The sequence below is a fragment of the Adiantum capillus-veneris genome, chromosome 7 (genome assembly GCF_014529385.1).
Source record: "Adiantum capillus-veneris isolate H3 chromosome 7, ASM1452938v2, whole genome shotgun sequence".
Lineage (NCBI taxonomy): Eukaryota > Viridiplantae > Streptophyta > Polypodiopsida > Polypodiales > Pteridaceae > Adiantum > Adiantum capillus-veneris.
The window spans coordinates 117,212,275-117,356,453 of record NC_140937.1 but is presented as its reverse complement, the minus strand read 5'-3'; the positions used below and the strand labels follow the sequence as shown (position 1 = coordinate 117,356,453).

The 144,179-nt window shown below is 43.2% G+C and overlaps 1 protein-coding gene across 2 annotated transcripts; it reads right to left on the bottom strand.

The window, feature by feature from the left end:
• Positions 1 to 71,264: 71,264 nt before the first annotated feature.
• Positions 71,265 to 138,202, bottom strand: COG0212 (NagB/RpiA/CoA transferase-like superfamily protein). 2 transcript variants are annotated; one of them, XM_086516426.1, is made up of 6 exons: positions 137,685 to 138,202; positions 73,115 to 73,205; positions 72,782 to 73,008; positions 72,630 to 72,705; positions 72,423 to 72,548; positions 71,265 to 71,865 (listed from the first exon to the last, which is right to left on the bottom strand). In XM_086516426.1, the coding sequence occupies exons 1-6, from the start codon at positions 138,141 to 138,143 to the stop codon at positions 71,426 to 71,428; spliced, it is 1,419 nt and encodes a 472-aa protein (XP_086372552.1). In that variant the 5' UTR covers positions 138,144 to 138,202; the 3' UTR covers positions 71,265 to 71,425. The 2 variants fall into 2 exon arrangements, with proteins under 2 accessions (XP_086372552.1, XP_086372553.1); XM_086516427.1 differs by having other exon boundaries at positions 73,115 to 73,209; positions 137,685 to 137,824.
• Positions 138,203 to 144,179: the final 5,977 nt, after the last annotated feature.

The window sequence follows — 144,179 nt, the reverse complement described above, 5'->3', positions numbered from 1 at the left end:
GATGGCTTGAGCAAATGTTGCCAAGTCACCTAAGTGAGCAGGCACCGTGGGTGAAGGCGCTCCAGAGACTACATGCGGAGTAGGTATTGGCATTGGGCTTGGCGCATAGGAAGCCCTTGGGTTCCAAGTTTGGGATAGTGTTGTGCCATGTGACGGCTCAAAGCTCATATGTGTGGTCCTAGGCATAGTAGACATCGGATGTGACATTCTAACGCTAGCCGGTTGTGGAGCATAAGTTGTTGAAACAATGGGAGGGATAGGAGCTACATGAGCATGAGGACCCATAGGTGTATACAATTGGTACACACTTGTAGGTATTGTTGCAAGCATTGAGCTACCATGTAGTGGTGCTTTACTAACAAATGAGGTCCATGGCGTGTTTTTTGGCATGCCCATCATTGGGGTAGGCATGGTAGCCATGATGTCATCAAGGGAAAGATGAGCTAGAACTAAAAAAGTAAAACTACTACTTGTGGGCTCAGATTGCACTGAGACCCCTGGCAAAACAACATATGGAGGATCCATCGGACTTACCGAGGGAGTCTCCATTTGTGATAAGGTTGGTTGTTTATCCTTCCCTGTATCCAAGAATCTCATGAGACCCGTTGAAGGCATGTGGATTCCCTTGTTCTGTCTCTCTAGCTCAATAACCCTATGGATGACCTCACAAACTCTTTGTTGTTGATCCTCTACACTAGTAGCACCCATTGTGGATTGTAGGACATCTAACCAACCCACGTGATAGGTGTGACCTATGTATAGTTCGGTTAGAGTTTTTGTTTGTAGTTCGTACTCCCAGTTCTCATGTAGGAACGCTCCATTTGGGATTGAGGTGCTAGGGGTGTCTTTTGAACTAGATGCAATGTGGCTCTCTATGGGTTGACCCTTAGTGGTCGCTAATTTAGAAGCACTTGATTGCTCTCCTAGCAAGGATATTGACATAGGGGGTTTCGCTTTTAACTCTCTTCGTTGCTCCGCCTTGCGTAAGCTTTTGATTTCGTTTTCCCTCGCACAAGGATCAACCACTCAACCTCTTGCACTTTGGCAAGGCTTCTACCATCAGGTAATATAACCTCGGAGGGGAATAGCTCTAAAGAGTCAGGGGGTGCAATGAAAGGAGTATTCACTTGCACACTCTCCAGGAGCATGGGATTTGCATTGGTCAAAAATGGTGAATTTACCTCCCCACCCCCCTCATTATTCGGAGCGAGTGGCTCTACTAAAGGTTTCCTTCAAGCGGCTAAGCATGCTCGGCCCTGACCGTGGGCCCATGGCATGCATGTCTTGGCTTGAGCTATCAGATTAGGCATTGGGTAATTGTCCATGATGTCGTAGTCAGAGGAAGAGTCACTGGACACAATATGTGGGTCCTGAGTGGTACTACCTTGGGTCCCCGCCGAGGGCCCGGAACCTAAGGTAGGTGGGTATTGAGAACTCGCGTAAGTCGAAGTGCTTGCTAGTTGCTCAACCTCTAGCACACGACTAGAGTGCAGATGCATGTGTCTTCCCTACAAGCGTCGACGAATACCCTCGAAGGTTAACCGTTTGATTTTTTGGGTGCTTTGCACCCCGTTTTCACTCGCTTTTTGATGTTCTTTAATGTCTTTTTATGTCGATTTTTGGATTAGATTGTGTGATAGCTCAAAACGAGCGTATTGCGCAAGGGGTCGTGGTGTGCATTACTGCACAGCGTTTGACTGACCGAAGCTCTGTTGGCCCTCAAAAGGGTCGATTTTTACTTAAGCGTGAGGCAAAAATAAGTAATTCTAAAGGGTGGCTGAGGCCTGAGCCTGAGCATGGGCTTGAGCTTGGGCATGGGGAATGTTCCCGATCTCGGTCCTACCTTTAAAATTTTATTTATTTATTTTTTTAATTTTTTTGGGATAAGATCGCTGCGGCCGCGCCGCGCGCGCGAGTACAAACATATCTAACCTACCTACTTGCAACTAGCAGAGCTATTGTTACACACTAACACAATACTATAGCAACTAATTAATTAACACATCTACTTAGTATATCTTACAGAACTAACATTATAGATCTAATACCTTAAAGCTAACATCTTACCAATAGAAAACACAGTACATTGCAACACCTTATTAACAAAAACAATACACTGCAGCAAAAACAAAGGTCATAAATCCTTCTCAACAAGCCACACACCTTCTTTCTCTACCTTTCCTATATTTCATAATACATCACAAGCAGCATAGAGTGCTATTCGAGCTTAATGAAAGGCATTTCCCCGTCAATGGCACCAAAAATGTGCACATCTATCGCACGTGTCAAAGCAAGGGACTTGCCGTACACTGTGTGCGAGCTACAAATGACTGCAAGCATACAACCAGACTAATCTAGCAAGCTTAAGAGAGCAAGGGTGTGTCACTCACCGCCCTACCCTCGCCTTCATGGAGGATTCCTCGTCATGAAGAAGAAGGAGCTACCACCATGCCAAGCTCAATTGCCTCACCGCCATCGTGCCGTTGCAATGCTCGATCACTCTCTCTCTCTCTCTCTCTCTCTCTCTCTCTCTCTCTCTCTCTCTCTCTCACGCATACACACACACACAAGGAGATGGAGATGGAGCAAAAGCACTCTTCAATTGTACAAATGAGAGAACGAGTGATTTTTAGGTTTAGGTGACTTTTATATGAGCTCGCCCATTCACACTTGGACGCCCATGCTTAGCCAACTAACCCTTGAATGTTCCAGTTAGAGTGCACCTCTCATCGACAATCACTCTTACCCTTTTCCTATTGGATTGACAAGTCCGGCCCATGACTACTAGAAGTGGACGTCTATGGTTAAGATTGGGGAAGATTCTCCCTATATAGATGTTCTACCTAGGATGACTGAGTCTGACAATGTAGATTGGGTATGTTGGGATTCATGCCAACTAGACAAACATCCCACTTACTACTAACCCATCTACTAACTTAACCATTATACAGTTATTCTTTAATATACAAAAGAATAAGGAGCTGCAACAGGATAACGTTGTTGTGAGCTCCACCCAAAGCAGGTCTCTCTCTCTCTCTCTCTCTCTCTCTCTCTCTCTCTCTCTCTCTCTCTCTCTCTCTCTCTCTGCTCTTCCACTTGCACTCGCACACGCTTCCCACGGCACCTTCAACAGGTATTAGAGCAAGGTTTGTGCTTTTCGTTTTTCCTATCTACGTGCGCGCACTTTCTAAAGTGCAAACAGGTTTCTGATTTTGGCATCAGCAAATCAGCATACCGAGAGCGTTTCCAGTAGGCGTCCTGGGTTTTACTCCCCTTTCAAAGCTGTTCGTGCAGTCAAAAGCTTCATCGGAGCTACGCTTTTGGATTTGTATTTTTCAACTCCACTTTTGCTACAGGTACAAGCACAGGTACACGACACAAGTGCAGGTTGTTCAGAGACTATTTTGGGATGGTATATAGCCGTTTTATGGCTGTTATTTGTTATTGAGATGGTGTTTATGGGCTGATTAGGAGCACTTTTCGGCATCGATATTGTCTCGCGTTTTTCAGGCATCCATCTCCTCACAAGTTCTTGCATACATACAGAAAATCCAGGTTTCTTACAGGTTGCAGTGTTTAGCATTAGCAGATATTTCAGTGGAAGTACTTGATGCGCATATGCATTGTTCAGGCACTTTTGATAGTGCTTGAGCTCTTTTGAGAGCGGTTTTACTCCCCGTAGGGATTTCTTTACTGCTTGCACATTTTGTTTCGCGCTTGTTTGAGCATGTATACTGCACCTTGCGGTATTATTGACAGTGGATGTACGTTGAGTTGCGGAAACTGCCATATGTACCTTTTGTGGAACCAATTTGGCTTGTTTTTGGCAGTCTTGACCGTGTTCGAGACTCGGTTCGGAGGCCCTTTCTGAGACTGGGCTAGTTTCTTGTCTGCATAACCTTTTGTGAGGGTCGATAGCGTGAGGTTTTCTTGAGCTGGGGGAATTCTGTTGAGATCCTTTCGGTGATACAGGTTGCTGAAGTACCCCTTTTATGTAGCCTCGCCATAGGACATGTATAGAGGGGGCTAGGCTAGGTGCATTTGACACAGTGTTGGCAGTCTTGGGTGAGCTTTTGACTTTTTATGCACAATTAGTGGTTGATGCGCCTGTCTTATGCTATGAGAGCATTACTTTTGATGCGTTACTAATCTCTTGTGACAGTTTTGGATTGAGATTCTGTTAGTTTTTCTGGGGAAACTTTGCCGAATTTTTCCCCAGAATTACCAATGTTTATCACCATATTATCTTTAGCTTGCAGCCATGTCATCTAGTGGTGAAAAGGATATTTACAATATTCAAAAATTTGATTGGATGAATTTGTTATCTGGAAAGAGCAGATTCAAGATGTTCTTATACAAAAAGGCCAGCTGGATCGTATCATGGAGCGCCCAGAGGGCAAGTATATAGATGTTGAGTGGGAGAGACTTGATGCTAAGGCCAAATCTACCCTTCGTTTGCATTTGGCCGAATCTGTGTACTTTACTATAGTTGGAGGAAGGAATGCTAGAGATGTATGGGATAAGTTGTGTTCCAATTATGAGAACGAAAGTGCCACTAATAAGGTTTTCTTGATCAAGAAGCTGTTTGACCTTCATATGAAGGAACAGGGCACTATTTCTACTTACATTAACGAGTTCAATATCATTTTCACTCAGTTGACCACTCAGGGTTTGGTCTTTGATGAGGAAATCAAATTTATCTTCTTGTTATGTAGTTTACCCTCGTCTTGGGATACGTTTTGTACTGCGATTAGCAACTCAGCACCTGGTACCCTCTAGTGTACAATGACGTCCTTGGGAGTCTGTTTACCGAGGAGATTTGCAGAAATCTCTCGAAGGCAAGAAGGATGGTGATGCGTATGTTGCTAGTGATAGACAGAGGGGTCGCACTCAAAGTCGTTCCAAAAGCAAGGAACGTGGGGGCTCACAGAGTAAGTCTCGGGGTTCTATGCGTAATGTTGAGTGCTATCACTGCCATAAAAAAGGGTATGTGAAGAAGGATTGTAGGAAATGGCAACAAAGCAAGAAGGATAAACAATCCGGTGACACTTCTAAATCTGATGATTCAAACAAGGGCAAAGCAAAGTTAGAGGAGATCAATGTGCTAGAGTCTTAAAATGCTCCTATTGTAGAGACTCTTCTAGTGGTTGTTATGCCACTTACCTCTGATGTATTGATCTTCACAGCAGATCTACTTGTCGAGGCTCTTGTTACAGAAGATGTGCAGTATGCACAGAATTGGATAGTAGATTTTGGTGCAAGTTTCCATGTGACACCACATAGAGAGTGGTTCTCTACTTATTCTCGCTCTTGTGGCAAAGTGAGACTTGGTGATGCTTATGAACTAGACATCAAGGGTGTCGGAAATTTCAAATTGCATCTAAGGAATGGCACGCACTTTATGTAATGTCAAACATGTGCCCAAGTTGACTAAAAGCTTGATTTTTGTTGGTCAGCTTGATGATTTGGGCTACCACACCACATTTGGCAATGGTTCGTGGATAGTACGCAAAGGTAATCTTGTTGTACTCAGAGGTCAGAAGCATGGTACCTTGTATTCCATGCATGTGTCAGATGTTGGTCATGATTACATATCTATAGCCGAGCTACCGTCTACTGAGTTGTGGCATTGTCGAGTAGGTCATATTAGCCAAAAAGAAATGAAAACTCTGACTCGTTTTGGCTACTTGCCTGTCTTGTCTTATGTTGACTTTCTTATTTGTGAGCACTGTATCTATAGCAAACAGACTAGGTCCATGCACTTATCATCGGGTCAGAAGCGCGCTGAACCTCTAGATTTAGTACATAGTGATGTTTGTGGTCCTATGTCAACCAAATCTCTAGGGGGGTAGCTATTTTATGACATTCATAGATGACTCTACTCGAAAGGTGTGGGCATAACCTTTGAAACATATGGATCAAGTTCTTCCTGTGTTCCAGAAATTTTTGGCACTTGTGAGAATCATTATGGCAAGAAACTCAAGAGGTTGTGGACTGACAATGGTGGAGAGTATGTCTCCAAAGAGTTTGACAATTTTGGTGCTAGAAGGGGGATTAAAAGGAAGTTTACTGCACCATACACACCAGCTCAAAATGGAGTTGGTGAGCGCATGAATTGTACAATTCAGGAAAGAGTCACAGCCATGATTTCTAGGGCAAATCTCACACAAGGCTTTTGGACAGAAGCCATCTTGATCGCAGTGCACATTATAAATCGTTCGCCTAGTACGCCATTGAATTATGAGATTCTAGAAGAGTTATGGTCTAAACGGAAGCCCCATTATGACCATCTACGTGTTTTTGGTTGTGAAGCTTATGCTCACGTGACTAAACAACTTCAACAGAAGTTAGAGACAAAGTCACACAAATGTATTCTCATTGGATATGGTGAAGATGGAGAGATGGGATATCGTCTCTAGCACCCGGAACTCTCATCGAGTCATCTATAGTTCAGATGCGATCTTCAATGAGTCGAAGATGCATAAACAAACTATCAAGGGAATAGAGATTCGGAGAGTCACTTTTGAGGATGTTGCCTCAGAGACAATGAATCAAATCAGCGGGCTAGTGATGTACCTTCCACTAGCAATGCTCCAAAGGGAGCGGATAGCAATGGTCAAGGAGTGAGACGGTCTACTAGAGTCTGTCATCCACCTGCACATTTTGAGCCACGTCTTGATTACATCATGTTGATAGATTGCGGTGAGCCAAGCTGCTACCATGAAGCCATGATGAAGACGGATGATGTGGTGAAGTGGGAGCAAGCTATGGAATTTGAGTATAACTCAATTTTGGTAGAAATTCCAAATGATGCGAAAGATTTACCTTGCAAATTGGTTTACAAGAATAAATTTACCTTAGGTTCAAACAACAAAAGGGAGTCGATTTTGATGAAATCTTCTCGCTTGTGGTCAAGATGACAATGCTTAGAACCGTACTTGGTCTTGTAGCGATTGAGGACATGTAACTTGTCCAAATGGATGTGAAGATAGCATTTCTTCATGGGGATCTCGATGAGGATGTTTACATGCAGCAGCCTGAAGGGTTTGTTCAGGAGAACGCATCTCGTGAGGAGCTAGTATGAAAGCTCAAAAAGACACTTTATGGCTTAAAGCAGGGTTCAAGGTAGTGGTGTCATAAATTTGATGCATGTATGAGGTCTCAAGGGTATAAAAGGATCAAAGAGAATCATTGCTTGTACACAAGAAATCTAGATGATGGCTCCATGATCATTCTAGTTCTGTATATTGATGACACGCTTATAGCTGGGAAATCCATTGCGAAAATTGCCAACTTGAAGAAAACACTTAGCAATAATTTTGCAATGAAATATTTGGGGGATTCTTACACTTTCTTGGCATGCGAATCAAAAGAGATTGCAAACTTCATATTCTAGAGTTATCTCAAGAAACATACATTGAGAAAGTTTTGCAGCGTTTCAATATGCAGAGGGGGAAAGCATTGAGTACCCCAATACAAGCATTCTTGAAACTCAGCAAGGAAGATGCACCCAAATCTGATGTTGAGCGCGCTAAAATGGCTAAGGTACCATATTTTTCGGCAATGGGAAGTCTCATGTATGCTATGGTAGCCACAAGGCTCGACATTGCTTTTGCAATGGGAGTGGTGAGCCAATATATAGCAAATCCTGGTAGCAAGCATCGGGAAGCATTGAAGCACATTCTTAGGTACCTCAAAGGTACGGTTCGCAGGTGTTTGCGCTTCGAGAACAATGATGCATCCATCAGGGGTTATGCAGATGCAGACTATGCGGGTTGTGTCAACAATAGGAGATCGACATCTGGCTATGTCTTCATATTTGCTAGAGCAGCATGTCTTCAAGATTGTACGTCATCTTCCACTATGGAAGCAGAGTACGTTGCATTGTCGGATGCAAGTAAAGAGGTTGTATGGTTATCTCGCTTGGTCAAAAATCTTGGCATTGATGAGACTCCATAGATATATTGTGATAGTCAGAGTGCTCTTGGATTGGCAAGGAATCCCGTGTTTCACTCCAAATCGAAACACATTGAAGTCAGGTATCATCTCGTGAGAGATTTCTTGGCCAAAAAGCTCATTGATTTGGTCAAGGTACACACTGACGACAACCCAGCAGATGCTTTGACGAAAGGCTTAGATTTGGAGCGGTTTACACATTGCAGTGAGTTGATGGGTATAGGTTGAAGCCACTAGATTGCTTCAGGTTGTACATACCAGGTCACTTAAGCTGCGTTGGCCTTCAAGTGGGAGTTTGTTGGGATTCAGGCAAACTGGCTGGACATCCCACTTACTACTAACCCATCTACTAACTTAACCATTATACACTTATTCTTTAATATACAAAAGAATAAGGAGCTACAACAGGATTACGTTGTTGTGTGCTCCACCCAAAGCAGGTCTCTCTCTCTCTCTGCTCTTGCACTTGCACTGGCACACGCTTCCCATGGCAGCTTCAGGGTCCACCTACCAGCAACCATAGACACTTGGGGAAATAGGGGGACGACCTGGCTAACACCTGAGGGGGATGGCATGCCATAACTCATACCTTTAAATATGATAGGAGCAATGCATATAGATTTTGATGACCTACCAGATGAAGGCTTGACCGACATTGGAACCAGTAGCATCTCAAAAGACTATAGCCCACACGATTCGAAGTCAGAATCAGCAATTGAAATTGACAATGAGGGCGAAGAAGCTGAGTTAAATCTTGGTGCAAATGTGGGGACGAACCATTCAGGGCGGCCCAATGGTACCCTAGATGGAAATCTATCCGAGAGAGGAGGAGACACGAGTAGCGATTCATCTAGTGACTCTTTACTAGAGGAAGGACGTAATAAAAAATTAGACAAGAAGAGTAAGAGACATAAGAGGCGACGATATCAAGAAAATGTGCGTGCTAGGATAAACAAATAGAAATCTACCGTAGAATGGCTTAATTATATGCTCATCATAAGTTGTTAGATAATTGGGGTGAATACCTTCAAATCTTATATGGTGTAGTCCACAATCCATTGACATCACATAGTTAGAGGCTTCAGAAGAAGCCAAAGTTGAGCCATATTGTAAGGAGATGACAAAATCAAGAGCTAGCTCAACAACAAAAGGAAACGGAGGAGAAATCACGGTCCACAGAACAACAAGACCCCACAGACTTACATCCTGCACCTGAGCATTTCAAATCCTACACGACGGAGGAGAGTAAGGTTGTGTATACAAAGGCCCAAAGAAAACCTATCAATTGAAGCAATGGAATCTATGATGGTTCAGTGATAGTTTAGAAAATAGAGTTAGAAGACCCATGAGAGGAGTCCAAACCTATTTTCATTGCCCAACAGCTGATAGAGATTGAGGAATATGTACTCAAGGAGCTTCTCAAGGAATTCAAGGATATATTTTCTTGGACATATCATGATATGAAAGGTGTTCCACCTTCCGTGGTGCAACACACAATCCCCATGAATAGCATCGCTAAACCAGTCCAGCAACGACCCTACCCAATGAATCCTGAGTATGCAAAAATTGTTCAAGAAGAGATTAAAAAGCTTGTGAAATGTGGATTCATAAACCCTATTGAGCACTCACAGTGGGTGTCTCCAATACCTATTCTACAAAAAAGAATGGGAAATAGAGTGTGCATGGATCTCAAGAAGGTCAATGCTGCCACTAGGAGAGACCATTACCCCTTGCCATATTCAGAACATGTGCTTGAAAGATTTACAGGGAAGGAAGCTTATAGCTTTTTAGATGGGTACTTTGACTACAATCAAATCACAATTGCACTAGAGGACCAAGCTAAAACTGCTTTTATAACCGAATTTGGATTTTGGCGTAACCAATGCCCCTGCTACCTTCCAAAGATTGATAAACACTACTTTTAGAGAATATTTGAGGGAGTTTTGCAAAGATTTCTTAGATGACCTTTGTGTTTATTCCTCTTGGAAAGAACATCTACCGTGTTTACGAGAAGTATAGATTGTATTGCATCTCCTTAAACCCTTTCAAATGCCAATTTTGGGTTAAACATGGAGTCATTTTAGGGCATATAGTGTCCAAAAATGGGATTTCCATAGATGAGAGAAAAAATTATCCATTTCCAATTTTCCACCACCTACCAACTATAAGGGGGTTCAAAGGTTCATGAGCCATGTTGGTTTAATTGGTGGCATATTTTAAACATTGCCGAGATAGCTTGCCCATTTTACAAGCTTCTTATTGAGTTCCACTGGACAACAGAGTGTGACCATGCTTATGAGTTATTTAAAAAGACCTTGACAAGCGCTCCTATTCTACAAGTGTCCGATTGAATTGTAATTTTCCATGTGCATATTGATGCATCAAACTTTGCTATTGGGTGTGTTCTAGCTCAACCACGAGAACATCAATTAGACTACCCCATTAGCTTTGCAAGTTGTCAATTGAATGATGGTGAGAGAAACTACACCAGTGCAGAGCGGGAAGGTTTAGCTATGATTTACGTAGTAAAGAAATTTTTCAAGTACCTTTTTTCTAACACGTTTGTTTTCTATGTTGATCATCAAGCATTATTGTATCTAGTAAATAAACCTTGTTCCACGGGAAGAAATACATAATGGTTGTTAATTCTTTGAGTTTGATTTTACCATTGTGGTGAGACCCAAGAAAATACATATCATGGCGGATCATTTGTCTCGCATACCCAATGGTGAAGCCCTATTGGAATCAATGATGAATTGCCCGATACTTCCCTTTTCCTAGTTGAGACCATGCCTAATGGACTGAGAAGATTGTGAACTTTTTAGTTAATGGTTTTCCACCTAAAGAGCTTTGTAAGGATATAGCTCAAAAACTGCTAAAGGAATGTGAACCTTATTCCCTAATTGGAGGAACTCTCTACAAGCTAGGGAAGTACAATATTCTTAGACGTTGTGCTCGTGAGGATGAGTATTTATACATACTGGAAGAAGCCCACATGGGTATAGTTGGAGGACATTTCTCAGGGAAACTAACTGCTAGAAAAGTGTTGCAATCAAGCTATTGGTGGCCTACTTTATTCAAGGATACATCGCTTTTTGCAAAAGGGTGTGATGAATGCCAACGTTACAAGATCACACAAGGAAAGGATAAGATGCCATTGCATCCTATTAGAGTGACTCAACCATTTGAAAAGTGGGGTTTAGACTTTGTAGGCCCAATTAGTTTGGCAGCTCATAACACTCAACCATTGACTATGTGACAAAGTGGGCGGAAGCCAAGGCGACACGCAAGGCTGATGCAAGGTCAACTTCCAAGTTTCTCTTTGAGAATATTATTATGCGATTTGGTTGTCCCTTTGAAATTGTGAGTGACAATGGTACTCATTTTATAAATGGAGTGATAAAGGAACTCACAACAAACTTCATGATAGCTCACCATAAGTCTGTACCTTATTACCCACCACAAGCAAATGGCCAAGGTGAGAGCACTAACAAGACCTTGATTTCTATCTTGACCAAAACAGTGGAAGCTCATCGCACAGATTGTGATTTGAAGATGACATCAGCTCTATGGGCTTATCATACTGCTTACAAAGTGGCTATTAATTGTACACCATTCAAAATGGTATATGTCCAAGAAGTAGTTATGTCATGGGAGTTTGTAATTCCTAGTCTACGGGTAGCTTCAAAAGAAGATTGGGATGGTAACCCTTTAGTTGAGCGTTTGTACATCCTTGAGAGGTTAGATGAAGAAAGACAATTGGCTGTGAAAAATGCACTTGTGGAGAAAGAAATGGTTTGAAATTCATCTAAAGAAAAAGGATATCAAGGTTGGGGATAAGATAAATTCCTTATGTATGGAGTGCGGAACAAAAAGAAAAAGTTGAAATACGCGAAAGAAGGACCATATAGAGTATGCAAAATCACCCCACAAGGTTACATTCATGTGGAAACTCTTGATGGAGTTGAAACCATTGGATTCCTCAAAGGGAGCAAATTTAAAAGATACTATGATCCTTTAAGCCAAGAGGATCTATGTGCCATCCATAAAAAAAAGGCAGCCAAGGCACAAGCAAAATTGAAAAAGCTACAAGCTCAAGCTGAGGCTAAGGAGCGACAACAACATATAAGACGCCAACAAGAGGCCAACCTTGGAGTTACACATGCATTTCACCTTGAAACAGAGGATGATTGGTTGGAATCCAACACACCTCTACGATACCCTATTGAGCTAAATAGAGCCTATGGAAAAGTGCTATATAACATTGTATTGGACACGAGTGCTAAATATAATTTGATATCATATGGAGTGTGGTGTCAGTTAGGAAATCCATCTCTATCTGAAAGCACTACCCAAGTCAAGGGTATCAACTAGAAAAGAACTACGGTTTTTGGAACCTGACACACTTATGTCAATTATGACAATGGGTTTGTAGCTCAATACTTTTTGGTCATGCCTACTAGAACCATGAAAGGCAATATAAACCTAGGATGCACGTGGATGATAGCAACCAAATGTACTATTCATTGGGGAATTGGAAGTGTTACAACATAGGAAACCAACTCTTAGCCCTGTCACTCAAGAAATAGTCCTTGAGATATCACCTCTCAAGAAAATACAACCCAAAATAGTGCGTGTTCAAGAGGTTGAACCATGTGTAGCTATAGCCCACCAACCCTCTAGAGCTTCAACTTCTATAGCCAAAACAAAACTTTAAACACACAAGACCCATCATGATATAGCAAAGAAAACATACAAATGGGTCCCTAAAGCTTCTTTAGCAACAACTTTTAATGCTAAAAAACAGGAGCCTTGTAAGAGACACCCTACTCGCTCCAAGAAATGTAAGAAAACATTGTGTTGGATTCCTAAAAAACTATTGGAAGCCCAAGGCTATGATGAAGGTAATTATCAAATATGGGTGCCAAAACATAAATTGTGTTCTTACTTATTACCTATAGACCCATGTGAGTCAAATCCTGTCACGATAAAGTTGATTGAAGATCATGGAAAGGGAAAGATCACTGAACACTACACACATCATCCGGAGCTAGTTTGGGTACCCAAGCAAGAACGACTTGTTTTGCTCCGCTCAATTATAGAAAATACAAATGAAGCTTCTTGCTCTTCATGTAGTTTCTCAACAAAAATACAAGCTTCAAAACAACCTCCAGCTACCATTGTAAATATCCATAGAATTTTCACCTCCCGTTGTAAGTTCACCACCTCTACAACAATGTTGCAAGTAAAATCATAGGAGAGTACCTTACCACCCATGTAACTAGGTGAAACGCCTAGGGCGGTCAAAAACTATTGGTCAAAGTCTTCACCCATAAAAACTTGGAACAATTGGTTTCAAAAGGTGACGACATCGTTCCAAAAGGTATGATCTACCCAAGGAAGGGGGGAGTGTTTGCTGACATCCATCATTCACTTGCTTCCCTCTTAACCTTCCTCCTTGACCTCTCAATCTCTTAATCTTAGGGAATGTATATATATAGCCCTTTACTCAATAAAACAAAAATAAAAAAGTAAAAGAGCCACTAAACAAAAAGATTGAGACCTATAAATTCTAGTACAAGTCCCAAAAATCATAATAACACATTATACACAATGATACGACCTTTTGATATGACCCTTAAAATATTTGTAGACTAACCAAAATTTATCTGTATGTACAAATATGGCTAATACGTCTCTTGACCACAACTAATCCCCACTTACTAGAGAGCATCTCTCCGATTGCACAAGCCTACCCTTTTGACCAAGATGACTATAGATGTCTAGTGACCTTCTTAGTGAACATTTGTGCCTCTAATGATGAGAAAAATCTACATGATTACACGGATGGCACGTATGGTCTCATGGATGATGATTTTGTTTTTCTCAATGATGACGAGGATAGGGGTTTAGACCTCAGCTACCCGTCCATCTATTCAATATCCTGTTCCTTGACTCTCTAGGGGGTGCAAATAATTAGGTTAGGGTTCTTGATGTTGTTTTCATTGTGTTCAATAAAGGTTGCCTCTTCCCACTGATATGCCTCCTAGAGGTATTCTTTGTGTTTTCTAGTGTGTACATGAACGTGTTGCAGTAGTTGGGATTTTGAACTTCATGGAATCTTTGTCTCGTTCACTCTTCGAATTGAGTGTGATCATCAAGATGAATAGGTGTTGCTTGTCCATTAGCATTGACTCTTGTTTTTTTTAGCATCCATGTTTGTTGCTTTAACTATGATTTATAGCATGATATTTAGCACATTTACTTAGTATTAAACATTAGATTCAATATAATTTTTTGTCATAATCTCTTGTTTAGGCTTAAGAATCAAGCACTCTGATTAAGCTAGTTTGATTAAGATAGGCATTAGACATCTTCTCTTAATACCATGGGAAATGCCTTCCTAATTGTCAAAGGTTACTTTAGATTCTTAATCCGATTTAGACAGCATTTTGTGCAATGTACTAGTGCTTTTTAGTGGGCTTAACCGCTCTTGACCTTTAGTTTAACTATTATAAAGGGAGTTTACTATTGTGCTAAGCCTGGGTAGGTAACAGTGCAATATGACCCCCCAAAGTTACAAAGTTAAAAGGCAATGAAAAAAAACAAAAACAAAAACAAAAGTGCCAATGATGTAAAATCTTAATTTGGTACTTCACTCACATGTATTGCCTATGGTACTAGAGCCCTAGAGGTTCCCAGTGTGGGCGCTTTTCCTTGAAAAGCAAAAAGCCCAAGGCATACAAAATAAGCACACACATAAAAAATTGAATCAGTGTGAAAAACTTTGGGGTGTCAAACAAAGGGAATAATTCACACGATGATTTCATAAGCAATTCCTTTTATTGTAGCTTAACTAAACGGTCTTTTAGGTATAGCCTTTAGTCAGCCCTCGAACGTGAAATACTTTGCTCTTACGATTAAACAACTTAATTGACTAGAGAGAATTGAGACGTTTACCCATTGTATTAATAGTTGACCTCTAGTGCCTCTCGACCATTAAATTAGCGACCCCAGACTTGTTTATTTTTTGACCTTTATAACTGCTTATGCATTTGATTATATTACAGTTTAATGTATACTCCTAACAAATTGTTTAATATTTTGTTACCAATCAATCTGTGTGCCTATTCACTGGATATGCTTTTTAGCAGTATATGATAATGCAGTTACTATGCCAATTTTGGTTGATTTTGCAATGTTTGAAGAAGGCTAAGGACATTCAGTCTCAGATGCTCTTCCACCTCGACGAACGGGCTTCATCTCAATAGCTTTTGAGGTCGGAATCTACATCAAGAAGGGAGGCATGTTAACCCGCATATCACCTTCGACGGATACCTTATTACTTATTTGAGTCATGGACCGGGTTTGTCAGTCCACTAGGTGTGCAGATGATTGCCGATGCGAGGTGCACCACTTTTCTTATTTTTACATTATTTTGCATGACCGACCACTGTGGGCGCCCATGTGTGAATGGATCAAACTCTTATAAAAGGTCTATTTTGACCTAAAATCTTTATTCTTTGAGGTGCATGCTAAGAAGTTCTCTTGCTCCTTCTCTATCTTCTTCTCCTTCGTGTACTCATGCGCTTGTGTGTGTGTGTGTGTGTGTGTGTGTTTATGAGAGAGAGAGAGAGAGAGAGAGAGAGAGAGAGAGAGAGAGAGAGAGAGAGAGAGAGAGCATTGCAGTGGCGGTTGAACACGGAGACGACTCTTTCTTCTTCGCGGCACATTGGATCCTTCACGACGGAAGCATTGAGCGATGAGTGACACAACATTCCCCCTTTGAGCTTGCTAGGACTGTCTTGTTGCGTGCTTGCAGCCATTCGTGGCTTGCACATGGTGTTTTGACAAGTTCCCAACCTTCGACACGTGCGAAAAAGCGCACAATATCCCATGATGATGGTAGCAAACATAGCAAGAAAATGGCCTTCATTTTATCATCAAAATTGTGACCTTTTGAACTAATCTATGAGAATATGTTGTTGAACTCGTTTAAGTGAGAACTAACATTAGTGCCCTCTTTCATATTCATGCACATAAGCTTCTTCATCAAGAAAACCTTGTTCAAGGAATTGTTGCCATCCCATGGTGCACATAAAGCATCCCATAAATCTTTGGCATTGATCTTATCCATTATGGTAAAGTAAATGGATTCACCAAGGTGAGACGAATGGTTGCCATGGAACGCTCATTCAAGTCTTCCCATTGTTCATCAGTGTACACTTTCTTTCTTCTTTCACGCAATGGTGCTTCAAGCCTTCGTTGATCAAAACATCTTGCATACGTTGCCGCCAAATAGCAAAGTTTTGTGCCATCAAACTTTTTGATGTAGTATTCTTCTCTTTTGGAAGCAATACTCGCAGCCGTGACTCAAGAGAATGTGGCAAAAAAACTTTATGGAAATTTTCTTGGGATAATTTTGGCAGAGTTTCCCCTATAAATAGGAGCAAAAACTCAAACCAAATGTAGTAAAAGTCACTCTCTAAAAACAGTCAAGGGTGCCAAAAACGCATAAAATGGACTCGCAGAGAAAATCCCCAACAGAGTCTTCTCTATACTGGGAGCAAACTTCAAACCCGACATGACAAAAGTAAGCGCACTAACTGCTCAAAATAATCAGTGGGCATAAACTCCTCAAAACCAACTGCCGTGTGACCGCCAACTCGGCATTGAAAGCAAAAAAGTCCATCCAGATACATATTCTATGGCGAGGTACCGGAAGAGGAGAACTCCAGCTACCTGTATCACCGAAGCTATCTCAACATTCGAGAATACACCAGCTCAAAGAAATACTCACGCAACGACCCTCCAAAGGCTAAATCAGACTCAAAACAACTAGGCACAGTCTCAGGAAGGGCTCTTCTGGTCCAAGTCTTAGAAACGGCCGGGTCAAGATACTAAACTTTGGAACACACCTTGTCCATATTCTCGCCAAAAATAACATACATCCATAATGTTTCTCATGTTGGTTCCTTGCCATTTGAAATATGCCTTGAACTCTGACACACAGGTTCAAACACCGATGAAGTGAACTCCAACACATGGGTCCAAATCAGTTATTGGGAGTGCCAATTGTCCCTCTCTACCACTCATGGGCCTCTTTCTATCTGAAGCATGTTCATTGTTGGAATTAGGAATGTAGGGATGCACACACAACTTGGATAGGATGAAGAAGCTCAAGGCACACGATAGAGAGTGTATTGATTAATGCGCAAATAGAAAGATAAGGTAGCCCTAGAGTGTTTGGCATGTATACAGTGCACGGGGAAAAAACTTCCTAGTGTGGGAAAAAGTACCACGATGGTCAACACTATCACATACATGGTAGCAAATCCCCCTTGGGAGTGATGCGGTGAATGAGAGTTGGCACATAGCATATAGGGAACGGCTATGTCCTAAGGACATCATCAATCCACAAAGGGAAGTAAGCTCAAAGTTTTGCAGAAAGCTTCAAACTTCTCACGAGGCAATATCATGAACAGATCTGCAAGGTTGTCCTGTGTTGACACATAGTGAGTGACCATACTTGATGTGAAAACTGCCTCGAAGAGGCAAAACAAAGTAGAACTAACACGTGCTACATATCACAACCCAAAGAGGACTATAAGAGCCTTGTCTTGCAAAATATTGCACTATATTTTTTTTTTCACAAAAGTACAAAATTGTCTGTACATTATTGCTTGAGACAATTTCCACTCCAATCAATAAATAGCTAAGATCTTCAAAATCTAGGTTTTCTTCGTGATTTGCAAGCATAATCTCCTCGTTGAAAAACTAGGAAATAAATTGATTATAATGCAATGGGGACCTTGTTCCACTTATATGCTACCCAATATAAATTGCGCAGCCTAGAATCATGTCAAATAAGTAAAATAAATACCTAAGAAACAAATTTTTAACTAAGATCACATTGGAAAATACATGAGATGCATAAACTTTAGCAGTAGTTCATACATAGCTTTTCTAACGTGTCTACCTTTAATTTTTGTTTTTTTTGGGTTTTTTTAAAAATTCTTTTCAAGAGCCAAATTTCATATTAATTTTGATAGTTCTCATGGAAAACTATTGCATTAACTGCTCATATAGTTGTATTAAGAAAAAGACCATAAGTGTGTATGGCAAGGAGGTAGCACCATCCTCACGGAGTTAGGGAACGTGTCCTTCCCCCAAATGCTTTTTTCCCCTCTAGTGTTGAAGGGTCCCTACCTCTTGGACCGCTTTGTCAAAGGTGCAATAGAAAAGGGTGATCGGGTGATGAACTTGTCTACAACCATAAGCAAACCTCCTCTCGGGACCGGGAAGCCAATGGATCTCGGATCTATTACAATAAAATCCTCAAGATTCTAGTGCAAACTACACATCGTACGTCATGAGAACAACATGTAGAAAGGGAGCGCTAGCAAGAGGGAGAGAGATCCCAATGCAAAAATGGTGGAGAGAGAGAGAGAGAGAGAGAGAGAGAGAGAGAGAGAGAGAGAGAGAGAGAGAGAGCGAGAGAGAGAGAGATGGCGAGAGGTGAAATATGCTAGAGAGAGGGAGAGTTTGCACACTGCAAAAACGCTAGGAGATGGAAAAACAAGAGAGAGAGAGAGAGAGAGAGAGAGAGAGAGAGAGAGAGAGAGAGAGAGAGAGAGAGAGAGAGAGAGAGAGAGAGAGCAAACATTGGTACTCTGCAATGACCGCACATACCAAAAGTACAAGGGGAGGGATTGCCTATACAAGGAAACTGGTAAATTTCCCTACCTGCTAGCAGAAAACCCCACGACCCTAATAACTAGAAAAAATGTTTATAAATATGTCAACTCACTGAAAGAGACCTACTATAAACATTTAGTAGAAAAATTGTAGAGAACTAGAGACTTTGACCTTGGCTTCTCTAGGAACAGGGGTCCCATGTCATTCTAGCCTATCGGGTGAGAACCACGGTGGAGTGCATCACCAAGAAAGGTACATCTACCTCAGATACAACTAGGAAAAGCCACAAAATAGTCCTCACTCCCTGAACTTCTCCTGAGAGATACTAGAGCCACCACCTGTTGACACCCACTCTCAGCTCCTAGACAGGAAACAAGTCCAAGGGAGCTAGCATGAGAGGATAATTTCACCTATGGAAGAGGTTTGGTGAAGATATCAATAGGGTTATTTGAATTCAAGATGTACTCTAGTCGAATAGAACTATCCTTGGTCTTTTCATGAACAAAATGGTAATGTATCTGTATATGCCTGGTTTGGGCATGGAACACCTGATTCCTTACAATGGCTATACAGCTCTGGTTGTTAGAATACATGATTGTCATCTGCTAGGGAAATCCTATCTCCAAAAGTAGCCCTCGTAACCACACTAACTCACATGAAGCACTCCAAACAGCTCGATACTCTACCTCCATGGAAGATAAGGCAATTGTAGGTTGTTTCTTGTTGCTCCATGAAATTGCTCCTAAGCGAAAGAAAATGTATAACTTGTAGTTGACCGTCAATCCATCTAGATCCCACCCCAATCAATCACTTCATCCTCATAGAACGATCTGGGAGTCTATACCTAATAACACAGAGTCCGAAGAGCCTGGTCCAAATGTGAGTTGGTGGGTTTCTATATGAAAGAATCAAGAAGTCCCACCTGGGTTGACATCAAACTGGATAATGAGAGCCCAAATGAGAGAGCCGACCAGTTTCTAGTACCTTGTAGGATCTGTACATCTGGGGGCTCATATTGTGACAACTTTTGATTGGGATCCATAGGGGTTGAGATAGGTTTGCACTCAATCGTATCAAATGCTTCCAAAAACTCTTGGATATAGTGCTCCTAAGAGAGAAATATGTGCCCCTCTGTCTGCCATATCTCTAATTCAAGAAAGTAGTGAAGCAAACCAGGATTTGTCATCTAAAACTCCTTTGCCAAGGTTTTGTTAAGCATGGAGCCTGATTTACCCCTTGTAATTTTTTTGTGGTAAAAATGCACATTTGTAAGGCCCCCATTATGAGGAGAAGCCATCGTGCATGAAGGAAAATCACTCCCCGAAAATAAAAATTTTAATGGCCAAAATTCAGGGGCGGCTACACATGAGAGAGGGCAGCTACACAAGGGCGGCTACACATGGCTGCCTCTCATGAGAGAGGGCAGCCCTTTTGGCCTATAAAAGGGGGCCATTTCTACACACATTATATAGTGTGAAGTTGATGCAACAAGGTGAGTGTGAGGTGGTGAGAGTGAATCAAGGTAGGAGCTCATTTAAGGGTATAATCCCTTTGTAAAATACTTTTTGTTTTGAAGTACGAAAGCCATTGAGTGGCTGCTTTCCCGTGGACGTAGCCCACATTGGGTGAACCACGTATATCGTGTGTACTCTCTCTCTCTCTCTCTCTCTCTCTCTCTCTACTCTATAATCTCTTGTGTGTGAAATTTATCTCTCTCCATTAAGTAATCTACTCAAATATCTATTTAGCTACGTCATATTTCTTAATAGGTCTCAATAGTACTATGGATGTGCTAAATACAGCTACCTATAATCACAAGGTCATCCACATAGAGGATAATAAGTGTCACCAATCCTCCCTCATGATAAATGTATAAATTTTGGTCTACAAAAGAACCTTGAAAGGAGTGTCGTAGTAGGAAGAAAGAGTTTATCTTCTGGTACCACGCTTGAGGGCTTGATTCATGCCATAGAGAGCCTTTAGCAACCTACAAACCATGTCTACAAAGTTTGGATCCTTGAACCCTAGAGGTTGCTGCACGTACACCTCCTCCTCTAAGTCACCATTAAGAAATACTGAAACAACATCCATCTAAAAATTTGGCAACCCAAAAAAGGTAGCAAGGGCAAAAACTATCTGAATGGTTGCCATCATTGTAGTTGGTGCAAAAGTCTCATCATAGTCCACACTAGGTTTTTGAGAGAAGCCCGGTCTTGTAGATCCATTTGACACCAATCACCTTCTACTTGGCAGGCCATGGAACTAACGCTCAAGTGTTGTTCTTCTTGATGGAATCAAGTTCTTTCTACATGGCCAAGTTCCACTTTGGTTGTGAAAGAACCTCCTCAACTCTCACGCAATCTCTATCCTCGATCATTGTCGACGTCAAAGCATAGTTCACATGTAATAAAGTCCCATCTACCTCAACAAATCAAAGTCATTGAGATTGTCATGTAGTCACGGTTTCACACCAGTGGAAAATCTAAAGTCGTTGCATCTCGCAAGGTCTCCAATAGCCACTTTGGTAACTTGCCTGACTTGCTTCCCGAGGGAGGAGCTATTGGTATAATTGGCTCTAACTTTGCACTATGATGAGAACCACTATCATCTGCATCATCTGAAATGGGGTGTATACTCCTCCGAAGCCTGAGGGACAAGGGTAGGAGAAGAGGGTTCATCAAGAGGCATCACATAGTCCTGGTCTCCAAGTATCGGCAAATCATGGGTTGTCGTGGAAGACTTTGGAGCGGAAGCGGCCTTTGAAGGTAAAAACTCGTTAAGACACATCACGGTTGAGTACAATATCCTTCTTCTTTGGATCATAAAGTTGATATCCCTCAGAAAGAGAGTTGTAGCTAACAAAAAAAATTCTCCTGAACTTGGGGTCAAACTTCCCCCTCTGCTCCTTTGGTACATGAGATATGGCTTATTGCAATCTACGAGCAAGGAATTCAATAGCCCAAACTCCGTGTAAATATTAGTATCATTAATCACATCAAAATTTGTGAATTCTATTAGGTTTTTTTCTCCTAAGTTGTTATCAGACGTGGTAATGGTGCTTTGTTGATTTAGAAATCTTTGTGAATGCAATTTATTATCAAGATCACAATTACTTGCATGATTTACCATGGGTAGTAAGAGCTCATTAAGAATAATGATCACATAAAGTCCTTGAACAACTAGGGTCAAGTCATGCAACCTACACCTGAAGACATCACTGTCACCCACACGCTAGCATAGAGAACAAGGAGATCTACAAAGCACCTGTACTTGACCACGGAGCTTTGCTGTCTTACAAGGCACACTTCAAATTTCATTTAAGAATTTCCAAGTTTACATCCGGAATAACTTTATTGCGCCTTGATGGGAGCAACAAGAAAAACGGTTGCTACTTCCTCAAATCAACGAAGTCCATGGTATAAGGAAGCCAATCTCATGCATTACAACTACTTTTGAAACCCCACACCTCATCTCTACATTTGCAAATTCTCCGAACTATTTGCATGCATCACAAAGAAAAAAAAAAGAGGGTTTGACATATTTGGCATGCCATAATGCATGTAGCTCCACTTGCACATGCTTCAACCCTGCCTTTAATACAAGTTGTGTTGCTCACCCACACATACACCCTTGCAACAAAATGCTAATTGAAAATGCATCAAGCCAATGTATTATCATAAAAGAGGATGATAATATTGTTGCTTAGAACACTTCACCTTTTGAAAGAGGACAAATCTATCATATCACACCTTTCGAGGGAACATCCCCCATATAGATCTTTCAAGCATAGCAAAAGTATGCGAATTTTCAATCACACCCATGAGACCCACTACTAATATGAGCTCCTAGTAAAGCTACAAATGTTCTCCCAACTTGCTAGTGTAGTCTCAATACCATCATGGAGCTTGTTTATACATTGCCGTTTATTGTTTCATTTAAGACACTATTTTATTTATAAAAAGTGATAAAATCAAGAGGCATGCCTACAAGTAATGGAATAATAATATGATCAAATTTAAAAATATTTTTAATGGCTTCAAAAAAAGTAAAATACATTGATATTTGAAGAAATTTCTCCAAATATTAAATTCTGAGCAATTTTGTTGGACCTCGCTACACCAGCTCTAGCTAGAGTTTGTGCAAGCTTCATGTGCCTTGAAAAATAACCTAATCGCTTCTTTGCTCAGTAAGGATGAATGGTCAAATGGGAGTTGAGGCTATCTTGTTGGGGCATATAACACACACACACACACACACACACACACACACACACACACACACACACACACACACACACATTTTTACATCATAAGAACAATCCTAAGAGACCTCAATGATCTATTTGAAGAGTCTTGAACTCAAGACGTGATGTTCCAGAGGGAACTAAGATAACCAATGTACCACACTTGGGTGATAGAGAGGTTATTCCAATTTTCTCTTGTTGGGTGATAGAGAGAGGAGAAGAGAGATACATCCACAATGTAGAGTGTGTGATTTTTTTCTGGCATAGAGCACCATGACATGCAAACAAAACAAGAAGTCTTTTTATCTATTAGTTTCCATCTTCAAGACATGTCTCGTTTCTCATCTATGTTCACAACATCCTATCCTCACTTAACGGTGGTATTTACAAATTTTCCCAAACCCTTATGGTACCATTTTGAATGTCTCTAATAAAGAAATCTTACATTATTGAGAAAGAAAGGGCCCCATGTGTGTCTTAGCAAACACATGGGATCAATGAGCGCATAATTGGATCAAAGACTATACATGTGTGCAAATGAGGTGTTTGTCATGGGTGCATCGGATCAATGAGGGCATAATTGGATCAATCAATGCCATACATGTGTGAAAATGAGGTGTTTTTCATGGGTTCATCTTAGCAAGGGCATTGAGTGAACAAAATACCATATATGTTTCGATTGTGATGTCGTTCATTTGACTTCCTTGTCAAATATACACTTGTATACAGGGAGGTATTATATTTTTCATAATAAAGGTTGGGTGGAGATGGTGGCACATGCACAATGAGTCTTATGCACCCCTCCCTTCCCTGCTAGTGAGGCCACACCATCCTTATTTTTTACCCTTGAGAGCCTTGCCATCTTCTGCACATCCCTCCCTCGTTCACTTGTATGCTTCCAATACTAAAACAAAGAGAAAAACTTGGACATTTGATTTTGGGGAGAGATTTTATATACGTGTTGTATCCATGTGTGAAAGAGAGAGCTCTTATGTCAGAGACCACCACTAATGGCTTTTTCCGATGCTAGTTTATTGCAATGGAGTGTTGGCCTTAGTGTCAAGGCAACCATACTCTAAATGCGGCTAGTTACTATACTGGAGGGTCGGGCCTCAATGTCAAGGTAGCTACTTGCCTATGCTCACGAGGAAGTCCCTTATGTCACATCTACTGGCTCCTCTTTATTTATACTAGCTTGCGCGCCCCGCCTACAGGCGGGCCTCGCTCGCTCTTACCACCTCACTCTGTATGTGTTTGTGTGTGTATGCATCTTTATACATCTCTCCATGACACACACACATTCGACACTAACAAGATCGACACTTTCTCTCTTTGGCCCCTTTAGACTACTCCTAGTACATTTAACCCCTTTTGCACAGAGAGAGAGAGAGAGAGAGAGAGAGAGAGAGAGAGAGAGAGAGAGATTACATAAAAGCACATGACTAAAGAGACATATTTCCAAAAAAAAAAAGTTTACATTATTGCCAAAAAGGCTCAGGAACATATCTGCATAGCACTCTTAGTCGTGCTATTTCAACAAGATCAAGATATATAGCTGGAGCTCTACAAACTTCTCTTAAATCTATTTTTTGAACCCAGCTCAGGTAAATCTTGTAATGATGAATCAACCCAAACTCTTGCTTTAAGAGCATGAGCCTAATGTTGGGAAAGAAATAGGGATCAAGAAACTTGATGTAAATCGTGTCCAACTCTTCATCTACATATAACCCCCAAACAATGTAGTTTTTTTCGATCACTTCCCATGCCCATTGCCATCCCTGTTCAGCAGGTAACAAATTTTCTTCAAAGGCACCAACAATAAGATTTTTTACACTTGAAAAAATATTCACAATTTCTTGGGCCATTTAATTGGCTGCAAGAAAAGAAGACAACATTAGTACTCAAAGCTTCAAATTAGAGAGAGAGAGAGAGAGAGAGAGAGAGAGAGAGAGAGATGATGAACATGGCCACTTAAACACTTTAAAAAAGTATAAGCGGACACGAACACTTCAATTACTAATTGTCATGCCAAAAAGTGTCAAGAGGTTCATTACGTCAAAGTCTTTACAACAACCTCAATGTTTTTGTTTACAACGACTCATATTCTACTATATAATTGAATGGTTGAGGATTGCTCCAATATACCCCATTGATAAACTTCACAATTAATTTCAAAATTTCAAACTCTTCATCTGAAATATAAGATTTGTGATTGTGATATATCTTTCGCAACTGAATAGCACAACCACAAACATTGACATAATAAATATCAACCATATGTAGTTCTTGTAGGACTCTCATCAATTTTATTTCACTCAATATTTGTGACACTTTGCATATTGAAATGCTTAAACGTTCACAATTTCCATACCACCCATCAGCATATGAATACATCCAATGATGCCACCGACACCATGTACCATATCCTTGACAAATGTACTCTTCCTTAACTTTCAAATATATAATCATCTTTATATGTATTGGGGGAATAGCAAATACATCATGACCTATGTTAACCTACATTAGCAATTAGCAAATCTCTCTCTCTCTCTCTCTCTCTCTCTCTCTCTCTCTCTCTCTCTCACACACACACACACACACACACACACACACACACATTAGCCTATGTAGTAGATAGAAACCCACTTCAATAAGCCAACAATAACTAAAAAAATATGGTACTTATAATGCATAGACAATGGATCAAAGTGTTCGATCATCTAGAGAAGTTGAGCCTATGAAATACTCTACTTGGAACTCTCAAGATCCAAGGTCCGACACGTCGAACACTGCGACGGAGGCGTCGAGGTGATTCACCCAAAGAATAGATTCTAAACATCCATTCATTCACTCCATAGGGACCATATGAAAAGTTGCGATTGAGAGGCCGTTGGATACCTAACTCTCGTACAGTGATTCGCATATCATCTATATCATACGGTCCAGATGGCTATGGAGATCCAGACCGCTGTGTAGCTATGGGGCTACATAGCATCGACACAGAGTACAACAGAGGATTTGAGCCATACTCTCTCGATATCTAGAGTGCAAATGAGGATGGATTCTAGTAGTAGTAGTAGTATTTTTGTTCTAGTCTTTTAGCACCCAAACATAGTATCAGATTCAAAGTTTTGTAACAGTTTGGACTCATAGTTGATTTTGGCCATTTGAAGACGTTAATATAACATCTCATTTCATTCGACTTCGTTCTCTCTATCTCTATCTTCACATTTTTTGTAACAGTTTGGTCTCATAGGTTATTTTGGCCTTATGAAGACAATAATATCATTTCATTTCTTTCTCTCTATCTTCTAGTATTTTGGTTCTAGTATTTTAGCACCCAGACATGGTATCAGATTCACAATTTTGTAACAGTTTGGACTCATAATTGATTTTGGCCTTTTGAAGACGTGTCACGTTATTATAACATCTCATTTCATTCGACTTTGTTCTCTCTCTCTCTCTCTCTCTCTCTCTCTCTCTCTCTCTCTATTTATATGAATAAACAAAACAAATCAATTAATTAATAAATCAAATAATTAAATTGAAATTAAAAGTTAACCAAAACATTCACAATTTTGTAACAGTTTGGTCTCATAGGTCATTTTGGCCTTTTAAAGACGTTAATATCATTTCAATTCATTAACCTAATTTCATTTCATTTCATTACCCTATTAACCTAATAAATCAATTAATTAAATTGAAATTAAAAGTTAACCAAAACATCAATTTTGTAACAGTTTGGTCTCGTAGGTCATTTGGCCTTTTAAAGACGTTAATATCATTTCAATTCATTAACCTAATTTCATTTCATTTCATTAACTTATTAACCTAATAAGTCAAATAATCAAATTGAAATTAAAAGTTAAACAAAACATTCACAATTTTATAACAGTTGGTCTCATAGGTCATTTTGGCCTTTTAAAGACGTTAATATCATTTCAATTCATTAACCTAATTTCATTTCATTTCATTAACCTATTAACCTAATTTACCTAAGTTCGTTCTCTCTATCTCTATCTTCCCAATTGTTGTACCAGTTTAATCTCACAGGTCATTTTAGCCTTTTGAAGACGTTAATATCATTTCATTAACCTAATTTACCTACGTTCAGGTCAAAACATTCACAATTTTGTAACAAATTGGTCTCATAGATCATTTTGGCCTTTTGAAAACGTTAGTATAACATTTCATTTCATTTCTTTTTTTTCTCTCTATCTTCACAATTATGTAACAGTCTGGTCTCATAGGACTTTTAGCCTTTTGAGACGTTAATATCATTTCATTTTTTTCTCTCTCTCTTGTATTTTTATGGATTATTGTATTTTACCATTTCCGGTCACTTGTCAACTGTGTGTGTGTGTGTGTGTGTGTGTGTGAGAGAGAGAGAGAGAGAGATATAACCAAAACATTCACAATTTTGTAACCATTTGGTCTCATAGGTCATTTTGGCCTTTTAAAGACGTTAATATAACATTTCATTTCTTTCCATTGCATTAACCTAACTTACTAAAACATTTCTCTCTCTCTCTCTCTTTCTCTCTCTCTCTCTCTCTCTCTCTCTCAAATAATCAACAAATTAAATAATTAAATTGAAATAAAAATTAGCCAAGACATTTACTTGGTTGCGCTACTTGGTTGAACTACCTCACTGCAGCACGACTCCACTCTCCTTGGCTTGCACACTTGCTGCCTACAATAAAAATATAGATTTTTAAGTACATTCGAAGGATGCTTAGGTGGATAGAGAGAGAGAGAGAGAGAGAGAGAGTTTTGTTGCGGTATCGAGTGCATGGCAGCGCGAGGAGCGGCTCACTACACCCTAATCCCTTGGCGGGAGCTCCCGACATGCAGCGCAAGGAGACGGGCAGTAGCATTATCCGCCAAAGGGGACCCATGCCTCAAGTGCCTGCATGTGAATTGCTAGCACAGTGTTTTGAGCCACGTGGGCATTTTGAGCCACCCTAATCCCTTGGCGGGAGGTCCCGGCATGTAGTGCGAGGAGACGGGCAGCAACAATAGTATTCCGCCACCCTAGCCACCATCGCCTACAGCCTCTCTCTCTCTCTCTCTCTCTCTCTCTCTCTCTCTCAACCATGCAGCAGAACAACCTCACCCCGCCCTCATCCCTCAGCATTTCCTTTGTCCGATAGGCTGGCCACCCTTGCCACCATCGCCTGCAACCTCTCTCTCTCTCTCTCTCTCTCTCTCTCTCTCTCTCTCTCTCTCTCTCTCTCTCTCTCTCTCTCTCTCTCTCTCTCTCTCTCTCAGCCGTGCAGCAGAACAACCTCACCCCACCCTCATCCCTCATCATTTCCTCTGTCAGACAGGATTCAGAGAGTGTTCACTGCAGCATAGCGATACACAGAGACTACGCACGGGTACTCGATCTTCAAGTGCAGGTTTTAGTCCATGCGCATGTAGAGCTCAAGTCAGAGAGAGAGAGAGAGAGAGAGAGAGAGAGAGAGAGAGAGCTCTGCCATATTGCATGTGTAAGGTGACAGGCTCAGGGCTCCAGATAGAGAGAGAGAGAGAGAGAGAGAGAGAGAGAGAGAGAGAGAGGCTCCATTGACAACATGAGGCCTCTTTACAATTAGCCTAGCATGCAAAATCCACTCCAAAAGCTGTTGCATACGACATTAGTAGAGAAGTTGGCTGTCTTGTCGTGTGTGTGTGTGTGTGTGTGTGTGTGTGAGAGAGAGAGAGAGAGAGAGAGAGAGAGAGAGAGAGAGAGAGAGAGAGGAGTCTTGTTCGGCCCGTGTGATATGGTAGAATGTCACATTAAGCCACTGTGATTGGTAGCATTTCCTATTCCACTGAGCTAAAGCATAGAGAAGACTGCAAGCTATGGATGCCAAGGTCTGATGTGATTGGGCAATGGTGAGAGCGGAGGGCAGGCGAACGGAGCTTGAAGTAGATGATTGCAGTTGAAGTGCTGCTCTGTGGACTGTGAGAGAGAGCATGAGAATACCTTGCAGGATGTAAGTTGACGGTAGGCTCAAGGCGAGAGAGAGAGAGAGAGAGAGAGAGAGAGAGAGAGAGAGAGAGGCGCTGCTCTGAGGACTGCGAGAGAGATCAGGAGAATACCTTGCAGGAGACGTACGCACTGTTGGGGTGTAGGCCAGGTGGCCGTGGGAAACCGCCCTTGTTTATACTTTCACCTAAATTAATATAGGGAGAGAAAGGAAGAGAGTTGACCACTCTCTCACTTTCCTCTCACTAACCCAAACTCCATGCTGTGTACTGTGCTTCATCCCCTTCCATATTCTCTTCTTCACCTCTCTTGCAGACACTCCTTACACGCACTACACGCGCACAACCAATTGGTATCAGAGCTCAGGGAGCCCGTTCGCATCCCCGGATACGCTTCACGTGTGCAACAAACCCAAAAAGGAGGGATTCTTGAGAGATTGGCAAGAAGAATCGGCACTAAATCGATACTTAGGAAATCGAGCAGCAGGCGGAATCAAGGTAGATCTCAAAGCTGCATTGCAAGCATGCAATCAAGCAAAGCAGAGCCTTAAAGGCTTGGAAGCAAAGTCGGAGCAACTCGAGCAGTCGCGTGCAGAAGTGGGCACGAAGTCAGTAGTGATAGCAATTGAAGGCATTGCATCAGATTCACAATCTTGGGCATCTGCAAGCAGCACGAGCATCTCACGGGCTGTAGCAAGCCAAAATCGATAGCAAATCGAGCAAGTGGTAGCAAGCAAACTCTCGGGTCGTGAGCAGAAGCTTTTAAGTTGAAGGCAATTGGAGCTTTGGCTTCTAGAAATCAAGCGCGCACACACAGTGAGATTGGATATTGGAATACCGAGCAGAGCGGGCAGCGCTGGTCAACAGGTTGGACAGCGACCGAGCGCAATGGAGCAGCAACACCGAGAGCAATAGCGGGGCAGTAGCTTGGTATCAAAAGCAAGCTTAAGGAAAATGGGAAGCACTGAGCAAGGCGAGAGAGAGAGAGAGAGAGAGAGAGAGAGAGAGAGAGAGAGAGAGAGAGAGAGAGAGAGAGAGAGAGAGAGAGAGAGAGAGAGAGAGAGAGAGAGAGAGAGAGAGAGAAAGAGAGAGAGAGAGAGAGCGCGAGCTTCTGATGGTGTTGCTCACACACACACACACACACACACACACACACACACACACACACACACACACACTTACACTCACACTCACACTCAAGTGGAGCTTGGGGAGGCTTGCAGCGCATGTGGTAGCGATTTCGAAACCTGTAGAAATTGACAGAAACAATAAATCAATTTTCTTTAACTTCCTTTGTGTGCAAGCCCTCGTTCCCACACCCCCTTAGGCAACTTGACCCGCTGACTCACACGCATACTCGGCTTGTGATTACAATCGTCGATTAAAAGCTTGGACAAGCAAGACAACAAAAAAAAAAGGGCTTGAGATAGAAAAGAGAGCGAACAGGGTTTTTTTTCAAAATCCTCGACATTGGCTTTTGTTCAGCGGGCTTGATATCGGTGAGCTCGACACTAGCCAATCCTGTTCGGCGGCGGAAGGCGACATCGACATCGACACCGGTCATGCGCACCGGCTCGACACTGCTCATTGCGGCGGATCTCTGACATCCGACCCAGACACCGGGCGTTTCCCCAGACAAGCACGTTTCCGCAATCGACGACCGTGCTTGCGACATGCGCGGGTGAGGTACCTCTGTCATAGAGGAGTGACACCCGGCATCGTCATCGAGTGCATTGATCGCCCTGTACGACATAGTTTACGGATACGACACCTTTGGCGGCTATTCGACTAGCAGATTTTTGTCCGACGGTGGCAGAAATCGGCACATAGCGACACCGACACGCAAGTTACAGGTTACAAGGGGGTTTTTCAGCCCATTCACTCACAGATTCTCCAGGTTACCAGACAGAGCGCTTTCACAGGCGATTTGGCGGTCATTTCGACAGCAGATTCTCTACGGACACATGCGTTGACAGATGCATTTTGTTGTGAGCATACCTAGTGCTACTGAGCTCTTTTGAGAGCAGATATCCCCGTAGGGATCACTTTCACTCTATGCAGCAGTTCTTGGCGCCTGTTTGAGCACGGTTTACTCATGTACGTTGAGTTGCGGACACTACCCACTGTACTACGTGTGGAGCCATTTTTGGCTATTTTGGCAGTTTTTCCCGGTCGTTTCTAAGACTCGTACCTTAAGAACCCTTTCTGAGACTGTGGCTAGTCCATTTGTGTCTGCAGTAGCCTTTGGAGGGTCGATAGCGTGAGGTTTTCTTTGAACTGGGGTGTGCTCAAATGTTGAGACAACGCCAGTGATACAGGTAGCTGGAGTTCCCCTTTACGGTACCCTCGCCATAGGATATGTATCTGGACTGTTATTTATGCTTCTGACGCCGAGTTGGCAGTCACATAGCAGTGGTTTTGTGCAGCCAGATGCCTAGTTCGTGCAGTTGGCACATTTATGTGTATTTTGAGTTGAGTTTTGACTCCTCATACAAAGGAGACTCTGCCGGATTTACTTCCCGCGAGTCGTGACTTCCATTGTTGGCACTTTTGAGTCTATTTCGGTTGAGATTTTACTCCCAATACAAAGGTTACTCTGCCCAAATTTCTACAGCTTCTCGCCATAGTTTGGCACCTCTCAAACCCTCTTGTCAGCGATGGCTTCTTCTTCAGAAAAGGAGGAGTATTTCATTCGGAAGTTCGATGGCAGCAACTTCACCATGTGGAAAGAGCGCATGAAAGATGTTTTGATAAACAAAGGCCTCTCAGAACCGTTGAAAGAGCGCGCAGAGGATGATGACTATACACAAGCTCAATGGGAGCTTTTGGATGCAAAAACCATGGCTACGATACGTCTACATCTAGCCGAGTCAGTCTTCTTCACTATCATAGGGAAGAAAACAACCAAAGAACTTTGGGATAACTTATGTTCAGCATGGGAGAGCAAAAGTGCATCCAACAAAGTTTTTCTCATGAAAAAGCTTATGAAGCTCAACATGAAAGAAGGTAGCACAATTTTCGGTCACTTAAATGAGTTCAACTCCTTGTTCAGTCAGCTGACATCTCAGGGCTTTAAGGAGTTTGACGATGAACTCAAGTCTATATTCTTGTTATGCTCTCTACCTAGTTCATGGGATATCTTTTGCACAGCCATTAGCAATTCGACTCCAAATGGCAGTTAGAGTTCAATGCTGTCACAGATGCGTTGCTCACTGAAGAGATTCGTCGTAAATCTCTCGATGGTGCTAATCATGGAGATGCATATATGGCTGGCAGTTCAACAAAGGCAAGAGGCCGTGACAGGAACAAATACAAAAGCAAAAGTAGAGAGCGAAATCCTCGTAGTCCTAGCAGACACAGGAACCAAAGTAGAGACCGCAATGCCAGAAATATCGAGTGTTACTATTGCCACAAGAAGGGTCATTACAAAAAGGATTGTCGCAGTTTCCTAAGCGATCAAAAAAACATGCAAAAAGATAATTCTGGCAAAGGCAAAAGTACAGTAAAAATTGAGGAGCTCAATATTGTTGAGTCTCCCATACCTACCACTGCAGTAGAGGATGCTCCTCCTCCAGTGATACTCATTATGCCCACAGAGAATCATGCCGAGGTGACAGCAGATGCCTCAGATGTTCTCATTTTCACTTCAAATCTCACTCCAGATGCTTTGGTTGCACAGGATGAGGGTTATGCACAGAATTGGATCCTTGATTCTGGTGCAAGTTTTCATGTCACACCGCATAGAGAGTGGTTTTCCTCTAATGCATCCATGCATGGAATAGTCAAGCTTGGTGATTCCTATGAGCTTGACATTATTGGCATTGGTGATGTGAAACTTCAGATGCATAATGGCACTACTTTTGTGCTGCAGAATGTCAGACATGTGCCCAAGCTTACAAAAAGCTTGCTTTCTATAGGGCAATTGGATGATCTTGGCTACACTACAGTTTTTGGTAATCGTTCTTGGATGATCTGCAAGAACAACCTTATCATGATGAAAGGTAATAAAAACGGATCCTTGTACTCTTTTTTTGTTTCGAGTGTCGACGAACACTCTATCTATGTTGCCGAGCTGTCGTCTCCTGAGTTGTGGCATAGCCAGCTAAGGCATATTAGCCAAAAGGGAATGAAAACACTTCAGCGTTTTGGCTACTTACCTGTGTTAGATTACACGGAATTTCCATTGTGTGAGCATTGTCTATATGGCAAACAGACTAGATTGACATCTTCGCCATTGAATAAGAAACTAGGCGAACCTCTAGACTTGGTGCACAGTGATTTGTGTGGTCCAATGCCACATAAAACTCTAGGGGGGGCGAACTACTTTCTCACGTTCATAGATGATTCTACCAGAAAGGTGTGGGTGTATCTCCTTAAGCGTAAGGAAGAAGTCTTTTCGACATTCCAAAAATTCCTCGCCATGGTTGAGAACCAATCAGGAAAACAGCTCAAAGCTTTTCGCATGGACAATGGTGGAGAATACGTCTCCACAGAGTTCAAGGATTTTTGCAATAGAAGAGGCATTCGATGGCAGTTTACTGCTCCATACACACCTGCACAAAATGGGATAGCTGAAAGAATGAATCGTATGATTCAAGAGCGAGTTGTCTCTATGATGGCTATGGCGAAGCTTACTCCAGAGTTTTGGGGGGAAGCTGTTCTGACAGCAGTGCACATCATCAACAAGTCACCTAGTTCTCCTTTGAATTTCAAAATTCCAGAGGAATTATGGACTGGCAAAAGGCCAAGCTATGAGCATTTACGTGTATTTGGATGCGAGGCATATGCACATGTGCCCAAAGAACTTCGTCAAAAGTTAGATCCCAGATGCATTTATATTGGCTATGGTGCAAACGGAGAGATGGGATATCGTCTTTGGCACCCAGAATCAAACAAAGTCATTCGTAACTCACATGTGATTTTCAATGAATCAAAAATGCACAAGAAGCCCATCAAAGAGGTTGAGTACAGACGTGTTCGTTTTGAGGATGTAGCCTCTGAACCAACTCAGTTCAGTAGTGTTACACCTACCCCTCAAGTGCAAGATACTACTATTGCTCCGGAGAGAGCAGAGTCCAACAGTCAGCAGGCACTGAGATGCTCTGAGAGAGTATCACATGCGCCCGAGCGGTTTGAGCCGGGTATACACCACATTTTGGTCACTGACAGTGTGGAGAGCCAACCTGCTACTACAAAGAAGCTACACAAATGGATGATAGCGTTAAGTGGGAGCAGGCTATGCAATCAGAATACAATTCAATTGTGGCTAATGAGACATGGGATTTGGTTGAATTACCAAAAGGAAAAAATGCTTTACCTTGCAAGTGGGTATACAAGAAGAAGTATACAGTGGAAGATCCCGAGCCTAGATACAAGGCTCGTCTAGTTGCCAAGGGTTTCAAGCAACAAAAAGGTGTGGATTTTGATGAGATTTTCTCTCCAGTAGTCAAGATGACTACACTTCACACCGTGCTTGGCTTGGTTGCTATCCAGGACATGGAACTTGTCCAAATGGATGTGAACACAACATTTCTTCATGGGGATCTAGATGAAGATGTCTACATGAAACAACCAGAGGGATTCGTACATGAAACCCAAAAATCAACAAGGGCAGAATTGGTTTGAAGACTTAAAAAGGCACTCTATGGCCTCAAGCAAGGTTCAAGGCAATGGTATAAAAAATTCGACAAATTCATGCAGTCTCAGGGTTACATAAGAAGTCAAGAGGATCACTGCTTATACACAAAAAGATTGAACGATGGTTCTTTAATCATCTTGATCTTGTATGTAGATGATATGCTTATCCGCAGGCAAATCAATTGATGAGATCGATCACTTGAAAAAGATGCTAAGCACTCAGTTTTCCATGAAGGATTTGGGAGAGGCCAATCACTTTCTTGGTATGCACATCAAGAGAGACAGACAACGTGGAATTCTTGAATTATCTCAAGAAAAGTACATTCACAAAGTCTTGCAACGTTTTAGTATGCAGGGGGGGAAGTCATTGAGTACTCCAATACAAGCATACTCCAAACTTAGCAAGGAAGACTCTCCCAAGACAGTGGTTGAGAAAGAGGAAATGGCGAAAGTACCATATTCTTCAGTAGTTGGCAGTTTGATGTACGCTATGGTAACCACAAGACCAGACATTGCATATGCAGTGGGAGTGGTTAGTAGGTACATGGCAAACCCTGGCAAGAAGCATTGGGAAGCAGTGAAGAAAATCCTCAGATATTTGAAGGGTACAGCTAGCAAGAGTTTACGCTTCGGAAATAGTGATGCGTCTATTGTAGATTACATGGATGCAGATTATGCGAGTTGCGTGGATCGAAGAAGATCCACATATGGCTATGTGTTCATGTTTGCTGGAGCAGCTATCTCTTGGAGATCGTGTCTCCAAGATTGCACGTCTTCATCTACTACTGACGCAGAATATGTTGCTGCGTCTGATGCCAGCAAGGAAGCCATATGGTTGGCTCGTCTAGTGGGAGATTTGGGCATTCACGAGGTTCCAGTACTACATTGTGATAGTCAGAGTGCCATTGCTTTGGCAAAGAATCCAGTGTTTCACTCAAAGTTGAAACACATAGAGGTTAGATACCATGTCATACGAGATGCATTGGATGGCAAGCATATTGAGCTTGTCAAGGTTCACACTGACGACAACCCCGCCGGCTCTCACAAAGAGCCTAGCCTCGGAGCGATTTACACATTGTATAGAACTTATGGGTGTAGGATGAAGCCTCGGCAATGCTTCATCAACTTTGTATAGACTAACTATACTAATGCCACTATTGGCCACCGTGACCTTCAAGTGGGAGGTTGTTGGGGTGTAGGCCAGATGGCCGTGGGAAACCGCCCCTGTTTATACTTTCACCTAAATGAATATAGGGAGAGAAAGGGAGATATTTGACCACTCTCTCACTTTCCTCTCCACTAACCCAAACTCCCTGCTGTGTATTGTGCTTCATCCCCTTCCCAGTTCTCTTCTTCACCTCTCTTCCACACACTCCGTACACGCACTACACGCGCACAACACGCACTCCTTCTTCTTCTTCTTCTTCTTCTCTCTCTCTCTCTCTCTCTCTCTCTCTCTCTCTCTCTCTCTCTCTCTCTCGTTTGTACTTCATGAAGCCAATGCGAGGGCGGGGTCCTACTGCTGCAAGGTGGCCGTCACATGTACTTGAATGTACTTGAAAGCCCTGTAGATCCGCTGTGTGAGAGCCCAGTAGAGCCACCGTGGCCCAGCTCCCTTTTTCCTTGTCGCAAGCCTTCAGCTCGCAGTGTACGACACGTGGCCCAGGAAACCCCAACGCCATATTGTGTTAGTAGATTTGTTAGTTCCCTAGAATCCTCCTAGGAATTGTAGGAGGATCACCCTGGCCAGGTGAAGGGCCTTCAACCTCCAAAAGGAACACTCGATCTTGTGTGCAAGAGACGAATGCCTCACCTTGGTTATACTACACCAAATAGGCCTGCACGCTGATCTGATACAGCAACACATTTCCTTTTTGAAGAAAAAATGAATTCGACACAATCCACTGCTCACGGCCTCCTCGGTGACTCCATAGCGCGACACCCTCCCTGAATTCGCCTCTTGCTTGCATGATATCCCTCGCACCCTTGCCTATGTCCCCCCCCTCTTCCGCCTTTTGCATGCACCACCTGCGCCCATCAAATTCCTTGCTGCTCTGTTCGAGTGCACCAACTTTCGTGCAAGCATCCGCCATCGCTGCTTCCAGTGCGCAAATCTCTGTTGTTCTACTCGAGTGACCAGCTTCCGTGCAAGCATCACTGCTTCCCTCTGTTGGCTACGCGCAACAATTCTTCTGCCAAGTTGCGGGTGTCAGCTCAGATTCCTCTCTTTTCCCGATTTTATCTGATTGGGTACCCCCTACTTGAGTATCGATATCGATATTTGTAGGATATATTCTTGTAGAAATTTTGATGCAAGGTGATTGTTCAAGAAAGGCCTACACCTAACCCAACGGGATGACATAAGCAGGGAAAATCATTGGATTCATATTAGTCTCCTCTTATTTAGTTTAGGAACTTCATTCGATTTTGCTTACTCCACCGGTGGGTTGAGTAGGTAGAAAAAAAAGCTTTCTAAGAAGAATTACCCTTGCAATCTACACGAACTTTCGAGCACATAAGCAGCTCCAAATAAATGCAGACCAAGCTAAGAAATTAGCAAAGGTGGAGATTAAGGAGCATGAGAGACTCAATATGACTGAGCTTTGGAGTGGGGGAGGTAGTTTCGCATGTATGTTGCATGGCTACTATCTTGCATGAGCAAAGGAAAGTGGGATGGTAGCTGAATCTTCTGCATAGAGTGATGATGTCCGAAACAATAATGATTCTCCTTGGGAGAGAGGATCGATTGGTCCTAAAAGAGGAGATAATTATGCACACATAATAGAAATAACAAAGAAAGAAAAACCTTTGTCATAATAGAAATAACAAAGAAAGAAAAACGTACAAAGGTTGTTGGAACTTGTTACTTGGTGAGCCTAAGACGCTTTTCTTTTTCCTTGAGCCCGGAGTGAGCCACATGGCACAACAATAGCCCTTGATCAAAACTACCTTCATGTGGTCAAGAGCTCAATCACATGATTCTTCTTAATCTTCCGACAAGCGTACGAATGCTTTTCTGGAGTCTGGTGTCATCCACTAGGCAGTCCTATGTTTGCAAGAGGTAGCATGAGGTGAGCGCCTATGATAGCCTTGTTTGCCGCATAATCCCACATATCCTAATCTTTCATGCGTCAACCCTCACTCCATGAGTACTTGGTTTCCTCCACCTCATCTCCATCTCCCAGAGGTCACAATGCTTCCCAGAGTTAAAGCACATACTCCTTATCATTCAACGGAAGCGTGCCTGACATGCTACACACTCCCTCCTCAATCACCCTCTTGTTTTTGTTGTTGTTAATAAAGTCTCTCCATCATAACCCCTGGCAAGAAGTGCTACAACCAACCATAGCAGGCTTAGCACCAGACGATCTAGCCTAGGCAAAATTGCCTCCCCTGTCACGACTCCCTTCAGCAACTTCATCGACATTGTCGATGCAATGAATCATGAATTAATGCTAGCGCTTGTCTTCCAAAGAGGAAGAGAATGCCTTCTAGTGTCTATGCATGTGCTCTGAGATTGTCCTACTGATGCACTTGACTAGAGGGTAGGGACTACAAGCATGGGTCTGCTTTCATTCTGATGATGAAATTGAGGCGATGCACACAGAGCTTGGAGCTTGGCGACCTGGCAATCTTCTTCAAACCAGGCATCAATAGCAATTGTTAGCAGCAAGCTAGCTCAGATAACATTTTTTGGGAGCTTTTATTGTAAAAACACTTATTCTTTTGATAAATTGGGAATGTTGTAACTCCTATTTTCCATATGGATAGTGTAATCGATGAGCCTCGGCTATAAGCTTCCAGATTGTATCAACTTATCTTTTGTTAGAGCTCCCAACTTATTAGTTTTTTATCAAAAAAACATTGGCTAAGGTATAAAAGCTAATTTTTATAAGTTATTTTGTTTGGATAATAGAAACACAGCGCGAGCTAACGACGCTCGCTTCTCTCCTTCTCGCGCTTCCTACTCCCTTCTCGGTCGTCACATTGCAATGCCGTCTGTTGCGTTGCAACCGCAGGTAAGAGCTCTTATACGCATTGACGTAAACATTTTATGGTAATCCGTAGATTTTGACATCACTGACTTGCAGCCTAATTTCATCATAAGTAGGAATTTAAGCTAAGAAATCACAAGGTAAGCATAGGCGGGGTATTGGGGCATCATTGCTAAGCATTTAGATGCATTCTTGGTCGAAAACGACTAGGTAAAAAACTCACTGCTGTTAATAATTGCGATTTTTGCACTTGACCTAAAGTGAGATTTGAGACCATAAGTATGTGTGCTTAGTTCTTACATACACGTCCTAGAATTTTTGTCATTTGGATGTCGTTTGATGCTGTAACGGTCATGTTTTGTATGCCGATTAGTGACTAGCTTTTGGTGACTTTGGTCATTTGAGTGTAGATTGAGTTAGATACGAGTTGTCTGTTGGTTTCCAAGAGATTGACACCCTCTTGTAGCCTCTATGCACTAGTTGAGTCAGCTTCGTCCCATGGATTGACAATTATGTTCGTGGTTCTCGCTAAGTCTGCAATAAGATAGGAATGAGGTTAGAAACCCATCCCACAGCAGCGTAATGCAATTTGTGCACACCATGTGAGTGCGGCATGTTTCTGCTAGCCCCATAGCCTCTACGAACAAGTAGGTCTTGGAAGTGCCTTCCATGGTGACAAAGGGTTGGCTTTTGGAGTAGGGATCCAAGTGCGTGTAGATAAGTGGACTGTGTATGACATACAATTGGGACAAGTCGAGGGTTTAAATGGTGGCAACATCGCACTTTGACTTCCAAAGCATGCATGCAAGTAGAACACGTACGCAAGCGGCAATTCATTCCTCATACAGGATGCTGGAGGCTAGCTCCACCAACTCGAGCGTCGAAGTATAACTCGAAGAACTGCACCCTCCTTCGCCTCCGCTACTTGCATGCTATAAGGGAGGAGATCACCATGAGTCTATTGATGCAGCGAGCTTGCGTTCTTGGTTCTTGTCCATAGCATGGAAAGAGAAATGCGTCTTAGACTCACCAAGTAAACACAGATCGTCATGGGGCCGTTGATGTTGCTGCCTGGAGAATCGCTCGTGTAGTTTTTGATGATGCAGATACTGGACAGCTGGCCATTGTCCCAAGAGGCGCTTAGAGGCGAAGAAAGGGGAGGCACTTATGAGTGCGTCCAGTGGGACGTGCAGTGGCTGTTTTAGAAGGCATGTCCCCCTCCTCGTGTGTAAGCCACTCTCCCCATCCGGGTCCTGATCATCTGTAAGGCGCATTCTATCTTGCATATTAGCGTTGCTATCTAGTAATTTGTCAAACCGATCTGCTCTTGCTAATTATTATTACTTGGTAAGCCTAATATGGTTTTTCAGATTCTGGAGCGGACTGGCAAGAATTAGGCCATTGCCCTCATGCCAAATTGCACGGCCAGGAGCTCAAGCTTGCTAATTAATATTAATGGCCTCCCATATTCTTTTTGCCCACAAGTAGGTGTGTATAACTGTACATATGCTGTTTTGGAGTCTTTTGCCAGGGAGTCCTGATTGTCTTGATAATGTTAGGTTTCGGCAGTTGTTTGTAGGAGGCACCATAAGGTCAACACCTACACAACCACGACTCCAGCTCGACACTGCAAGGTTAGTTATATGCATCCAATTCCCCATGCCTATGCATTTGCTTGGCGCAACACCTAAATGCTACAAGGTAGGGCACAAATTCCGTTTCTTACAATTTTTGGAGAGACCACAGTGCCAACTCTCCACCATACTTTTGTAAGGCACTTCTGCATGACGTGCAGTGTATATTTAGCATTTTCATGCGAAACAAAATGTTTAACTATTCACATTGCTTTTATGTAGCTTGATTCAAACGTTGTCCTCCGTCTTGCATAATTGGACGACACCCCGTACACAAGTATCAGGTCGGTAATGCATTTTAAATTTTATAGTTTGTTGATGCTTTTGTTATTTTTTGAGTTTGTCAATGCTTCCTTCAGTTTAGTCTAGCTACATGTTTTTCTCAATAGTACATGCTCAATCTCGATCATTGTATCTATATATCAAATAGATCGTATGTACTTCTTTTCTCACATTTTGGTAATTCAACTAATGTACTGCAATACTCAATGCACTCTGTACATGTTTACTTTATTCCTAGGTGGTTGATGTGAATCTATGTATATCCTTGTTTGGTTTGGCAATGCACCTTATATATTGTAGCTCGATGCTCTCCTCTCTCCATAACCATTCTGTAGCATGAGGAGAACCCTTTATCTTAAAGTTTTCCTCCTCATGTATGTTTTGTACCACGTTCTGTGATTGACAACCAAGACTCCTTGCTCCCTCTATAGTGAGCACTAGAGGACATAACTTGCTTCTTCCCAATACTTATCGAGTCGAGTCCAAGCTGAGCTATTTTTGGTTTCCTATCAATTGGTTTGTTTTACAACAGAAGCCAAGGCGACATCAATCACAACCAATTAACCAAGTAACCAACTGCGCTCCAAAATCCATCAGAACACATATGGCAAAGAGCAATGCCTTGGTGTCCTTGCTCAAACAACTGCAGAAAAATCCATGAAATTGGACCATTTTACAAATAGCTATAGAGGTAATCAATCATATATTTTGAATAGATACACATGCACTTCTTTTTTAAAAGTTCTCCAATGCACTTTGTTCTTGTTTACTTAAATGCTAAATGCTTGATGTCAATATGCATGTCTTGTTGTATTCTATAGATGTTCTATAACAATTCCCACCAAGCAAGACTAGTTGCTTGTGCTTAAGCTTGAAGTGACGAGTCTCATCTGTTATATTCTATAGATGTTCTATATGAATGCATGCCCACAAAGCAAGAATAGAAGCTTGTGCTAAAGCTTGAAGTGACGAGTCTCGACCTTTGTAATATGTAGGAGTAGCATTATGGGAGTTGGTTAGTTACAATAATAAGCTTCAGAGCCAAAAAAGAATTTGTGGATCAGGCCCTGCCAGGAGTTGAACCCGAGTAAAGTTCCAGATATCGGTTGGTTGTTTGTATTAAACTACAGGGCCGAGTGTATCATTGAAGCTTTTGTTTTAAATAATGATTGTTGTAATGGATCTAATCCCACGATGTGGGTGCCCTATTTTGCCGTCGCAAGGAGTAACAAATGGACGAACTTTAGCAAAGAATGGAATTTACGATTTTAGCCATCCCCATCGTTTGGATCATGGTGTAGGGAATGGCCCTGCAGTGGCCATTCCCTGAAATAATGCACGACCTCATGGTGACCGGCGGAGGCCGGGAGCCATGATGGGAGGGCATTAGTTCAGGGAATGGCCACTGCAGGGCCATTCCCGGCCGTCATGGTCGTTGGGAGAGGGGCCAAAAGAGCTGGGGTCTGACAGCAACTGAGCCAAGGTGTGTGAGGAGTGTACCTTGCAACTGCAGAAGTCATACCTGCGAATGTTTCTCGTTGCTGAGTTGGCGCTCAACAATTGCATACAGGCGACAGTATTATGCATGCTGAGTTGGCGCTCAATGATTGTTGCAAGCAAACAATATTACGCGTTCATACAGGATTATGCATGCTGAGATGGCGCTCAATAATTGCGCGCAAGCAGTAGTATTCTGTTTGCTGAGGTGGCGTGCATCCCATGGCGGGAGAGGAGCATTCTGCATAGTAAATGACAGTTAATGAACCGTCGAGATTGTCAGCCCCTCGACCAACGACCTTGACGGTGTAGGTTTGGTGACCATTCCCACTGATCAAGGTGACTAGAGGAGGCAGAGAGTGTTGATTATGGGAATGGTCACTAAGCACCATTCCCTGCCTTCAAGGGTCGGGGGGAAAGGGGGCAATAAAGGCCTAATAATTGTGCAGGTTCAGAAAAGCAGTAGGTATAACACTCGCCGGATGTAGGTACACTGCGGGAATCGCAAGCTGTTGGAGGGTTTGCGTTGCTACAATGATTACAGGGTAGGGAATGGTTGCTTAGTGACCATTCCCACTAATCAAGGCGATTAGTGGAGGTGGGGAGTGTTGATTATGGGAATACCATTCCTTGCCTTCAAGGGTCGGGGTGAGGGGGGCCTAACAATTGTGCAGGTTCAGAAACGCAGTAGGTATAACATTCACCAGATGTAGGTACAGTGCAAGAATCGCAAGCTGAGGTGACATGCAGTAGTTGAAGGGTTTGTCTTGCTACAATGATTATGACGGCAGAATTCCGTCCCGTTTACATGTTGGTTGGAGAAAGTATACAAGCTGCTGAGATGTCATTCATGGATTTGATGTTGCTGCGCCAGATTACGGGTGCTGATTTATGAAGCATCCAACGACTGCCTAAAAAAATTCCGGTGAGGAGTGCATGGGGAATGGAGGGTGCAGATTTACTGCCTCCCAAGCCCCGACCTTGAAGAAAAGGCTACTATAACTACATCACCATTCTATCTAATAATGAATGAATGCACTACTTGGAATTTCCATTCTTCTCATTATAAGAACTTCAAAGCTGATGCTCCTCCTACTTCTTATTCTAATAGCCTTATATTCTTCCAAAGAGCTAGCACAACCCAACATACAAGACAAGCTGTAAACGTGTGAAGAGGAGCTTGAGAACTTTGGTTTACTAGAATGAGCTTCATGCTTTCAAGAAGCAAGCTTATTACTAGCTGAAGAGTTCAAATTTTGACTTCATCAATACATAGACCATTTGTAATCAACAACAAATTAAGAGTTCTTGGTTAATTCAAAGAAGCTTGGAGATGCATATACATACGTAAAGAACTTCATGCCAATGGAAAAAAACCATGTATAGATTAAAAGAGCTATGTAGTGCGTACACAACAAGAGGAAAAATTCGATTGAACACAACCGCAAACAGTGACCACAATGCCCGTAGCCAAGAGGGTTATTGGTGAATTTGGTTGTGAGCTTGATGAAAAGGTGGGTTACGTGATTAGGTTTGAGAAGTGCATGTATATGATAAATGGAATCCTTATGAGAGATGGTAATCAAGTATATGCCAATAGATGGAATGCTTCCGAGATAAGTGCTTGAAACAAAAGTCAAGTATATGATAAAAAAACATGCTTTTGAGAGAAGTGGTTTTGGATAGCAAAATTTTAGCATACTTTGATATCATTCTTAATGAACATTGAAGCTCATGACAAAGCAATACACTGATGTACTCTTTAGGCTGTTGAAGGACCTAGGAAGGCAGCAAGTTAGCAACCAGAGAGTAACTATCTACATGCTGTTGTTAAGAGGATACATAACTGAGCCAGAAGAAATTGATACAACGTATCAGACCTTGTATGAGAGAATGAAAGGGAGGTTGGGTCCCAATGTTTCATGTCAAGATCCTGTATGTGTGAGGTCTCCACCCCGTTACCATATCCATTTGGCAAAAGGAGGGTACCTGACAGGTTGCTAGGCCCTAATTGATTGAGAAAAGCATAGTCAGATAGACAAGAGTTTATTGCTCCCGGTGTCTTTAGTTGCCCATACAACTAAATTGTCCTGCAACCTGGGTACAAACCCACAGTGACTAACTTGCAACCTGGGCACCAACCCGCAAGTATTATTTTGCATTCTGGACACCAACCCGCAAGATGTGTGCACTGCTTTAGCGTTCACTCCGCTAAGCTCTCCTCCCTTAATATCAAAGGGAGTTTTGACTATATCAGTATAGGATTTTTGAATGAAGAAGATTCGAGAGTTCTTCTACTAGGCAAACATTTCTTTCCTATGAGAAAACAAACTACTTTCCAAACAATCTTTCCCTATTAATACAACTTGAGAAAATTAATAAGAAAATTAACAAGTTCAATTGATGCGGTTTTGAATTGAAATGACCCCATGTTTAGGTAGTTTTTCCCTTCCTATTTGCTCATGATGCAAGGAACAAAAAGAAATTTCCTACATGTTCATGAGAAATAACGTCACTTCGTGGAATAAGTGGCACATCCTCATTCATCACGGCCTTTCCTTTGCCTTTACCATCACTAGTTTCGGCTTCGTGATTGTGTGATCCACCATAGCGAGTTCTCTTAGGTGCCATTCCCACTACTAGATACTTAACTTAACTTGAAAAGTTGTAAGCTAAAGTATAAGGATCCAATGGAAGTAGGGTAAATGATTATGTTACCATATACATGTGGTAGTGATGTGTGTGAACACACTAGGACCGCCGGGGCATTTTTTCCCTCTTTAGGAGGTTTTTTCCCCCGTGCATTGTATATACGCCCATCACTCTAGGGCTATCAATCTTTCCATTGCACACTAAGTAACACACTCTCTATTGTGTGCCTTGAGCTTCCTTCGTCTTCTCCAAGCTGTGTGTGTTTCTCTGCAACCCTAATTCCAACAATTGGTATCAGAGCAGGTCACGTCCTCCCGGGCTTAGTCGCCAGCTGCTCCAGCACATGCCTGCTCACTTTCTCCAATTTCCGTTTCCACTACAGGCAGTACTGCACAGGCTATTTCGTCGTTTTGTGCAGATTTTCTGTCAGTGCCATTTTCTGCATAATAGGTGCCTTACAGTCTTCTACGGTTTGTGCTATATAGCACAAGTTGTTCCCGCTCCATTTCTTCTATTTTCGAGCAGTTTTCACATCAGGTGCAGCATTTACCATGGCTGACAACAACAACACAGATGTGTTCAAGATGTTTGCTGCTGAGGACAGGTTGGATGGGGACAACTACCCTATGTGGGCTTATATGATGCAACATGTTCTTGTGTCAAAAGGTGTCTGGAACATTGTGCAGGGCATTGATGTACGTCCTGGTTATAAAGATGTAGGCGATGTTGAGGATGTTGCAAGTCTTGATGCAAGGATTGCAGCTGTTAGAGTTGTTTTGCCTACGGCAGAACAAGCTCGTTGGGATGTTAAGGATGCGCAGGCTCATGCATTGATTGCGTTGTTTGTGAAGCGCACCATTATTCCTCACATCCGTTCAGCAAAATCTGCAAAACAGGCTTGGGATATTCTAGCAGGTCTTTATGCAAGCCGCAATGAGGCTAAAATTGCTTTGCTGCGTAAAGAGCTAGAGTCGAAGATTATGCATGAGGAAGATGATATGGACACTTTCCTTGCTAGTGTCAAGGATATCAATGAGCAACTCATTTCTGCAGGTGAAGTCATTTCAGACAGTTCCCTTGTGCAGACTGTTCTTGATGCCTTACCAGATTCCTACCAGACTTTTGCTAGTACTTGGAGACTCATGACCCAAGGAAATCCTGAAGTTGTCAAGTTTGATGCATTATGCACATTGCTGTTGCAAGAGTCACTTTCTAGAAAAAACAGGACTAGGCAGCGTGCAGTTGAACAGGCTTTTATTGCTTCTCAAAGAAAGGGTGGTAACAGTAATGCAGCCACTTCTTATGGTTCTGCTGCGAGTGGCAAAAATTCTGTTCCTAATGCTTCTGCTGGCAGCACTTCGTCTGGCAATTTTGGTGATAAGGGCAAAAAGAAGATGCGTTGCCATTATTGTAAAGCCAATGATCACTTGATCAAGTCGTGTCCTAAGTTGAAGGCCAAAGAGGCTAAGAAGAAAGAGGGTGGTTCCACTGCAAATGCTGGTTCCACTACAAATGCAGCCATTGTTGAGTCTTCTGTGAAAGGAGATTGTGATGCTGATGTTGATGCAGAATGGGCTTTTAGCGCAGAGTGCACTTACAATCCTCCTGTCCATGATGCATGCTTGTCAGTTGCTGCAGATTCACATGTGTGGTATTTCGACAGTGGTGCTACAAAGCACATTACCTCACATCGTGAATTGTTTACCTCTCTCGAGTCTGTCCCTCATGGGAATTCAGTCACTTGTTCCAACAACGCCTCTTATCCAGTTCAGGGAGTTGGAAAGATTGTGCTCACTGCTGCTAATGGCAGTTCCTTCACACTTGTTGATGCACTTTATGTACCTGGGATCAAGAAGAATCTCTTGTCTGTATCTGCACTTGCTAGACTTGGACTTGTAGTCAAATTTGTGGATGACAGATGTACAGTTCATGATCTCAGTTTTGGTGATGAAATTGTTGCATCTGGGCTTTTGTGCCGTGGGCTGTATAAGCTCACTTTGTATGACAAGTGTGGACAAAATTTTGCAAATGCTGTTGCAGATTCAAGGGCTATTTCAGATGCAAAACTTTGGCATGCACGTTTTGGTCATCTGAATTTTGCCAGTTTGCTGCGTTTGCAGAAATCTGATATGGTTGCTTCTTTGCCGCCTCTTGAAGCACCTGTCAAACATGTTTGTGAAGGCTGTATTCTGGGTAAAATGCAGCGTTCTAAGTTTCCAAAGGATGGTTCAATTAGGGCCACATGCAGGTTGCAGCTTGTGCATAGTGATGTTTGTGGGCCCATGCAAACTCCGTCCTTGGGCAATTACCTGTACTTCGTGACTTTCATTGATGATTACTCCAGGCATGCATGGGTATTTCCGCTTAAAGCGAAGTCCGAATTTTTTATGTGCTTCAAACAATTTTTGGCTATGGCTGAAAATGTCTCAAAATGTACTATGGGCACCCTCCGTTCTGATCGAGGGGGGGAGTATATGTCTCATGAATTTAATGCATTTCTGGCTAGTCGTGGGATAAAACACCAATGTACAGTGCCTTATACACCTCAGCAAAATGGTGTTGATGAGAGGAAAAACAGGTCACTAACGGAAATGGCACGATGTATGGTCAAAAGTCAAGCTTTGCCGCATTCTTTTTGGCTTGAGGCCATCATGTGTGCCACTTATGTACTTAACAGGTGTCCTACGAAAGCTTTGCAGTCTATTACTCCATATGAAGCATGGCATGATAGAAAGCCTTCTATTGAGCACATGCGTGTTTTTGGCTGTTTGGCATATGCTTTGGTGCCACAAGTGCAGCGCAGAAAATTGGATGATAAGGCTGTCAAATGTATTTTTGTTGATTATAGTGCTGAAAGCAAAGGTTACAGGTTGTATCATCCGCAAACAAAACGTATTCTGGTTTCACGGGATGTAGTGTTTGTGGAAGATTCTGTTCAGCCCTTGCTGTCATGTACTAGAGACAGTAATGTAAGCTCACAGGACATTTATGACACTTTGTTGCCTCTTTTCAGTGGTGGAAATACGAATGTAAGTTCCAATGAGGCAAATGTACAGCCTATGGGGGTTTCTGAAAATGTTTTAGAACAGCCTAATACTGATGCAGATGTACATGATGTACTTGATGAGGAAAGGGCTGAAAATGAGCAGGCTAGAGGTATGCCAAAATGGCTGGTGCACACTTTGCGTGACAGTAAATTGGATGCACCTTTATCTAGTCGTACTCGTTCAGGCTCTCGCCATGCATCTTATGCATCAGATTGTTATGCTTTGGCTGTGTCTAGTTTACATGATGTTGAGGAGCCTCTGTCTTTTGATGAAGCACAGAATTCAGAAAATTGGATTGCTGCCATGAAATCAGAATATGACGCACTTATAGAGAATGACACATGGACTTTATGTGATTTGCCTCCTGGCAAAAAGGCCATTGGTACGAAGTGGGTTTACAAGTTGAAACGCAAGCCGGATGGTGAGATCAATCGCCATAAGGCTCGACTTGTTGCAAAGGGTTATGCACAACAAAAAGGCATAGATTATGAAGAGACTTTTGCTCCCACTTGTCGTATGACTACTGTGCGTTTTCTATGTGCATTGGCAGCTCATTTTGGTTGGGATGTACATCAATCAGACATTGTTACTGCTTTCTTGAATGGTGACATATTTGAGGAAGTTTATGTAACGCAGCCTCGCGGTTTTGTCATAAAAGGACAAGAGGACAAAGTGTGCAAATGTAAGAAGGCTTTGTATGGGTTGAAGCAATCTCCTCGTGCTTGGTATGAGAAAGCTGACACTCATTTGGTTAAACGAGGCTTTCGTAACAGTCCAACAGAAAGCACATTGTATGTAAAGCGTGAGGATGATGTATTTCTCATTGTGGTTCTTTATGTTGATGATTTTCTGATCACTGGACCAAATGAGAGACATATTGCTGAATTTAAGGCTGATTTGAATGCTACTTTCAAGATGAAAGATTTGGGGCTGTTGCATCATTACTTGGGTATACAGTTTAAGCAGTGTGATGGTGGTATTGCCTTGTGTCAGAAAAGTTACATAGAGACATTGCTATGTAAGTTTGGACTTGAGGATTGCAAACCTATTGCCACTCCTATGGAAACAGGTTTGAAGTTGAGTCTACATGATGCTGGCGATCCTGCTGATGTCACTCTTTACCAAACTGCTGTTGGCTGCCTCGTTTATGTATGCAACACGAGGCCAGATATTCAGTTTGCAGTCTCGCAGGTCAGCAGATTTATGCATAGCCCAGGGTCTAAGCATTGGCAGGCTGTCAAGAGGATTTTCCGCTACCTTAGTGGCACTTTACATCTTGGCTTGTTTTATCCCAAGGGGGGATCATTGCCGCCAGACTTACATGCTTTTTCGGACTCAGATTGGGCTGGTTGTTTTGACACGCGAGTGTCCACAAGTGGTTTTTGTTTCATGCTTGGCAGCTCATGTATATCATGGTTGAGCAAGAAGCAACCTACTGTGGCCACTTCGAGTTGTGAGGCTGAGTACAGGGCAGTAATCACAGCTACGGTTGAGTGTGTATGGCTCAGACGCCTTATGGCTGACTTGGGTGTTGGACAGGACACTGCCAACACTATCTACACTGACAGTCAGAGCACATTGGCAGTTGCGAGGAACCCAGTTTTTCATGCTCGCACAAAGCACATTGAGGTGCATTACCACTATGTCAGGGAGAGGCTCTCAGCAGGAGAGATCAGCTTGGCTTATGTGCCAACACAGGACAACCTTGCAGATCTTTTCACAAAGGCATTGTCTCGTGAGAAGCTTGAAGCTTTCCGCAAAGCTTTGGGCTTACTCCCCTTTGTGGACTGATCTTGTCCTCAGGGCATGGCACTTCCCTTTACTCATGTGCCAGCTCTCGTTCACCGCATCACTCCAGGGGGGATTTGTTACCATATACATGTGGTAGTGATGTGTGTGAACACACTAGGACAGCCGGGGCATTTTTTCCCTCTTTAGGAGGTTTTTTCCCCCGTGCATTGTATATACGCCCATCACTCTAGGGCTATCAATCTTTCCATTGCACACTAAGTAACACACTCTCTATTGTGTGCCTTGAGCTTCCTTCGTCTTCTCCAGGCTGTGTGTGTTTCTCTGCAACCCTAATTCCAACAGATTATAAGTGTTTTCATTCCAAAACATATAGGGTTATTCCACACATCAAACCAAAAACATATGCTTGCTTAATCTTGCCATAATCTTATAATAAACATGCGTTATAACTTATACACTAATCACATGATTAATCACTTATATCTACTTGCAAGAACAATCCATCATTCTAGTTGGATAAAATTCTTGAATATGATTAGCTAATTCATGAAAGCATTTAGGTTACATTGATGAAGAATTATGCATGCAATCACCACAATTGATTATACAAGCATCTATGTTACATTGATGAAGAATTGTGCATGCGATCACCACAGTTGATTATGCAATTGAGAAGTGAGACCTTCATTACTTTGTAATGTAGAGAAACTACCATAAAATAGGTATAATAATTGTTGATTTCCAATTTAGGATAGGTAAATAAGAGTGTAGAATTTGATAATAGAGTAGCAATTGGAAAGGATTCCAATTGAATGGTAATATGATAGTAATTGGAAAGGATTCCAATTGAATGATAATATATGAAAGAAATTGAAAAGGATTCCGCTTTAGAGAAGAGATTGATAATAGCTTGATTAAAAAATAGATTTACATTACCCAAATGTACTTTGGAGTTATTGATCTCTCAAAGCTTTGATGTAGAAGCCACCAAGTTAATTGCCACAGCAGCAAAGCTCCCTTCTCCTAAGTGTACTCAAGTGTGTCTAAAATTGAGTGTGAATTCCCTTTATATAGACTTCTGGGGGTTGCTTGATGGCCAAGGCTTGCTCATACCTCCCATGATCACCCCCTCTTGACAAAAGAAGAAGTAGAGGTATTACAAGCCTCTCACTAACCACTAGAGGTGTCCCCTTTTACCCAATTGAGTGATACACCTCATGTACTTACCCATGCTTAGAGTCAACATAGCATAAGAGATGGTCTATGGCCATGGGTCATTTATGGACATACATACACATGCACATACATGCCCATGAACATGCATACATATGCATACCTTAGACTTAGGATTTAATCTATTAACATTAGGATGAGATTTAATTGTCTAAAGCGATCTTGGCTTATCAAAATTTAATTCTAAAACTTGCTTTTACAAGAAGATCTTGAGGACTACATATTAAGGTTTCAGATGCAGACACCTACTATATTTAACAGTTTTTGAGACAGACAGCTATTTTTATGAAAATACAGGACATGGTAGAATTTGACAATACGGTCATGTCTAGGTGGGTTAAGCACCTCAAAACTTTCTATTTTTGGACTAAAATGACAAAAAAAAAGTAAAAATTTCATTTTTGAGAATCTTACAACAATATATTTATCAGAGGTGGAAAAAATGCCAAAAATAGTAACTTTTTGTATATGACTAGAATGGCCTGATATGTATTCCTTTACATGGGAATCCCCTCTCCAAGAGTGGCAGAGACCTTACAGTATGCAAGCTAACCAAAAAGTAAGTATCTAGATACTGCACTTCTTACTCTTATGCAGATACATTGAAGTGAGCCTGAAGGTGATATCCAAGTCAATTTAACTTAACCATTCCTCCAAGTCTACTATCACAAGACACTGTGGACAAATTCTCACAATAATTCCCACATTGCAACTTACATCAACATCATGAGCTTTTGTGAGGGAGGCACCCCATACCTAGCTAGGTACGATTGGGGGCATGTACCACATACCTAGCTAGGCATGCATGTCCCCAATCGTACCTAGCTAGGTATGCAATGCCTCTCGAGAAGAAGCTCATGATGTTATGTATTGTCTGAAAAACACTGAGAAAGAATCCGTTTTCCTACATGAGAAAAATTCTAAATCTTCTTGTTGTGTATCGCCAAGCCCCTAGGCTACAAGAGCTTCCTTGGTTTGTAAATCATATGCATGGCAAGGAAGAAGCAGGTAGCTATGCTGGTGGGCCAAGATTTGCACTATGTCCTCGGTTACAAACAATATGCAAGCGGTCCTCTGCAGGCTGGATAGCAGAGCTAGTGGCACTCAATTAGGCTTGATGTCCTTGTTAGTACAACATGCTAGCAATCACAGCAATGTCTACCCTAATTTTCTTGCCGTGAGAAAAGGAAACAGAGCCACTTTGCAGGCTCATCCACCCCTGTTTGAGCACCTTGTTGCCGTCCATCATTTAGCCTATATATGGATGGGTAGGCCACCATACTAGTGTTGTGTGGAGATGGCAGGGCTCTCTCGTTGTAGATAGCAACTAGAGCCCAAGTTCTTTCTAAATTTCCCTTCAAGTTTTGGAGTGTAAATTGCACCCCTTACATATTTAGACGACGGCATCGGTTTCGACGTGATTAGGCAGACCATGTACATTGTGCTGTCGCTAAGCACCATCCTGTCGGGCTCCAAGTCTTGCATTGACGTTGAGACAGCGATCTTCCTCTCTGAAAAAAATGACCCTCTGTGTGTGTGTGTGTGTGTGTGTGTGTGTGTGTGTGTGTGTGTGTGTGTGTGTGTGTGTGTGTAGCTCTTCCATGGCCTCTCTAAACAGTACTGACTGAGCCCCATGGACACGAATGTTGCGCAAAGTTGTAGAGGAACCCCTTAGGGTTTGCGGTTGTGGAATCAACCCCCAACAAGGTCATGGGCTTGAAGCTAGTGAGGCTGTGAGGTGCTAAAAATAGAACCGTACACCATCGAACGACTTCACTCGACTTCTCTCCCTTTACTAGCAAATAGAAGCGGGCCATCCTCATTTATAAAAGCCGCAGGGTGGAGTCGAGGGATCTACGGTGGAAATTCAATCCATCGTTTTGATGCCATCTCCAAAGGACAAAAAGATAAGGCTCCCCGTTGTCCCAATTGCGACTCGAGCCATGGACCTCCCCCCTTGGATTCCCACACCTTATCCATCCCAACTATCCCGCCTCCGTGCAAGGGAAATGACTATGTAGCTATAAAAATCTGCCCCCCCTACTACGTGGATCCGACGGTCCAAAGACCCCCACTCTGTCGATCGCACACATCGCCGTAGATCCCTTGTCTCAGACCCCGTGGTCTTTATAGATGAGGGCATGCTATCTCACTTCTCAGCTTCAACATCATCTCTCATCTAACAAGTGAAATAATCACGGTGGCTTTCTAAAATAATTAGAACGTAATAGAATCATTAGGTTGAGTTTAAGTAGAATCAATGTTCAAGAAAGGATTGCCTTAGCTTAGCCTTGAGCCGGTTGAAAATGGAGACTAGTTGGTTGCAAACCATGGTAAAGGGAAGAAAAAATGGTGAAATATGTGAGAAAATAGTTCAAAGATCATATAAATTTTAAATTTATGATAGTATTTTCGGTTCGCTTTTTTATGGGAAGGAAACTCAGCTGACGGCTGCTTAATAAAAGAGACTTTTTTGAATATTTACTAGAATTAAGTTATAGAATGTAAGAAAATTCAATCCATGTGAAGCTGTGAAATGAAATGTGAAATAAAAAAAACTCATTAATATATATGTGTGTGTGTGTGTGTGTGTCCATAGGACTTACTAGAATTATGCAAGTGAAGTTTCACCTTAATTCTAAAAGAATAGAATGCAAGAAAATTCAAGACATGTCAAGATATAAAATGAAAGTGAAATAAAAAGGTCCATTTACTATTTTAAAATTGAAACAACATTTAATGTAAGTCTCAATCATCACTGAAAACATTTAAAGTATGCCTAACCCAACTCAACTCTAAGGCTTCTTTTAGAAAGCCAAAAATGTGAAACGGGGTTAGAGTGAAGGGTCGTTGTCCAATCGTCGTGCAAATGGGGGGCAGGTTTTTGCTTTGCAACAACAACACGCGCTAGGTCAGATGGATAGGGATCGGCTCTATGGGGAAGGAGGTCGGGGGATTAACAGGTTGATAGTTGGAAGGGCGCTAGCTACAAGCAATATCCATTTCTAGGTAGGTGATGCTTTCACGATGAAGCTCATGCCCCTACACATGTGGTATCATTCCGCTCACCTTTCTATTCTCTCATGTATTCCTTTCTTAGTTTTGCTTGGCTCTGAGATCTCCACGCGTGCTTCCCCTTTGGGTAGGTGTGATGGCTCTGCAGGATGCGATACGCTATGGTTTTGTAGGAGGAGCATGGCAAAATGCTGCCATTGGTGCCATCTCCGTGCATCACCAACCATCATCATTGTCGGTTATCGCCAACCACAATGCCTCACATCATGCTTCATCAATTTGGCAAGGGATGTTTCAAGGGCCTATTTCCCAGAATGAAACAGAACCCTCTTTCTTATGCACATGCCCTTCAATTGAGGCAAACTCTCACTCCTGGGCTAGTGCATCAAATCCATCATTCTATCCCTCAGAACCCTAACCTAGATAAGCAGAGCACTATGGGCTTCTATCTAGCAAATCAGCATATCACACCTCAAAGGCCTCTCCAAGTAAGTCCTCCTCCGCCTGTTAACAATGGTCCTTTTTCCATCATATGTAATGTTTGGAATCATATCAATTTCCAACAATGTGACACTAAGAAAAACGTTAATCCCCATATACACTCCTTTGATACAATACCACAAGAGGAACAAGGGCATCAGTAAGCAGAAGATAATATTAATCCTTCTCTTGAAGCTATCAATTAGAACCCATCAGGCAATGAAGGGAATGAAAACTCTCAAACCAGTGGGTGAAGTCTCTGAGGGAGAGGTCATTGTGGGCGCTGTAGAGCTTGAAAATTGGTTCAAACACCTTCAGAATAGAGTGATGATAGGCCTCTGCCATGGGATTAGACCACCTGGTAGAGGTTCTCAAGCATTGGATATCTTAGGAGTGGGCGGTGAGGAACCTGTTTCCCTCTCAAGTACAATATCTTCCTAACAATTATTATTTGTTATTTCTTAATGATGTTGAAAGTGCTCTCCAAGTAACTAGCAGGGGACAATGGCTTATAAGGAATACTCCTTTGTCTGGATTCAAATAGTATAAGGGTTTTTGATCCCAAGAGAAAAAAGGCATCTAAAGTTCTTGTTTGGGTTGATTTTTGTGGTTTTTCACTAGATTTTTTAATCTTGACTTAAACAGGTTGGTAGTTGGCAAAGTTCAAGGACAAACGCCCTCCAATGGAATTAATCTCAACTGGGGTCCATAGATGGCAACCGCTTTTATTGAGGTGGACACAGAATCACCAGTTTGGTCAAGTCCTGCATACTCAGAGAATGTTTTACAGAAATCTTTCAAATGCCCGTTTCACTATCTCAGATACGGTCACCTTATCAAGGATTGTCTAGAACTTGCAACGAAGATTCAAAAGGAAGCAGTAATAGTCAAAGAAACAAACGATACAAATCAAGGGTTCCAACTGGTTAACAGAAGGGGCAATCCCAGAAATACGGCTCTTGAGAAATAACATCAACAGGTATGTGAACAGATATGGTTCCCTTCTGGATGATGTTTTTGATCCCTCCTCTTGTGATGGAAAAGAAGAGGATTTGGGAAACGCGTCCTCTCTACTATCTGACAAGGAGACTCAGAAAGAAGAAGATTTACTTAAGCCATCCCTAGTCAACCCTCCAACTCCTCAAGACCCTTTGATCCCTCCTAACAATCCAGAGGGTTATCTTCAGATTCTAAGGACTCTAGGGTGAAAATTGTATGCTCAACTTCTCCTTGTTAGCCACCTTTGTAAACATGTCCGCAAGATTTTCACTTGTATGCACCTTTCCTAGCTTTAGTTGTCCCTCTTCCAAAAGTGTGCGTATGAAGTGATATGTCACCTCAATGTGCTTTCTCCTTGAATGAAAAGCTGAGTTCTTCGCAAGATGGATAGCACTTTGGCTATCATTGTACAAGACACAATTGTCTTGTTTGAATCCAATGTCTTCTAAGAATCTGTGAAGCCACAGAATTTCTTTGCTTGCCTCTGTCATTACTACATACTATGCTTCCGTGGTAGAAAAGAGTGAGACCACTTTTTGCATCTTTGAAGCTCAGCTTACTATTGTGCCTCCAACTGTGAAGACATAGCCAGTAATGCTTCTTCGAGTATCTTTGTCACCTGCCATATCTGCACCAGCATACCCTTAAAGAAAAATATCAGTTCCTCCAAAATACAAAGCATTTGGTGTTGTCCCTTTCAGATACCTAAGTATCCACTTCACAGCGTGCCAGTGCTCTTTACCTGCGTTGTCCATGAACCTACTTACAACTCCCACTGCATGTGCAATGTCTAGCCTTGTCCAGACCATAGCATACAGAAAAGAAACTACCTCTGCAACATATGGAACTTTAGATATAATGGCTATCTCCTCGTCTCTCTTTGGATGCGTATCCTTGGTTAGTTTAAAGTGGCCAGCCAAAGGTGTAGAAATCGCTTTTTCATTTTGCATTGCAAACCTTTCTAGTACCTTCTTGATGTAATCCTCTTGAGATAGCTTTATTGTCTTCTTCGTCTTGTCCCTTGATATCTTTATACCAAGTAGTGTCTTTGGAGTACCTAATCTTTCATTGAAAAAGATTTAGACAGCTCCTCTTTTAGGTCTTTTATGTCCTGCATGTTAGCACTTGTAATCAACATGTCATCAACGTACAACATTAGGATGATGAACTTTCCATCTCCCAAATTACTTGTGTAGACATAATGATCTGAGTTTCATATTTTGAATCCATGATCCAACATCCATCAATCGAACTTCAAGTACCATTGTCTTGATGTTTGCTTTAAACCATACAAGCTCTTCTTTAATCTGCAAACCATTTTCTCCTTACGCCTTACTTCATACCCCTTTGGTTGAATCATGTAATTTCTTCCTCTAAGTCACCGTGAGGGAAGGCCGTATTATATCCATTTGCTCAAGATTTAAATCATGATCAGCCACAAGGCTAAAGAGAAGCGTAATCGAATTCAGTTTTACAACAGGAGAAAATATTTCATTGAAGTCACTACCTTTCTTTTGAGAAAACCCTTTTATCACAAGCCTAGACTTGTACTTTTTCTTCCCACCTTCTTCTTTGTTCAGCGTGTTCACCCAATTGTTCTGAAGTGCCCGCTTACCTTTATGCAACTCAACCAACTCCCATGTTTGGTTTCGATGTAATGAGTCCATCTCCACTTGCATGCTCTTTATCCATTCTTCTTTGGATTCGTGTTTCATAGCTTCCTCGTATGATTCCGACTCTCCAGAATTTGAGATCAAGAGATGGTTGAAGGAAGGAATAAACCTTTTTGGAGGTCTACTTGCTCTTGTAGATCTTCGGGGAATAGATTGAGGCTCCTCATTTGTGGTTGACGTTGTTGTACGTTGTCACTGTTCGCACTCCTTGAGTCTTCACCGTCCTCAAGCTCCATGTACTCATCACCTGTTTGTTTTGTTTGTTTTCTTCCAAGTAATCTTTGTACATATTTTTTCATTGAAAATTACATCCCTACTTCTATAGATTTTACCATCTTCAGGATTCCATAGGTGATACCCAAAGTCACCTTCTCCATAGCCGATGAAGAAACACTTTTTGGACTTTACATTTAGCTTTGATCTTAGGCTTCTATCTATGTGCATGAAAGCCTCATACCCAAACACTTTGAGAAATGAATAATTCACCGGTTTACCTGTCCATGCCTCCTCTGAAACTCCCCCATCCAATTCCGTTGAGGGTGACCGATTGATCAAATACACAGACGTACGTACTGTCCTTGTCAAAATCTCAAGCGGTAAGCATGCATGTAGCCACATGCTTTGTGCTCGCTCCATAATTGTTTTGTTCATCCTTTTGGAAATTCCATTTTGTTGAGGTGTCCTTGGGGTTGTCCTTTGTCGGTAGCACAAAATCTTTCAAAAGCTTGGTTGCAATATTTGCCTCCATTGTCGGATCTAAGGCATTTAACATAGGTACCTACGTCATTCTCCACATAGGCTTTCCACCTTTGAAAAATAAAAGCACATTTTACGATTTATTCTTTGTGACATAAACCCATGTTTTTCTAGTTGCATCATCTATGAATGTTACATAATACAATGAGCCACCAAGGGATGGTGTACTTGCAAGACCCCAAACATCGGAATGAACCAATTGAAGTTTTTTTTTTTCCTACTTTTAGGAATTTTACTCTCTTTTGTTTACCGTAAACACAATCTTCACAAAACTCTAAGTCCACTTCTTTCAAACCTGGTAGAAGCTTCTTTGATTGAAGGATTTGCATTCCTTTGGCACTCATATGCCCATGCCGATAGTGCCACCCTACACTGTCGACTTCTGTAGCTATTACACAAATTGAAGATTGCATGTTGACGGTACACAAGTAAAGTGTACCGACCTTTTCTCCCTTGGCAACCACTAAAAATTCCTTTGAGATCTTCCACCGTTTGTTTCCGAATGCAATGTTGTGACCTTCATCATCCAATTGTCTTGTAGAGATCAATTTTTTGCAAAGAGAAGGAACATGCCTAACATCTTTATGCTTCCATTCATTTTCGTTAGCAGTTTTAACACAACATGTACCTTTGCCGACAATTTCACAAGATTCATCATCTCCCAATTATACATACCCAAAATTACCTTTGGTGTAATCTTGGAAATTGTGCGGTGTCGCATGGAATGAATCCCCGAAATCTACTATCGAGGAATTAGACACATTGTCCAATAAGAGAATTAGAGAATCTTGCTCTACTTTACCTATCACATTGGCCTCCGATGTTGGCTTGTTGTCTTGAGATTCGGACTCCTTCTTCTTCTTGGACTAGCACTCCTTCTTGACATGGCCCTTCTTGCTGCAGTTCCAACATTCAAGAACTAACTTTGTGCGTGACTTGCTCCGCCTTGAGCGATCACGACCCTTTTGGTTTTTGAACCTCTCCTTAGGCCTTCCTCTTGTTTCCACTAACAGCACATTACTTGATGATTCTCCTTTGCATTTCCTCTCTTAGGAGAACACCCACAACATCATCAAACTTAAGAGTATTTGTGTCAGAGATAGAATTACTTACAGCCATCACAAAAGGGTCCCAACTATCCGATAGTATAAGAAGAGCTCACACTTTATCACTGAAATTGATTTTTACCGATCGAAGTTGACTTACGTTGGTGTTTCTACATCTTCCAGTGTTGGTAGTTCTTGCCGTTGAACTTCTCGATCTTGAGCTTCCCTTCCTCCGCCATTGCTCCCACTCAAGTCAAGGAATCCTTTCCTTGAGATACTTTAGCTACGATCAAACCTTGCTCTAATACGTTGTTAGGAAATAGGACATAGCTAAATAGATATTTGAGTAGCTTAATTAATGGAGAGAAACTTGCTTCACGCATGAGAGTTTATAGATTAGAGAGAGAGAGAGAAAGAGATAGAGAGCACACAGGATATACATGGTTCACCCAATGTGGGCTACATCCACGGGAAAGCAGCCACTCAATGGTTTTAGGACTTCAAACAAGAAGTAGGTTTCAAAGGGATTATATCCTTAATAGAGCTTCCTCCTTGCTTCACTCTCACCACCTCACACCCACCTTGTTGCATCAATTTCACACTCCAAAATGTGTGTAGCCATCCTTGTGTAGCCGTGTGTAGCCGTCCGTGTGTACACAAGTCCAAATTGGACTCTCCAATCCGCCCATGTGTGGCCACCCTTGAGAAGACAACTATGCCTTTGAGATTGGCTAGCAGCCATTGAATTCGGCCACCGGCCATTGATTATCGGCCACCAGCCAACTGGCCAAATGATCGACCACTTTTCGACCGTTGTTCGGACATAATATTCCGGCAAAAAACAATTTATTCCGACGAAGTGACCGTGAAAATTTTGGTTTTCGGTGAGTTGATTTTTCTTCACGCACGATGGCTTCTCCTCATAAACGAGGGCCTTACAAATGTGTGTTTTCAATACAAAAAATTACAAGGGGTAAATCAAGCTCCATACTTAACAAACAACATGACTAGGAAGAGCTTAACAAGCTTTCCCATTCTCCCCCAAGTGTGGATATCCTTATGACTCAAGCTAAAGAAGAAAGAAACCCTCCCCGATCCAAATTGGTAAAGCTAAAAGGAAGAAGGAAAAGTCTTCTGACCCCAACATATTTTTTGTCTCTTTAGTCAAGTCCTTAAAAACCTTTAAAAAATGATTCAGTGTATTTCAGGGCTTTGTTTGAATTGCAAGGGACTCATAGACCCTTCTAGAGTTGTACGCATTAGGAAATGGATGTCTAACCTCCTTCTGCAGCTTGATTTTATTTGTCTGTCGGAAGTGAAGATCAAAGGCCATTTTTTGGACCAGAATCTTCAAAAGAATTAGCAAGTCTCACAAGTGGTTTGGCTCCAATCATTCTGTAGGCAAAGGTGGAGTAGTCTTTGGTATAGCTTCCAGACTTTAACATCTAATCACATGCACGCTCTATGGACAATCAAGGCACTATGTTGCTCTCTCTTTTAAGGAACCTTTAAATTACACTTTCGATTACATTTATGCTTCTAACTGTATTTCAAAAAGGGCCTCAATTAGGGAAAAAATTAGTGTCCTATCTAACCCTCTTATGCTTGTAGGTGACTTCAATATGGTCCCCTCTATAAAAGATAGATGTAAATCCTTATGCCATGTCATCCAAGGAAAATAGAAACAAAGTTGGGAGGAGCTGTATGACAAACATTCCCTGAAGGATCTTTTAGAGGATTTTGGTTCTACTTGGACTAGTAATCAAGTGGGCAATTGTTTCAAACTTGCAAGGCTGGACAAATTTTATATGACAGCACACCTAGTACAAAACCATTGGTTGGTCAAGTATAAGGTGGACTCATATTTGCTCTTGTTTGATCACAAGCCAGTGATTTTTGAACTTCATAAAGGTGAGCATTTAGATCTGGCTGGCCTCATCTTGATAGCTCTATAGTTAAACTCTCTTCAGTCCAATCAAAGGATCAAAGCATTTTTTTAGTCTGCTTTTTCTTCTCATGCTAATGCACTCACTACATGGGATAAAGTTGTCAAAGAAACCCAGCAAGCCCTTACTCAGTTTCATTTCTTTAAAAGAAAATTTGAGGAAGGAAGAGCTCCTTGAAGCCCAAGGTTCCCTTCTTGGACGAGACAATTTTGGCTGGAAATATAGACAATCCCAACTCTCATATGTTTTCTTTGTTGAAGGAGAAGAAGTGTAAAGATTTTATCCCTTTGCTACATAAGGAAGATGGTAATCCCTGTAAGTCTCACCAAGAAAATGTAGAGATTGTCATGATTTTTTTTCCAATACTTTCTCTAATCCCCCTCTAAGGAATAATAAAATCACCAATGCAAGAGCAAATATTGTTGTTGTTAGGAAAAAAAAGTCCCTACCCATGTGGCAAAACTCTTAGAATTGCCCATATCAAAGGGTGAGATTAGAGAAACCATTGGAAAATTGAAGCTTGGAAAAACTATTGGTCTTGATGGTATTCCCAATGAATTTTACTCCTTCTATAAAGATTACCCTTTCTTATGCTGGTCGTCTGGCAAGAAGCACCGGCTCTTGGTGCTATGTCCCCCTTAATCAATACTGGTGTCATTAAACTTATCCATAAGAAGGACTCTAGGGAGGAGTTGTCAAAATGGAGGCCAATAACATGTATGACTTCTGTATATAAGATCTTTTCTTTGGCTTAGCAAGAAGACTAAGTCCCCTCATGGACCAGTTTATCCTAAAGGAACAAAGAGGTTTCGACAAGGGAAGGTACATCTTGGATGCATTATATATATCCGAGAGGGTATGGAGTATGCAGAAGAGAAAAAATGAGACTTCATCTTCTTCAAGGTTGATTTTGACAAGGCATAAGATAGAATAGAGTGGGATTTCACTCTTCAGAGCATGCAAGATATGGGTATTGGTAGAAGATTCATTAGATTTTTTCATTTACTTTTCGGAAATGCCGCTTCTAGAGTCTCTATCAATGGATCTTTGACTGATACTAACCCCATGCACAAGTCCATTAGATGGTGTTTTCCTATGTCCCCTTTTCTCTATGTAATTACATATGATGCCTTAGGATGGCTAGTTAAGGACATGCTGCATCATGGAAAACTAAAAGGTATTTCTATTAAAGGGGCATTTGATCACCTTTGTCTTCAGCAATTTGCAAATGATACCAATGCATTAGTGAGGAATGATAGCCAATCAGTTGAAAATTTCTAGGAGTGCCTTAACCTCTTTTGTCTTGCAAGCGGTTCAGCTATCAACCATTCTAAAACAAGTTTCACAGTTTCTAAAGATACCATTCTGCTCATAGTCTCTCAAACTGGATGCAAACCTATTAAAGAGGGAAAAAATTTTAGATTGCTTGGTATCTCTATGGGGTTTAATGTATCTCTCAATGAGAGAAGGAGTTGAGTTTTGGAAAGATTCACATTTACCTGGCAGAACCACCAGCCTATCCTTTCAGCTAGGGTGTTTGTTTCAATCATTACTTACTTTCCTCCCTTGTCTAATTTTTAGCATGTTGGTAAGTAGCCCTCACAGTACCAGCTGAACAAAATCTTTACTTTGGCTAGGATGTTTCTTTGGGGATGCATTGAATTTACGAGTAGAGTTCCTAAGGTGGCATGGAAGTCATGTTGTAAGGCTAAGGAAGTTGGAGGATTGGGCATCCTGACATCTAACACTTATCCAATAAGTTAGCAAGAAAATGGATTATGAGATCCTCTACCTCTTCATATTTTTGGGCAATTCTGATTAAAAGAAGCATCTAAAGGAGTATAAAGCTTGGATTGGCCTAACCTTTGAAGAATTGATTATCTCTAATGCTAATTTCACTCGTAGGGGTTCCAACCTTGTTTGCAGATTTTGGAGAGCTTGGAATAACAAAGAAGTTGAATGGTCGACTCTCCTCCCAAAGACCGGCCTTCTTGCGGCTCATTTTGGATCCAAGACTCTATATGGTTTGGATGGCAAGCTAAGGCTAATGGTTGGAGTTTATCCATAAGGGCACACAAATGTTTTAAAGCAGGTGTGAGGTGTTGGAGGGATGTGTTTAAGGAGGGGGTTTGGCTCTCCAAAACCCAACTTTTACAGTTTCATATTTCTCAAGGATGTGCAAACTTGGTCTTCAAGAGGTCTCACAAGGCTACTTAAGGGGCAGTTCTTTTTTTCTATTCAAGCTCTACAATAATATTTATGAATGCAATTCTGGGAAAAGGGAGTGGCAGCTGGTCTCAAAGCTTAACAAAAGGTGGGGTATCACTTGGAAGGACAAGCAATGGAGCTATAGATCTCAACACATTTGGCATTCCCTCTTTATTCTAAGCACAACTGTCTATTATAGCTCATATTACACCAGGGGGTCTAGACTGGTTAAAAAACTATTGGTGTATCTGATGACATATGTAAAGTGCATGAGGAAACCTTGCCCCGCCTGTTTATCAATTGTAAGTTCAACATCCTTTACAAAAGAGAATTCCAAATGGCATGCTCACTAGAAAGCTAAAAGTTAACCTGGAATTCTACCCTACTTGGTGAGTGTAACGTCACAGATATCCCTTTGTGGACATGTATGAGAGGGGCCGTTCTATGGTAGATTTGGATTGAGAGGAACAATGCAGTGTTTGGAACTTCTTTTTCACATTCACCTATCCCTTTGGTTGCTAGTTGTTGTGACGAGGAAATTGATTAGTCATTCCTCCCAAATTGTCGACTCTGATCTCAAGTGTCTTCAAAAGGAGCTAAGATGGCAAAGATGGAGATCTTTTCTCTTATCCTTCTATGATCCCAGGAGACTCAAAGATGTTTTCAATTACTTTCCCTTGTAATGCTCCCTCTTTGTACATGCCTTCTCTCTTTTGGCCAGGGTGGCCCCTACCCTACCTTAGGGGTCCTTGTATTCTCTCTTTTTTCTACTTAATTCACTTGTTCTTTAAATAAAAAAAGGCAGCCGTCACGTAGAGGAACCCTAACTTTTTTCCTCAATGAAACTCAATCAAACGCGAATAAATCTTCATCGTTGATCCCTTCATTTTCATCGTGCCATATATAGTCGAGGATGGGCGAGAGGGGATCAATGGCCCTGGGAGCGGGTGCGATCTAGGCCGTCCGATCCACTTTTTGTAAATTCAAGAAAATAGGTAAATCGGGTGCGCAAAACATGTAACCCCCACCCCCACCCCCGTCCTCGGATTGAAATTGCAAGACATCACCTTTGCAAGTATATCACCTAAACCACCTCACCTGCCTGTGCTTGTTGAAAGCATTGGGAAATGTATTCTTCTATGATGAAGCTACCCTATTGTAAATTTGGGTCAATTTAATAAGTTTGGACACATTGGTAAAGTCAAGCGTCATCGCAAGATCGACGACCCACAATGCCTCTATTCCCGGAAATTAAAATGGGCCATTGATCCCCTCTCATCCATGCCCGTGTGAGATAGTGCACGCGCGGGGGTGGGTGGGGGGGCTCGAATTTACCTATTTTATTGAATTCACAAAAAGCAAATCGGGCGGCCCAGATCACATCTGCTCCTTGAAATAGATCCCCTCCCGCCCATGCCCGTGTGAGCCTTAGTGATGAATCTAAATGTTCCAGCGTGGCAACCATCCCAATGTGGCACACGCTTGCGTGGCAAGCCTACAACATGGGTGTGGTGGTCAGAGAGAGAGAGAGAGAGAGAGAGAGAGAGAGAGAGAGAGAGAGAGAGAGTTGCAACGATGGAGCATGACAGTGTGTCAATGTTCATAGACTCACAAATTATTAAAGGTCGTGTTGGGGCATACTTACCATCATTGCTTTAACACTCTTCTCTTGTCAATAAATGACCACCTTCTCATTTAGCCAATCCTAAGTTTAGTTTTTTCAAAAAAATCCAAAAAAACTAAATTTTATTTTTAACTAAAGGAAAAGAGAAGTCATCTCTATGTCCTTTGCCCTTTGGGCAGGCCAAAAAGCACCAATATATTTGGTTGTGCACATATAAGGCCACATAGACACCCATGGGAGCATGCCCAATTCCCCTTTTGGATGGGCGGGTGCCACTTTACACACAATAAAAAGAGTTGTGGCATCTTCAACATGTGTACGCAGCTCATTGGTTGCACAACTATTTTGTAGTGGAGGCTTCATGGAGTAGGGAATGGCCACCAAGGGACCATTCCCCATAATAATGCGATTGGCAGAAACTGGAAGTAGTATTATGGGAATGGTCACTAAGTGGTCACCTAGTGACCATTCCCTCCCATCAAGAGTCCTTGGGAGGGGGGCCACTGATTTTTGTAGGCACAAGAGAGAAGGTGGCAGACAAGGGACAAGTGCCGCAACAAGTGTTGATTGGAGCTTAACGTCCACTATCATTTTCTAGCAAAAAGTCCACTCAGTAGATGGATGGCACTCATTGCATGCCCCCCGACCAAGGACCTTGACCAATTGAGCCTCGGCCAGGTCGGCCCATTGATGGACAATAGGGCTTGGCTATCTAGAGTCACATCCACTTATGCTTTTGCGCAATGAATGAGCTCTTTCCACCTAGTATCCACATTAGTTTGCGCACCTTCCAATGTGTAAGTAGCCTAATTTGATTTTGACATGGATTTGGGTGCTTGATATTAGAGAGAGAGAGAGAGAGAGAGAGAGAGAGAGAGAGAGATTACTTCTAAGATGCAGGAAAGGTCATTTAGGGTTTCGTTAAATATTGGCCTGCTTGCCCTCGTGGCAAAGCAAGCGTTCCCGGTTGCCGGTTGAAAGCGACGGGCTGGAAGACTTTGACCAAAAAGTCAACACCCGGTCTACACGTGATGTGGTTGAACCTACGACGTCTGGAGCTGATGCACTGCACGTACCACTACGCTACATGCGTGCACTTGTGGGGAAAGGTAGGCCTGCCCATCTTATACTGAGAACAACTGGTGCCCCCCCAAAAAGTGCCATGACCGGCTGTGGTAGTCACCTCCACCGGCACGTATACTAGCAAGCCGATATTTAACCATAGCCATCATTTAGTGACCTTTCCCCATAATCACCGTGCTATGTTTGCATGGCGACTAATGGGGAGCCGAGAACAGTGCACGAGCACTGATTACGGAAAGAAAGGTGTGTAAAGGACATTTCTCGATCATCAAGGTCAAGGCGAGGGGTGCCAATAACGGTCTCTGACCACGAATCTCCTCTTTTACTAGCAACGCTCGAAAACAGTCCTTCTTGTAGCACAAGTACAGTCAGCACATCCACACATGCAGTTATTCTGCATGTTGAGGTGTCATACAAAGATAATTGCCATGGATGTTAAGGCTATTAATGATTTGTTTGATATCTTAACCATTATAGGCAATTATTACGAGATTTAATGTACACTAGATTGACGATCATTATCTCCTGCCCCCGGCCTTGGGCCTTGGTGGACTATACAATGTACATGAAGGCCTTGTGAAAGAATCCAACTCTTCTCCAAATGACTGGCAAAGAATCTGCTTTGGAGCTTCCACAATTTTTAGCTAGGAAAAAAATTTCTAACTGCACTTGACATGTTGTAACCATAGCGTGTAGTTTTTTTAGCATGCATCTACCTAGAAACTATACGTGAAACACCAAGGCGCTTGTTGGCATAAGATTTTGGGTTGTTGTTTATGTGGGGGATCATGTGAATTAATATTGAGATGCATATATGATACCACAGTGCGTGCAAAAGATATAGTTTTTAATTTGCGTGTGTGTCACTCTCTTTCTCTCTCACCAAGCTAACCATCATTTGTGTACATGATGTAGAGATTGTTGAACTTGTGCTTTAGGAAAACTCACAAGCATAATCATTGCCTTTAAGAACAAGCACTCTCATCTTGAGTCTTCTTCATGCCTCCTACTCAAGATTCAAAATGTGAAATAAAGATAAAATACAAGAAATCAAGGATTCCCTCAACAACAAAAATGACGCGCTAGTCTTTAGCACGCAGCAACGGGCGCAATGATGAAGCACGTAGATTTGCAACAGTATCAGTTGGACGTGAGAAGGACGGATACAACATTGTGTGTGTGTGTGTGTGTGTGTGTGTGTGTGTGTGTTTGTGTGTGTGTGTGTGTGTGTTTCTGTGTGTGTGAGAGAGAGAGAGAGTGCAAGGAAACTTTAAAGAGAAGAAAACACTAATGGGAAAATAAAAGAGAAAAGAAACAAAAATCTAGTGGACCACCTCTTTATATGGACACAAAAGGTCTTTTGAATTTTCACCTTCATATGTCATTTGACTTTCCACCTTCGTCTGCCTTTTCATTTCTTGAAACTCACCCTTCACTTACACACTTAATATGTTTGAAAGACTTTTTATTTATTTGAGATTGGGGAGAGCTAATTCCATTGTCCTTTATCCGTCGATCTTCATCGTAGCACTCTAAATTGCACTTTATTTCTAATTCTCTCTACTTCTATTGCCTCTCTTTACCCTAGTCTGTCTACCTTCCCCAACGCTTGCCATTGTGCTTGCTGCAATATCTTCTTTAAACACACATAAGCTCTTGCAGCAATCCTCCCAACTCTAACTACCACAAGCTATTATAGGTTGAGAGAATGCAAGGAGGTAGCAAAGCGTAATGTCTCTAAAATTTTTTTTCTTTATTAGATCCCATTTGCTTGTTAAGGTGGGTTAGCACACATCGATGAAAAGCACCTAGTTCGACAATCATAGCTCTTCGTCACGTATTGAAGCTCCTATGGATATATGATGCATGCATATGACTCGCAAGGTCGGGTCCAACTTAGATAGTCGATGTTGGGCTAATTTTCCAAGGATTGTTGCCCGTAATTATGCAGCATTATGGTGTGTTAAGTGATTAACATGTGCAAATGCACGAGAGAGAGAGAGAGAGAGGAGGAGGAGGAGGAGAGGAAGAGAATATTAAGAGACTACAAAACCAACCCACGCTAGTACAAATGGATTTTGTGCTCTTGTTGTAGGTTTACTTGATGCAAGAGCCATCAATGCTATCCTTGCCATAGAATTTGAGCCCTTCATAGCCCCTCCCAATTCTTTAGTATGCAAGCACCTAATATTGTCATGCTTCAAGAAGAGGTAGTGGGGAATGCCAGCATCATAGTGTTAAATCAAGAAAATTCAATGCCATTTGACCCACTAGTAATACCATTCATCATTGATGGGCACGATAACGTTTCCCATGCAAATGACCACCTACAAAGGGATTTCTTTCATCTAAATATGGGTGATAGAAGGCCGCATGCCCAAACATTCCTAGACATGCTCATACCAACCCAATTCATTATGAGGGAGCAATAGCGCCAAGAGTTGTCTCAGTGGTTGTAGGAATGGACAAGAGGTGAAGTAAGGATACGTGGAGGTGGTTCCATGAATATTATCCATTGTACTTTGACCTAGACTGAGACATAGGAAAATCCCATCATCCCACTAGAAGAAACTATGTAGATGTTTTGTTGGGGCATAATATTGCCAAGCATTATTTATTAAGTAAGAAAGGCATCCCCACATGATCATCCACCAAGGTTTTGGACTTACCTTAGAAGGAACTACCCTATCTTGGTTCCAAATCTTCCAACCAAATGTACTTTACAACTTTTGAAGTTTAGGTGTGTGCTTTAATTCAAGACCACAATCAAGCACAACACCCTTGGAAAAACCTTCAAGCAAGAGTAAAAGAAAGCAATAATGCAACATATTGATAGGTTGAGAATGAGCACAGAAAAATGGCCAGTTGTATTGAAATGACCTCAAAAAGTGGACAATATGATTCTTCAAGAAAGGTTTGAGCAATAAACAATTTCATCAATTTCATGAAAGTGTATGTAGAAAGGGGCTATTAATTTTAGCAAACGTAGTTATGATGCTCAAAAGTATGTGGATAAATGCAATATACAAAGAGCATCTAATGACATGGCTTTAATAAACTATGGTGAAATGAGGAAACACATGATTTCCAAATCCCTCACAAATATGATTGTGGCCCATGAAGGAAGAAGCTAGGAAAAACACGTTATACAAAGGAACACACCCATAACGTAGTCCCCATGTTTATTGTACATGCGAGGGGAAATCATCCCAGACAAAGCTACCAAGTGGTTAGTAGCTCTAATCTCGTGTTAAACCTGTAGAAGGTAGAGCAACTATGCCATCACTAATTGCTATTACCAAGCTAGGGGTCTAAGAGACCCATATACGTAGTAACCTACACAATAAGGGTTACCTCACAAGAGGGAAACAACAAAAGGCCTAAACTATTGTTAGGACAATAAAGATGTGAATAACAGTCAAGTAGATAGTGCCCACCACCTTATTGGAAAGAAACATATGTACTTTTAGGCTACGACTATCCCTTTCGGACTTCTGGTAGGCAAGCCACCATGGATACTCAAACCACTAATGCTCAAGGAAACTTCAGAATAGCTTAAAACTTTTCTATATGAAAGGCCAAGGGTTAATTGGCCTTGCATTGTTGATAGTGCTTACTTAATGCCCCTCTTATGAGAAAAAGAAAGATTGTTATTATCACTTTTACTACTTTTGGACATTATGTCAATTTTGCTTATGTTTTATTCTTAAAAACCAATGTAAATAGAACTCTTATTTACTTAGAGTTTAGGCAACCGGTCCTATTTTTGGATGCATGCATGAAGAGAAAGAGGATATCGTGCCTTCGCGTGCACCGCACTTTTTCAACAAGAATCAGCTTCTTGACTCTTCACGGGGAAGACAAGCGCTTTGAGAGCATCCTGACCAAGTGACCTAAGCGGCTTACTGTTTTGCCCACCTGTCGAAGTCAACAAAGCCATCAAAACAAAGCTACAAAAGATACACTTTTGCTCTTTTTTATGTTAATATTCTCTCATAATCATAGCATACTCTCTCTTGATTGTGTGACTCATGCTCTCGTATCTTTCATATATTTTATTTTATTATAATTCATGCTCCATGAGATGAAGAAAGAGGTAGAAGGCAAATACTTAATCATATTGATTGAGGGGGATAGTTGGTACTCAATATGGTGTCTTGTATTTTGATTCTTGTTTATGTTATTTCTCTTTGTGTTGTGATAATTCAATCAATCGTTTTGTTGAATTTAATTTTATTAAATGAATCAAAGTTGTGTTGAAAGTGTTGGGAAGATTTCACGAAACCAACAATTGCCATCATTAGCTTGTCATGTGACACTAATTGACAAGCTTCATCCAATGGTCCACAATTGCTCCCAAGAATTCCAAAGCATACAAAGTCCTTATGTAGAGAAGGCAACGAAGTAAGGAGACTCACGCCAATGGGAGTTCAAGAGGCCCAAAGAGAACAAAGCCAAAATTCTCTATCACAAGCAAGGAATGGAAGCATGGAGCCTACAAGTGTGGAGAACAATAGAAGAAGGGACCCAAGGGAATCCTCCTTGGGAACAAGTTGTAGAGGATTGACGACATTGGATAGAGTAGATCACAAGATCCAACAAGGATTGCAATTTTCAAACTATGCTAGAGGGGTCTCCATCTACCAAGGTACTGAAAATGTCAAGTTATGATAAGTAATTAGAGATTGTTCCTCAGTTTTATGGAGATTGTTCAAGAGGAGATCATAGTTCTAGACACAGAATGAGGGATCTAATGAAACTATAAGCATTAGATCTCCCACATTTGAGCAACCCCAAGAACTAAATGAATGAGTTCGGAGATGTTCTAGTAGTAAGAATAGTAACTACCTTTTGGCATAGGCAAGGATTGCTTGCCAAGAACCTGACCATGCAGTGCTTGTCATAAAGCTAGACCACATTTAACAAAGTAAGTTCCCCTCAACCAGCCTCATTTACTGCATTGCAGTAATGCCCTTAAAGGTCAGGCAAATTAAATGCAACCTCATTAACTGCATTTCTGTTATGCCCTTAAAGATCAGGCAAATAAAATGCAACCTGTGACATTTCAATAGTTCCCTCAATCAGACCACTATGGCATGGAGATGGTAGGGCCTTGTCTGCCTGCAGGTCATACATCCATGTGCATGAGCAAAAGTAGAGAGGCAAACGCTAAAACCAAGAGCTATACCTAGACAAAGCTACAAACCTACCTACATGAGGATATGACCTCCAAGAACAAGCCAGTCACTCTCCAAACAAAGCTACTTTCTGTTCTTCTTGAAGAGCTTACATAATACACAACTGTACTTGCCCATTCTTTTGACCATTAATGAACCCCAATTGCCACATACAATTTGTTTGCCTCATCCCTTCACAAAAGAAGGATCAAGCCCAAGCATAGCCAATTGTAATCCAGAGACCATAAACTTCTGATAACAATCAAAAAAATTTAAGGTGGAAAATCACATGAGCTATTCCTAATGATATACTATTATGCACTTAGAACTGGATACATCATAGTCTTATATGGACTCGGCAGCTTGATTGGTGGCATGACTCAAGGGCTTGATAGACTCCACAGTTAATAACTTAATCAAAGGACATAACTCAAGCGATCAACTACCCACCTTTCACTACAATTGATCATAAGACTCTGTAACTTGGCTAGCCTAGAGGGGAAACACACGGTGGTCATGCCTATGCTTACGACTCAACATGTCGTCGTCCCGAGTAAAAAGTTGAGAAGGGACCAATGTATAATAATAACAGGGGTCGACGAACCCAAGACATGCTACGCATATCAGCTTCTTACTACCACCTGCTACTATACAGACATCATCTAATTCAGAATACATACATCCCACAATAGACAATAATCTGCGGTATATTGAGCTAAACACTTTGCAGAAGTGCAAACACAAATATAGAAGGAGCGATAGGGCCACAGAGCTTCTAAGAGAAGATATTGTATAATGTACAAACAGGAAATGTGCTGATCAACTCTCGCTACTTTCTGGTACACTGTTAACTTTGGCTCTTATCGTTGATCCTCTCAGTTCTGATTTATCGAGTGCTTTTACAAGGCTTTCTATCTCAGTCCCTTCCTTAAAGAGAATGCGCGCCATTGGCCTTGAGTTACTCCCTTTACGGAATACATTCACCCTCACCACCTCTGCCCCTTCCTTGGATGCATGTTCTTTAACATCCCTCCAAGTGGTAGAGATGTCCAGGCTCCATACAAAGATGCATGGCTCATTGCCAGTTTTTTCATATGAGCCCGGCTGCTTCAGGGGCCTCCTCTCCGCTGTGGGAGGAAGCTTTTCCGAAGGTCCCGTTGGAAGCTTCTCACCAGTTGTTTCCTCGATCTGCTTCTTTAGCTGTCGCAAAACAAGAATCTGACCTAGCTTCTCTGGTGAAAGAAGCTCCCAGTATATGCCTGCCATGCTCATTAAAGCGCAATATGAATAGGGGATACATCTTAAAATTGATTAAAAGATACTGCTAACAAACAATGTGAAAAATCAAGATGGCCTACATAAGAGGATGAGAAAAAGTGTGTGACCCACTAGTCAATGTTTGTCTTCATAAAAATAGGAAAACAAATATCAACTCCCTCTCACAGTGGCCTACATATATATAATATGTTGGGGATGGGAGCAGGGAGACAGCGGCCATTTGGGTACTAGACTCTGAGCACCTTGTGAACACCCCCTATAAGAAGGGCAAGGGACTCTTCAAGCCCACGGGTTCCAACTCCTGTCAAGCTCTATCTCATATCTACCAACAAGCTCTCCGCTTTCAATCTCCCACTCTCAATGCTTAAGAGTGACAAATAAACCTCTACTATATTCCACCTCTTCTCTCAACCTCCCTCTAGGCTCTCTCAAGCTCTAGTCTTCAATCTTTCAAGGGACACTCCCTCTCATAATCTCTATCTCCCTCTCATCTGGCAAGCAAAACCACAAATCAGAACAAAGCAAAGGAAAATCCAACCTTCCGGTTTTGGAATAGTGGTGTTGGTCTGAATGATATGTGTGGGAGTGCAAATCACATCAACTGGCACATCGTGGACCTTCAGCTTGTCTGTTGGAATATCATCTACAAGCTGCTTATCATGAACTGCAAATCCATGCATATAACTACTCAAAAATCTTTTTACTGAGCAAGAGAGTTGCAAAAAACTGCCGACTCCTAACTCACCAGAAGTTACAACTAATGTTGAGTCATCAATGGCCCCCATATGTCGCAGCATAGCATATTCCAATTCTGCAAATCCCTGTTCACCACAAAACCCATAAAGAACATCGAAATCTTGAATAACTTTGTGACAAGACAGTAGATAAGTTTGTCACCTCGCCCTTCCCCAACCGAGCACCGGTTTTGGGGTTAACAGCAACTGATCCAATCACAATCAAGTCAACCTTCAATTTGGCATCAAGACCTAAGGGCTTGCCGTACTTGGCTACACCAGCTGCAGTGCATGCCTCAGCCATCACACCAGGGGGCAGAGACGAGGCTTCAATCTCGGAAAAAAACCCACTTCTCAACCTTGGTTGTGGTGTAAGAAGCTTCTTGTTTCCTGGGAGCAAAAGCTAGCACATATGAGCTCTTCAAAAACATATGTAAAGATTCACAGCACCATAAAATTCCTACACAGGAAAAGACCCACATAACTCCATAAATACCTTGTAATGTGAGGTATCGGACTTGCTTCTGTGGTGTGTCAGGATTAACCTTCACACACTTGGCAGCTTGAAAAGCTGGGAGGCTGGCCAACTTACTTGTAAAAGCAAAAAAATGGGATGAGACAATATTCCCCAACCTTGCTTAATCATAAAAAACAATGAAACTCTGCACAGGACTTATAAACATACTATCATTTCGAAGACCATGAACTTTTTACAGCACTATTGGGTTCACCACACACACACGCACACTCATGTCACTGACTTTCCTTAAAAATTACTTGGATTACTATAGTTTGCAATTGCCTGAAATTAACTTGGATTACTATAGTTTTCAATTGCCTAGATCATACCTGATCTATTTACTTACATACTACTTTCTACTAACCCCTCTATGTTTTTTCATTTCTCTCCTTTTCCCATTTTTTTTCTCTCCCCCCCCCCCTCTTGCCTGGTTTGGTAATAATAGTGCATGGGACTACCTTGTGGCACCCCCCAAGGTTACTTACTGTACCAAGTGGGAAATACCCACTATATCAACCTTACCTGGATATTGTCCACTGTGTGGGAACCTCCCTAAAACTACCTACCTTACTTAGTGTAATGTAGTACCTCCCAATGCAAATGTCGTCCCGCTTTCCCTGCAGCTACTCCCCCTCAGCACTGAATCACTGGCAAGCTCTTGCCACTCCTCCGATGTAACAAATTGCTGACGTGTCAAAGCCTAAAGAATGGAGTCAACTTACAGATGTGGCCGAGGGGCCTAAACCCTAATTTCTGCCAGAAACCCTAACTGATGAAACCCTAATTCTGAAAACCCTAACCCTAAAACCTGCAAACCCTAATTCTGGAAACCCTAACCCTAAAACTGCAAAAACCCTAACCCTAACCCTAAGGGCAGCAAACAGATTCCGAAAATTGCGCTGACATGATGACATGGCAAGCTGTACAGATTTCCACGTTTTGCACTGGCTGATGACGTGGCAGGCTGTACGGATTTCCGTAAATTGCGCTGGCAGCTTTTTGGCTTTGCTTTTGAACCAGAACCTTTTGAGTTTTAAAGGCTTTTATTGTAACTGCTTTTCAGGCCAAGGGCCTTTAAATATGAGGCTAGGGCTCATTCTCTGGCATGCTTCCTGGAGAAGGTGCAGAGTCTGGAGTACCGGCTTGTACTGTATTGATGCAATATAAAGAAATACCGAAAGGGGCGCCAAGGTTTGGGGCCAATACTCTCTGGGGTGGAATTCCGCCACTCCGTGTCGCGTGTCGTCTCTCTCTCTTTCAGTTCAATTGTTAATGAAGTGCTAAAGGTCTGTTCAGTCTGTTCTTTTCTATTGGCACGTGGTGCCCGTCTTATGACATCCGACCTCGTTGATCAATATTCAATAACCCTACCCTAGTCTATGTACCCCTTTTAAACTGAGCCAAAATGATGGCGAGCTCTGTCTGAACCTCTGAGCATCTGAAACCGGCCTGTTCAATCCAAAAAGGGCGGTAGACTTTACTTTAAACCTTGATTTAGCTTTCACCCATTATTAGTCGTCTATTTTACCTGTACTTTCAAGACACAACAAAGGGGAGAGGGATACAGGCTGCTAGATTGCACCTGTATGAGTAGACGGACACCAGATTGGCCCCTAACTTAGGCGCCCCTTTCGGTATTTCTTTATTGTTCAAAAGAGGGAATAAACGCTGTGGTTCCCTACAAGCTGCCCCGCACAAACTCGGCTGAATTTCCACTGTTCCAGCCTGATTTCGACAGCATAACTGTACTAGAACCCTTCACGGTCAGTATTCCCACGCATTGACTGACTTTCCCGACGCCTACGGGCACTTTGCAAAACCTGGCGAGAATCTGCAGCACGCTGAATTCTCTGTTTTCAGCCCTGAAAATGCGCCAGATCGCCTTTACAGCGGTCCCCTTGCGTCCCCGAACCTCCTGGGGGTATTAGGGTCCGTTTAGGGCCAAAACCCTAAACCTGCAAAAATACACAGCAGGCTGTAATTCACTGTTTCGGGCTCCGTTCTGCGTGCCGGTCGCATCCCTAGCAAGTCCTCGAGCTCCCGCACCTGTAGGGCTACTTGCCCTTTGAATCGGACGAGATTTCTGGCGTGAAACCTCTCCGAATTCACCTGTACCTGCGGGGGGATTAGCCGCTAGCTAATCCAGTACCTGTGCAAGAGGCTCTTGCCTCGGCAATCGCGCATGAACCCACACAACTGTACATTGGTCAAATGAAGAGCCCACTAGAGGGGCATAACATACTGCCAAAGGGGAGAGAGAGGGCAGTGCGTAGCGTGCAGGGCATCACTCCTGGCACCGCACTGTGCATAAGAGGGAAAGCAAGCACTCCATAGCTCTTAACCTGTGACAAAATCTGAAAATCAGCCTCCTCTCTCATTTTAGGCGCCCCCTCTCAAGCCAGGAGTAGCAGAATGCTCACAGAGTGCCACATGGCACATTTTCCGACTTTGGGCATTCCCGGCTAAAAATATCTCAAATGGTGCATCAGTTGACTTTGCAGCAGAGCAAGAAAATGTTCGCCTTGTCATTCCGGAGGTAATGATGCCAACACATTTTCAGGTCCCAAAATAGCAGTTCCCTAAATTTTAGGAGATGCTGCCATTGTATCTTTCTAGGTCATCCGACCCTCTTTGTACACTGCGGCCACATCCAGAACTGAAGTGTAGCCTCTGTAGCAAAGGATTCCACTTTGGCTAGTCAATGACCCCACTTGGCTAACCATAGTCCTTGTCCAACCTTAGTGCTCTCTTGCCCTCAGGCCTGGACTCCCTCTGGACAGTTCCACACTAGCTATGCAATGCAGGGCAGTTAGATTTCCCGAGGGGTGTTTCCAAAAAGTGAAAGTAAATAGATAATAAGAAAGAAATCAACAAAAAGGATAGATAGTAGTCACACGCTGGTGACATACCCCCCTCTTGAAATCTCAAACGTCCTCGTTTGCATCTATGTCGTCCATGCTTACTGTCAACACTGATGTATTCAACACATGTCGACACATATACGACACATACATGCTCATTGTCAACCCTGGTGTATTCAACACCTCGTCGACTCATGTATTGCCTGCGTGTGAACCCTGTCCCAATGACATAGTGGTAGCTTCGCACTCTGCCATTGCTTTGAGTCACTAACTTTCCAATGACAAAATGGTAGCTGCACATTTTGCCACTGTCTTATAGTACACGTTGGATCCCGTAACACTTTCGAGCATACCCAAACCGACAGTTTAAGAATGCAGTTACACATGTACTCTTTAATAGAAGCAATCACTGTATCCTTGACAGACTGACAAGAAATACTCACTTCTATAGCACTAACCAAACTTTTGGACATTCCATAAGAGCAATTGCCAAACTGACAATCTGTACAGCTCTAACATTCATGTAACAGGTATTTCATTTGAGCTCACTTTAAATACCATGTACATCATTTGTTTCAAAAGCCATTGTCACACTGACAATCCATGTAGCTTTGAAACTCAAGGGGTCAAGGTAGGTTGCAAATCGAAGGCTTCCAGGTAGAGTGATAACACAGTTGGTGACTCTGCAAGTTCACCTTCTTCCATCCACTTAGCATCCATTGGTGGATAGTTTTTAAACTTTACCAAGTAACGCCTAGCAACCTTGCCTTTCACTTTCCTTTCTTTGTGTGCCAAAATCTGTTCAGGGAGCAAGATCTCGTCAAGTTCCTCGACTTCCGGCTGATCTTCAGCTGGCATATCTTCTGGCACATCACCCACATAGGGTCTGAGAAGACTCACATGAAACGCATTGTGAATCTTCCAACTGTCAGGCAATTTCAGCCTATATGCAACATCACTGATTATGTCGCATACTTGAAAAGGCCCATAGTAACGCATGCTGAGCTTTGGAAAGAGTCTTTCCTTGCCCTTCATCTTCTTTAACCTTGCCTTTTCAAACCGTAGAAGCACCCAATCACCAAGTGAATATACCACTTCACGACGGTGACGATCAGCTGCTTTCTTTTGCTTTGCCTGAGTCCTTTCTAAGGCCACTTTGACCTTCTTGTACATTTCATCCATGTCTTGAACATACTTATCTGCTTCAAATATCTTGTCCTTTGTATGCAGTATGGGAGGAACTTTCTTGCCACCTTCAACTATCTCAAAAGGTGCCTTGCCAGTTGATGAATGCACTGTATTATTGTATGCATACTCCACCAATGGCAAATACTGCTCCCACTTTCCTTTATGCTCTGACACATAGCACTTCAGCAGATCTAGGACAGTAGAATTTGCCTCTTCTGACTGTCCATCTGTTTGAGGATGAAATGACGAAGAGAATTTGAGCGTGGTACCCATATTCTCAAACAAGCCTTTCCAGAACAAACTAGTCATGCGTGGATCACGGTCGCTAATAATCGACTGTGGCATGCCATGATACTTGAAAATATTGCTCATAAACAAGCGTGCCATCTGATCTGGCTTTATCTTCTTCCTGACAGGAATAAAATGAGCCTGTTTGCTGAATCTGCAAATAATGGTCCAAATACCATCATTTCCTGTCTGCGTTCTTGGAAGATCAAAGATAAAATCCATAGCAATACTTTCCCATGGTTTATCTGGAATAGGTAGTGGTTGCAATAACCCTGGTGCCTTTTGCCTGTCAAACTTGACCTTTTGGCATATTAGGCATTCTCGCACAAAGGCATCCACATCCCTTCTCAATGTAGGCCAATAGAAGAATGTCTCTACCGCTTTAACTGTAGCATCGATACCACGATGCCCTGCATACGGTGGGACATGACTCTCTTCCATAACTTTGCGTCGCAATGGCTTTGTGACACACAATCTGCCATGCATCATCATGAACCCGTCTTTAAGAAGATAGTGTTCATGACGTTGTCCATCCATTAGTTGCTCGAAGACCCTTGCAAAATCTTCATCATTTGCATACTGTTCTCTCATATCATCAAGTTCATGATGATAAGGAATCGACACAGCTGAAATTTGTGGCTTCCTTGACAAGGCATCGGCCACAACGTTCTTCTTGCCTTCCACATGCACAATCTGAAAATGGAACATGGACAAGATATTTGCCCATCGCATATGCTTCTCAGATAACTTTGTTTGTGTCAAGAAGTATCGCAAGGTCTGATGGTCCGTTTGGACAACGAAATCTGCACCTAGCAGGTAGTGTTTCCAACTTAAGAGCGCATGAATCACAGCCAGTAACTCTTTCTCATAGACCTGCATGGTCATCTCTGGCCCTTGCAAAATTCTGCTCTCATAGGCTACTACCCTGCCATCTTGCATTAGCACAGCACCAATGCTACTACCGCAGGCATCACACTGGACCACAAATGACTTCCTAAGATCTGGCAACACAATGACTGGATCCGAAGTCATCTTTTCCTTTAAGAGATTAAAAGCTGAAATCTCTTTTTGTGTCCATCTAAAGGTGACTGCCTTCTTTTGAAGAGCATGTAAAGGTGAAGCAATCTCAGCGAAATTTCGGATAAACCTTCTGTAATAGGAGCATAGTCCCAAAAAGCTTCGGACATCATGCACCGTCTTCAAATTTGGCCATGACTTGATCGCTTCGACTTTTGCAGGATCCATTCTGACACCATCCTTTGAGACAATGTGTCCCAGAAAGTGAATCTCTTCCAGAAAAAACTCACTTTTCTTTGCATTGATGAGCAACCTATGACTGCGTAGCTCTTTGAACACAATGGCCAAGTGATGCCTATGCTCCTCTTCATTCTTTGAGTAGACTATCATGTCATCAAAGAATGTACCAACAAACTGCTGGTGTGGACGGAAAATTCTGTCCATCATCCTATTAAACGTAGCAGGAGCATTTGTGAGACCAAAGGGCATCACTAAAAATTCGTAAAGGCCAAACGTTGTTCTAAAAGCAGTCTTGTGCACATCCTCTGATCTAATGCGGATCTGATGATACCCACTCTTTAGATCTATCCTGCTAAACATAGCTGCTCCTTCTAATTTGTCCATAATATCATCAATTCTAGGTATAGGGAACCTATTCTTGATGGTATTCTTGTTCAGTGCACGGTAGTCGATGCACATACGCCATGAGCCATCTTTTTTCTGCACCAACAATACTGGAGAACAGAATGGAGATGAACTGGGCTGAATCAGCCCTTTTTCTAACAGCTCCTGTACTTGGCCCATTATCTCTTTCTGCTGAGCCGCACTAACCCTGTACGGAGGCTTATTTGGTGGGCTACAGCCTGGCACCAAATCTATCGCATGGTCCTCGGGTCTCTCTGGCGGTAATTGAGACGGTAATGAATCGGAAAAACAGTCACTATACTGTTGTAAAAACATTGACCTTTCTTTATCTAGCACAGATAAATTTGATTCATCACAATCTGACACTTCACGTGCAAAAATCAAGTACGCAGAAAGATGCTTTTTCATTACAGAAGTAATAGCAGAAGCTGATACAGTAGGAATAGACTCCCCTTTAAGCTTTACATCCAGAATGTGAGTCTTTCCCCTGCTTTGTACAGTGATCTTTTTGTTGTAGGCATCCATGATTCCCTGTACACGAAATAACCAAGGAATACCTAACAACACATCACATCCGTCCAGTGGCATGATGTAAAATTCTTCAGCATCTACATAGGACTCGATATGTAGACGCAACTTTCCAATGATGGGTGTCACAGCCTCTGTATGGCCAGGACATGCCAAACCTGCCTCTGCTGTATACCCCATCTCTTCAGGTCTGATTCCCAACTTTGAAGCCAATTCTGGGGAAATAAAGTTGGCTTTGGCACCTGGATCAAAGAAGATAAGCACTGTTTGATCCCTAACCTTTCCCCATGCTCTGCAAAGCTCACTTGCATCTGAATTTGGCTTGTCGCCCACCATATCTGGCACTAGACCAGCCATGGGCTTCTTTCCTTTCTTGTCTTCCTTGTCATCAGAATCAGCTGGCCTTTTCTTTGTAGGACAGTTGTAGGCAATGTGGCCAGGCTGCTCACATATAAAGCATTTGTTCTCTGTCCTCAGGACCTTCTTTTGCTCTTCTGACTTGCGAGGAAAACGTCTTTTCCATTTCTTTGCTGGTCCTTTTTCTGATTCAGCCGTAGCTTTGTCTTTCCCTGTGTTGGCCGACTCCTGAGTCCCTTTAGGAGCCTCATTGGGAACGTGCTTCTTGGCTGAATTTTTCTTGCCTGTTCCTGCCTTGACGCCAGTGTTAAATTCACAATCTTCTCCCTTGAGCAAACCATTGCCAGTGTTTGCTACCTCGATGAGCTGCGTCAAAGTAGTGACTTTTGTCTTCGTGCAGTACTTTCTCAATCCTTTGGGTAGGCCACAACAGTATTTTTCAATCTGTTCTGTCAATGGCACAAACCTATAGGAAGTTACTGGAAGTAGAGCTTTCCAAAACTTCCGATTGTAATCATCCAGATTTCTGCAAGTGGCAGCATTAAGCTGGTGCCATTCTGTCATGACATCTGCTTCGAAATCATCAGATAACCATGCTGCTGCAAAAATCTGCTTGAAGTAAATCCATGTGGACGGAGCTTGCCCTTGAAGCAATAAAGTTGTCCACCATTGTCCCGCATTCCCTGTCAAGAAAGTGGCTGCCTTGCGGACCTTTGAAGCCTCTGTAAAGTTTCCCCCTGCATAGGCCTTGTCAAACTGCTGGAGGAATGAAAGAGCCTTCTTCCTGTCATCAAACCCTGTAAAGGTCGTGAATGACACTCCTTTGCCACCTTCTTTGTACGGAGTTGGCCTCTCCAGCGGCGTTAAATTGTCATATGGAAGTGACTGAAACATGGGAACACTAATAGGGTTCATCTGTGTTCCTTGGCCGCTATTAACTTGACCTGGAAATGCCATATTTGGCTGCTGATTTGTAATTCCAGCCATGCCAAAATTTGCTTGTGGCATCCCAAATTGTCCCTGAGTGCTTTGAAACCCTGGTTGCATACCCATGATACTGTACATGGGGTTAGGCATCATCGTTTGAGCACCCCCAAACACTGTTCCTGGCGTATAAAACTGATTTCCAGGTGCATGACCAGCCATGCTCTGAAATACCGATCCACCTCCAAAATAGCCAGGGTGTACTGAAGGTGGTGGGAAGACCTGTTGCATAGCCTGTAGGTTGCTTCCCTGCCCATTAGAACCAGCTATAGGCTGTTGAAAGGTGGCGGGCTGAACTGGTACAGCTTGAAAAACTGGCATCTCAGCCACCTGTTCTTGCACCTTAGGCACAGGTTGTGGAGACTGCATGTTCTCCGTCAAGTGTACAGGTGTTTCCATTGACTGTGCGGTATGAATCACCTGTGTTCGAGCCTTAACAGGCTTTTGAATATGATCCAGTGACCCAACTTGTTGAGACGGAACCGGAGGTTGCAGAAAGGCTAAAAACCTCGGATTCTGCATTACTTGTGTGAACATAGCCACAGCAGTAACCAACTGGGTCCTGAATATATCATCATCAGTCTGTGGTGGTCTTGAGGACTCACCCACTTCATGTGTCTGTTGACCCTGTGAAGAGGAAACCTCTTCAGTCACATCATCTGGTCTGTCAGCCATAATTGCAATTCCCTGTGTCTGGTCTATGATCCCCTGTGTCTTCAAGCCGAAAACTGCCCAAGGCTCACTTCTATGGGAAAAAGTGATTTAATCCCGTCGATGGAACCATGAAACCGGCCTGTTCAATCCAAAAAGGGCGGTAGACTTTACTTTAAACCTTGATTTAGCTTTCACCCATTATTAGTCGTCTATTTTACCTGTACTTTCAAGACACAACAAAGGGGAGAGGGATACAGGCTGCTAGATTGCACCTGTATGAGTAGACGGACACCAGATTGGCCCCTAACTTAGGCGCCCCTTTCGGTATTTCTTTATTGTTCAAAAGAGGGAATAAACGCTGTGGTTCCCTACAAGCTGCCCCGCACAAACTCGGCTGAATTTCCACTGTTCCAGCCTGATTTCGGCAGCATAACTGTACTAGAACCCTTCACGGTCAGTATTCCCACGCATTGACTGACTTTCCCGACGCCTACGGGCACTTTGCAAAACCTGGCGAGAATCTGCAGCACGCTGAATTCTCTGTTTTCAGCCCTGAAAATGCGCCAGATCGCCTTTACAGCGGTCCCCTTGCGTCCCCGAACCTCCTGGGGGTATTAGGGTCCGTTTAGGGCCAAAACCCTAAACCTGCAAAAATACACAGCAGGCTGTAATTCACTGTTTCGGGCTCCGTTCTGCGTGCCGGTCGCATCCCTAGCAAGTCCTCGAGCTCCCGCACCTGTAGGGCTACTTGCCCTTTGAATCGGACGAGATTTCTGGCGTGAAACCTCTCCGAATTCACCTGTACCTGCGGGGGGATTAGCCGCTAGCTAATCCAGTACCTGTGCAAGAGGCTCTTGCCTCGGCAATCGCGCATGAACCCACACAACTGTACATTGGTCAAATGAAGAGCCCACTAGAGGGGCATAACATACTGCCAAAGGGGAGAGAGAGGGCAGTGCGTAGCGTGCAGGGCATCACTCCTGGCACCGCACTGTGCATAAGAGGGAAAGCAAGCACTCCATAGCTCTTAACCTGTGACAAAATCTGAAAATCAGCCTCCTCTCTCATTTTAGGCGCCCCCTCTCAAGCCAGGAGTAGCAGAATGCTCACAGAGTGCCACATGGCACATTTTCCGACTTTGGGCATTCCCGGCTAAAAATATCTCAAATGGTGCATCAGTTGACTTTGCAGCAGAGCAAGAAAATGTTCGCCTTGTCATTCCGGAGGTAATGATGCCAACACATTTTCAGGTCCCAAAATAGCAGTTCCCTAAATTTTAGGAGATGCTGCCATTGTATCTTTCTAGGTCATCCGACCCTCTTTGTACACTGCGGCCACATCCAGAACTGAAGTGTAGCCTCTGTAGCAAAGGATTCCACTTTGGCTAGTCAATGACCCCACTTGGCTAACCATAGTCCTTGTCCAACCTTAGTGCTCTCTTGCCCTCAGGCCTGGACTCCCTCTGGACAGTTCCACACTAGCTATGCAATGCAGGGCAGTTAGATTTCCCGAGGGGTGTTTCCAAAAAGTGAAAGTAAATAGATAATAAGAAAGAAATCAACAAAAAGGATAGATAGTAGTCACACGCTGGTGACAGCATCCTACCAAGGTCTATATACTATAGGCACTTGCATACGGGGAGTATTTGCCCTTGTGCGTAGATTCTGTAATACCGATGTTACTTGGAGGATGGCGCCCTGTTGGAGTCCTCTCACAATATGCTGCCATCATCTATATAAATGGTGAGGGATCCCTGTTACCCTCACTAAGCCTTGCAATACTTTTGTGTGTGAGTGTAAAGAGTGTTGTGCTTCTTTTCCTGTGGCATAACATTGTTGGCTTTAACATGGAGCTGGTTAAAAACACTACAGCGTCGCAAGTTCTTTTTTCTCACCCGTTCTGTTCTGTTTCAAACATTTGCTCGCCTTTTTTTGTTTTTAGCACTTCTGCAATTACTGTGGCCCTCTTGCCCCCATGAATTTAATGTGCTTCTAGAATTATTATTAGCGATTACTGGCTGGGGTTTTATGACTTCTTGTCTGCACAAAACGGGTCTTTTTGTGAGTACTAATGATTTTGATATACTTACTACAAAGCCCAAAATGTTGATAACTAACGGGTGTCTGATGCTATTTGCGTACGTATCATGTGTGATCATCACTTACGGTTATTGGCTGTTGTTTACTGACTGTCATAAGGGTTTGTGGCTGCTAATAGGGCTTACAAGCCACAATAATTGTACTAGTTTTATGAAGAAAATATAAGCATTAGGACTTGTTTGAGATCTTCTTGGGCCCTTTAATCTACCCCAAGCCTAATGGCATGTTTAAGTAGTGGAGCAATAGGAGGAAGCCCTGTGGACAAAAAATGTTGGGTTTGTTAGTCCCTAATTTCTAGGGTTAACCGAATAGCCAAACCTGAATCTCAAGGAACTCCAGACTCAACGAGAATCACACCATGGGTAAACTTGGACTTTTAAGAATAGGAAGACCTCATAGGTGTTCACTTGAGGATCATGTTTGCCAAAGAAGTTGTTGGGGTCCAAAAAGAACGTAGCTACTCAAGCAAACACCCTAAGATCAAACCAAATGTCCACCACTCCTCTGCATCTACCAAGATCAAACCTGTAGATACAATCCAATACAATATGCTAAATTGCATTCACACTCGGAAGAGCACATATACTCCCACTATTGTAACTTGCTTCCTTGAAATCCACACCAAAATTGTCCTTTCTACTTGTGTTGAAGAGAATATACCCACAAGTATATTGTGCAATCAATATCCAATGCACACCATGACACCAATACTCAAGGTAAGAGTAAAGGAACTATCTCAAAGAACAAACCCGAAGGACTGCACCGGAGATTGGAGCCCACCAAAGGGATGTATGAAAGAATCATCCAAATGTTGCTCATTGCGGGAGTAGAAACTAGATAACCCCACCAATTGTCGACACTACATGCAAACCTATCATCCAAAGGATCTCGACATATCTGTTGTCGAACATCAAGAAAACTACCCATAAAAGGTTGCAAACTTGTCCCACAATTGGTACTGACAAGCTAACAAAAGGGCAAAGAAATGACCAAATCTGTAGGACCATCGGGGAAGGAGCGAAGATGGAGATAGGAGAAGTCCACACTTCAACAAAACCTCCTTCAACTTCTGTCATTGTCGGCTAAGGGTCTTGCACCACATGCTCCACTTCTAAAACCTCATCCAAGAAAGTCGGATGATCAAACAAGTGTGCGTTTTCTGCAACAACATTCAGCTCTAGCGTTTTTGCCTTGCATCGCCAGATCATTATGCACACCAGTAAATCAGCCCTAGCATTTTCAGTTATCAGCCCTTCTCTTGCCAGATCGGCTTGGATCTGGCCTCGCTACCATCTTCCCGTTGCAGTCCGGTCCTTCGGCAGCTGTCACAAAGTGATGACATGGCGGACAGCAGAAACCCTAAAATTCCTGCAAACCCTAATTTCTGCCAAAAACCCTAATTTGCGGAAATCGCGGAGGCTATTAAAAATAAAATAAAATTGAAATGATTAGCGACGCGAATTTTGCTTTTGCTTTTTTTTTATAAAAAAGGAGAAAAGACTCTCTAAGTGAGAGAGAACTGATGCTTTTTTTATTTGAAGCTTTTGGGGCTCTGCTTTTGGGCATCCCTTGTAACCTTTAAATAAGTGGTGAGGGCCTCACTTCTCAGAGCATCTCGACGCAGAGTCTGAGAGTGAAACCCTAGCCACTCTCTTGTACTTTGATGATTGATTAATACAAAAAGAAATACCGTAAGGGGCGCCAGTCTTTGGGGCCAATATCTCTAGGCACGGAACTCCGCCGGGCCAGTGCAAATCTATTGTGATTTGTGAATTGTTTTGAAGTGGTTATTTGGTGCTGTCGCGGTTGATTCTTGACTTGGAGTGTCCAAGTCTATTACAGTGGTATCAAAGCACGGCCGATTTCTCTTCTACGGGAAATCCGATCCCCGAAAAAAAAAATCCGCGACACCTATGGCTTCAGGCAATGATCAGTTGACTCCCTCTGCATCTGGAGATGCGGGCTAGGATCACAACGAAGATTCAAACAAAGAGTATGGCCCGTCTCGGCCTACTCAGGCGGAGCAAAGAGAGATGGAGCGTCGTCAATTGATTGGCGATGCAACAAAGATGATGCTCGATTTTGCCAAGGACCTGAAGATGGAAAAATATATGAACCATACCTCTTTGGAAGAGGTACAGATGGAGTGGCAAAGAACCACAACACCACTCCCGAAACCCGTTCTCAAGAAATCTTCTGCCTCCAAGAAATATACGGAGAAGGAGCTGGAGAACGTGGTTGATGCATGGATTGCTCAGCTTTTCGACGTGCAAAAGAAAGGCAAAAAGCACGGCAAAAAGCAGAAGAAAGGCACTGACTTCCCGGGATATTTGGGTCGTCGGTCGACATTTGACAAGGCAAAGAAACAGAAGAAGCGTGTTCGATTTGAAGGAGTACCCAGTTCTTCTTCTTCTTCTTCTTCTGACACTTCTTCTAGCTCTTCAGATTCGAGCGAAGAAGACAGAAAAGGTAAAAAGTGAAGCAAGAAACAAAGGGCAACAAGAAGGCTACATCTCGCCCAGAGACTGACAGTTCTATGGGACTCGTCTACAGACACCTCAGATTCCGATGAGAAAGTTTTAAGCGAACAAGAAGAATTTTTACAAAGCCAACCAGTATGACTTTCTCGAAGATAAAAGCAAGAAAGTCCGAGAGTTTAAGGAAAGTGGCCACTCGATCAAGTTTGATACTTTTCAGGATACTCAGATGCTTCGAAGGCTTTGTCTTTTATACAGCAGTTTGACATCGCTTTCACGGGAGGACGCTATTCAAAGCACTCCAAGATTCGGAGAGCTACCTCTTACCTTAAGGGGAATGCTCGTACTTGGTGGTCCACGCTTCTTTTAACAAGAGTGCGGCACGTAAATGGCTGAAATTTAAGAAGCTTTTTATTTCTTCTTGGTTGACGCAAGAATATGAACGAGATGTACGAGTTGCTTGGAACCATCTTCGGATGACCAAGAAAGATACAATCAATGCTTATTGTGAAAGATTCTGGAGCTCTTTTCTACCCGCCTCTTCATTCAAGAAGATCTCGTTCAGAGAACAGATTGAGCGGTTTACCTTGGGTCTACCTACAGAGATCCGAGATCACTGCTTGGAACAGAAGTCAGCTTCTATTCAGGAGTTGATGAGTCATGCGAAGCGGGCCTTTGCCATTCACTCTGGCAGTCTGACCTACCCCACAGATGAGGCCATGACACAACGAGCCGAACAGACTTTTGGGAATGAAGTAGAAAGAAAAAGAGCAACCCAGAGAAAAATGATGCACGACCCAAGCTTACTCCTGAGGAGAGAGCTCGCTTCATCAAAGAGGGGAAGTGCTTTGGATGCGGGGAACAGGGACATATCTCCGCGAAGTGCCCTAATAAGGCACAGAAAGAACAGAATGATAAAGACAACGACAGGTCTGAGAGTTCGAGAGCAGCTGAAGAATGTGGCAGAAAAGGCAGATAGAAAAGCAGAACTGGTACCACATGGCATGGGACCTGCACCGAATCTAATGAATGAAAGTACAAACTTTGCCGCTTTTGGGGCAAAGTGAAGGATCGGGAAGCTTTTTTGAAGGAGCCAAGGCCAACTTCTTTTCACTTGGAATTGGCAGCTTGATTTGGCATTACGCCCGACAGTCTGACGCCACAGGCAGAGGTAGTTCGACTGGCACCCGGATGGGATGTTGCCATTACACCGAGCATTGGCAAACTTTGTTTGCAATGACAGGGGTGTTCAAGGCACGCGAGTAACATTCTACTCAAGATCCCTTGGTACCACAAGAACTACGCCGTGGTTGACTACCGGGCCGAGAAAGCGACTTTGATAAATGAAGGGCTTAGAGAGTGTACTTGATGAACTTCAATTTCTTACTCATTCTTTTGGGAGAGAACTGAACGCTGGATAAATGTTGAATATGTTATAACTTGATCGAAAGAACGCCAAGATTTTTTCTCCACACTCATGCCGATTGCTTTTCAGAGGGCCTGAAGATCAGACCATTGATCTGATACCTGGAAGCACACCACCGAATCGGCCACCTTATCGTGTGAGCCGAGTACAGAATGAAAAGATTATGAACCCAGTGAAGGACCTCTTGGAAAAGGGTCTTGTCCAGCCTAGTACTTCACTGTATTGCTCTCCAGTGTTGTTGGTTTTGAAGAAAGACGGATCTTGGAGAATAGGCATCGATTATAGCGCTCTCAACAAAATCACCATCAAGAATAGATTTCCGATTCCTAGGATCGATGATATACTTGACAGGCTATAGGGATCCTCGTGCTTTAGCAGGATTGCCTTGAAGAGTGGATATCATCAGATCAGGATAGCGCCAGGAGATGTCTACAAGACAGCTTTTCGAACGACTTTTGGGTTATTTGAGTTTTTGGTGATGCCTTTTGGCTTAACCAATGCTCCTGCAACATTTAAACGGATGATGGACAGGATTTTTCGAGAGTACAGGCTATTTGTTGACACTTTCTTTGACGACATCATTGTTTTCTCCAAGAATGAGGCAGAACACAGAGATCATCTGCTTCAAGTCTTTCAGGCATTACGAGATCACACGTTAGTGATTAATGCAAAGAAAAGTGAATTTTTCCTACCAGAGATACACTTTTTGGGACACATTGTGTCAGCAGCAGCAGGAGTGCAAATGGACCCGGCCAAGATAGAGACTATCCGTGATTGGCCCAATTTGAGGAATGTCCATGAAGTTAGAAGCTTCTTGGGACTGTGTTCGTACTACAGGCGGTTCATACGAAAGTCTGCATAGGTTGCTTCCCCTTTGCATACCTTGACACAGAAAGGAGTACCTTTTTCGTGGGGACCCACAGAGGTGACTGCCTTTCGGACATTGAAAGAGAAATTGACTACGGGACCTATTTTGACTTTGCCGGACTTGCAGAAGTCATTTGAAGTATATTGTGATGCTTGTGGTCGTAGTCTGGGTGCGGTCTTGATGCAAGAAGGCCATGTCATAGCTTACGAGAGCCGTTTGTTCTCTAGGCCGGAGATGACAGCACAGATCTATGAGAAAGAGCTTTTGGCGGTTATCCATGCTCTTACTCAGTGGCGGCATTACCTACTCGGAGCGGATTTTACTGTCTTTACAGACCATCAGAGTTTGCGCTACTTCTTGTCACAGAAGCAGCTTTCGGAAAAGCAAATGCGGTGGGCGAACATCTTGTCACAGTTCCACTTCCAGATTGTCCATGTGCAGGGACAGAAGAATGTGATGGCAGATGCTTTGTCTCGGAAACCGTTGGTTCTGGCTATTTCCGCGATACATCATAGGAGCTTCGAGGATATGGTCGATCAGTATGCCACAGATACAGATTTTGCAGATATTTTCACACGGCTACAGGATGGGAAGACAGTAGTTTTTCGGGAAGGCTACTTGATGAAAAAGACTATGTTGTGCGTTACACAGCCGTTGAGGGAGAAGGTTATGACTGAATGCCACTGTCCACCTTTTACGAGTCACCGCGGCATTGCTACCACCATGAAAGGGGTAGAGAGATATTTCTTTTGGCCGAGACTCAAGAAAGATGTGGAAGAGTTTGTGCGCAGTTGCTTGGTATGCCAGAAGGTCAAGTTTGACAGGCATAAAGCACAGGGATTGTTACAGCCTTCACCCATACCCACCCGCCCCTGGAAAAGTATTGAAATGGATTTCATTTTTGATCTCCCGAGAACACAGAATGATCACGATGATTTTCCGATTACATGGCAGTCTGAGACGATTGTCTCCGACAGAGACCCCAGATTTATGAGTGTCTTGGAAGGCAATTTGGGAGAACATTGGCACGCGGTTGCAGTTCTCGTCATCGTTCCACTTGCAGACTGACGGGCAATTTGAGATTGCCAATTCAGTGATTTTAGATTTATTGAAGTCTTGTATCTTGGATCAGAAGACTCAATGGGAAAAGAACCTATCTTCGGTAGAATTTGCCTACAGTAACACGGTACACTCTTCGACGGGGAAGACGCCATATGAGATTGTTGAAAGTGCTGCGAAGGTTCCATCCTTCCTGAGCACGAAAGATTAGATATTGGAAGGGGATGAATATTCGCGAGATTTGGATACGGCTTTTGCCAAGGTTCGCGAGACTTTGCAGGAGTCTCAAGAACGACAGAAAAAAAGGCAGCAGATCGCCATCATCGCGACTTGAAACTGAAGGAGGATGATTGGGTGCTCTTACTTTTGAGAAGGCACGCCTAAGAAAGAAAAAGGGAAAGGAGAGGCTTTTTCCAAAGCTTAGTATGTGATACTACGGACCTTTCCAGATTACTGAAAAGATAAATGATGTCTCCTTCCGATTGAAACTGCCAGATACTTGGAGGATTCACAATGCATTGCATGTGAGTCTCTTGAACCCTGTTAAGGGTGATGTGCCTGATGATGGGGAGCCTGAAGAGCAACCCGCAGTGGAAGAAAACGAGGAGACTCTTGTTCTTGAACAGATTTTGGCACATACGGATACGAAGAAAGGTAAAGTCCGAAGGCGGTTCTTGGTTAAATTGAAGAACTTTCCTGCATTTGATGCGAAGTGGATGGAGGAGGAGGACCTAGCAGATACTCCTCGGATTGTGAAACTTTACCTCGATGCTTTGGTTTAGCATAGTCTACTCCAAACAGAACCCAGAATTCAGCTTGGCCGGAGATATGGTGCAGTGGGATGCACAAGAGGGGAGTTACTCCACTCCTTTGTCAACAGATGCCTCGATTTTGATACTAAAGTCACAGATGTCTCTTTGAGCTTCAGGGATACTGAGAGCTGACAGTATTCTGCTGGATGACTTTATGAAATGGAATTCCTGATTATGATACTGATTTGTTCTTGACTTCTTGTGAGTGCACGAACTGACAGACGAAATGACTGCAGCATTTTGGTTTGATTGATCTCAAATAGATATACCTAGATGAATCCAGGATATACCCAGATTCACCCTTGAAGGAAAGTGCAAGGTATAGACTCATGGTAGTCACCCACGAGACAATATAACCATCAGCTCCATCATGCATAGTATTGACTAAATACCACGACATCCCCACTAACGTCGTCAGTGCCCAATAGTGGGTTAGTCAATCGGACATCGATGAGGTCCCGAAATAGACATGGTTGCAATAGGGGTTAGTCAAATCGGACATGATCTCAAATAGACATGGTTGCAATAGGGGTTAGTCAATCGGACATCGATGAGGTCCCGATTGGACCTAGATGTGATTGCTAGCTACATTGCCGATAAATCATGCTCTAAGATCCGAATGAATGTTGAATGTCATGTGATGTCCTGTGATGTCTGGTGATGTCCTGTGATGTCGTGTGATGTGACTATCGATTTTGTACATGTGCTAGATGTGTGTTCCTAGTACGTAGGTACTAACAATCAGTGTCTGTTAAGACGGTTTATGGCTTTTGTCGCTTGTGCAGGCGTAATCGCGGTCGATTACAATGCTTTCAAGAGGGGGGTATGTCACAAAGTGATGACGTGGCGGACAACAGAAACCCTAATTTCTACCAGAAACCCTAAAATTCCTGCAAACCCTAATTTCAGCCAGAAACCCTAATTTGCGGAAATCGCAGAGGCTATAAATAATTTTATTTTTTAAAAAATTTTGAAATGATGAGCGACGCGAATTTTGCTTTTGCTTTTTTCTATAAAAAAAGAGAAAAGATTCTCTAAGAGAGAGAAAGAACTGATGCTTTTTTATTTGAAGCTTTTGGGGCTCTGCTTTTGGGCATCCCTTGTAACCTTTAAATTAGTGGTGAGGGCCTCACTTCTCAGAGCATCTGGACGTAGAGTCTGAGAGTGAAACCCTAGCCACTCTCTTGTACTTTGATGATTGATTAATACAACAAGAAATACGGAAAGGGGCGCTAGTCTTTGGGGCCAATATCTCTAGGCACAGAACTCCGCAAGGCCAGTGCAAATCTATTGTGATCTGTGAATTGTTTTGAAGTGGTTATTTGGTGCTGTCGCGGTTGACCCTTGACTTGGAGTGTCCAAGTCTGTTACAGCAGCACATCGAGCCTCCCCTCGACAATTCCCTCGCTGGCATCAAGTGCTCCATTGCTGCCCATCATCAATGTCGTCGAAATCTGCGTTTTAAGCCATGCATTCCTCTCACATCGGGAGCACATTTTAGCCCTAGATCTTCCCCTTGGTGGCCATCCGCAATCCCACATCAAGAAGGATCCAAAGGTGCATCAAATCAGCCCTGGAGGTGACTCGTCTTAAGAAGATACCGCGGCAACATTCACCATTTGAGTCAGTAGAGTCTACACTTGAGGTATTGCATCTGTGCACGTTCCATTTATGCAATCAAAAGCAAATACCACATTTGCAAAGGTGTGGAGGGCCCTTGAGAGGGTTGGTTGGTGTTGCTAATTGGACTATTTTCTTATTTTTAATGATCAATCTCTTTTTTAGGATATTTTTTTGTGTGCACTAAGAACTGTTAAAAGATTGTAGCTACAGGAACTGCCATCAAGAACGGACAACTCTGATGTGTCATTTGATGGGTGACGGTAAACATCGCGAAGGAGTTTCCGTAAGTTCAGTGGAAAGGGCCGGGTTACGAGTGCCCCTGATGCGTCACATGATGGGTGACGGGTGCATCAGTAAGGGGGCATCCTGTAGGCTAAGGAGGAAATCCGAACTGAGTAAGAAAATACGCGTAAGAACGCAAGCACAAGAATAAAGATGGGTTCAATGAAGCTTTTTACAAAAAGCAGGAACAATTGCGGGAGGGCAGATGTTTTTCCGCGAGGAGTTTGTGTCTGCATTGCATCTGTGTCGTGTACTGCACCCGGGGACGACTGGAATGTGTTCGTGTAGCATTGTTTTCACTAACTAAGTTTGTTTTTAAAGTTTGAACAGGTTCACACTTTATTTTATAAAGTGGCCGGTCACTTAAAAGTGACCGGCCCCTTTATTAATAAAATAAAGCAAGGCTCTTATTAAAAGAAAAGCCAGCACTAAAAGCTACGCAGGGGGCTGAAATCTGCAATCTCTCTCTCTCCTCTCTCCAGAAAGCGCCAGAATCAGCAATTCTTCTCTCTCCTCTCTCTAGGGCACCAGGGCTCTGCTTTTTTGGCTGCTATTCCCGCCGGGTGCCAAGGCCTATAAAAGGGCAGCAAGCGTTCAGTTTTTGGAGAGGCCGGGAGCAACAAAAAGTGCTAGCGCTGGGATTCTAGAGCAGAGGTTGGCGACGAAAACGGCAAGTGTTCGTGTGACGACCGAGTACGGAGCCGCTTTTCCGAGCAAGGAGCGACAGGTATAAGGTGTTGATACGCATTGAGCATTATTGCTTTGTGTGGTTTGTTTTACAGGAACCTCCCGTCTTACAGGAAAGCCCTTCACGGGAAGTACGGTTTTACGCCTAAGTCCCTTACGGGAAAGTACGGCTTCGCGCCTAAGTCCCTTACAGGAAGGAACGGCCTTGCGCCCAAGCCCTTTACGGGAAAGCACGACCTTCGGGTCTAAGATTACAGAACGGAGGGGTTTCCTCGGGTTCTCGTGCTTCTATAAGAATTCTCCCTGAATAAAGAATACTCTTAACGGGGGGGGGACCAGCCCATCTTCTGGTCCCCAATACTGTGTCGATCTTCTCCCTTCTCTCCCTTTTGCAAAGTATTTTATTTTTCAGATTTCTAAGTGCTCGTGTACGCTCCCATTTTGTGACAGTGGTATCAGAGCTCGGACTCCTCTCTTTCTCTGCAAAGAAGGACGATTCCGGGAAGAACGGGAAGAACCATGTCGGGCCAAGGGAGAAGCGTTGAAGAGGAGCTTCAACAAGTGCAAGCTCAGTTTGCGGATTTGCAACAAATCTTACTGTTGCCAGACGTCCAAAAGCTCTTGGGCGGAATGAAGAAAACGAATGGAACCGATGCAGCCAGGCATCAAGACAACACTGTTGGCGTGAGACCACAAGAGGAAAGAGAAGAAGAACGTGCCGAGGTGCACAAAGGATCTTCGGATCGAAATGAACGGCCTACTCCAAGGAAAGGCCAGGAAAAAGCGCTCTCTTTGCTAGACGAGAGCAAGGACATCTCCATCTTACTCTCCCGATTACACTTCTACTTCTCGATCATCTCGTCAGAAGAAGGAAGACGCTACTACTACTACCCTACATCAACCTAAAAATAAGCCTCGATTCAAGAAGCATGGTCGCAAGTCTCAACATCGCATGAGAGTCTTCAAATCGGGCGACAAGGACATCAAGTTTGAAACCTACAACGGACGGAGAGACATCTCCAAAGCACTGTCCTTCATCAGGCAGTTTGAAGTCGCCTTTACCAATGGGCACTTCACAGAAAGATCCAAATTACACCATGTGGGGATGCACCTCAAGGAAACGGCAAGTAATTGGTGGTTAGCCAAGATTCTGGAAGGTTCTCAGGCCAGAACTTGGGAGAGCTTCAAATCTGAATTTTATGAACAATTTCTTCCACCTGACTTCGAGCAGGACATACGGAAGGAATGGGACTAGCTTGCCCAGAAGGAACATGAAAGAGTAACGACTTATGTGGACAAGTATTGGTCGGTTCTTCTGAAGGTCACTCCCTTCATGAAGATTGCCGACGAGGAAAAGAAACGAAAGTTCGAAGCGGGTCTCCAACCGCAGCTTCGAAAGAGTATGAAAGTGTATTCGCATGATACTCTTCAGAGGATGATGGAGTCAGCAATCATTGCTGAGGATTTGCACTCAACTGGGACGCCCAGAAAAATAGAGCATAGCACTTACTGTGCAAGACAAAGAGGGGTCTACGATGATCATGGGGGCCAAGGAAGAAAACGTGCTCCATCTAGGGACGATGATCATTCTAAGAAGCCAGAGGGCACTGGCAAGCGAACCAAGTATCTTTCTCCTACTCAACTTCAAACTTTCAGAGAGGAAGGAAGATGCTTCTATTGTGGCGAGAAAGGACATATGAAACCGGATTGCCCGCTAAAGCAGCAACCGCAAGAACAAGCCTCTACAAGGCAAGAGAAAGCAAGGAAGGAACCCGCACCGCCAAGCTCGAACTCAATTCCACATGTTCAAGGAAACACAGAAACGGAGAAAGGGAAGCGTCAACTTCTGAAGGGCTGGGGATCTTTGAACAACCAGCGAGTACTGATTCTTTATGATCCAAGATCCACGGATAACTTCATCTCCTTGGATACTGCGGAACGTTTGTGCCTCACACCGGCTCAGCTTGGCACACCGGTTACATCCGGATCAGCATTCGAGGGGTTGACAACCAATGCAACTCCCGTGCAAGGACAGCTCAATCTTCGGATTGGCGAGTACAAGGACCGCGAATCATTTTTGATGGCACCCATTGAGGGATGTGATATCATCTTGGGTATGCCATGGCACTTCCACATGACACCTATTCCCGATTATGTGGAAAAGACCCTCACTTTTGATCATGGGGGTAAGAAAATAAAGATTCATGATGATGCAGGAGATTGGCAGTCCCCAATTGTAAGCCATATCTCCATTAAGAAAGAAATGAAGAAGTGTGTTTCTGCTTACTTGATTTTTGCACGTGAGAAGGATAAAACTAGTAGGGAATCTCTCTCTAGTCTGGAAATTAAGCGTCTTCAATTTATTGAAAAGTACAAAGATTGTTTCATGGAAACACTTCCTGATGAACTCCCTCCGGTACGCCCGGAAGATCACCGCATAGATCTCATACCGGGTAGCTCGCCTCCCAATCAACCCCCTTATCGGGTAAGTTTTGCTCAGCAAGAGGAAATTTTGAAGCAAGTCAACGAGCTTCTAGAGAAAGGGTTAGTACAGCCAAGTGCTTCACCCTACTGCTCTCCAGTTCTACTGGTGCAGAAGAAAGATGGCACGTTTCGAATGTGCATAGACTATAGGTCTTTAAACAAGATCACGGTCAAGAATCGCTTTCCGATCCCTCGGATTGATGATATACTTGATAAGTTACAGGGTGCAAGTGTCTTTAGTCGCATAGACTTAAAGAATGGGTATCATCAGATACGGATCGCCCCTGAGGATGTCCATAAGACTGCTTTCCGCACAACCTTTGGACTATATGAATTTTTGGTAATGCCTTTCGGCTTGACCAATGCTCTTGCGACGTTCAATCGCATGATTGACCACATTTTCAACCAGTATCGAGCTTTTACGGGAGTATTCTTTGACGACATACTCATCTTCTCTAAGTCAGAAGAGTAACATCGGAAGCGCTTAGACTTAGTGTTTCAAGAATTGCGAAAGCATGAGTTGCATGTGAATGCAAAGAAGAGCGAGTTCTTTCTCTCAGAGATACACTATCTAGTCTCTCACAATCAAGTGAGTATGGATCCTGCCAAGATCCGAGTGGTAGAAGATTGGCCTATTCCCACTACGGTACATGATGTACTTAGCTTCCTAGGATTATGTTCGTATTATCAAAGGTTTGTCCAAGGATTTGCTCATGTAGCAGGACCACTTCATGATTTGACAAAGAAGAAGATTTCTTTCAGATGGGGATCGAGACAACAAGGAGCTTTTGATCGGCTCAAGTACTTGCTAAGCCATGGACCTATTTTGATAGTGCCTGACTTAAGGAAACCATTTGAGGTTCACTGCGATGCTTCACGCGATTGCATCGGAGCAGTGTTAAACCAAGAAGGCCATGCAGTGGCCTACGAAAGCAGATGGCTTAAGGATGCAGAGTTGCATGCATCAATCTACGAAAAGGAACTCACGGCTGTGATTCATGCCTTATCCAACTGGAAGCACTATCTTCTAGGAGCAGATTTTGTGATCAAGACTGATCACCAGAGTTTGCGGTATTTTCTTACGCAAAGGAAACTATCTGAGAAGCAGATGAGATGGGCAAACTTTTTGTCTATGTTTCACTTCCAGATCCTTCACACGGCTGGGAGTAAGAATGTGGTCGCGGACGCATTGTCTAGGCGGCCAAGGGTGAACGCTATCACTTCGGTGTATCACCAAGAATTAGAAGCACTACCGGATTTGTATCTGAATGATCCAGATTTCTCCACCATTTGGGAAAAGCTACATCGTGGAGAGAATGAGTTTCCCGATTCCATTCGGGACGGTTATCTCTACCACCATCAGGCCATATGTGTGGCGGAACCATTAAGAAAGAAGATCATGGATGAAGCACACGCTTTGCCTTATGCGGGTCATCGGGGTATTCTCCCTACGACCTTAGCAATGGAAAGATATTTCTTTTGGCCTAGCCTTAAAGCAGACATTGATAAGTATGTCAGGGAATGCTTGGTTTGCCAAAAAGTGAAGTATGATCGGCATAAGACGCCTGGGTTGCTACAACCTTTGTCTGTGCCTAATGAACCTTGGGAAAGTATTGCCATGGACTTCATCATGGACCTCCCTAGAACTCAGACTGGAAATGACGCGATCTGGACCATTGTGGACAGGTTTAGCAAGCAAGCACACTTTATACTAGTCAAGAAAACGATCAAAGCAGATCATATGGCTAGGGTCTTCCTAGCACAGATCATTAAGCATCATGGAATGCCTAAGTCTATTGTGAGTGATCGAGATCCTCGCATGACAGGAAATTTTTGGCGTGCCTTGATGGATAATCTTGGTATGAAGCTGAATTTTTCATCTGCCTACCATCCTCAAACCGACGGGCAAAGTGAGATAGCCAATTCCACAGTATTGGATATGTTAAAATCTTATGTGTCAGACCGGCAATCTGACTGGGAGAAATATTTGCCTCTTGTCGAGTATGCGTATAACAATACCATACACTCATCGACAGGGAAAGCACCTTTTGAGATTCTCTATGGTAAGCCTTTGCTTCCACCGATCCTTTTAACTAAGGATAAGATCTTTGCAGCAGATAAATTTGTCCGGGATTTGGACACAGACTACGGGCAAGTTAGGAGAGCTATTCTACGCTCTCAGGAAAAGCATAAGAAAGTTGCAGACAAGCACAGAAGGAATCTAGACTTAACAGTCGGACAGTTAGTCTTACTCAAATTTGAGAAAGCAAGACTTAAGAAACAAGCGTCTCGTAAGGGGAAAGTGGTAAAACTTTCTACCCGTTATTATGGGCCGTTTAAGATCACTAAGCGAGTGAATGATGTCACTTTCCGATTAGAGCTACCGCCTAATTGGAAGATCCATAATGCTTTCCATGTCAGTTTACTCCGGCCATATATGAACCGCCTCCAAGCCAGCCTAGTGCTGAGGAACCTCCTGAGGTTGAGGAAACGGAAGAAATACTCCAACCAGAGCAGATAGTAAGTCATCAGGAGCGGCCTCTCAAATCCGGAAAGATAACACGGAAGTATTTGGTTAAGTTTAAGAACTATTCGAATCTTGATGCTCAGTGGTTGACGCAGGAGGAATTAGCAGCTTATCCCGAGATACTGGAGGTATATGTCCAAGCACTACAGTTGAGGTCAACTATTTAGAAGCCAGAGGGATGTTGCTAATTGGACTATTTTCTTATTTTTAATGATCAATCTCTTTTTTAGGATATTTTTTTGTGTGCACTAAGAACTGTTAAAAGATTGTAGCTACAGAAACTGCCATCAAGAACGGACAACTTTGATGTGTCATTTGATGGGTGACGGTAAACATCGCGAAGGAGTTTCCGCAAGTTCAGTGGAAAGGGCCGGGTTACGAGTGCCCCTGATGCGTCACATGATGGGTGACGGGTGCATCAGTAAGGGGGCATCCCGTAGGCTAAGGAGGAAATCCGAACTGAGTAAGAAAATACGCGTAAGAACGCAAGCACAAGAATAAAGATGGGTTCAATGAAGCTTTTTACGAAAAGCAGGAACAATCGCGGGAGGGCAGATGTTTTTCCGCGAGGAGTCTGTGTCTACATTGCATCTGTGTCGTGTCCTGCACCCGGGGACGCCTCGAATGTGTTCGTGTAGCATTGTTTTCACTAATTGAGTGAGTTTTTAAAGTTTGAACAGGTTCACACTTTATTTTATAAAGTGGCCGGTCACTTTTAAGTGACCAGCCCTTTAATTAATAAAATAAAGCAAGGCTCTTATTAAAAGAAAAGCCAGCGCTAAAAGCTACGCAGGGGGCTGAAATCTGCGATCTCTCTCTCTCCTCTCTCCAGAAAGCACCAGAATCAGCGATTCTTCTCTCTCCTCTCTCTAGGGCGCCAAGGCTCTGCTTTTTTGGCTGCTATTCCCGCCGGGTGCCAGGGCCTATAAAAGGGCAGCAAGCGTTCAGTTTTTGGAGAGGCCGGGAGCAACAGAAAGTGCTAGCGCTGGGATTCTGGAGCAGAGGTTGGCGACGGAAACGGCAAGTGTTCGTGTGATGACCGAGTACGGAGGCCGCTTTTCCGAGCAAGGAGCGACAGGTATAAGGTGTTGATACGCATTGAGCATTATTGCTTTGTGTGGTTTGTTTTGCAGGAACCTCCCGTCTTACGGGAAAGCCCTTCACGAGAAGTACGGTTTTACGCCTAAGTCCCTCACGGGAAAGTACGGCTTCGCGCCTAAGTCCCTTACGGGAAGGAACGGCCTTGCGCCCAAGCCCTTTACGGGAAAGCACGACCTTCGGGTCTAAGATTACAGAACGGAGGGGTTTCCTCGGGTTCTCGTGCTTGTATAAGAATTCTCCCTGAATAAATAATACTCTTAACAGAGGGGGGACCAGCCCATCTTCTGGTCCCCAATACTGTGTCGATCTTCTCCCTTTTCTCCCTTTTGCAAAGTATTTTATTTTTCAGATTTCTAAGTGCTCGTGTACGCTCCAGTTTTGTGACAGTTGGGACCCCATCGGATGTCATTCTCCTCTTCACACTCTCTCTCTCTACACATCTCTACCATTGTCTCGTTCGCCCTTTTCACGGGAAAGTAAAAGGAACCATCATTCGAGCTAAAAGAACTCACTAACACAAGGAAAAGAAGTAAAGGATTTGTGGAAGTGTGAAACCTAGATCTTCACCATTTCAATTCCGCTACACCTGACAATTGCGGATTATGGATAACAAAGGGGGATTTTGTTTCCTTCTTGAAGCAAAGGATGCTCTTTAATTTTTCATTGTCTATCCAAGGATGGAAGTTTCAGTTCTGGCTTCAGTTGACTCTTGTTCATATGGTATGCAACAGTTCAGTTGCAAGTTCCAGTGCATGTGTTGGAGTTGGCTTTGACAAGCAGAGGGGGATACTCTTATCTCCAGAACCACTTCTTGTTTGATTATCCGACTTCCTTGGATGAGGTTTAGAGATGGAGCATGTGGTGCCAGACCCTTAGCCAACAATGACAACACTTCGAGGAGGTTTTGATGGAGTGGGACTTCTCCTTCTCCATGTTCTCACCTTCCCCGGTGATAGTGTGACTCTACAGATTTGGTCATTCCTTTGCCCTTTTGTGAGCTTGTCAGTACCAATTGCGGAAAGGTTTATGATCTCTCGTGAGCTTGTCGAGGAACATGTTTATAGCCTTTTATGAACGGTTTCTTGATGTTCGATAGGAGATTTGTTGAAATCCTTTGGATGACAGGTTTGCACGTAGTGTCGACAGTTAGTGGAGACATCTAGTTCCTACTCCCGCAGTCAGCAACATTTGGATGCTTCTTCCATCCATCCCTTTGGAGAGCTCCAACCTTGGGGGAAGCCTTCGAGTGCGAATTGGCCATGGCTGGCAAGTAAAGCAAGTTCTTTTCCTCACGGTGTTTTGCCTAGATTTCAGCTTTCTAGCATGTTACACATCAGCCCCAGAATTCTTCACGAGGCTATTCCCCGAGTCGGTTCCTTTACTCTTCTTTTTTGAGTATTGATGTCATGTTGTCTATTGGATATTGATTGCACAGTTAAGTTGTGGGTATATTCTCTTGTGCACAAGTACAAAGGACAAATTTGATGAAGATTTTAAGGAAGCAAGTTACAATTGTAGGAGTATATGTGCTCTTCGGAGTCTGTATGCAGTTTGGCATATTGTATTGGATTGTACCTACAGGTTTGATCTTGGCAGATGCAAAGAGGTGGCAGACATTTGGTTTGATCTCAGGGGGTTTGCTTTATTAGCTAGTTCCTTTTGGGTCCCCGACGGCTTCTTTGGCCAACATGATCCTCGGGTGACCCTCGGCTGAAGACCTTTCAAGTCTTCCCATTCTTACAAGTCCGAGTTTACCGATCATGTGATTCTCTTTGGGTCTCCAAGTCTTTGAGATTCGGGTTTTTCTATTCAGTCACAGAAGAAGCAGATTACTCCAAGTTGTCTCAGATTTCTTTTCGGTGGTACTTATTCTCATTTCCCAAGATTGAGTGGGAAGGGGGCTTCCTATCTTTGGGAGAGTTCTCGGATTTAGCTCTAGAGCTTTCTGAAACTGCCCAATAGCCTCACTAAAAGGGTGGTAACTTTGGCTTCCACCCGATCTATACACTATTTAACTTTACCTGTACTTCATGACACAAAGTAACTTCACGAATAAACCTGTAACTGGAAATTCAACACTTCAAAATAAATCACAACTTGGTAGCTACAATGCTCTCGAGTAGACAGTGATACCTGTTGGCCCAAAAGGTTGGCGCCCCTTTCAGTATTTCTTTATTCCAATTAAACTTGGAGAAAACCTGTAAACTCCTATGAGCTATCCCACTTTGATTGGGCTGAAAATTGCCTGGTCTAGCCCAATTTTGGCAGCATGACGACAATAGAAGGCTTCACAGACAAAATCCCCATGTACTACGTGACTTTCCACCCGCATTAGAGCACTTTTACAAACCTGGCGAGAAAATATAGCACACTAAAATCTTTGTTTTTCACCTCTAAAATGCAAAAGAACACCTGTTTAATAGTTCCCAAGCTTCTCTAAAGCTCCTGGGATCTTTAGGCATCAAAGAGGGTCAGAACCACCTGCTGAAAATTACAGCAAGCTATAATTCTCTGTTTTGGGCTCCGTTTTGCGTGCTGGTTGCATCCGTAACAAGCCCTCAAATTCCCGCACCTTCAGGGCTACTTGCCCTTTGATTTGGACGCCAAATCAACCTGTATCTCCTTGAAATTAGCAGCTAGCTAATCCGGTACATGTGCAAGAGACTCTTGTGTAACAAACTTGGACACCCCAAGTCAAGATTCTACCGCGACACGGCAAAGATTCACTTCAAACTTATTCACAATTCACAATAAAGTCGACATGGCCCGGCGTAGTTCTGTGCCAAGAGGTATTGGTCCCAAAGACTGGCGCCCCTTTCGGTATTTTATTTTATATTAATCTTTGAGCAAAGTACAATGAGCCCGCGGGTGCTCACTCTCACACTCTGCGTCCACATGCCCTTGAGAAGTGAGGCCCTTGGGTGTATTTATTCTTACAAGGGATGTCCAAAAGCAGAGCCCCAAAAGCTTTCAAACTCAAAAGCAATTGATCTCCGAAAGCTTTAAACTTAAAAGCAAAAGTTCCAAAAGCAACTGGTTCCCAAAATCTGTCAAAAGCAGTCAGCGCAATTCACGTCCGTACAGTAGTCAGCGCAAATTACGAGCCTGTTCGTACACCCTGCCACGTGTCAGTGCGTTATCCGGGGGCTTGCCACGTCACCAGGTTGTGTGTGTGTGTGTGTGTATATCCGGGGGCACCGCCATGTCACCAGTTTGTGACATACCCCCCTCTTGAAAGAATTGTAATCGCCCTCGATTACGCTTGCAAAACAAACATAGGCCATAAACTGTCTTAGTAGACACTGACTAGTAGTACCGACGCACTAGACACAACACATGTAGCACTTGTACAGATCAACAATCACATCATCGGACATCACATGACAAATCACATACAAATTCATTCCAAATCTTAGACCATGATTAATCGGCAACGTATTTAGTAATTGCATCTAGATCCATTCGGGACCTCATGGATACCCGATTAACTAATCCTTATTGCAATCATGTCTATAGAGATTTATGAGACCGAAATGCTGCAGTCATTTCATCTTTCAGTTCATGCACTCAAACAAGTCAAGTACAAATCAATCATTTTCATTTTCAAGAATTCCAATTCATAAAGTCATATAGCAGAATACTGTCAGCCCATGAGTATCCCTGAAACCCAAAGGGACTCTATTCAAAATCGGGGTAATCCATTGACAGAGGCAGAGGAGCGGAGTGACTCCCCTCTTGTGCAAACCCGTTGCACTAGATTCACCCATGCTGAAAATCGGGGTTCTATCGGAGTAGACTATGCTAAACCGAATGCTTCAAGGTAAAGTTCCAAAATTTGAGGTGTATCTGATAGGTCCTCCTCCTCCATCCACTTCGCATCCAATGCTCTTGAATTTAACCAAGAACTGCATAATCGCTTTACCTTTTATCTCTCTATCCTTGTGTGCCAAAATCTGTTCTCAAATGAGTATCCCCTCGCTTTCCTCCACTTCGGGTTGCTCATCTGGCTCCCCATCATCGGGCACATCGCCTTTAAAAGGCTTGAATAGACTCACATGAAATGCATTGTGAATTTTCCAAGTATGGAGCAGCTTCAGTCTAAAGGAGACATCGTTTATCTTTTCTTTTATCTAAAAAGGGCCATAGTACCTCATGCTAAGCTTTGGAAGAAGCCGCTCCTTTCTCTTTTTCTTTCTTAGACGTGCCTTCTCAAAACGTAAGAGCACCCAATCGTTTTCCTTTACTTTCAAATCGCGACGGTGTCGATCTTCTACCTTCTTGTGTCGTTCCCTGAAATTTCGTTAAAGCCTCCCGGACCTTGGCAAAGGCAGTGTCCAAGTCCCTCGTATACTGGTCGGCTTCAAAAATCTTACCTTTCGTGCTAAGTAAGGGTGGAACCTTTGGAGCACCTTCAATGATCTCAAATGCGCCTTCCCCGTCAAAGAGTGGATCGTGTTATTGTAGGCAAATTCCACCAAGGGCAAAAAAATTTCCCATTGAGTCTTCTGATCAGAAATGTAAGACTTCAATAAATCCACTTCAAAGAAATTTGCAATCTTAGATTGCCCATCTGTCTGCGGGTGGAATGATGACGAGAACTGCAACAGTGTGCCAATGTTCTCCCAAATAGCCTTCCAAAACAAACTCGTGAATCGGGGATCTCTGTCAGAGACTATTGTCTCAAACATGCCATGTAATCTGAAAATCTGTGCAATGAATAGTCTCGCTAAATGATTCTGCTTGACTGTTTTCTTCACTGGAATGAAGTGAGCTTGCTTGCTAAATCTGTCGATGACAGTCCAAATGCCATCATGCCCACTCTATGTCTTTGGGAGATCAAAAATGAAATCCATAGCAATACTTTCCCAGGGGCGGGTGAGAACAAATAAAGGCTGTAACAAACCCTATGCTTTATGCCTCTCAAACTTGACCTTTTGGCATACCAAGCAACTGCGTACAAAGTCGTCTACATCCTTCTTGAGTCTCGGCCAAAAGAAGTAACGCTCCACAACTTTCAAGGTGGTGTCACTATGTCCAAGCCTTTTCCCTCAACGACAGTGTAACGCACAACATCGTTTTCTTCATCAAGTAGTATTCAATACGACTACGACCACAAGCATCACAATATACTTCAAATGACTTTTGCAAATCCGGCAAAGTCAATACTGGTCCAATAGTCAATTTCTCTTTTAGTGTTTGAAAGGCAGTCACCTCTGTGGCTCCCCACGAGAAAGGGACTCCTTTCTGTGTCAGAATGTGCAAAGGAGAAGCTATCTTTGCAAACTTCCGAATGAACCGCTGGTAGTAAGAACACAAGCCCAAGAAGCTTCCAACTTCATGAACTTTCTTCAAATCTGGATAATCGGGAATAGTCTTAATCTTATCCTGTGTCTTGGGGATCTAATGGTCTACCAGTTGATTCCCTTTATCCTTTCTTCCTTGTGCCCTGGGACCTACCGGTAGCATCTTTTGCTTCCCCTGTCCATTGGCACGTCAGAGTCAATCATCGGAACCCTAAGACGCACTATCATTTGATTTCGCTTTCTCTGGAATCCTTTGATGAACTTGCATCTGGTTCCCTTAGGTCGTCGGAACCCTCTGATTCTCCAGAATCCTGTGATGAGCTATCATTTGGTTCCCTTGGATCCATTCTCTTCACTGGCAGACTCTTGCCTTTTTGAGATGGATACTATCCTGCCCTTCGCATAAGTCAATGAGTCGGCATGCATTCCAAATCGTTGCTTATCATGTCCCATAAGTCTCTAAATGGAGTCAGACTTCTGGGTTAAAGCATAGTCTTGATTCTCTTTAGCAAACCACAACAAAACCGCTCAATCAAGTCTTTCAAAGTAATCTTCCGAAACGAAGACGCTGGCAAACAAGTATCCCAAAATCTCTAGCCGTAGTCATCCAATGTATCTTTCTGAGTCATTTTCAAGTGATGCCAAGTCGTGATGACATTCATCCGCACCATTCCTTTGAAGTAATATGCCACCTCTCGCTCTCTGGAATATTTTGAGAGCCACTCTCCAGAGAAGGCGACGTCCAACTGTATATGGCCGAGTCTATCTGTACCCTTTCTACTGAGATGATGTGTCTCAAGAAATGTATCTCAGGCAAGAAAAACTCGCCCTTTTTTTCACATTTATAAGCAATTTATGCTTTCTCAGTGTCTGGAAAACCCACAAATAATTGGTATTCTATGAAAAGTCATCCTGAAAGCTGTCTTGAAGACGTCTCCAGGAACAACACAAATCTGATGATAATCACTTTTGATATCAATTCGACCAGTAGAATTCTGAAGTTTGTCGAGTATATCATCGATCCTTGTAATGTGGAAATCTGTGTTGGTTCAATGTTTCTTTATCTTGGCCACAGCTAGCGTTGTAAGGTGGCCGCCTTCAGAGAAACAGTCAATCCCAATTGCAGAAAATCTTGTCGTTCTTTTTCGAGGTCAAACATCTTCGACCTTCAATCATCATTCAGTTATGAGTAAGAAACTAAATTTCATCAAGTATAATCTCTTTGCCCTTCATTTGTCAAAGTCGCTTTCTCAGCCTGATACTCAACCACAACGTGGTTCTTCTGGTACCAAGGGATTTTGAGGAGGACCTCACAACCTTCCTAAGAGCATTAGGTAAAAGTCCTCATCGGTGTAATGGCAACATCCCGTCCGAGTGCGCTAGAATTGCCTTCACATGTGGCCTCAGGCTATCGGGCATAATTCCAAGTCGAGCTGCCAATTCAAGAAGTTGGCCTTGGCTCCTCTATCAAAGAAAATGAGGGCTTCCTGATCTGTCGCTTTGCCCCAAGGACGGCAAAGTTTTGTACTTTTATTCATCTGATTCGGTTCGGGCCCCACTCAATGTCACAAAGTGATGACGTGGCGGACAGCAGAAACCCTAATTTCTGCCAGAAAACCCTAAAATTCCTGCAAACCCTAATTTTTGCCAAAAACCCTAAATTCCGGAAATCGCGGAGGCAGATTATTAAAATAAAAAAAAAAAAAAACGAAAATGATGAGCGACGCGAATTTTGCTTTTGCTTTTTTTTTTATAAAAAAAAAGAGAAAAGACTCTCTAAGAGAGAGAGAGAACTGATGCTTTTGATTTTAAAAGCTTTTGGGGCTCTGCTTTTGGGCATCCCTGGCATCCCTTGTAACCTTTAAATTAGTAGTGAGGGCCTCACTTCTCAGAGCATCTGGACGCAGAGTCTGAGAGTGAAACCCTAACCGCTCTCTTGTACTTTGATGATTGATTAATACAAAAAGAAATACCGAAAGGGGCGCCAGACTTTGGGGCCAATATCTCTAGGCACGGAACTCCGCCGGGCCAGTGCAAATCTATTGTGATCTGTGAATTGTTTTGAAGTGGTCATTTGGTGCTGTCGCGGTTGATTCTTGACTTGGAGTGTCCAAGTTTGTTACAGTGGTATCAGAGGACGGCCGATTTCTCTTCTACGGGAAATCCGATCCCCGAATTTTTTTTCCGCGACACCTATGGCTTCAGGCAATGATCAGTCGACTCCCTCTGCATCTGGAGATGCGGGCTGGGATCACAACGAAGATTCAGACAGAGAGTATGGCCCACCTTGGCCTACTTAGGCGGAGCGGCGAGAGATAGAGCGTCGCCAGTTGATCAGCGATGCAACAATGATGATGCTCAATTTTGCCAAGGACCCGAAGATGGCAAAATATATGAACCAGACCTCTTTGAAAGAGCTACAGATGGAGTGGCAGAGAACCACAACACCACTCCCGAAACCCGCTCTCAAGAAACCTTCTGCCTCCAAGAAATATACGGAGAAGGAACTGGAGAACGTGGTTGATGCACGGATTGCTCAGCTTTTCGACGTGCAAAAGAAAGGCAAAAAGCACGGCAAAAAGCAGAACAAAGGAACTGACTTCCCGGGATATTTGGGTCGTCAGTCGACATTCGACAAAGCAAAGAAACGGAAGAAGCGTGTTCGATTTGAAGGAGTACCCAGTTCTTCTTCTTCTTCTTCTGACAGTTCTTCTAGCTCCTCGGATTAGAGCGAAGAAGACAGAAAAAAGCAAAAAGCGAAGCAAGACACACAGCTTCGGAACGGGCAAGAAAAAGGCAAAGAAGGCTACATCTCGCCCAGAGACTGACAGTTCTACTGAGGACTCGTCTACAGACAGCTCAGATTGCGATGACGGAAAGTTTTATGCGAACAAGAAGAATTTTTACAAAGCCAACCAGTATGACTTTCTCGAAGATAAAAGCAAGAAAGTCCGAGAGTTTAAGGAAGGTGGCCACTCGATCAAGTTTGATACTTTTCAGGATACTCAGATGCTTCGAAGGCTTTGTCTTTTATACAGCAGTTTGACATCGCTTTCGCGGGAGGACGCTATTCAGAGCACTCCAAGATTCGGAGAGCTGCCTCTTACTTTGAGGGGAATGCTCGTACTTGGTGGTCCACGCTTCTATTAAGCAAGACTGTGCCAGTTACATGGCTGAAATTCAAGAGGCTTTTTATTTCTTCTTGGTTGACTCAAGAGTTTGAGCGAGATATACGAGCTGCTTGGAACCATCTCCGGATGACCAAGAGCGATACAGTGAATTCTTATTGTGAAAGATTCTGGAGCTCTTTTCTACCCGCCTCTTCATTCAAGAAGATCTCGTTCAGAGAATAGATTGAGCGGTTTACCTTGGGTCTACCTACAGAGATCCGAGATCACTGCTTGGAACAGAAGTCGGCTTCTATTCAGGAGTTGATGAGTTATGCGAAGCGGGGCTTTGCCATTCACTCTGGTAGTCTGACCTACCCCACAGATGAGGCCATGACACAACGAGCCGAACAGACTTCTGGGAATGAAAGTAGAATGAAAAAGAGCAACCCAGAGACAAAAAAAAAGGATGCACGACCCAAGCTTACTCCTGAGGAGAGAGCTCGCTTCATCAGAGAGGGGAAGTGCTTTGGATGCGGGGAACATGGACATATTTCCGCAAAGTGCCCTGATAAGGCACAGAAAGAACAGAATAATAAAGACGACAACAGGCCTGAGCGTTCGAGAGCAGCTGAGGAATGTGGCAGAAAAGGCAGATAGAAAAGTAGAACTGGTACCACATGGCGTGGGACTTGCACCGAATCTAATGAATGAGAGTACAAACTTTGCCGCTTTCGGGGCAAAGTGAAGGATCAGGAAGCTCTTTTGAAGGAGCCAAGGCCAACTTCTTTTCACTTGGAATTGGCGGCTCGATTTGGAACTACGCCCGACAAGCTGACGCCACAGGCGAAGGTAGTTCGACTGGCACCCGGATGGGATGTTGCCATTACACCGAGCATTGGCAAACTTCGTTTGCAAAGACAGGGGTGTTCAGAACACGCGAGTGACGTTCTACTCGGGATCCCTTGGTACCACAAGAACTACGCCGTGGTTGACTACCGGGCCGAGAAAGCGACTTTGATAAATGAAGGGTTTAGAGATTGTACTTGATGAACTTCAGTTTTCTTACTCATTCTTTTGGGAGAACTGAACGATGGATAAAGGTTGAATATGTTTTGACCTGAAGAAAAGAACGCCAAGATTTTTTTTTCTCCACGCTCATGCCGATTGCTTTTGAGAGGGCTTGAAGATCATACCATTGATCTGATATCTGGAAGCACGCCACCGAATCGGCCACCTTATCGTGTGAGCCGAGTGCAAAATGAAAAGATTATGAACTCAGTGAAAGACCTCTTGGAAAAGGGTCTTGTCCAGCCTAGTACTTCACCGTATTGCTCTCCAGTGTTGTTGGTTTTGAAGAAAGACGGATCTTGGAGAATGTGCATCGATTATAGCACTCTCAACGAAATCACCATCAAGAACAGATTTCCGATTCCTAGGATCGATGATATACTCGACAGGTTACAGGGATCCTCGTGCTTTAGCAGGATTGACTTGAAGAGTGGATATCATCAGATCAGGATAGCACCAGGAGATGTCTACAAGACAGCTTTTCGGACGACTTTTGGGTTATTTGAGTTTTTGGTGATGCCTTTTGGCTTAACCAATGCTCCTGCGACATTTAACCGGATGATGGACAGGATTTTTCGAGAGTACAGACTATTTGTTGGCACTTTCTTTGACGACATCATTGTGAGGCAGAACACAGAGATCATCTGCTTCAAGTCTTTCAGGCATTACGAGATCACACGTTAGTGATTAATGCAAAGAAAAGTGAATTTTTCCTACTAGAGATACACTTTTTGGGACACATTGTGTCAGCAGCAGGAGTGCGAATGGACCCGGCCAAGATAGAGACTATCCGTGATTGGCCCGATTTGAGGAATGTCCATGAAGTTAGAAGCTTCTTGGGACTGTGTTCGTAGTACAGGCGGTTCATACGAAAATTTGCAGAGGTTGCTTCCCCTTTGCATACCTTGACACAGAAAGGAGTACCTTTTTCGTGGGGACCCACAGAGGTGACTGCCTTTCAGACGTTGAAAGAGAAATTCACTCCAGGACCAGATTTGACTTTGCCGGACTTGCAGAAGTCATTTGAAGTATTTTGTGATGCTTGTGGTCGTAGTCTGGGTGCGGTCTTGATGCAAGAAGGCCATGTCATAGCTTACGAGAGCCGTTTGTTCTCTAGGCCGGAGATGACAGCACAGATCTATGGGAAAGAGCTTTTGGCGGTTATCCACGCTCTTACTCAGTGGCGGCATTACCTACTCGGAGCGGATTTTACTGTCTTTATAGACCATCAGAGTTTGCGCTACTTGTCACAGAAGCAGCTTTCGGAAAAGCAGATGCGGTGGGTGAACATCTTGTCACAGTTCCACTTCCAGATTGTCCATGTGCAGGGACAGAAGAATGTGGTGGCAGATGCTTTGTCTCGAAAACCGTTGGTTCTAGCTATTTCCGCGATACATCATAGGAGCTTCGAGGATATGGTCGATCAGTGTGCCACAGATACAGATTTTGCAGATATTTTCACACGGATACGGGATGGGGAGACAGTAGCTGGATACTCCCTTCGGGAAGGCTACTTGATGAAAAAGACTATGTTGTGCGTTACACAGCCGTTGAGGGAAAAGGTTATGACTGATTGCCACTGTCCACCTTTTACGGGTCACCGCGGCATTGCTACCACCATGAAAGGGGTAGAGAGAGATTTCTTTTGGCGGAAACTCAGGAGGATGTGGAAGAGTTTGTGCGCAGTTGCTTGGTATGCCAGGAGTTCAAGTTTGACAGGCATAAGACACAAGGATTGTTAGAGCCTTTACCCATACCCACCTGCCCCTCGGAAAATATTGAAATGGATTTCATTTTTTTGATCTCCCGAGAATACAGAATGATCACGATGATTTTCCGATTACATGGCACGTCTGAGACGATTGTCTCCGACAGAGACCCCAGATTTATGAGTTTGTTTTGGAAGGCAATTTGGGAGAACTTTGGCACGCGGTTGCAGTTCTCGTCATCGTTCCACTTGCAGACTGACGGGCAATTTGAGATTGCCAATTCAGTGATTTTAGATTTATTGAAGTCTTGTATCTCGCATCAGAAGACTCAATGGGAAAAGAACTTACCTTTGGTGGAATTTGCCTACAATAACACGATACACTCTTCGACGGGGAAGACGCCATGAGAGATTGTTGAAACTGCTGCGAAGGTTCCATCCTTCCTGAGCACGAAAGATTAGAAATTTGAAGCGGATGAATATTCGCGAGATTTGGATACGGCTTTTGCCAAGGTTCGCGAGACTTTACAGAAGTCTCAAGAACGACAGAAAAAGGCAGCGGATCGCCATCGTCGCGACTAGAAACTGAAGGAGGATGATTGGGTGCTCTTACTTTTGAGAAGGCACGCCTAAGAAAGAAAAAGGGAAAGGAGAGGCTTTTTCCAAAGCTTAGTATGTGATACTACGGACCTTTCCAGATCACTGACAAGATATATGATGTCTCCTTCCGATTGGAACTGCCAGATACTTGGAGGATTCATAATGCATTGCATGTGAGTCTCTTGAAACCTGTTAAGGGTGATGTGCCTGATGATGGGGAGCCTGATGAGCAACCCGAAGTGGAAGAAAACGAGGAGATCCTTGTTCCTAAACAGATTTTGGCACATAATGATACGAAGAAAGGTAAAGTCCGAAGGGGGTTCTTGGTTAAGTTCAAGAACTTTCCTGCATTTGATGCGAAGTGGATGGAGGAGGAGGACCTAGCAGATACTCCTCGGATTGTGAAACTTTACCTCGATGTTTTGGTTTAGCATAGTCTACTCCAAACGGAACCCAGAATTCAGCTTGGCCGGAGATCTGGTGCAGTGGGATGCACAAGAGGGGAGTCACTCCACTCCTTTGTCAACAGATGCCTCGATTTTGATACTTAAGTCACTGATGTCTCTTTGAGCTTCAGGGATACTGAGAGCTGACAGTATTCTGCTAGATGACTTTATGAAATGGAATTCCTGATTATGATACTGATTTGTTCTTGACTTCTTGTGAGTGCAGGAACTAATAGCCGAAATGACTGCACCATTTTGGTCTGATTGATCTCGAATAGACATGGTTGCAATAGGGGTTAGTCAATCGGACATCGATGAGGTCCCGATTGGACCTAGATGTGATTGCTAGCTACATTGCCGATAAATCATGGTCTAAGATCCGAATGAATGTTGAATGTCATGTGATGTCCTGTGATGTCTGGTGATGTCTTGTGATGTCGTGTGACGTGACTGTCGATTTTGTACATGTGCTAGATGTGTGTTCCTAGTACATAGGTACTAACAGTCAGTGTCTGCTAAGACGGTTTATGGCTTTTGTCGGTTTTGCAAGCGTAATCGCGATCGATTACAATGCTTTCAAGAGGGGGGTATGTCACAAAGTGATGACGTGGCGGACAGCAGAAACCCTAATTTCTGCCAGAAACCCTAAAATTCTTGCAAACCCTAATTTTTGCCAAAAACCCTAAATTCCGGAAATCGCGGAGGCGGATTATTAAAAAAAAAAATTATTTTTTTTTTTTTTTGGAAAATGATGAGCGACGCGAATTTTGCTTTTGCTTTTTTTTTATAAAAAAAAAGAGAAAAGACTCTCTAAGAGAGAGAGAGAACTGATGCTTTTGATTTTAAAAGCTTTTGGGGCTCTGCTTTTGGGCATCCCTGGCATCCTTTGTAACCTTTAAATTAGTGGTGAGGGCCTCACTTCTCAGAGCATCTGGACGCAGAGTCTGAGAGTGAAACCCTAACCGCTCTCTTGTACTTTGATGATTGATTAATACAAAAAGAAATACCGAAAGGGGCGCCAGTCTTTGGGGCCAATATCTCTAGGCACGGAACTCCGCCGGGCCAGTGCAAATCTATTGTGATCTGTGAATTGTTTTGAAGTGGTTATTTGGTGCTGTCGCGGTTGATTCTTGACTTGGAGTGTCCAAGTTTGTTACACTCAATGTGCTACCAATTCTGCTTTCATCTTTCCTTTTCTTCCGCACTCGGCTATTGCTTTGTAGCTTTTAAGTTTATCTTCTGGTGATCCTTTGAGTTCTGGTCCATCCCTTTCAGCGTGTACAGGATCCGCTTTTCTGCACTCGTCTGTCCTTTTGGCTTTCCTCCCTACCTGAGAAAGGAAGCAATGGCTACATGCCATCTTGAGTAAATCTTATCAATGGGGTAATTCTTCAGGTGTCTGTCACAAGACGGACACCACGTGCCAATAGAAAAGAACAGACTTAACAGACATTTAGCACTTCAATAACAACTGAACTGAGAGAGAGAGAGAGAGAGACGACACGGAGTGGCGGAATTCCACCCCAGAGAGTATTGGCCCCAAACCTTGGCGCCCCTTTCGGTATTTCTTTATACTGCATCAACACAGTACAAGCCGGTACTCCAGACTCTGCACCTTCTCCAGGAAGCATGCCAGAGAATGAGCCCTAGCCTCATATTTAAAGGCCCTTGGCCTAAAAAGCAATTACAATGAAAAGCCTTCAAACTCAAAAGCATCTAGTCCAAAAGCAAAGCCAAAAAGCTACCAACGCAATTTAAGAAAATCCGTACAGCCTGCCACGTCATCAATTTTTGCGTGTGTGCGGGTCTTGCTTTATTTTAATCCCTTTATGTCACTAGGGCCCCATCAGACGGGGTCCCCATAAGTTGGTAGGACTTCTTCTTCTGCTGCTACTTCTTCTTCTTAGGGTTTGGGCCCCTCGACCGGCATATGTAAGTTGGCCCCATTCTTTAGGCTTTGACACGTCAGCAGTTTGTGACATCTCCCTTTCTTGAAAGAGAGTAATCGTCCGCGATTACAGCATATCTACAAAACAACTCAAGTAAGCTCAAAAAATTTCCGAGAGACATTCCGAGGGACAATCAGTTTGCTCTTTTTATTAATGAGTTAGCTTCTCCTTTCGGCTGTTTTGATCAAGGAATTAGCTTCTCCTTTCGTCCAGATCGCAACTCTTGATATTCCAGCGTAATAAAATTAGCAGTCACACCCAGACCGTACTGATCTTCCACGGGTGTCTTGATGCACTAAAATTACATACCCAGGCAATCTCATCCAATTAGGAATAATTGGTAGTTGACACATCACAATGCAACACAAATGCTCACATATGCATGTTACAAGACATAGAAACATAAAGCCGTCGATGAACACTCCTCCCGCATAACCTAACAAGGTCCGGGCCCGGAGATATTCAACGACTCCCTCATCACTCCTCCCGCATAACCTAAAAAGGTCCGGGCCGGGAGATATAGAGGCCTTTTACAACCAAACGCCACCCAGACCGCAGCCTGCATCGTTTGGAGGTGTTGAGAGTAACCACTGCTCAGACTTCTTAATACTCCTCTCGCATAACCATCCAGGTCCAGGCCGGGAGTCACAACAACAATTATTTTTACAAGCATACAACCAAACGCTCCCCAGGCATCGCCCTGCATCGTTCGAAGGTTTTCTAGCATACAACGGAACGCTCCCCAAGCATCGGCCTTCGTCATTCCGAGGTTCAAACAATACCAAAACAGTATTTCTCACTAAAATCACCAATCAATGAAACCAGTATTAAAACTAGAGTCAAACATTTCCAATCGGCACCAAGACAGGTTCAAAACAGATACCATCCATTTCAAACAAAGTTTCAAACAAAGTTTCAAACAATACTTTCTCAAACAAAGTTCAAAAGTATCTAATTATAAAACAACTAGAGAGTTCATTCAAGATTTTGTTCGCACAATAAAACTTTGAGGACAACTGGCTTGCCCTTCTGCATCACGGTGATGGTTCGGTTCCGGACCTGGAGAGTCGCATCATTCTTGTGTCACGTGACACATCCCAACCCTATGTGTCCGTGGACAAGCTACACCATAGCATGGTTTCCGTCAAGTCCAGTCAAGTTAGATTAGAAGTGATCTGGCACTTTTGTGAGTCTATTCGTAGACCGTGCATGCCCAGTCACTCAATGTAGATGCATATCCTCTGGTTGCACCTTGCATAAGCATAAGCATTTCCATCAGAGTCAGTTTGAGGATTTTTTTATCCCATTTTTCCCTATTTTTGACATTTTTCACTTATTTATTAACTGACTTTTGTTGGGTACTCAGTAGGGCAAATTGGGTAAGTTAATATATAAGCAAACCCAAGTTAGCACAAATTGGCAGATGAGCAAAGACACAGCAAGCTTCCCCAAGCAACAGGTGTCCCACCCTCTCTCCATCCCCTTGGCGAGGCCACTCCCACCAAAGCCAGCGTTTTCACCATAGCCTGTCCCTCTCTTCCTGGACGTTTTCCAGAATCTGCTATCGCCATCCCAAGTCCATCTTGCCCTGGCGTTTTACCCCCATCTGGCAGCAGCACCCTCAAGAACTACTAACGCTAGCATTTGCTTGCAGATCTGCAGCGCTTTCAGCATTTACTAACGCCAGGAAATACCTCAGTAGGATCAGCGTTTTCATCATCAATTGCAGCAGAACAACCGCAGCCGGTAAGGGTTTACTAACGCTTGCAAAACAGTCAATTTCAGCAAGAAGGTATCTGCTGTCACAGCGCTTTTCAGCCAAGAACTTCTCTCCAAAAAAGCAGCCAAAGAGCAGATTACACCAGCGTTTGTTATCCTCATTTCAGCCCGACAAGGACAGTAAGTAGGTGTCCCCAATTCTACTTTGGGTGAATTAAAGGGAATTTGGATAGATGTTGTTGAGGCTTTGAGGGAAAAGAGGGGTGGGGGGGGGGCCACGTGGTGGAGAGAGAGAGAGAGAGAGAGAGAGAGAGAGAAGGAGAAGAAGATAATTTTAGCGTCTTGGCAAACATCCGACCAGGACTTGCTGAACATCTGTCGTGAGAGAGAGAGAAAGACAGGGAGCTTGGCACGTGCGAGAGAGAGAGAGAGAGAGAGAGAGAGAGAGAGAGAGAGAGAGCAGGTGATTTACAGGGAGTCGGGAGAGATCCCAAGGCCTCAGGTGAGAAATCTCAGTTGGCGGATCGGGCCTCAGTCATGCCATGGCGGTGGTGAAGGAAGAGAGAGCGAGAGAGAGAGTCACTGTCTGACTACAGGGGCGTCTGGCCATGGCTGCGCACGTACTGCAGAGGGCAGGGCGAAAGAGGCAGGGAGACAAGTCGTGTGAGCGGGTGTCTGACTGCAGGCGTGTCTGGCCATGCCTGCGCAGGTAGGGCAGCAAGGTGGAAGAGGCAGCGAGAGAGTCATTGTCTGACTGGACGCCACAGAAGGAAGAGAGAGGAGAGAGAGGGATCTGGGAATCTGGGAAGATTCCACTTAATCGGCGCACAGCGCCAGTAGGAGCCAATAGAGCCATTAGGAATGAGTAATTTTCAGCCATGAAACCAGCCCGAAATAGTCATTTTCAGCAACCAAGAAGATCACAGATTTCAGCCTAAGTCGCCGTCGTCGTCATCGGCATAGTCCATTGCATACGCATTGTACACCTTTGTGCAATCAAGTAGACCACTCTCGCCGACGAGAGTGGGGCCTTCCGAGGAGGGTTTTACAACCTCTCGGTGTCGTATCTTTTCTCTCCCCTTCTCTCAGTCTCATTCACTTGCACGCACAATATCCACTCACTTTGTTCGTGATCACGGCACTCTCCATAAGACGGAAAGCTCTCTCTTTCACTAAGAACTAAAAGGAACCTTGAGCAGTAAAGATCACTAATCTTGAGAAAATACAACATTCATTCCGCTGCACCTTACATTGGTATCAGAGCTTTAGAAGTGTTCTGCATTACTCAAGGAAAGAACCACAAGATTTTTTTTTTGCTTGTTGCGATCGCACGAACCCAAGTTTACTTGGGCGTGGCGATTCCTAATCGTGTTTTGTTGAAGAGTGACAGGAATCTCAAGAAAGAAGGGCTTGTCCAACCTCCCCTTGTGTCTCTTTTCACTCATTGAGAGCGGACCGTGCACTTAACGACCGGCCAATCGACGTGAGGTGGAAAAAAGCAACCTTGGTGTGAGCGCAAGGCCACCAAGGGGTGCGCCCGCAGAAAAGGGTAGAACTCAGGTGAAGAGAAGATCCTTCTCAAATGCGATTTGCAAGCAAAAGAACCCCTCAGGAACCTCCAGAAGATTCTCCCGAATCAAGGACCTCAAGAACCTCAAGAACCCAAGTTCCTCGCGAGCTTAAGACCCCAAGATTATAGTGCATGGTCGTCACCCGAAGCGGAATGGATACTTCGCATACAAGTGATGAGCATGAGAGAGGCGATGAAGACTCGTTCCCACCCGGAGATGATCTCTTCAACCCTCCCCCTTCGCCATCTACGCAAGACCCTATGGAGGCAATGATGAAGCAGATGATGGCCATGATGGATAAACAGGAAGAAAAGCGCCTTGCTTTAGAACGCGAGCGCGACAAAAGAAACGCAAGATTGGTCACACAACAAGAAGAAAATCGACTTGCTCTCGAACACGAGCGCGCTGAACGAAAAGAACGCAAAGCAGAAAGGGACGCCAAGCGAGAAGCTCAAAGGGAGATTCGTAATCAAGAATTTATTTCCCGTGTCCTAGCCTCGAAGACCGAACCACCCAAAGATCATGGGAGTTCCTCTCGTGGTGCAAGCCACGATGCGGATTCCAACAACCCAGTCACCGAAAAAGTGACTTTCAGTAAGTATGATGGTAAGATGGATGCTGCGGTGATTCATTCTTGGTTGCATCAATTTAATGCTTATTTTGCGACAACTAAGAAAACAGGAAATAGCAAAGTTTTGACGACAGCTATGTACCTTGCCGGTGATGCCATCAATTGGTACCATGCATGGCAAGAGGCACAGCTAGCCGCGCACCTAGAGGTAGCCGACGCTTTCACGCCCCCCTCTTTTAGTTGGGCTGATTTCCAAGACAAGCTCAAGGCGCGGTTTATGCCACCTCAGTACCTTGCACGTTTGAAAGAGGATTGGCGTAATCTCAAGCAACATGGTATGCCAGTCATGTCTTTTTCTAACCGTGTGTTGCAAACTTGCAGCTAGGCACTCAACTACGCAAGTCGGATGATGAGCGCAAAGAGGCTTTTCTCTTTGGGTTAGACGAATACATCAAGTTTGATGTTGAAGTCTTTGACCCCTCGGATCTCAACAAGGCGGTAGCAATCGCTCTCGCCCAAGAGATGAAGCACAACAAGGGAAAGCCTAAGGAGAATAAGTCTTCTCAAGGGACATCTCAGAATTCTCAGAACACACAGAATGGTAAGAACGGTAAGAATGGTAAGAATTCTAGCCCTTCTTCTAATTCCTCGGAAGAGAACTCTAACAATGAATCTAAGGGTAAAGCTAAAGCACCTGCAAAACCTAAGCTAACCCCTGAATCCTGATGAAAAAGCTTCTCAAGGAATTATAGGAGGATACATCACGGCAGAAGAACAAGTGATTTATGCTAAAGGTCAATGTTTTCAATGTCATGTCAAGGGTCACATTAAGAAGGCCTGTCCTAAGACAATCCCACCTAAAGAACCAAAGGCACCCACAACTACCACAAACTCTGTCACAACACAACCTGCATCTTCTCATGACTCTAACACACACATTGATGAATCTCTCATGAAGTGTTATGGTCATGTAAAAGAACAGCGTTTTATCATATTGTTTGATCCAGGCAGTATGCATGATGTGATTAGTCCCCCTCTTGTTGAGAGAGCCCGCCTAGAGGTTAGTCAGAAATCTCCTCTCGAGGTTTCTGGCTTTGCTCCTGGTATGGACTCTCTCATCACGAAGGAGTGCCTTGATGTGATGTTTACCGTTCAACAAGCTTCTTTTCGTAGGAAATTTCTTGTGTCTCCTCTTTCAGGATGTGATATGATTTTAGGCATGAAATGGTTTCATGAACTGAACCCTCTCGTTGATTAGGAGGCTCTCACTCTCACTTTGCATGCCAAAACGGATTCCCCCCTCATCATTCGTGCTAAGGAGGGCTTGCATTCTTTGCCTCTCATCTCGCATGTGCGGGTAAAGCGTGAATTACGACGAGGAGCACAAGCGGCATTCATCTATGATGTCCCAATTTCCCAGAGCATTCAGGCTCCAGGTAAGTATTCGGAGTTGTTTACGAAATTTAAACATCTCTTTTTGCAGGATGATCTTCCACCTCGTCTCCCACCGGAGCGGCCGGAGGACCATCGCATCGAGCTTATGGAGGGAGCGCAGCCTGTCAGTAAGGCTCCCTACCGTTTGAACAAGTCACAGGAAGAAGAGTTAGAGCGACAACTCACGGAGTTGGTGGCTAGAGGATTCGTACGTCCTAGTGTAAGTCCTTTTGCTGCTCCTATTTTGTTCGTTCGCAAGAAGGATGGTGTCACAAGGCGGGCACCACGTGCCAATAGAAAAGAGCAGATCGAGCAGACTTTTAGCACTTCAATAACAACTGAACTGAAAGAGAGAGACGACACGCGACACGGAGTGGCGGAATTCCACCCTAGAGAGTATTGGCCCCAAACCTTGGCGCCCCTTTCGGTATTTCTTTATATTGCATCATCAAAGTACAAGCCGGTACTCCAGACTCTGCACCTTCTCCAGTAAGCATGCCAGAGAATGAGCCCTAGCCTCATATTTAAAGGCCCTTGGCCTGAAAAGCAAATTATATGAAAAGCTTTCAAACTCAAAAGCTTTTGGTCCAAAAAGCATAAAAAGTTTTCAAAAGCTTCTAGTCCAAAAAGCAATGCCAAAAGCTCCCAGCGCAATTTACGGAAATCCGTACAGCCTACCACGTCATCAGCCAACGCAAAACGCGGAAATCCGTACAGCCTACCACGTCATCATGTCAGCGCAATTTTCGGAATTTGTCTGTTTTCTTAGGGTTAGGGTTTTTGGCAAAAATTAGGGTTTGCAGGTTTTAGGGTTAGGGTTTCAGCAATTAGGGTTTCTGGCAGAAATTAGGGTTAGGGTTTTCTGCACTCGGGCAACCACGTCCTCACTCTGTGACACTTCTTCTGCTGCTTGTTCTTCTTAGGGTTTAGGCCCCTCGGCCGGCATCTGTAAGTTGGCTCCATTCTTTAGGCTTCGACACGTCAGCAGTTTGTTACATCTCCCCTTCTTGAAGAGAGTAATCGTCCACGATTACAGCATATCTGCAAAACAACTCAAGTTCGCTCAAAAATTTCCGAGGGACAATCAGTTTGCTCTTTTTATTAAGGAGTTAGTTTCTCCTTTCTGCTCTTTTGATCAAGGAGTTAGCTGCTCCTATCGGCTGTTTTGATCAAGGAGTTAGCTTCTCCTTTCATCCAGATCGGAACTCTTGATATTCCGGCATAGTAAAATTAGCCATCACACCCAGACCGTACTGATCTTCCTCGGGTGTCTTGATGCACTAAAATTACATACCCAGGCAATCTCATCCAATTAGGAATATTCACTGGTTGGCACATCACAATGCAACACAAATGCTCACATATGCATGTTACAAGACATAGAAACATAAAGCCGCCGATGAACACTCCCCCCGCAAATAACCATCCAGGTCCGGGCCATGAGATTTAGAGGCCTTTTACAACCAAACGCCCCCCAGACCGCAGCCTGCGTCGTTTGGAGGTGCTGAGAGTAACCACTGCTTAGACTTCTTAATACTCCTCCCGCATAACCATCCAGGTCCGGGCCATGAGTAACAACAACAATACTCCCCCTGTAAATAACCACAAGGGTCCGGGCCATGAGTAAAAACAACAATACTCCCCCCGTAAATAACCACAAGGGTCCGGGCCATGAGTAAAAACAACACTTTTCAATCATTCAATACTCCCCCCGCAAATAACCACAAGGGTCCGGGCCATGAGTATGAACAAGCATTCTCAAACATCATTTCTCACTTCTCCACCCGGGAGTAAAATCACCAATCATTGAAACCAGTATCAAACCAGAGTCAAACAATTCAAATCGGCACCAAAATACGTTCAAAACAAATAGCATCCATTTCAAACAAATTTCAAACAGGATCACCAAACAAGTTCTCAAACAGATTTGAAACTTAAAAGAGCAATCTCGACATCAGTCGAGCTCGAAAAGTCGATCGACTTTCCATCTTGGAACCCGCACAAAAAATTAGGGTTAGGTTCCTTCCATGAGGTCGTAGCCGAGCACAGCATGGTCTGTCATCTCTTGGACAAACAGTGTTGCTTTGGCGGCGATGGTAGTCCCAAGATAGCAATCGCACTGAATCTCCAAGGTTATTTGATCGTAAAGAGACATCTACTGAGGGATGTCGAGGAATTTCAAGATATAATCTGCTAGGGTTTCCATGGCAAGCATTTCAGGATACCCCACTTTGCCAGAAGTTGCACTCCGAAGGAAGATGTCAAAAACCATATAACTTCGGGCAAAAAAAATTCTTGAAAGCTTGCCAAGTACTTGGAGTATGCTGATTGGTAGCTGTAGACATCAACATCTGCATGGCACTACTTCTGAAAAAACAATGACTTGAAACAAATCTGGATCCTTCTCTTGCAAGTGATCTTAATTGGCTTATGCCCTGTAAGACACTGCGGTGGAGACAGGAGGGCGCCCGATGCGCGATGAAGTAAGGGTGGGAGTGGCTAATAAGTCCGGGATGGAGGGCGAAGATACCTCGAATCAAATTCCAATAGCTCTGTCTGCTCTTTTGTAGGACCGGTATGCTTTCAGAAAAGCACACGCCTGATGCTCTGATACCACTGTCAGAAGGCGGGCACCACGTGCCAATAGAAAAGAGCAGATCGAACAGACTTTTAGCACTTCAATAACAACTAAACTGAAAGAGAGAGACGACACGCGACACGGAGTGGCGGAATTCCACCCTAGAGAGTATTGGCCCCAAACCTTGGCGCCCCTTTCGGTATTTCTTTATATTGCATCATCAAAGTACAAGCCGGTACTCCAGACTCTGCACCTTCTCCGGTAAGCATGCAAGAGAATGAGCCCTAGCCTCATATTTAAAGGCCCTTGGCTTGAAAAGCAGTTTATATGAAAAGCTTTCAAACTCAAAAGCTTTTGGTCCAAAAAGCATAAAAAGTTTTCAAAAGCTTCTGGTCCAAAAAGCAATGCCAAAAGCTACCAGCGCAATTTACGAAAATCCGTACAGCCTGCCACGTCATCAGCCAGCGCAAAACGCGAAAATCCGTACAGCCTGCCACGTCATCATGTCCACGCAATTTTCGGAATTTGTCTGTTGCCTTAGGATTAGGGTTTCTGGCAAAAATTAGGGTTTGCAGGTTTTAGGGTTAGGGTTTCCAGAATTAGGGTTTTCATAATTAGGGTTTCTGGAAGAAATTAGGGTTAGGGTTTTCTGCACTCAGACAACCACGTCCTCACTCTGTGACACTTTTTCTGCTGCTTGTTCTTCTTAGGGTTTAGGCCCCTCGGCCGGCATCTGTAAGTTGGCTCCATTCTTTAGGCTTCGACACGTCAACAGTTTGTTACAGATGGTTCGTCTCGTTTGTGTATTGATTACAGGGCGTTAAACAAGATGACCGTCAAGAACAAGTTTCCGATGCTACGCATTGAGTATATCTTGGATAGGCTCAATGGGACAAAGGTTTTCAGCAAAGTCGATCTCAAAAGTGGATACCATCAGGTACGGGTATTCAAAGGCGACATTTTCAAGACCGCCTTTCGCACCGAGCGAGGGCAATGGGAGTATATTGTTATGCCTTTTGGATTGACAGGAGCCGTGGGTACGTTCAATCGTCTCATGGTAGGTCGTTTCGACGATATGGTAGGTGTATGTGTGTTCATCTTTTTAGATGATATTCTCATTTTTTCTGCATCGTGGGAGCAACATGAATTAGATGTTGAAAGGGTACTAACTCGTTTGGATGAGTGTCAGTTGTATATTGCAGCTAAGAAGTCGGAATTTTTTCTTACTGAAGTCACTTATCTGGGTTATATCATTTCTGCAAAAGGCGTCAAGCTAGACCCCGCGAAGGTGGAACGGGTTCATAATTGGGATTTGCCCAAAACTCCATATGATGTGCGTTCTTTTCTTGGTTTATGTCAAGCATATAGTTCGCACATAGAGAATTGTGCACGCATTACTGCACCTATGACTGATGTTTTGAAAGGGGTAAAGACTCACCGCAAGCGCGTAGACTTGCCCGAGGAAGCCATTGAGGCTTTCACAGCTCTCAAGGTTGCGGTGAAGGAAGCTCCGTGTCTTATCCTTGCTTCTTGGGATGATCCCTTTGAGATATGGACGGATGCGAGTAATGTCGCCATAGGCGTTGTGCTCTAGCAGCATGGTCGTCCTGTAGCTTTCCTTAGCCGGAAGCTCAATAGTGCGGAAAAGAATTATTCAGTTTATGATAAAGAACTTTTGTCTGTCATTCACTCTCTTAAGCATTGGAAGCATTTTTTGTATAGTAGAGAGTTTACAGTGCGCACAGATCAACAAGCCCTCAAGTGGCTACAGTCTATGCTTAAAACACATTGGAGTGATCGCCAAGTGCGGTGGTCACAATTTTTTGAGCAATTTGGAGGTTTGATTGAGTATGTGCCTGGAAAAGCTAACCCTATTTGCAGATGCGTTGAGTCGCAAAGGACAGACTTTGGCTCTTGAGTCAAGAACCACATTTTCTATACAAGGTGAGTCTTTTGACAACATGAAGAATCAGTATGCAGATTCGGAGTTTGGTAAGTATTGGTTGCAGGCTCTTGCTTCTCAAGGGCCCAGCAACTATCTCATTCGTGATGGATTGTTATTTTTTCGTCAGCGTCTATGTGTGTTGCCCTCTCTCAGGCCAGCCATATTGCATGATGCACATGACTCTCACGGGTGAGCACAGGGGTATGAACACCACATTGGAAAAGATTGAACGATTTTTCTATTGGCCTAAAATGCGAAAAGATGTGTTTAGTTATGTCACACATTGCACTATATGTCAAAAAGTAAAAGCTCCTCAGGGTAAGCAACAAGGCCTCTTGCTTCCGCTGCCTATTCCCGAGGAACCTTTTCAGGATATCTCTATGGATTTTGTGACTAACTTACCACCAAGTCAGCATTCAAGGAACACTCAATGTTTAACTATTGTTGATCGTTTCAGCAAATTCTGCATGTTGATTCCTTCTAAGGCCACAGTTACTGCACAGGATGTTGCACGATTGTTCATAAAGCATTGGTACCCCCTCTGTGGTTTGCCAAAGTCCATTGTTTCAGATAGGGATGTTAAGTTTACGTCCAACTTTTGGCGTGCACTCTTTGAAAATTTTGGCACAAAGTTGAAGTCTTATGTTCATCGTCAGCAGTCTCAATGGGAGCTCTATCTCCCATTGGTTCAGGCTATTCTCAATGATTCCTTCTCTTCTGCTATTGGTCGAACTCCGTATGACGCAGCTTTTGGCCGCCGATTCCAGTCATTGTTGACTCGATCGGTCAGTCAAATGCCTGATGCCAATGCTGAGAGTCAGTCATTGGATGAGATTTCTGAGAGTGTGAAGCTTCGGCTAAGTAAGGCTCAGGAATCTTATTCTCAACAGGCTAACAAGCATCGTCAGGAGGTCTCGATCAAGGAAGGAGATTGGGTGTATCTACGAATTATGAAACAACGTCTTAAGCAAGTTGGAAAGAAATGTCCTAAGTTATCTTTTCGTATGTATGGTCCTTTTCCAGTCATCAAAAAGATTAATGAGGTTTCAATGAAATTGCAATTGCCTAACTCATGGTCTATGCACAACGTTTTCCATGTTTCTTGGTTGAAAGTGTTTCAGGGAACACCTCCAAAGGACGTTTCGGAAGAAGAAGAACCGGAGATCATCGATGAAGCTGAAGTCATGGAGCCGGAGCAAGTCTTGTTGCATCGGTTTCGCCATGGTTAGAAGAAACAAGTACGACAGTATTTTTTGAAGTTCAAAGATCGAGGAACCCATGAGCGGTGTGAGTAGACGAAGAGTTCTTCAAGGATTGTACAGAATTGTTGGCAGACTACAAGGAAGCCATGCAGCTCAGTACCAGTACCTCACTTTAAAAAGGAGGGGATGTCACGTGACACATCCCAACCCTATGTGTCCGTGGACAAGCTACACCATAGCAGGGTTTCCCTCAAGTCTAGTCAAGTTAGATTAGAAGTGATCTGGCACTTTTGTGAGTCTATTCGTAGACCGTGTATGCCCAGTCACTCAGTGTAGATGCATATCCTCTGGTTGCACCTTGCATAAGCATAAGCATTTCCATCAGATTCCATCAGAGTCAGTTTGGGGATTTTTCAGATGACTTTATCCCATTTTTCACTTATTTATTAACTGACTTTTGTTGGGTACTCAGTAGGGCAAATTGGGTAAGTTAATATATAAGCAAACCCAAGTTAGCACAAATTGGCAGATGAGCAAAGACACAGCAAGCTTCCCCAAGCAACAGGTGTCCCACCCTCTCTCAGCAAGACCCTCTCCATCCCCTTGGCGAGGCCACTCCCACCAAAGCCAGCGTTTTCACCATAGCCTGTCCCTCTCTTCCTGGGCATTTTCCAGAATTTGCCATCGCCATCCCAAGTCCATCTTGCCCTGGCGTTTTACCCCCATCTGGCAGCAGCACCCTCAAGAACTACTAACGCTAGCATTTGCTTGCAGATCTGCAGCGATTTCAGCATTTACTAACGCCAGGAAACACCTCAGTAGGATCAGCGTTTTCATCATCAGTTGCACCAGAACAACCGCAGCCGGTAAGGGTTTACTAACGCTTGCAAAACAGTCAATTTCAGCAAGAAGGTATCTGCTGTCACAGCGTTTTTCAGCCAAGAACTTCTCTCAAAAAACGCAGCCAAAGAGCAGATTACACCAGCTTTTTTGATCCTCATCTCAGCCCGACAAGGACAGTAATTTTCAGCCATGAAACCAGCCCGAAACAGTCATTTTCAGCCACCAAGAAGATCACAGATTTCAGCCTAAGTCGCCGTCGTCGTCATCGGCATAGTCCCATTGCATCAGTCCATTGCATTCGCATTGTACACCTTTGTGCAATCAAGTAGACCACTCTCGCCGACGACGACAGTGGGGCCTTCAGAGGAGGGTTTTACAACCTCTCGGTGTAGTATCTCTTTTCTCTCCTTCTCTCAGTCTCATTCATTTGCACGCACAATATCCGCTCACTTTGTTCGTGATCATAGCACTCTCCATAAGACGGAAAGCTCTCTCTTTCCCTAAGAACTAAAAGGAACCTTGAGCAATAAGGATCACTAATCTTCAGAAAATACAACATTCATTCCGCTGCACCTAACATTGGTATCAGAGCTTTGGCAGTGTTCTGTATCACTCAAGGAAAGAACCCTATGTGTCCGTGGACAAGCTACACCACAGCAGCGTTCAGTCAGTTTAGTCAGTTCAGTCAAGTCTAGATTAGCAGTGATCTGGCACTTTTGTGAGTCTATTCGTAGACCGTGCATGCCCAGTCACTTAGCATAGATGCATATCCTCCAGTTGCACACAGCATGATCATCAGAATTCCCATCAGAATCCATTAGCATTAGTTAGGGGAATCTTCCATTGCATTTAGCTTATTTTCCTTTTTTTGGTTATTTTCACTTATTATTTTTAAGTGACTTTCCAACAAAAGTAGGTAGGGCAATTTTGCTAAGTTAATATATAAGCAAACCCAAGTTAGCACTTTCTGGCAGAAGAGGCAGCAGGAGCACCTTGCTCAACAGGCAACTTCTTAGCAGAACCTTGGTGGATTCCCTCCAAGCAAGATCCCGAGCCTTGGCGTTTTCTCCAAGCAGTAGATTCCTATCCCTAGAGCTTTCAACAGCATTCATCGTTGGAAAGCCAAGCCCTTGGCGTTTTTGCATCAGATCGTCGCCGAAAGACCATCACATGCCTGGCGTTTTTCCACATGCCCAGCGTTTTTGGAAATGCAAGATCAGCTAGCGTTTTTGGTCAACCTCGGTCTCTAGCGTTTTGGATTTCAGCAATAGAAAAAGTAGCAGATTCAAACCACAAGAAGTAGCAAATTCAGCCCCGTAAAGATCATCAGTTTTCAGCCATGAAGAACCTCAGTTATCAGCCCTAAAACGCGGATCTGCAACAGTCAGAAACGCAGATTTTCAGCCTCAGACTCCGTAGCAGATTCCCCCCAAGTTGGTTGCACATGCTTCCCCATTTTCAGCCATAAAAACGCAGCCAAAAACAGATAAATTTTAGCCACCAAACAGCCCCTAAAGTCAACAGATAAAGGATCTCAGATTTCAGCCATCAAGTCGTCGTCGTCGTCACCGTCGTCGTCGTCGGCATAATCCCATTGCATCAGTCCATTGCATTCGCATTGTACGCCTTAGTGCAAGCAAAGTAGACCACTCTCGCCGACGAGAGTGGGGCCTTCGGAGGAGGGTTTTACAACCTCTCGGTGTCGTATCTCTTTTCTCTCCTTCTCTCAGTCTCATTCATTTGCACGCACAATATCCGCTCACTTTGTTCGTGATCATAGCACTCTCCATAAGACAGAAAGCTCTCTCTTTCCCTAAGAACTAAAAGGAACCTTGAGCAATAAGGATCACTAATCTTGAGAAAATATAACATTCATTCCGTTGCACCTAACATTGGTATCAGAGCTTTGGCAGTGTTCTGTATCACTCAAGGAAAGAACCACAAGAACCACATAATTTTTTTTTGCTTGTTGAGGTCGCACGAACCCAAGTTCGCTTGGGCGTGTCCATTCCTAATCGTGTTTTTTGAAGAGTGACAGGAATCCCAAGAAAGAAGGGCTTGTCCAGCCTCCGCTTGTTCTCTTTTCACTCATTGAGAGCGGACCGTGCACTTAGCGGCCGGCCAATCGACGTGAGGTGGGAAAAAGCAACCTTGGTGTGAGCGCAAGGCCGCCAAGGGGTGCGCCCACAGAAAAGGGTAGAACTCGGGTGAAGAGAAGATCCTTCTCCAACGCGATTTGCAAGGAAAGAAAACCTCAAGAACCTCAAGGACCCCAAGAACCCAAGTTCCTCGTGAACTTAAGAACCCAAGACCCGCAAGAACACAAGTTCCTTGTGGACTTAAGAACCCAAGACCCCAAGAACCCACAAGAACCCACGATTGCAAAATGGTCATCACTCGAAGCAGAATGGATACTTCGCTTGGAGGTGATGGGCTTGAGAGAGACGAAGAAGAATTTTCCCCACCAGGAGGTTTTTCTGACCCTTCCCCATCTACGACAAAGATTGCACCAACTCCTATGGAGGAGTTAGACCAAGAAAGAGAAGCAGAAAGAAAAGCCTACGAAGAAGACATGGCAGCCATCGAGCGTAAGTACCAAGAAAGAATGGCAGCCATAGCGCGTGAGAGCGAGCAAGCACGCTTGGAAGCCAAAGAAAGACAAGCAGAGTTTGATCGTGAGAACAAAGCCCTCAAAGAACAGAGCGACCGACAGAACAAAGAGATGTTGCGACTTTTTTCTCAAGTACAGGCGTACTTTGCACAGAATCACGAAAAGGAGACTCTCTCTGTCTCTTTTTCTCCAAAGCATGACCCACAGGATTTGCATGATTGTGTGAAGCATGATGGTGATTTAATTGACAATAATTTGAATGACAATGATAAGCATGATGATTTGGATGCCAATGATTTGCATAATGATTTGGATGACAATGACAAGCATGATGATTTGCATGATCAAGATGTGATTTCTCACAAGCATGATGAGTTGCATGAAGATGTGATTGTTCACAAGAATGATGTGTTAGTTGATGCTTTTTCTAGCGAAGCTAACCTCGTTGTAGATTCGATCAATCACCAAGAATCGATCTTGGCTTTCGAGTCGAGGTCCACAGATCCCCCACAAGAAGATGCGATAGATCCCGAAGAAGCGATCTTGGCTCTCGAGCCTAGGTCCAAAGCACCATCACAGGAAGTATTATGTGTTCACATGATTGATACGCACGCATTGTTCGAGTGTTTCATTCGTGAAGTTTCTTGCATTTTAGTCAGCATCGTTGTGTGATCCCTTTTACTAGGCATGACATATTGTATGTTGAGCACGTTTCTCTCATGGATGAGCACGAATGTATGCGGATTGTTCATGAAAAGCTGAAAGGTATGTATGTAAGGAAGACACATTCCATGTCTCTTCCTTGGCATGACACAGTTTCCGAAAGAGCACATGACACTATGAGCACCAAGCATGGGCATTTCCATTGTGATTTGCCACAGTTGATTGATTTTGATCGAACAGCAAAGATTCGATCTCATTGTTTGCATGTGTTTGATGAACGGGTTTTCACTCCATTTATTTGTTCATCTACATTGCATACACAGTCTTTAGAGAAGACAAGATTTTTTTCCTTCACTTTACATGGAATGGGTATGTTCATGGTTTTGTGTTGGAGGTTGTTTCAGGAATTTTCAGCCATGGAGATTCTTGAAGACGGAAGAAGCAGGACTCTAGACGAAGTTGAAGCATCAAAGGAGCCACAGAAGACTTCGAGTCGCTTTCGGTGCGGCCCAAAGAAGCAAGCGTTGCAGACCTTTATGAAGTTCAAGTACCGCACGACCCACACATCGGAGTGGGCCGGCGAAGAGTCCCTTCCAGGATTCCGGATGCTGTTGGCGATCTCCCTCGACGCCATACAGTTCGGTACCAGTACCTCACTTTGAAAAGGAGGAGATGTCACGTGACACATCCCAACCATCCCAACCCTATGTGTTCGTGGACAAGCTACACCACAGAGCAAGGTTCAGTCAGTTCAGTCAAGTTTAGATTAGCAGTGATCTGGCACTTTTGTGAGTCTATTCGAAGGAGCCACAGAAGACTTCGAGTCGCTTTCGGTGCGGCCCAAAGAAGCAAGCGTTGCAGACCTTTATGAAGTTCAAGTACCGCACGACCCACACATAGGAGTGGGCCGGCGAAGAGTCCCTTCCAGGATTCCGGATGCTGTTGGCGATCTCCCTCGACGCCATACAGTTCGGTACCAGTACCTCACTTTGAAAAGGAGGAGATGTCACGTGACACATCCCAACCATCCCAACCCTATGTGTTCGTAGACAAGCTACACCACAGAGCAAGGTTCAGTCAGTTCAGTCAAGTTTAGATTAGCAGTGATCTGGCACTTTTGTGAGTCTATTCGTAGACCGTGCATGCCCAATCACTTAGCATAGATGCATATCCTCCGGTTGCACACAGCATGATCATCAGAATTCCCATCAGAATCCATTAGCATCAGTTAGGGGAATTTTCCATTGCATTTAGCTTATTTTCTTATTTTTGGTTATTTTCACTTATTATTTTATTTTTAAGTGACTTTCCAACAAAAGTAGGTAGGGTAATTTTGCTAAGTTAATATATAAGCAAACCCAAGTTAGCACTTTCTGGCAGAAGAGGCAGCAGGAGCACCTTGCTCAACAGGCAACTTCTCAGCAGAACCTTGGTGGATTCCCTCCAAGCAAGATCCCAAGCCTTGGCGTTTTCTCCAAGCAGCAAATTCCTATCCCTAGCGCTTTCAACAGCATTCATCGCCGGAAAGCCAAGCCCTTGGCGTTTTTGCATCAGATCGTCGCCGAAAGACCATCACATGCCTGGCGTTTTTCCACATGCCCAACGTTTTTGGAAATGCAAGATCAGCTAGCGTTTTTGGTCAACCTCAGTCTCTAGCGTTTTGGATTTCAGCAATAGAAAAAGTAGCAAATTCAAACCACAAGAAGTAGCAAATTCAGCCCCGTAAAGATCATCAGTTTTCAGCCATGAAGAACCTCAGTTATCAGCCCTAAAACGCGGATCTGCAACAGTCAGAAACGCAGATTTTCAGCCTCAGACTCCGTAGCAGATTCCCCCCAAGTTGGTTGCACATGCTTCCCCATTTTCAGCCATAAAAACGCAGCCAAAAACAGAGAATTTCAGCCACCAAACAGTCCCTAAAGTCAGCAGATAAAGGATCTCAGATTTCAGCCATCAAGTCGTCGTCGTCGTCACCGTCGTCGTCATCGGCATAGTCCCATTGCATCAGTCCATTGCATTCGCATTGTACGCCTTAGTGCAATCAAAGTAGACCACTCTCGCCGACGAGAGTGGGGCCTTCGGAGGAGGGTTTTACAACCTCTCAATGTCGTATCTCTTTTCTCTCCTTCTCTCAGTCTCATTCATTTGCACGCACAATATCCGCTTACTTTGTTCGTGATCATAGCACTCTCCATAAGACGGAAAGCTCTCTCTTTCCCTAAGAACTAAAAGGAACCTTGAGCAATAAGGATCACTAATCTTGAGAAAATACAACATTCATTCTGCTGCACTTTACATGTATCGCTCGCATTGGGCCTTCAAGGGAACAGATCTAAAGAAGGGCAACAGAAGGTACACGTCGAGAAACCTTTGGTTATATTCGTCCATGGTTTCAATGGCAAGCATTTTCAAGTTGCCTCACTCTGCCAAAATCCGGACTTCAAACATAATAGTCATGTAACTACGTGCAAAAACTATCTTGAAAGCTTGCCAGGTCCTTGGAGCATGCGGTTGTGTCGCGATTGAACTCCACCATTGCATAGCATTATCTTTAAGAAATCCCGCTGCTCGAGAAATCTTGTATTCTTCTGTATAGTTCCCTAAAGCATAGATGTTGTCGAATTGCTGTAGGAACTGCAATGCTTTCTTGCGATCTTTCACACCGGAAAAAGTGAAAAATTTGACTGTCGTGCCACCATCTTTGAAATCTTTGGGTTGGTTAGGCGCATATCCCGGGTATGGATAATAAAGGTATCTATATGGGCTCCAACCATTGTAGCCTGGTGGCGGTGGTGGTGGAGGTGGGGGCAATGGCGGTGGCAAAGGCAGTTGCACTGGATCAGGGTCAGATGGCTGCACGATATTCCTGAAAACTCCCCCGATCGGGACATATGGCTGAGAAGGTTGCCGGTTGGAAGCTCTCGTACTTTCTGGTGCCGGAGGAGGTACCACCTGGGGCATCAGAGGGGGTAACATGTAGTTCAAAAATTGTTGAAAACTTGCAGCATTGGAAGATTCTGTTGTGGATGCCGCGAAAGAATGTCGTGAGTTCGTTGAGCAAAAACTACAAATATTCTGTTGAATCCATGAATTCCAAGTCTTGGGTTCTTTATGGCTTATGTCTTGCAAGACACAGCGATGAAGACGGGAGCGCGCCCAATGCGAGATGAAGGGTGGGAGTGGCTAATAAGTTCGGGTTGGAGGGCGAAGATACCTCAAATAAAAATCCAATAGCTCTGTCTGCTCTTTTGTAGGACGGGTATGCTTCAGAAAAGCACATGCCTGATACTCTGATACCACTGTCACAAGACGGGCACCACGTGCCAATAGAAAAGAATAGACTGAACAAACTTTTAGCACTTCAATAACAACTGAACTGAGAGAGAGAGAGAGAGAGAGACGACACGCGACACGGAGTGGCGGAATTCCACCCCAGAGAGTATTGGCCCCAAACCTTGGCGACCCTTTCGGTATTTCTTTATATTGCATCAACACAGTACAAGCCGGTACCCCAGACTCTGCACCTTCTCCCATGCCAGAGAATGAGCCCTAGCCTCATATATAAAGGCCCTTGGCCTAAAAAGCAATTACAGTGAAAAGCCTTCAAACTCAAAAGCATCTAGTCCAAAAGCAAAGCCAAAAAGCTGACAGCGCAATTTACGGAAATCCGTACAGCCTGCCACGTCATCAGCCAGTGCAAAATGCGAAAATCCGTACAACCTGCCATGTCATAATGCCAACGCAATTTTTAAAAATCTGCCACGTCATCAATTTTTCAAGCGTACGGGTCCTGCTTTATTTTAATCCCTTTATGTCACTGGGGCCCCATCGGACGGGGTCCCCATAAGTTGGTAGGACTTCTTCTTCTTCTGCTACTTGTTCTTCTTAGGGTTTAGGCCCCTCTGCCGGCATATGTAAGTTCGCCCCATTCTTTAGGCTTTGACACGTTAGCAGTTTGTGACAGTGTCTCACCAATCTCGGGTCCCTGGAGTACTTAATCAATATGTTCACACATATGCCAATCTGCAGTTGACGTTTGTACTCCGTTCTTGCAAACTTGTCCGAAAAAAATTTGCCCAAACCTTCATTCTTTTCTTCAGAGTTTGCACCGGATTTTCAAATTTTCTTTGCCTTCCCACTGAGAGGTGTCATCTCTGTCAGATTCTTCACGAGAACCCATATGCAATCTGGGATTCTTTATGGCTTTATGCCCTGTAAGACAGAGCGATGAAGACGGGAGCACACCCGATGCACGATGTATGAAGGGTGGGAGTGGCTAATAAGTCCCGGGTCGGGACACGAAGATTCTTTCCCAAATGCTGTGTGCGCTGCAAAAAAGGATCGGATCCTCCGTAGAAGAAGAATCTTTCTGTACTCTGATACCACTGCAACAAACTTGGACACCCGAAGTCAAGATTATACCGGGACACAGCAGAGATTCACTTCAAACTTATTCACAATTCACTATAAAGTCGACACAGCCCGACGTAGTTCCGTGCCAAGGGGTATTGGCCCCAAAGATTGGCGCCCCTTTTGGTATTTTTATTTTATATTAATCTTTGAGCAAAGTACAATGAGCCCACGGAAGCTCACTCTCAAACTCTACGTCCAGATGCCTTGAGAAGTGAGGCCCTTGGGCTCATTTATTCTTACAAGGGATGCCCAAAAGCAAAGCCCCAAAAGCTTTCAAACTCAAAAGCAATTGATCTCCAAAAGCTTTAAACTTAAAAGCAAAAGTTCCAAAAGCAACTGGTTCCCAAAATCTGCCAAAAGCAGTCAACACAATTCACGGAATTTCCGTACATCTGTCAGCACAAATTACGGGCATGTCTGTACACCCTGCCACGTTTCAATCTGTCAACGTGTTATCTAGGGGCCTGCCACGTCACCAAGGTGTATGTGTGTATCCGGGGGCACTGCCACGTCACCAGTTTGTGATATCTTGCCTCAGCAATAGTGCATAAGCCCACAGGACTGTACATACAAATGAATAGCCCTTGAGCTGGGCATCACGTCGTCACGATCCTCCATTCATAAGGGGAGAGAGGTGCAAGAGAGCGGAATCATCGTGCTACATAAGACAGAGGAGAAGGCAAGCTTTCCATTAAAGCTGGAGACCTACACCCACTACTCACACACACATTGTAGTGACTTAATGAAGTCAAATCAGCCTTGCTCCTTCCCCAAATCGATTTTGGGCGTCCCCCTTGGTGAATTGTCCTTGCAGCATTGTACTGGAGCCGCCAAGTGTCCACTTTGCCCCACCAACTTATGAAGTCTCGGGTGGGGCTTAAATGGCTTTAACTGAGCCTAGCCACCCCTTTCAATACTCAAATTTCAGTGTCGATCGGCCCAACCATCTCATGGCGACCTTGCCTTCACTACTACAGGTGAAACCATAGTGACAGGGAATGGCCATTTTTAGGTCCCCGTTCCCATCCTAATTTCCCGTTCCGAATCCCCATTCCGTGTTTCAGACGTGAGTATCCGAAACAGGGAATGGCATTTCATGCATGTTGTCGTTCCCCGTTCTGATTTCCCATTCCGGGTAACTATGGGTGAAACTCTCGGTCACCGCTCGTTTCACACTAGCCATACAATATCCAACCATTTGTGACTTCAAAAAGAGGGTCCAAAAATTAAATAAAAATCAAGGGAAAAAAACCAACAAATAAAGTTCCCCTCTTGAAATCACAAACGCACTCGATTGCATGCCAGATATACATACCATAGATGATTTAGTGTCATTAGCACCCTTTTATCATCATTTGTATCTACAAGAAAGGTCATGAAACATAGATACATATGACTCAATAAAACCTTCATACTTTTGTCATTTCTGTCTATCATAGAAGTGACCATTGTACCCTTAACACTTGTCAAACAATGTACACTTCTATTGCATTGAATCCATTGTACATATGATGTGCTAGCTCCAACATCACCCCTCTTTTGAGCACGTTGAGTTGGGACATACTTGGGTTGTAAACCAAAGGCCTCAAGGTAAAGCTGCAACACATTTGGTGACTACCTGCTCACTCTTTCATCCACTTTGCATCCATAGGTGGATAGTTTTTAAACTTTACTTTTCTTTCTTTATGAGCCAAAATCTACTCGGGTGCTAAGATCTCATCAAGTTCCTCAACTTCAGGTTGATCTTCATTTGGCATATCTTCAGGCACATCATCCACTAAAGGTCTTAGAAGATTCGCATGAAAAGCATTATGAATTCTCCAAGTATTAGGCAATTTCAGCCTACATGCGACATCATTGATCTTGTCAAGTACTTGAAAAGGCCCATAATAATGCATGTTGAGCTTAAGAAACAACCTTTCCTTGCCCTTCATCTTCTTTAATCTTGCCTTTTCTAACCGCAAACAAACCCAATCACCAGGTGAAAACAACAGTTCACGTCGGTGACAATCAGCAACCCTTTTCTACTTTGCCCTAGTCTTCTCAAGGCAAGCTTAATTTTCTTATACAATTCATCCATATTCTCTACATACCGATTTGCTTCAAAAATCTTATCCTTTGTGTGCGAAATGGGAGGAACCTGTTTGCCACCCTCAACAATTTCAAAGGGTGCCTTACCTATTGACGAATGCACCATCTTGTTGTATGCATACTCAAGCATAGATAAATATTGTTCCCACTTGCCGTGATTGTCTTACACATGGCATTAAAGCATATCTAAGACAGTAGAATTAGCTTCTTCTAGATGTGGATGAAATGATGATGAAAACTTAAGCGTAGTGCCCATGTTTTCAAGCAATCCTCTCCAAAACAAACTTGTCATGCGAGTATCACGATCACTGACAATACACTATGGCACACCATGGTAAGCACATTGTACATGAACAACCGTGCCATTTCATCAGATTTTACGTTCTTCCTGATAGGAAAAAAATGGGTCTGTTTGCTAAATCTGCAAATAATGGTTCATATACCATCATTCCCTATCAGCGTTCTTGGAAGATCCCTATGGATTTGTGGTGTGACGGATGCTCTTCCAATTGCATCCGAGCGGTAGTTCCTATGTCTTATCTTTTAGATTAATAGGCTACAATACAAGGCTGTCCACGAGCATAGAACCTGCACTCGGCCAAGGACCAAGACTGAATAACTATATGACTAAAAAAACCCAAGGGAAAAACCCCTCCTAGAGTGCCTTGGGAACTAGGTGGAGAGACGAGAGGACAAGATATCCACAGATGCCTTTAGAAGATAGGCCCCTCAAAGCTGTCAAGCAATCCAAGTGGTAAGTGGGCAACTGTAATGCTACCCAAGATTGTCAAGCGACTAGGAAGAAACCAAACCGGCAGGAAGGAGGATGGGCAAGAAGAATCACATGTAGACACTTGAGAGAGCTGGAGCAACACCACAACGCAAAGACATGCCAAGGAACGGAGGAGTTGGCAAGTTGCTTGGCGAGGCCTACTATCAAGCAACCAATAACAAGTCGGAGAAATAGGCGACAATGTCACAAACAGTAGGCCAAATCCAATAAGCGCTCTGCCACACCTCTCAACAGTTGTGAGAAGAAAACCCCAAATCAATCGACGACAATTCTAATCGAGCAGCCTAGGTTGGCTCCATCTTGAGTGTGAAGCATGAGTGCACTTCGAAGCCACACATGCACACACTGTACACAGACACAGCAGGCAAACACACCCCCCACCCCCCCAAAACCTACACACATACACAAATACATACATTCCCCACACACCCATAGACACCAAGGTCCGATGTGCAAGCAGACAAACACATACATAGACTCACTGACAAAACCCAAACTAAAACCAAACAAAAAGAAAACACACACACACACACACACACACATCCCCAAGCCCGCTCAAACAGACACACCAACACACACATCGACGGGAAACAAGAGGCAGCTGGTCAGATCATGCCGAAAAGCGGAAGCTCCCTTAAGTGCCCTAGCTCCCAAAAGAGTGAAAAGAAGCAAGCTATGGTGGATCGTCTACTGCAGGGCAGCATGAGCAAAGAGAAATCTGATGGTGCCATGAGCTAGAAGACGGCATGGGCGGGGCGGGGCGGGGCGAGGTAACAAAAAATGCTACCCTCCCCTTGGCGCTCATGTTTGGTACAATTTTCTCTCAATTGACCTTACCCACGGCTTCCTTCTTCGGTAAAGCTTCCTCGACCATGCATGCCATGCAAAAATCTCCTCCACCTCTCTCCTCCCCAGAATTCTAAATTGCTTTGATACCACGGAAAGGACCAGGGGAACTACCGCATGCCTTCCTCCACCCAACCACCTCTCTTATAGGCCTCCTAGCCTAGTTTTTAAAAAATTCATTTTTGAATCTGCCCTAAAAGGGAATTTGTATGTTTGTGAAATTGATTTTTCCCGAACATTGACTTGCATGCCTAGCCAGCCATGCCAAGAGCAATGCCTCCTAGTCCTAACAAAAATGCTCGATACAATAAGAGGAGGAAAAAGACGAACAGGTGGCTCATAGTGCCAGTAGACAAAGTTGCACTCCATCAGAAAAAAGAGTCTCGCTTGCCACAAATGAGGATTGAACCAAATAGTCAGCCTGTTTATCAGCTCCCATGTTTTTTACGCTTCTGGCTCCAAATCTGTGTCCACAAATCTAGAGTGGGACTCTCTATAGAGCGCCCTCCCCACATCTTCTCAAGATGCTCTCTGCAATTTTCAAAGCCAAAGACTGGGCCAGAGACTGTTGACCATGCCACTGCACCTCAAATGAAAGACATCCATAAAGGAGGCAAAAATTTGTGTCATATCGGCTGGCCTTCAGACACTCCCAAAGCGCTGAGACTTCACCGTATGTGGCCACTAGAAACTAACAAACTATCAAATGGCATCCCCCAGTTAGCCAATGATGTTTCAGGGTTGGTGGGCATCCTTGAGGCAAGCAGAGAAGCACAAAGGGTGTCCGTAAACGCTACCCATCATTGTGAATGCTCAACTCCACGGGGGACCGAACGATGGAATTTGGCACCTCAATAATGGAAGAAGAGAATCCCAGAATGGACCAAACGACTGACACCAGGATCCCACAGGTGTCCTGCGAAAGGTCAGCTCTCTCAAGGCCATGGCCACCACCTACCTGGTTCTTGATAAGCATGCAAGCTCTTCCCACCTCCGAAATACTCACCCACCCATTAAGTGTGATCGTGTTCTTTTTAGAATAGGACTAGCAATGTGCTTAGCCTTGAAAAAATGCAACCGATCCCTGACTTTGGTAAAGAAGGAGACAAACCCACCTTAGAAGCAGCAGCTGCAGCACCTACAAAGTTGGGAATGCGGTGATGGACAGGACGGGGATGTGCCGCAATATTCTCGCGTTCCATCAGGTCCCATATGCGCTTCCGAATGCGCCATTTCCACGCTCCGGGGTCCTCCTCATCATTGACCCCAGCACCGTTTTCCACATTAGGAGAGCTGCCCGTCTTGCTCTCAGCCTCTTCTGCTGCCTGTGCAACCTGCATCATGTCGTTCCGTGCTTGTTCATCCAGTCGGAGACGTTCTGCTTCAAAAGCTGCGGTATCAAACTCTGACAAGGAGGGTGGTTGCGCGTACATGCGGAGAAACTGAGCGCTACGAGAAGACGGAAAGGACTGCGACGAAGAGAGTGGAAAGGATGGTTTCCAAATGTTTCCTGCTCCTGCTCTTGATCGTCCGGCAAAGGTATTAGCTGTGGGCAGCACAGACGCCATAGCCATCAAAACTGGCCTCCTTTCCTATCCACAACAAATTTTAATGTCATGAACTTAATGTTGCAGATTTCACAAAAGAATACAGAAGCCTCTCTAAATCTTAAGAGCAGCTTCACGCGAAAGTGGCAATGTCAACCAATAGCCATAAGCAAAGCTTGTGGTGAGTTTGCCATAAGCAGCTAGCTAGAGGGATAGATAACATACAACAAGACAAATTAAAAATCATGTTTGGTCATTGACCAATTATCATGGTAGTTCATAAATATTGTCACTAAAGAGGCAAACAATGAACGTACAAACAAACCATCAGTTAAACTTCGCTACCATCACTTGTTGAGATTGTACTTGAGCCATTGCACTAAGATTCATTCTGTTGGTTACCATTTCTTGTTGTGCTCCCTTGAGCCGCTCATTCTTCTCCAAGATTTTTGTGTGCATTCCTACAAGCCTCAATCCATAATTGGTACAAGAGAAGTTTTTGACTTCATTGGTAGCATTTCCACCACTCCTTGCTTCATATTTCGAATAAATTTTCCTTCAAGCTCAATTCGAGCTTTTTTTTCTATTCCAAGCAGCAATGTGTAGGATTTTTTTTCCTTTTGCATGTAAGATTTCAAATTGTAATTTTTTGCACAAATAGACATGTGACAATCTCACTAGGTTCAATCATTGACCATGGTTGACAAGAATGATTTTTTCATATGTTGTTTATTGGAAGGATAAATGGGAGAGAGACAAGCGATCATTGTGGGCATATGTGTTGCCACCTCACCAAAGCTAATCAATCAATGCTTTCTCACAAAAGCTAGTGTCGATATGCACCAATATCACAGTTGGTATATACCATTGTGACATTGACACCCATAGTGAGGTCATTTTATGGAAACAAAAATTTGAAACCCCCACGATCGCATTTTGAGCTCACGTTGGCAAGAAACTCTCTCTCTCTCTCTCTCTCTCTCTCTCTCTCTCTCTCTCTCTCTCTCTCTCTCTCTCTCTCACACACACACACACACACACACACACACACACACACACACACGTGTGTACATGTTGTAGTCAACCATTGAATCTAACCAAATATTTGCCTCATTTAAAATGTTGGACTTCATGAAGATCCTTTCTTAAAAAAATATTCTTTGACCTTATCAAGCAGTAAACATGTTTCTACTCTTATAAGGTAAATATACACTTAAAACTCGATCTTTGACCTTTTACTAAGTCCTTGATACGGCTTTCACTCTCTAGAGCTAATCTCTGTCTAAACAATATGAGAGAGACTAGTGTTGCTCTGACATTTTTTGTTGAGTATATTTTCTTGAAAACCTTAGAATTGTGTTGACCTAAAGAATATTCTTTGCTTTGGTCTTGTCTTGGCAAAATGGTAAAACATGCTTGAGAGGACTCAATTTAAGGAATCACACACTCCTCCCACCAATCCCTACCTATCTTTATAGGTATGCCCCCGTGTTGGTCCTCCATTGGACGGTGCTTGAACCTTGGCCTCACATTACCCCCCCTTGGAGAAGCATTTTCGCCCTTGAATACAAAGGTGTTTTCCTGAGTGGCACCTTCTTGAGGTATATCTTTCCACTTAACTAATGCTTGGTGATGCACATGATGACGAGAACATAAACCATGATAGTTAAGAATGCATTTAGGTGCATACAGTTGGTTGGAAGGCTCAATAAAATCAACCAAAACTTGTTGGCCAATTACATTATCATCCCTATGCAAGCATTCACACAAATGACCTACATGAAAAATTGGATGAAAACGAAGTGTGCAGGGGTAAAGTAATTTTATAGGCCATATCTCCAACTCACTCAATTTTGAATGGGCCACAATATCTAGGAGATAGCGTAGGCATAGGATCAGTTTTTAGAATTCCTAAATACTGTGGAACATGTAAGAATATCTCTTTGCCTTCCATGAAAGTGACTTACGGATACATTTTATATTTGTCATATGCTTGTCAAGAACATTTTGACGAACAAGTTTCGGTATATCCATATGTTTTTAAATAAATTCCTTGACTTGTTGAATTTTCTCAATAGCCAACCCGACCGTAGCTGGTGAACTTGGTTAAAAAATCGTACATTAGTATGAGGGGACTAAACCGAGTAGTAACATGCTTTACACTATTATAAGAAATTTTCAAAATAGGGAGATAATCTTCCAATCAAATTGTTTCTTGCTAATTATGCTCATATCATATCCTTTAGCACCCGGTTAACTAGTTTAGTTTGCCCATCAGTCTCCGGATGATCTGCAATACTGTGATTGAGTTGTGTTCCCAATCATTTAAAGATAGACCTCTAGAAGTGACAAACTTGGCATCACGATCACTCACAATATTCCTAGGCAATCCATATAGTGCTCTGCACTTGGACTATCATGGCATTCATAAAAGAATGTGTATTCCAATACACAAAACTCTCCCCCTATGGAGTAGGTATCCATCATCAATGGAAAATTTATTCCATCTAGTAACAATTTATCACTTGAAAGAGGAGAACCAAGTGTGGAGGAAATAGACACACTACTAACATTGGAATAAGAAGGATCCCTACTTTTGACATGACTCCACAACTTGGAGTATGCATCATCATTCCCACATTTACCCGTAAGAGACTCTAAAAAGTCACTTTTAAGTTCCATGAATAGGAGAAAGTTGATCTCAGGCATTCAACTAAGAGCATCATCTACCACAGTATATCATCATTTTCAATACCAAAGCTTTGCATCATACTCCTAAAGAATCTCATGTCACCTAGTCTTTTGACAGTTCATATTAATTGTTGTGTAAACCATTTTATACTTTCATGGCCAAGCAATATTTCAAACTGAGCACCATACAAATATTGTAACCACTTTTTCAAAGCATAAACGATTGTATATATTGCTTTCATAAGTAGAATAATTTTCTGTGCAGATTTAAGTTTTAAAAGTAATGACCTTTCCTTTTGAAGAACTTCTCATATAGCTCAATTGTTGGCATCTATCTCAAGTACAAAAGTTTTCATTGGATCCATAATATCTAATATGGGCGTAGTGGCTAGAGCAACCTTTTGTGCATCAAAACATTGTTGTTTATCTTCTCCCTAATGAAATGCTTTGCCCTTGACTTTCAATTGGTATGTCATAGGAACAACAATTCTTGCATAGTTTTTATTGAACTTATGATAAAAACCTGCAAATCCTAGGAAAATTTGGAGCTCTTACAAATGCTTAGGATGAGGCTATTTATAGATGGCTTCCACTTTGGATTGATCCATAAGAAGGCTTGCATAAGAAATTATATGCCCCAAATAGTGTGTTTGGTTTTCAAAAAATCACACTTGGGTTTTTTAGCGTATAATGTGTGTTGCCGGAGAAGATCAAACACTTGCTTTATATGTTGTAATTGTTATTCTTTAGATGCACTATAGACCAAGATGTCATTGAAAAAAACAATGAAAAAATTTCCCATACATGATTTCAAAACATTATCAATGAGCATCATGAAAGTAGCTAGCACATTGGTTAAATCATAAGGCGTAGCCAAAATTTCATAATGTCCTCAAAAAGGGATTTTTGGTATATCAGTTGCCCACGGGAAATATGTTGTCTAGTGTAAGAAAAAAGTGGTGCACGTGATAAAATTGCTTCCCCTAGAATCCTCTTCTTGTTATACCAATGTGAAGGTAAGGCATATCAAAGTGGTTTGTAATGTTGTATCACAGCTTCTATGTGGAAACCACATTTGACCCATAGAACTTGTGAGAAAGCATGGCTACATTCAAGGTCACAAGGTGAGAATATTGGTCGATGATGGAGCTCACAATATCATTAACTATTAGTTAGTGAAATGTCTCAATCTCCCTCAAACACCAAGTTCACACCACTACAATGTAGCTATGATTAATGGCCATGATGTTAAAGTGTGGGATACCCAAGTATAAGGTATATCTCTTGAGATCCAAAGATATAGACATCCTTATATTTCTAGGTAATGAACATGGATAGAGCATATATGGTGTTTAATTGGGAGTGGTTGCATGGGTTAGATTCATCATTACTTTGTAGCTATGAGCATAACAGTGTTATGCTTGAATCTGATGGTACACACATACTACTATTGGGGGGAAAAGATGTACCTCCCTCGCCACTCATTTGTCCAATGTTGTGATGCTCCGCATCCATAAGGAGAAATTCAAAGAGGTGGTTGATTTTTGGATGGTATTAACATTCAAATAAATTATTGACATATTTTTTATCTACTTGGGTGTATGCTATTGAGGCAAATTGCATATATATCATAGTTGGCAATGCTCTAATTAATTTGTACACCATATATTGTGTCTGGAAAAGCTTTGGTTGATAGGTCTAAGGTAAGCCAAATGTGGTGCACTTCGGCGAGCATGAGGATTTTATTTGAGGAGCTTATTGTTGGGACGACGTCTTTTGGGATACATTGATAGCAGGAGAGTGGCAACATGGTGGTGGCAATGAAGTCTTGGTCAATATGTGCTTGAAAATACTTTGGTTGTTATAAAAGCTAAATGGAATGAACTTCAAAGGAAACAAAAAAGTGTTTGCGGAGCTTCTATTTCTTGGTGCACATTGCGGTATATGCTCACTATAACTGTGGTAGGGAAGGTTTTTCTCCAATGAATACACCTAAACTTGCACCATGAAGGCCGGTGCCTACCCAAGGCACGAAAAGGGTCACCCAAGGCCTAAAAATGGCCGCCCGTTGCTAACCTTGAAGGCCACAATGACATCAAGTTGTTAAAAATAAAAGCAAAGTTATTTTAAGCTATTAGAGGAGCATATAAAAGAGATGGGACGAGTTGTGGTAGGTGACGTGGAGGAGTGCCATACTAAGGAATATAGCAAGTTGAGATAGCCAACAGAGCTTAACTAAGGTGTTGCAAGCAGAAAAGCACGTACAAAGAGCTTTAGCAATGAGCAACAACTTAGGGTCGGCAACATGAGTTGAATTGAAGTGTGTAAAAAGGAAAAATGAGCAGCATTTTGAGAAGATGATGAGTTGTAGAGGAGGGGAAGTGTGGGAAATTTGCAGAACAAAAGCAACATTAAAAGAGGCAGCACTATTTAATTATTTTTTGAACTCTCAAAAAGTCTTTTTAATTCACTTTAAAATAAAAAATAAGAGAGTTCATTCGCATGCCAAGAATCAACTCGACAAGCAAATCAAAGAACCAACAAAAGAATTGAAGGGTTTGTAGGAGTTCGATACAAAGCAGAGCAAGGGAACGGGAAGTGCTTGCAATAAAGGAAGATCAGGGTGAGGTAGGGAAGAGTTTGCTTCTACTTCGCTATTTTATCAAGCCATTGCTCTTCTCGCTTCCACTCTGGATTAAGCAGAAAAGCAGTAAAAACTTAAGCCCTAGTCTTTGTGTTTAAACTTTCAAGTTGTTAGCAATAAAAACTTTAAGTTTCAAAGCATCATTTATGTTTTGAAGTTTTGTGTCGTGTCTTCCCAATCACTTTTTCCCACAACAAGTAACTAGCGTTGATCTCGAGTCACCAATCGCAACTAAATACCCGACATCTTTTGTGAAACCGAGGGGAATTAGCCGGGGTCGAAAAAGTATGCTTGAGAAGATGTCGATGCCACCAAAGCAAATGATGCAGTAGACGTTACAGCTATTTGTTGCTCTCATGCAACACTAGCAGCAGGTTACTCATGAGCAATTTGGTTTGGATGGACATGTACAAGCAGATTTATTGCAAGGATTTGCTTGACTGGGGATGAAGCTCAAATGAAGCAAACAAAAGTGGAGGAAGCAATGGAAGAAGCATTAGATCATGTTTATGCTAAAAGAGGTAAATTTGATGGCTACGATGGCAACGGATACCTTGCATGCTATAGGTCAAAGATGTAGCTATGGGCATTTGATCAATGAATTTGAGCAATTTGTAGGTCCAAAATTATGTGATAGAATACAGGAGCTTATTGCCATGTATGGGAATAGCTAAGCAATATTTGAATCAGTGGTTGTACATGTGGGTGACCGCTACATGGACTTAGAA

Excerpts from the sequence above, each read along its gene's own strand:
- COG0212 (XM_086516426.1), bottom strand. The coding sequence starts at position 138,143 with ATGGCTATGGCGTCTGTGCTGCCCACAGCTAATACCTTTGCCGGACGA. Across the intron at positions 72,549-72,629 it reads AACATTAGTTGTAACTTCTG|TTCATGATAAGCAGCTTGTA; the intron begins GTGAGTTAGGAG and ends ATGGATTTGCAG. Across the intron at positions 71,866-72,422 it reads CACTATTCCAAAACCGGAAG|GCATATACTGGGAGCTTCTT; the intron begins GTTGGATTTTCC and ends TGAGCATGGCAG.